A 134,243-nucleotide genomic window follows, 5' to 3' on the forward strand; every position below is an offset into this window, starting at 1 on the left:
GCTGCACTCTGGAGCTCCTGAGTCTGTGTATGTATGTTGGTTCTGTTGGTTTCCATTCGCAGCTCTGGTTGTCTTGTGCTTTGTTTCACATTGAGCAGCAAGAGGCCATACCACTTATCTGTGGAATTCACCCTGAACATCTCCCCTTCATAAACACTGCCCTGTGGAGCACGTCTCATTCACTCTCTCTCTCTCTCTGTCAGACACACACACACACACACACACACACACACACACACACTGGGCTCTCACAAGTTTGCTTTAATAGTAGGAGAAACAAAGCTCATACAAGAGGGGCCTATAACTAAAACAATGTCCATCATGGAAAATCAAGCCCAAACCACCTGGAACCTCTGTGGACGGCTCACATTGCTGACATAGTTTTCTTTCTCTGTGTTTTGAATGCCGCGGCTTCACAAACAGGTGGTCCTCATTAAGGCCCGTCCCAAGAAATGAGTCAAGAGGCAGAGTAACACATGCATGCCTGCTTATGGTGTGTGTGTGTGTGATTTGAGTTGGTGTGAAGCTGAGTTACTTTCCTCTACTGCACCATTGACCAACGCGGCCGTTCTCTCTCACCGTGACACGTTTATCTTTAGTTCCATGCAAACTGACAGCGAGCCGTCTCTTAAGGCCGATCTGTATCTGACAGACGCATAAAACACACACACACACACACGCAGACATGCCGCTGGAGCAGAAGGTTTTGTTTTTCTTCACAATGAAATTCCAGCCCGCCTTTTGCTGACTGATCCGGGCGATGAAAATGCCAGAGAACGGTGACAAGAGATAAGAATGGCACCTAGAGAATGTTCTCCAGAGCGTGTTTGTGTAGTTAATGATATGCTAGGAGTGAGCAAACACACACACACTCACATACGTATGTACAGACTTGTCTACACTAGAAGATAGAGAAAAAGATGAAGATACATCAAAGCAAATCAACCAGTCTTTGTAAAATCTCATGTGGAAGAAACACATTTATCAGTCTGTGTATTTTAGAGTTGTGCGGCCGATATCCTGCAGCTGTTTGTGTGCTGAGAGAAGCCAACTGTGTCTGGTGCTCGTCTACCGTGCGTGCGTGTGTGCGAGCCACCCTGTGTATTTTGTCCATCCACGGATGTGCGTGTGTGTGTGTGAGTTTGTAGGGTGTAATGTGACACCCGGGTCTCACAGGGGGGAACCTAGACTTTGACCCCATCTGGAGAGCCTGGCGAACAGACTCTCCAAAGGCCTGGCTGCTAATGGAACACAAATCCAGATGACGAGATGGCAGATAAGTACAGACACTAAGCCAATTAACCTCCATCAAAGAAACCTAGCATGACTGACTGACTGGTGTGAGAGAAGGAGAAACCTAAAGACTTGGAACTGAAATTGTAGAAACGTTAAGAGGAGTTCTCACAGTCTATTAAGATATTAAAAGAGCATGATGTTTTGATTACAGTGAGATGAGAAACCTCTAACACATTAACAGTTCACAGATGTGTAATTTGTTGCTGACGTCTTCAAACCACAGTCGCAGCCTGAACGCTTCTGATCCATCCATAGGCTGAGTTTGTTATTATAGACACATCCCTTCCTCTCTCTTCCTTATGTGCTTGTGGGTGGTGTGTGTGTGCACACTATATATATGTAAACACTGAAGAAATCATCTCTATATCCTCTCATCTTTGCGTCAATAGGTTACCAGCTGTCCTATGCCACTGTTTGCGACACGGACTCATTAACAATGCATCTGGAACGTATAGAACCATTAGCGCCTGGAAGCCAGAGGGAGCTCCACCCTAACAGAGTGTACAGTATGGATCACAGCTCCTATAGACGAGCTGTGACATGCTGAATCATTTGTTTCTTGATTTCAAATCAGGAGAGCGGCGGACCAACAGTAATGTTCCCCTCTACCTAACATCAGTGTTGAGTCTGTCTTAGTGAGGAGGAGACCTGAAGGAATTATTCCACACACGCCTTTGTGTATTGCACATATGTATGCATTCCTCGGCAACAGCTTCATCTATTAACAGGAAGAAGTGTGAGGGCCTCAGCAGACCCGCGAGAGGTTTATGTATGCCGGCCTCCTGCAGTCTCCCAGCAAACACACTGGATTCTCTGCGCTGAAAGACCGGTTTTAATTCAGCGTGGGCCTCTCGAGGAGGTGAGGGGTGAACCAGCTGGACCTCTGCCAGGTATGTCTCATACATACTGTAGGTCCAGAGCAGCCCATCAGATGCTATCACCCTCCAGCTATTCACGTCCTCTCCTTTCCCTTAGCAGAAGCGTCGCCGAGCGGCCGTGTTGGCAATGTGGTCCCTTCTGCAGTCAGCGCTACCGATTCTGAGATTGATTTGAGCTTTAACGACCAGCCCCTCCCCCAGACTCCAAACACACAAACAGGCACGCACACTTATCCACTGTAAGGCCTCCCCTGTGGCTTTAAGATAGAAGAATTACAAGCTGAGCCTGGAAGCAGCTAACGTCTTGATAACGCATGCTTGCAACAGACGAGGCACACGACAGATGCAGCAGCAGTAAAATGCTAAATTATCATCTGGTTGGGAGATAAATAAACTGATAATAGAATTTTTGCCTCTTAAACCACTTTGCTGCTTTTTGAAAGGGTGCAAGCAATCAAACTCAAGGGTTAAATTTTAGCACAAGAGTAATGGATTCGTCCTCTGTGTATGTGTGTGTGTGTGTGTGTGTGTGTGTGTGTGTGTGTAGTGCAAGTGTTCCCTGTAAGGCCTGACATGGATGTAGGTGTGGTCCTCCATATTAATGAAGGCAAGCTGCTCTCCCCTGTAGTCATGTGAAAGCCATGAGGCTGCCTGAGCCGAGAGCAGTGAGGTGCATGTAGCATGACAGCGTAAAAAGATAATAAGACAAGATAATAAGACAGAAAGGGTTCAATAATATCAATAACAACAGAATGGATCAGTTTGAAAGGAATCAATCATTCAGTATCATTCAGTAGACCTTTTGTCATTGTGGCCTGAAGCTGAAAGGGAAGGAGAGAAAAGAGTTAAAAGAAAGAGATGAGAAAACGTTTGATTAAGTGATTCTATCCTGCGGTTCCGAGTAGAAAATGGCAACCACATGCCGGACCTGCTGCACGCCTGGAACATGATGCATGCTTAGACGCTGCTGCTGCTGCCCAATTACATAATACTGGAGCAAAGCGCCCTTTGCCCTTTGAGCGCTTTCCTCATCACCTTCAATGAAAGCTTTCATGCTGCTGGCTCTCTTTGCCTTGGTGAAGGCTGTGTGGAGCAGTGTGGCTGTGTGGAGCAGTGTGGCTGTGAGCGAACACAGGCTGAGGAAGGGAGATGCAGGAAAATCCACAGGGTGTCAAAAAACAAAACTGCTTATCGAATGTTTATGTAAAATCTAATAGGAAAGCATGAATCAGACCATCAGGTGATCAAAAATCGTGACTTCTACCTCCTGTCCACCACAGTAAATAGATAATGCACAAGCTTTAGTACGTCAAGATTGGGTTTCTTTTACTAACATTAATTCAGAGTTGAGCTTGACTTTTTGAAACAGAAACTAATTGTACCTAAAATAATCTGGTGCATCAGACAGAAGTCACCTTGGCCTGTTGGTTCCCTTTGTTATCTCATCCACCTGAAGGCCACTAAAGCACTAAAGGGCGATGGCGAGACACCCAAACTACTGTCACAATGACCATTACACACAGCCCAGTGAAGTGTGATGAGCACCAAAGAACCAAGGCCATGTTTGTGTGTTTGGAATTAATTGTACATGTAAGGATGTTGATACAGCTGCATATGCACTGGCTGGAGACACACACACACACTGGTTTGTGGCTGGTGCACTGTGACCTCGTGCCCCTTATGCACTGTTTTCATTGGAAAGAGAAAGGACAGACAGTGAGAATACAGATGGATACATGTCTATAAGACAATAGAATAGTATTGAGGTGTTTAAAGTGAAGAGGTAATCAGATCTGTGAAAACACCTGCACAGATCAACAGAAACTACAAACTCAACTGTGAGGGTGTCTACTTCCTGCACTGATTGCAGTGCTAGGGGTCTATCTCTTTGCTTTACTCTCCAAATACTGTAAATGTTCAGTTCAGTGTTTCCCTACATTTGGCACAGTTACAACCAAAATAAACAGAAATGTAACTACACTATCTTCACATTACACTGAGCTAAAGCAGTTTGTTGTTAATATACATTGTGGTGAAAGTGTCTCGTCCGTCCTGCATCGCTACCACACAATAATCTATCGGTTTGTGGGTGAAAACTTCATTTAGCAAATGGCTGGTCTCTCTTGGCAACCAGCTCTAGCCCTCTCAAAGGGGGAGCGAGTGTGTGTGTGTCTGAATGTATATTCAGCCAATATGAGGAAAAACACGACCTTCTATAAATAAACAATCTCTGAAAACCCTGTGACCCTGTGATGCACATTAGTTCCTGTTAGTAAATGAAGCCTCTTCATTACTCAGTGGCTCATAAAGGCCTAGAGAAAAAAAAACACCATGTCAGTGAATAATTAACATTACATGGTCTTTATTATTATTTTACAGCTCATTATACCAAATGCAGCGAACAGGGATGTGAAACTTTAATTAATACAAACACTAATAACAAAAAATACAGAGGAGCTCCCTCTACTGGTGAACATTAGAACATCAGCTGAACTCCCCATACGCTCGCTGGCTGCGTTTGAAAGCTACCATAGTCCGGGTCGCATTAGGGGCAAAGCAGGGCCTCAAACAGCTCACATGCTTGTCAGCCAACTTTTAATTGTGTAAAACAGCTCCGTAATCCTTGTTTCTGCCAGTCAACAAGTCAACAAATCACAAGATTGCCTAATTGAAGTGCATTTCTCAGAGTATCTGTGGCGAGGTTCAGCCATACGAGACCAAATCTGACAGAGGAGCTAGAATACAAACATCTCTGCACTCTGCAATACATCTGGAATGAGAACAGAGAGATGATTTTTGTAATACAGAACAGTGTGTTAACTTTATCTTTGACGTGGAGAAAACAAACAAAGGCTGGCAAAATAATGTTTATTTTCATAACAAGTGACAAACTGATACTAAATATGTTGAGCAGAATCTCTGAATCCTTTTATCTAAATAAGGTTCCACTTATATCTGGACATAAGGAGACAGACAGTTGGGACTGCAGTGCTGCACTCAAGCTTTCACTACTGAGGAGTTTCAGATGAAAAGGTTTTGTTTTATAAGTTTCTATTCCATTCCACTATGAAGCACACTCAGTAACTCTACTCTTCACAGCTGTAGAGTAGCAGACGTCTGTGACATTGCGTTGTAAATGAAAGTATTGTTGAATGGCACAAACTGGTGGCTGATGATCTTGATGGCCTCTTGAGCAGCTGATCCTGCACACACACACATAGAGAGAGTTAAGAGCAAATCAATCTGAATAAGCACGATTGAATTATTGGGGCTGTATGATGTTGATATACTGAATATAGACGTACCTCCCAAAAAGGCAGCGACTGTGTGTGGTTCTGCAGCACCGTACCGACAGCTGAAGGTGAAGAAAGGAGGGGAAACATGAGTCCATTATTCGGAAGCTCCAATCAAGCATTAACCAGAAGTAACCAGCACTTACAACTCGTGGATGTAATCGTCTTTGATGTTGACGTTGAGGTTGTATTCCTGCAGCAGGTTGTGCACACAGAGTTTGAGTTTGCTGATGTCCTCCTCAACCTGGTAGTTATAAACTCCTAGAAGACACAAGCAAAGAAAGACAGAGAATACATAGAAAGTATTTACTGCTTACAGGCACTGGGATAAACAGCAGAGTTACTGTATAAATCTATGGGACCGGGACTCAATCTATGTGTGAAGTCTGTATAACATGACCCTGGGGTGCTTTAGTAGTTACCACCTCTAATTTAGAACAAAGGTGTTGCTGTTTATTCCATTTATGAACGGAAATCTGTTCATAAGCTGTGGTCTTACCAGGGTAGCGGGAGTGCTGCTGGTAGAACCGATCAACAGCTCGCAGCATGAGGTAGAGGACCATCTCACTGTCTGGGTTGTCCATGCATGAGGCTGAGGAGGAAGGATAGAAATTAGGATAAAACAATCTGATGTCAGCCGGACCGGTTTAACGAGAAGACGAGTTCCATCTCCTACTTACTAATTTCGTCTTTGTTTACAGAATCCACGCTGTATTCCTCAGCCAGAGACCTGCAGCGCACCACCCTGAGGAAGGAGGCGTTCTTACCTAGACACCCACACAAATGAGGACACAGCGGATTAAAACACGTTTCAGAAGCGGTTTAAATCAAACTAATGATGGTACAACAAAACAACAAACAGACCTTATTGCTTTTATTCAGACTGAGCTCAGAGAGGACACACATCTTTACAACAACAGCACTAAGAGCCGTTTCCAACATTGACGTCAAAAGCCTAAACACTGCTGTGTGATGGGTGACACATCCAAGGCTTCATTAGTAAGAGATTCTACCTGATACGCACAGCAGGAGGCAGTTTTGATTCACTCATATCCAAATGTTCTGTATGTGCCTGTGCCGGTTATTTGCTAATAACCGTGAATAATCAGATCATGGTGGTTTGCTTTCAGACAGCACATGATCTGAACTCTCTCTACTGAGTGAATTAACTTGAGACTGTACTTATATAAGTGTTAGCAGATGCACTCCTAACTGCACATCTTCATACTTACAGAAGAGTTTGATGTCCTTCTCAGGAATGCTTTCTGCTGGCTAAAGTCATGCAAAAGGAAAAAGTGAGTCATTGGGTGAAAAGTACAGTGTGTATGTACTTCTCTTAATTTAGCCTGCAGTTTCTTGATTGACAACATAATAATACACGTTCCCTGAGTTGACATGGTGGCAGCGTTCGTTACCTTTCCCACTGATTGCAATAGACTTTCTACATGTTTTGACACAGCTGCTGTGTCCTGCAAGGCCTTTTCTCTGTAACTGGAAGACACAAATACATGTCAACGCACTCGCAAACATTACAACAGAAATAGCACAAAAAAAGCTCAGTCAGACATTGAACCGAGGCCCCGGTGTGATCAGACACACGCACACACAACAGGTTAGGATAGGATGAAGAGAAATGAACCGAGACCGTGCCTCAGTTTGTTTCCTCTTTCATCTCTGTCTTAAACCGACACAGATATGATCCACACACTCTACACTTACATATTTTGTAGATTGATGAACTTCTGAGAGTCTGCGATCATATCTGGGACGCTTCCCCGCACAGGGAGGCTGCCGCTGCCCTCGTTGTGAACAAACTCCTTGACGGCTCGGAGCATCACCCAGAAGTGCGGGGTCTGGTGAACACACACACACACACACACACACACACACACACACACACACACACACACACACACACACACACACACACACACACACACACACACACACACACACACACACACACACACACACACACTCACTTTTACAAAGATCGATCTTTAGAAACATCCAAAGCAAAGCTTGTGTATTCAAAGCCTTCACCTGTGATGTAATGTTGTTACACTCCTCACAGTTGAAAAGATCCTCCACAGCGGAAGGAATCTGCAGAAACATCACATTATTATAATCCAGAAAACAGCTTTGTGAAGGTGTGCAAAGAGTGAGTCTGCAAACTGTGGCACCTTTGTTGGGTTTAAAGCAGTGTTGACATTCTTAATAGCTTCCTCAAAGTTTTCTTCATCCTCAGGGACGCCGTTTTCATTCTTCAAGATCCCTGAAATAAATTATAGTCTGAATAAATCAAAATGCCGGAGTGCAAAAGTAATCACACTTCCTGGCAGACAAAATACAAATACCTTCTCGGATAATCTGTCTGAAGGCTTCTTTCTCCTTGTAATTCTTTGGTGGCCGACAGTTGTGCTGCAAAGAAAACAAGTAAACAGAGATTTAATAGCATAGAGGTGTCAATCGTCATATATGGTGGCAGAGCTTTACTGTACCTCCGTTAGCCACTTCTCCAAGTATTTGGCGACAATGATTATCCAGGGCGTGTGACTGTGATCCTGTAGAGCACACACAGTATAGGAAGGAACGGTGTCAACGTGTGTAACACTGCTTGAGCGGAGACGTACAGGACATACATACACAAGATGTGCCGACACCTAAACGCACACACCTTCTTCGCCATGATGTCTAGATCGTACGACTGGACGTGGTTGGTGAACTCTGCGAAGGGCTGGTCTAACCTCAGATCCTCCAGGGCGTTATCTGGATGAGATTCAATCACTGAAGGAGGAGATGGTCAGATGTTAACAAAGTATAAACACCCAGTCGGACTGAATTCACCATTTTGTCACATTTCCAAAAAAGGCAGAGAGTAGACCGATTATCTTTTCCTATGAGTATCCAGGATTACCGTATTCTGGACGTGACAGGTGGACAACATTACTTACCTGTATGCTCTTTCACCGCCAGCCTCATGTAGCCGATGAGGCCATAGGTTTTACACACCAGGAAGGGCACAGACGCACTCCACAGAACTGAGCCCAGCCTCTGACAAGTGCTGTTGGATTTCAAAGGAAAACTGTTTAAAGATTGAGAAACAGTCTGTAGATGATGTCATACAGCCGAGACCCTGGAGTAGAAAGCAGCCAAGGAAGAGGATTACGCCTCCAGCAGCTGTGTGTGCGCTCTCTCTCTTACATAAGCACATGATAGCTGCTTCATCCTGGTGTTTATTTAACTAAGCTAAAGGCTCCGGCAGTGAAAGAAAGTAAAATGTGAGAGGTAAGAATAATTATCGCTCCGTACCTTTCTGGTAAGTGGACACCGATGACCAGGGAGAACATGTGGAAAAACTCTGGATTGTTGTCCAGGAGCTTGTCTGGACTCTGCAGGAGGAGTAAATACGAGAGGGATCTTAGACACTATGACGCCCATCAATACCTTTATACACTTTATGTGCCATGAGATTGTTCTTCTTGTTAGAAGAATGAAGTTTACAGTCAGGTTTCACTACACTTTCAGCTTTACTGACTGTGCTGCTAATGTGTGACTTCCATCTGATGTTCAGCAAATTGTAACTATGCTTTAATAAGTGTGTATTACTATGATTATTATCAGTTTATAGCTCAAGGTTATCAACTTTGACTGAGAAACGTGGCTGCAACCCAGAAGGTAAACACCGACCTCTTCAACAAAGTTTCCAGATACGTCACTGTTGAGCTCCTGCAGCAGCTCGGTGGCAGCCTGCGCTCTGTTCTGCAACATCAAACCTCCAGTCAGAAATGCAAGTCAGCAACCATTGAGAATGTGGTCAGATACATTTGACATTTATTTGTGATTTTGTTCAGTAATTCCTGCAGAGCGTACCTTTCCGATGCTGTTGTTGCTAAGAAAAAAGCTGCAACACAGGAAGAACAGGTCAGCCAGGATCAGACAAGGTGAGTTTGATGAGTGTATAGACAGAAAACTCATCAGCAACAACTTCAGAACTGATTAACTGCTACTAAAGGTCGTCTTACTTGTTTCCAACATCTTCCCCAGAAACTGTGTGTCCATCCACTATGGTGAAAGCTCCAATACCTGACAAAGAAATCCAGGGGATGCATGAGGCAAATCAGATCATCAGTACCTGAAGAGTGAGGATTATTTATGACCAAACAACTGTGTTTACCCGGAAGCACCAGGTTCTTCAGTATCTCTGTCCCGGTTGCCGTGGCGTTGATGAGACAAACGTGTGCATTCTCCAGTGTTTCCTGCCCGTGATCCCCCCACAGCCTGGAAGCACACAACACAACATAACATGGACGTTTGTTGCCATCTAGTGACACAAAACCAGTCTGGGCCACTGCCTGAAGTATTTTTAAAGAAGCTTATCCAACAAAAAATAAGAAGAATTGACAGATGGGACTTAATAAAATCATGTAACAAAACCAAGCTACAATCCAACTGAGATCACAACAATAAGCCGTAAAAATAATTCTGCATAATGAGACCACAATTAAGAACTTTACCAAAGATTATAGACTTTAAAATGTTTGAAAAATTCTCAAAAAAGATAAAAGTATACAAGCTGTTGAATAAATGACAAATATGACAACAAAGTTCCAGCCAAGTGTTTACATTGGAGTGAAATGTACAAGAGGTTTCTCTGTAAATTGAAGAGTAGCAGTAGAAGTATATTTGGGAATAGAAGTATTTGCAGGAAACTGCAGGGATGAAATCATACAACATGTCATTCCTCTGCCTCAGCTTTATGAGATGAGGGGCCATGTTTACTATTTATATCATCAATAAGTTATTTCCAGTGCAAACCCACCTCGAGGAACTATATCGCTCGTATTGAGGAAACGAAATTATTATATATTCTGGCAGTTAGGTAAACTAACATCTAACACGGGGTAGGAATAAGCGGTGTTTATGTTTATGCAAGATGTTTTCTAGGATTTCTATACCAGTTCACCTTGTTATGCTAGTACGTTAGCTTACAAGTAATGCGTTAACTAAGCTTCCGGGTTAGTGTTACTGACTTTCCTGCCGCGCTAATTATAGAAATGGCTTCCCGGTGTAAATAGTAACGTGATTTATGTGAGTGATTTCTCTCCTTTACCTCAGCTGCCTGTCATACTTCTGTTCTTTGGAGGCTTTGGTGGCTGCCATGGTACCTTCCCAATGAGTGACGCCTGCGGATGCATTTTAAAATTCAGAACAGCAGATTCGACATGAATATGACAGCGATTGGATTCAAACTCGTACTTTCGACACAGTTCTGAACAGTTAGGAATTCCATTAAATATTATAGTATATTTATTAAATGTGTATGTCCTGTGATGTACTGTTAAATTCTAGGTTCTAGATCCTAATTGTAAAAAAATGTCAGCGTATTGATTTATTTACTTTGTCCAAAAGAAAGGAGTGCATGGCAATTGTTACTTACAATAGGTGAGAGTTTTGTTCATGAGCTCGTGCTGCGCAAGGTAATAGTAGCCTGTGCCCCCGGGACTGTACTGTCGCGAGAATTGGCGGTTTAAACCCGTGAATCTCGTGTGTTAGTTGATCGGTCGCCATGTTTAATACCTTATCCAGAATTTAATACATCCAATGGTTAAGCACAAAGAGACTTTATATATACAGGATATCTATAATATTTAAACAGTTCCAATGACAACGACACAGCAGATTAAAAACCATTGTAATAATTTCAATAAATGAAACGCGAGAAAAGAAATACATAATGTGTTTGCTCTGTAACTGATTAAATATCAATATTAGGTTAATAGATAATAGATCTATTTTTTTATTCTATTGACATAAATGGCCGGGGATAGCAGCATATTTGAAAAACAATATTAATTGTAAGAAGCTGAAAGTTGTGTTAAAAAAATAGTCTGGGGTTTTAAATGGTTTGTAATCTTCACAAAATGGGACTGGAGTAGAAAATGTTAAGTAAATGTACCCATACTATTGTAAAAGTAGGGGCAAATGAAAGCAATATACGATGTATGAGGATGATGTTAATTAAACATGGCTCACTCTCTTGTTTTTTTAATATAAATAAATGATAATGATAATAATAATAATAATAATAATAATAATAATCCAGTTGCTCATCTTTTGTCAATACACATTTCTACCTCTGAAAAGTTGTATATCTATATGCAAAATAGCTATAGAACTGAACATAATAGATGTTGCACATACACACCGTATACGTATATGTGCGCGTGTGTGAGTGTGTGTGTGCGCGCACGGAGAGATGGAGGCGGTGAAAGGGGGCGTGCAGACAAAGAGAGGTGCCTCCCCACTGCACTCCCCACTAAAACCTGATCAATACCAGCACACTGGCTCAGGTCGAGACCGTCCAGCACGCGTGCAGCCGGTGCAGGAGGAGTCCGCCGCCCGCCTATTGATCACGTCTCTGAGTCAAAGAGGGACCATGACAGGGAACCACTGGGGATACGGCAAGGAGGACGGTACGATCACACAGCATCCAAGACACACTCAACACACACACACACTCACACACAAAAACAAACACACACAGCGTGGTGCTCAGTGCTTTCACGAAATTTCAGAATAAATGCAAACTGCTCATTGTTTTCATTCCACAGCAAAGGCAATCTAATGCTATTCTCCATGATCAAGCACTACGTGATTAAATGCAGTGGAGTAGACGTTAAAATGGCTGTTAATGCCAGATTAGCCTCATACTTAGAGGGATGACCAGTGTCACTTAAATCCACTTGTGTTCTTGAGTGGGACGCTACAACTGTGCCAGGGACAGTATTTGTGTCAAAGTTGCTTTAATTTTCTGCTCTATATTTATAAGTTTGCATTTGACATGACATTTGTGGAAAATTAGTGTCCTCATTTCTATACGTATATACAGTATCTCCTCAGTAAGTTCTCTCCTCTCATCATTCACAGTTATTCTTTTATTTGTCTGCGTTAAATCAAAAGTTAAACTTTGAAACCTGCAATTTACTTTTGTTTATTTTTTAGATTGTCTTAATATCAGTGTTTGCTTGAAATCAACCTTTTGGGCTTAACCAGCAGTTGATCAGCACTCCATCATTGAGAACTCAAAGTGATGTGTATTTGTTTGTGTATTTCTATTGTTTAATAAAGTCCAACATCTTGCTTTTTGTCTTTCCATGTGTTTAGGACCCTCTGTGTGGCACAAAAACTACCCAGTGGCAACAGGAAACCGCCAGTCTCCCATTGATATCGTCCCTCATGAGGCTTCATATGACGCCAGTCTGACTTCAATCGTCTTGGACTATGACCTGTGTACCTCCATAAATGTCATCAATAATGGACACTCTGTGACGGTGGACTTTGATGACTCAGATGATAGATCGGGTAAGGCAAAGCTTATGATTTTAGCAGGAGTAACTTGCTCATGAATTAAAATGTAAGTTAGGTGTTAGTCTTTTTAATTTGAACTAAAGGAAATCACACCCAGGAGGCACTCATAACCAACCATACCATCATTTTAGGTTTATACAAACGTTTGCTACAGTGTGATTTGTGTCTCTATACAATGACTGCTGACAGCCTGGCATTGCTGTTCCTGCATGTTATTGTCACAGCTCAGGTCCTAGTTCAGGCATAAACTCTGGAAAGTCACAGTACTTATTCATGTGGATGACAAATCAGTGCTACAAGTTTACATTCAATAACTATATGCTTACAAAGTGGAATGATCTTGATTTTTAGAGGCTGCAAACCATTTCCCCAACTGACCAATGATCAAAGTCAACAAATAAACCCCTGATTATGCTCGAGGAAGAACAGGTAGCAGTTAATTGTATGCGTATCTGTCTGCTGGATTAGTGATGTAATAACCTGAGGTGATCTCTGCGGTTATTATGATTTATGCTTTTATAACTGGGTAGATCCATGCTGGGCTACCTCATCATTACCATGAACGATAAGCTAAGAAATGTGGCACTGTTTGGCCTAGACGGCGAGCAAGTATGCTGTCAGTGAAAATAATCCATCAAAGAGAGGACCTGTCGGGAAACTGGGGCACTTCATCCACATTTCTGTGCAGTGAGTCGGAGGTTCACACAGTCTGCAGCCCTGCAGTTTGTCATGGCGGGGTTAGGATTAAGTGTGTATATATGATACATGCATGGGAGTGCAGAATGAATACGTTGGGTGACATATAGCTCTCATTCATGCAATCCAAACATACCCAATCTATGGAGTGTGTGAGCCAACAGGAAAGAATTTGAGGAGCTGTAATAATTGTTACTCATTGCACCATTTAATCAATGTTGGCACTAACAAGGTCAGGCTTTACAGCTTTAGCGTCTACTCAGCACATTAGAAGTTAATAAATAAATTACATTACGATCATTTGGCAGACGCTTTTTATCCAAAGCGACTTGCATCACATTACCACCCTTCGCAGAGGGAGGAGCAATTGAGGTGCCTTGCTCGGTGCCTTGCTCAGGGGCACCTCGGCAGGGGCTCGTACCGGCGATCCTCCGGTTCCCAAGCGGAAGCACTACCCACTGAGCCACTGCCTCCCTAAATGAATGGTTATCTGGCTTGCAATGATTGGATGAACGCATTCTCAAACTGGTTGCTGCCGGTTTTTGAGATAACAGGTTTTCATTTCCATTTTTCCTCCAGTTACTCTGCATCTCTGTAAAATAGGCTGTAGTTATTGAGCTCCTGCTGCTGTTCAGCCCAGCCTAGTCTGGTCAGCTCAGTTCAGACCAAACCCTGGTGAAGTCAGTCTGATTGGACTTGACAATGGGCTGGATTACATTATGACAGGCACATCAAAGCACATAAACACACGTCTTCTTATGCAGTAATTCATATTTATGATGCTAAGTAAAGACTTTGAATTAGTCCCCCAGTGGTCTAAATTAATGAAGCTCATAATGGTTTCTCTTTTTGGTCCATTACTATAAAAGCTGGCCCTTGCGCACAAATCAAACCCTGAAAGTAAAAACGGCTTTAGTGGTGCTATTTGTGTGTCAGACCAAACCTTGTGCCCGGGCGCAGTAATGATAGATTGGCTGGCACAGCAGGCCGTCTGTCTGCCCGTTAGTGCTCACGTCTCCGCTTTGACGGAAGGATTAAATGAACTCCGCTGGGTGTTGGCAGGTTGACTCATTCTCGCCTGTGTGTGTATATGTGCGTGTGTGTCTGTCCCCTGTTGTGCTACCTAAGCTGTTTTTATGACGATGGAAATATGCTTGTCTGACGCCTACTGAGGACACGGATGGACGGAGGGGTGTGCATATGCCACCCTTCCCCCCTCCCTCTCTTTGTTTTTAACATCTGCGCTGATCCTCTGCAGTGATTCGTGGAGGCCCTCTTGAAAACCCATACAGACTGAGGCAGTTCCACTTCCACTGGGGGGGAAAGGGCTGCCATGGCTCTGAGCACACTGTTGCAGGGAAGAGCTATGCGTCTGAGGTCAGTGTTTTGGATCTGAATACCAAGATTATCAAAACACTAAACTGTTTTTTCCCTTTCCAGCATCTGAAATGGAATGAGGAAATGAAAAATTCCCACAAGTAGAAAAACAGACAACTCATACTCATACTGAAGCACATTACAGATGTGTAACTGTAAATCCCACTTTTATTCCTCCATCTTACATTTCCTGTTTGCAAAATCCAGCTTCATCTCGTGCACTGGAACGCCGTCAAGTACAAGACATTCTCCGAGGCAGTGTCGGCTCCTGACGGCCTCGCTGTCCTCGGCATCTTCTTAGAGGTGAAAGCTTTGTTTCTGTTTAAATCTAGTTTTTTAGCATATTACGTTTTGAACTGGCTTCCCTCCAGAGGACACAAATCAACTCTGATGTTTGATGTTGTTAGGCAGGCGACGATCATAGATGGCTCCATAAGATAACGGACGCTCTGTACATGGTGAAGTTTAAGGTGAGTAATTGGAGGTTTATGTCATTTATAATGTCATTGATGTCATATAAATGCTGGTGTCTCTGTTTCCATTACAGGGCAGTGTCACAGATTTCAAAGGTTTCAATCCCAAGTGCCTCCTCCCCAGCAGTCTGCACTTCTGGACCTACCTTGGATCACTGACCACACCCCCCCTCCACGAGAGCGTCATCTGGATGGTCCTGAAGGAGCCCATCATCGTGTCTGAAAGACAGGTGAGGCTCTTGAGATGCTCTTCCTCTCCCTTTGGGACGTAGCTGTGAGCAGGTCCCCTCTTTTACTCAGACGATTGGACATATACAATTCCAGTAAAACACCCAACCGCACTACTTTCTCATTGTTTGACTCAGCAAAGTCTTCCAGGCCTCTGCAGTTATCTCGCACCCAAGCGTTAATCTTCTTCTAGGTAATTGAATGCCTTTGATGATGGCCATAATTTCTGTTTTCTTCCTGGTAAAAGCTATACAGCATGTCTCGAAACCAAACGTCTGCGTGTTTGTCACAAGTTGGTTTGTCTCACACACGGGAGATTTTGGTCAGAATGATGCATCCGACTACTGATGTGGCATTTTTTAAATTACACTAATTACACTTTGAATTACGCTCATGCAAGATGCTGTAATTAGAGGTCAAAACAAGGGCCGGTGTGCAGGGTTGACTTGTTTACATGTTAGGTCAGATATCCCCAGGATCTTGACTAGTTTAGGTGACCAACTCCATGAATGACTGCAGCACAAAGCCTCTCAGCTCCCCCTGGGACGAGGCCATGTGTGGACTGCTGCCAGCCCCTTGATCCCATCCTCACAACTTGTCACTCTTTACTCTTGTTTTCCCCGAGTCTTTAACTCCAGGACTGTCCACGAGGAATAAGGACTTCTAATTCTGGAGTCGGCTCGGTTACTCTCACGCATGTTCTGTCTGCATACCCACGGCTTTAGCATAACTCAGGGTGGGGTGTGTAAGCTAAGCAACTGGCTCCACAACCTACGACGGCAGGCCTCGAGCCTTTGATCCCCTCCAGCTGATTATCCTGATGGATGGATGACTGGATGCATGCAGGGCTTTAATTGAGAAATGCTTGCTTGAGACCCAGCAGCAGGGGAAAGCCCTTATATAACAGGCTATTAGTTTGTTTTTCCTTTTCCTCACATAACAGCAGACCAAGAGCTACAGTGAAATTGAGGAATGTTTGGATGTGTATGGGATAATAATGTTGCTTGAGACGCAAAACACCTGCCTGACTGACACCTGTCTCTCTCCCAAACGCAGCTGGGCATGTTCAGATTGCTGCAGTTCACCGGAGAGGAAGACGATAGGAGGCAAAGGATGGAAAACAACTTCAGACCTCCTCAGCCTCTCAAAGGCAGGAAAGTGCGTTCCTCCAGCTAAGAGATGTGCACGTGTAGCTAACTAAGGGTTTGTTCCACACTGGAGTGAATGTATAAATCTGAGTGTACACGTCCACCTCATAGTTGCCTGTTGTGAGGATTCCTGCTGATTCACTGAAGAGAGAGAGAGAAGGAGAGAGAGTATAAGGATTCATTCTCATCACTGCCAGAACATTGAGATGCATGATTCCCTCTACTAGTTGGAAGCATCAGCAGCAGCAGAGGGGGGGGACAGGTTTGAATAAACAAAAATAAAATGGATGTATGAAACAAATGTTAAATATGATTAACTTATAGCTATGAATAATATTGTCATGTAATGTCCAGTGCTATTAGGAGAGCTGATCTTGTTATTGTGGGATGTAAATTCAGAGGTTGTAACCGTCAGAAAACAGGTGCTTGGATAATCACCAGCAAGGCACTGAAAGGTGCTTGGTTTTAGTCTTCATACCAGTACCAGTTGCTGTTGGGAGACCGGGCCCCATACCAGTCTAGTCAGTATTCTGCAGAGCCGAGTCCTCTGCCTTCTTGCTGACCCCGACTGATCCCTGTTGATCCGGCCTATTGCTTATGGATTCCCGGTCCTTGTGGCTATTGATCCCCTTCCAGTCCCAACAATTCTAACTGGTGCAGGGATCAGATTAGCGTCATGGCTGCCTGAACTCATCTGCTTAGAGGGCATCAAAGTCAAATCTCACGTCCTTAGAAGCTCAAGGGCCTGAGAGATCCCCCGTCCCCTCCAGCAGGGGGGTCTTTATTTTTAGCACACTTGTTGCAAAAACCTTCACATTTCACAACCGTTTCATATGGGATTTCCTCAGAATGAGCATGTTTACTAAGGAGCTGTTGAATTTAAAGTTATATTTGAACAATCAAACTCTTTTGTTTTGATAAACTCATTCATGAGATTGGGTGCAAGTATATCACATTTCCCTGTCATATAGTTTTTGTTTTACTTTGTCAGAGGGTTCCAACATGACGCTCACTGTTATAAACGGCTCATCCCCCTGGATGCTGCTGTTAGAAAAATACACTTTGTAATTCCTAACAGAAGCCCTGCCGTGCCACAGGTGTGAGAGTTATGGCAGCTTTGTGTAATGTTGGTTCTTATTAACATGGACTTGGATTTCTCTAATACTGACTCACTAATACTTTGTATCATGGGCATTCATGAAACACACACGGAACTTGAATATATTTCGCAACCTTGATGTGAAATAACAATAAGAAAATGTTTTGGTAGTTTGACTATTTTTATAATCCAAATTTGACCATGTTTGTTGAATTAAATAAAATGTTTAAAAAGTTTGATGTAGAGTTGTTTGTTCTTTTTATGCAGTGAACCTGATTTTGAGTTTTTATATTTGTGTTAAGTGACTTTACCCTGTAGAAGCGATAGAGGAGAATTTGATGAGTAGACCAACAAAAGTACAATATTCATATGAAATGTAGATACTCAAAGGTTCTGCATAGACCACAGTTGACCTTTGACCTGTCAAATCACCACCTTCACACTAACTGCAGCGTGTTTTTAAAGGAGATGTCATATAAGCAAATGTTTAAACTTGCTTTCGCTGATCAGCAAGACAAAATGGTTCAAGGTAATTAGTAGCCAGACTGCAGCCTGTGGGTCTGAAGGAATGAACACAGATGTTGATCACAGGCAAAACAAACTGTGTCTACTGAGAGAACAGGTCAGCTGAATTGAAAAATGTAAAAAAAAGAAGAAAGTTTAAAAGTAGGAAACGTAATTTTTTTTATTTGGAATCATTAAAATATTTCTTGTGTTTCTTAATGTTTATTTTGTATTAAATTCACCTATACAATATAATGCAATTTGATAAAAGATCTATACAATAATTATGTTACATTTTTGTTGATTACTGCATGGGAGAAGTATTAGTAGGCTCAACCCTGTGGTAAAGCTGGAGTTGTGTTGCACTGGACAGTGTCTCTCAACAAAAACACACGGGGTGGAGCAATAGCATGGCTTAATATGGACAAAGTCTGCCCCCCTTTGCAGGCCCTGGTTCCTGAATAGACCCTTCATGAGCTCCAGTGAAGGGTTCTTGCTTCTGTGTTTCTGTCTGAAGGGGGGGAAAGAAGAATGTATTTGTATGCATCAATTAAGTGTTGCTTAGCCTTTTGATACACACCTCTCTGCAGCACCTAATGGCAATCAGCACCGTCTGTTGGTCCACTGTAGAGCAAATCTTAGTCCAGAAAATGTAGGACATACAGTACAGTAGCCATTTGAGCTCACCATGCACTCCTGCATGTGTCAGCCCTGATAAAGATAAGAGCTCGCTCTTTTGTTTGCATGGCACTCTTGGTTGCTGTAGTCGTTTACAGGTTATGTGTGTGTGAGTGTGTGTTTAAAGCTTTTAGGAAGTCAGAGTACATTCTCATGTCACTCAGACATCGCCCATTAAGCAATCAGACAAACACTCACATCTTCTCCTCAGACATGTAGCGTGAGAGTCTCTCCTCCCTTTCATTCAGAGGTCGCCTGCCTCCATGTGCACGGCGAGACCCACTGCACCCATCTGACACACACGCACACGCACACGCACACACACACACACACACACACACACACACACAGACATAAAGGTTATGTCGATTTCAGTAGATGTTCAGATCGGATTTAGACACATCTGTAAGTATGTGTGTTTGTTATGTTATGTTATTAAGATGGACAAATGAAAATGTAGCATAAAGGCATATAGATGAAACCAAATGTGATATTTATGATAAACCAAACCTGTATGTTACCTGAATGTGCCACTGCTGAGCAAAACGTTTTACATTTACATTGATTTGTTTGATAACAATATGGTCTAGTAAAGATTGGATTTAAAATTGTATTTAAATTGCAATAGAATACAATTTATAAAATCATATAATGACCTCATTAATTTAAAAACACATTCAGTTAAGGCACTTTTTTGCTCAACCACTTATACGGTATATTTCTGGTTTGCCCTGTCTTTTAATTATGGCTTAATCTAAATTATGCCACCTTCATGTCTGTTCTTGCTATCTGCGATATGTTACTGGTGTACTGTGACCACTAGATGGCAGCATCTGCTCTCTTCTGAATCAGCTTTCCAGAGGTGTTGATGGATAACAGGATTTGTCAAATTCTGGAATGGTTCAGAACTTATATTATACGTATTCTGCTGGATAATGGCTTTAATAACACCCACTTTGACAAACTGGTGATAATTCCCACCGCAAAACTCATTTTCCTGAAAAACACAGCATCCGGTCTGAGGTGTTTAGTTTTTCTATTAATAACTCCTGACCTTGTCTCTGACCGCCCTCAGTGCTGCTGTGCAAGAACTGAATGAATCAGGAGGTTGCATTTCGCTGTCTGGTTTCCTTTTCATATAAATGCTGATGGATGTGGAAACGTTTCTGTTTGCAGGTTAATGCAAAAAGAATGAAAGTGGGTGTATGAACTATATTTAACACTTACTCTCAAATTATCCCTCCACGACAGCATCCAGGCTGCTTTATAGAGACTGAGAATACCTGAGCAGGCACATCAACCTCGGCCACAATCAATGATGCCCCATGAAATAAGAGACTCCAGTCAGACCTCAGAAATAGAGTCTGTCATGTGTATTTTTAGCGTCAGGATATCTGCTAGCCTGTCGTAGTAATTTCTCCCGACACAGCAACATCTGACCAACTTCTGTAATACAAACCTGCGGTAGAAACATGCAGCACTCGGACAAAAGAAATGGGAGGACGGTGAAGTGATGAGAACACACACACACACACACACACACACACACACACACACACACACACACACACACACACACACACACACACACACACACACACACACACACCACACACACACACACACACACACACCACATCAGATGACCACGGAGGTTCAACTACTTCAGCTTGTTTCAAATAAAGACAGAATTTTCACTTCAATTTTACTTTGCTTGATTATCATATGTTCAATTTTTGTCCGAGTCCTTTACACTTGTTCATTCAATGACAAACAACACCTCAAAGATGACAACATTGACAGAAGACAGCATTTTGAGGTCTTGTTTGCCCTCTTGGCCCAGTAGCTCCATTCAATCCACATCCAGATCCATTATCAAAACTACAGTTTCTTATTTCAAGTCCCGCTTTGGCCTTTTCAGCCTTGGTGGAGGCATGCGCATTAATGCCACTTAATTGATTTAGTGATATTGCATCAGACAAGGTTTACAAAGCGTAGTCACAAAGCCGTCTCCAGTGCAGAGGATCAAAGCTTATAACCTTCCCATCGCAGCATCGCTTTAACAAGGCTCTAGTTTACACAGAATGAGTCACTTCTTCTGTTCCATCAGTTAGGCAGAAAATGGGATGCTCCAGTATTAAATCATTCCAAGTTTCTCCATACTGTCAAGGACAGCGACTATATCTGGCAATCAGGCTGCACAGCCATGCTGCAGTTGCCATGGATACAAACAGCGCATGTAACACAAAACAAATGCTGGGCCAACTCATATCTCCTCTACTTCTCTATGAGCCAGTGATCCATCGCTGACACCCTGTCAGAAAATAAAACCATACTACGGAAATATCTAACGCCTCTTTCCCCCTAAAGACCCCTGCTGTGACACGTGCGCTTTTCTGTATTCATTATGGAGCTTTATTTAGCAGCAGGTTATCTGTGTTGAAGTTCATATACGGGTGGTTTCTGTGGGAACATTGAGAAGTTGTGATCTCCAGCCCATCACCACACACCACCTGTCTGTGCGGGAGGATTGACCTCTGCCTGGGTTCAGGGTTGGGTTTAAGGTACAATAACAACATCCCCAACAATATGCACCTTTTATGGCTTATGTATCTACACTATGTCAGGTACAGACCTTGGCTCACAGGGGATTCAATCACGGCAGAAGAAGAAATCATTTTTCTTGACCATGTGGTGATATGATAGAGACAGCAGACCCTTGCTGCTGACGGGAGGTCGTGACCTCCAATTCTGTGTAATTCTACACTTGGCTGTCAACCCATATACCATAAAAGCCTTAGATCTATGGACTACTGCCTGCCTGAGGAGGAAAGTAAATATGTACACATACTCAAGTACTGTGCTAGGATGTTGAGGTTCTTCTACTTAAAAAAACATTTTGCCTTTGTATTTACTGAGGAAATAAACTTGTACCTCTAACACATTTATCATGGTTTTAAATGTTATTTATTGTATGACATTCATATTTTGCATTAAACAGACACGCTCTTTCTTTCTTTCTTTCTTTCCTTCTTTCTTTCTTTCTTTCTTTCTTTCTTCTTTTTCACTCTTTCCTTCTTTCTTCTGCCCTCCCCTCTCTACTTATCTCCTTGCCTTTTTCCCATCTTTCATTCCTTCCTTCTTGTCTCCCTCACTTCTCTGCTTGTTTCATTCCTTGCCTGATTGATCCTTCCCTCCGTTCTTTGTGAATTATTTTCCTGGCCAAGATCAGAAACCTTGTTTCTGCTGGTTGAGGAAAATTCATTATTTTGTTATATTTAATCATTTCACTCTCTGAAAGGAAACCATCCTATACAGAGTGTACGTGTGAGTAATTGGGACGGCCAAAAATGTTTACTTTGAACTTTTGGAAGGAGGACTTTAACTTGTAATGTGATGTATTTCAGCCACAGCATTATTGCTTTTAATGGATTAAAGTATCACGCTTTTCCTGTAAATGTTCCCTTCTCCCTGCATGATGACTGAGATGCTGATACACAGCATGTGAGGTATGACAGTCACACCTGATATCTGATACTGACACAGTTGGTGACCTCGCATCCAGTATACGTATTCTGAATGGGCAACATACACCCGGGCACGGCCCTCAGCCAACTTCACTGACTTTACTCCGAGCCCCTTTAAACCTCATGAGTCAGTCAAAGATCCACTGTTTGCACGGGGTGTCCATAGCAACCTTCTGTCAGCACTGCACCACAGCGCAGTCACCCCCTATTTATTTCATACATGTCTGCTTACCATCAATGTCAAAACATTTGGCTTGCTAAGCACATAGGTATAACTTCAGTGTCTTTGTACTCTAATGGAGTTCATATAATGTAAAAGGGACATTTATTTACACTCAAAGCTATGTGAGTCAAGGTTCAGGCAAGGTGATATAACCCAGTGGCCACAAAGGCTCATGCTCATTATAAATAAGTGTATTTGTATCATTCCCCTGCTGTAAAATACTAATAGACCAATGATTGTGTCTGATTGTTTTTATGGTGTTTCATCAAGCTGAGACATTAGAAAAACAGCATTATAATGGCAGTTTTTCAACTTATAATTGACCCACTACTTTAAACTATTGTTGATCACTGCAGGCCATTAAATGATTAACTTTGCAGATGTTGTGGTGAAATAAATCTGATTCAAACTTGGACAGAAACCAATTTCCTTGCAATTTGGATCCATGGGTCTCAGGAATTGCTCTTCATTTCAAATAAAGCCTGTGTATATTAAAGCTTTATTTAAATTGTGCTTCAGACAGACCCATTAAATAGCTATCTGATATCTTAATGGGCCTGACTGGGATAGACCCATGTGATCGGCTCTCTGCCTGTCTGTCTGGATTGTCTCCAAATACATCACAGGCCTTTGGTCAGTTTGTCATCCTCTGCTGCATCTGCTATCTACTCCAACTCCCATAACCAGCCACCACCAACACGTTCAAGTCAGAGGGGTCAGTTCTACACCCAGGGCCGTCACAAGTTTCCACGATCCCTTTACCCCAACCTCACAGGGTCAAAAATAGTCCCTGTTAGCCTTTTATAAATCAGAGTGTTTCTATAAAAAGTCTTGGCTGACCAGAATCCTGGGTTGAAGCCACATCGCCCTATCTTTAGCTTTATTTATGTCCTGGTGTTGACAGCACCACTTGCAAAGCTTTCCAGTCACCGTTCAATAGGTCACATGTGTGCTCAACTCTCGGCCCAACCCTGGAAAGCACCGTTGAGTAAAAACACTAATCAGGGCCTACAGTAGAGGCCAGCAAGCATCCCTTACAGAAACAAACGGGCCAGCAGCTGGTGAGTTAACGGCCTGATGATTCTTGGCCTCAGATTCTTTCCATCCACTTAGTGTTTATGGAGCTCTCTTCTGATGACAGATAAGCATGCACACTATTGTAAAATGGTGATTGGCATTATTACAACTGTCACATGACAAAAACTATTGTGACATGAGAGCTGTAGAGATCGAAAGACCCACAACTCTGGCTTTGTTATGGTAACGTAAGTCTCTTAAGTTTTAGATCTCTACATTTGCTCATTATAACTACTTGACAATCGAGAATACAAACTTGTTTCTGCCCCCATGTAATATATAATCCCCTCAAATTTGGCAGCTTTGCCTTAGAAAACATTGTGGCTGTAATGTCTATTCCCAATGTTGTTTTTCTCACATGCAATCTGGGTCCCATGGGGGCTACAGCCATCTGGGGTGTTCCAGGGCTGCAGCTTCTCCCAGCAAGCAATGAACCCATATTGCTTGCTGGGAGAAGCTGCAGCCCTGGAACACCCCAGATTGCAATTCCCAAGAAAACTCACTCATATACAATTTTACTGTGAGTGAAATGTATTTACTTGGCTTTGTGATGCCCAAGGAATTCTTGTGTAGAGTTACTTTATCTCTCTGAACAGTTCAGATCACTCCCACTAACTAAACCTTTATGTGTAGTAATCGCATACACACGTCTCTCCTAAGTGAATGAACTTGATGATTTCAACATTCTTACACACCATAAAACCTTTGGCTGCGTAAAAGATTTGTTTCCTCTATTTTTTTCCACTCATACTGAACTGAAATTCACTTGTTCCCTCTGGCCCTAAGGTCACATTAAAGCTCTATAAAGTTGACCTCATGTGGGTGATTTAGATCAGTGAAATGTGGGGAACTGGAGAGAACAGAGGACACCACCTATAATATTCTTTGTTATTCATTGTTTCATTTTAAGGTTGTTTCCAGGTGTAGAATGATTAAGAGGACTGCATATGAAAGAGGTGTTGTACATTTTCAAAAGATGATAAATACAATAATTGCTGACAGGCAATGGGGGGGTCAACTCCATTAACGGAGACCCCTGAGGTCCTGTCCGGGCGGTACCAATGTGATGGTATGGACAGTCAGCTGATGTGGTGCTGATTTGTCCTCTTGTATTTACCTTATCGTACAGGTGAGCAAAGTTCCCATTAACAAACATAAAGCCTTAACGTAAGTACGGAATACGGCGGGATAAGTGACCGATGTAATAAATAGTGCGCACGCGGGAGGAAAAGAACGGCGGAAGTTGCGGTGTTTATGCTCGTCATGGTGTCCAGGTTAATGACGAGATATACGTCATATAAAGTTGACACAAGCTTGTGGGCGGTGAATTTATGTTTAACCCTGTTCTTCAATGTGTAATTAGGCATATCAATGGTGTCATGCAATATTTTATGCTGTTGTTAAATAATGTTTAATTACGATAAGACACACACACACACACACTTATTACGGTTTTGTTGGTTGTGTGTCAGACAAGCATTCCACAGGTGTACAACACAAACCCCACTTAACTTCACATTAAAAGTCTTCTTCTTCTTCTTGGTTCTCTACATTTTATGTTTTGTCTTTAATCTTTCAGAGAAAGATTGCCCAGACAAGGACGAGGGGTCACATCCCACTCAAGCATCAGCTCATGACTCCCTGGCACAGGCCACTTGCCACATTCTCTGAGCACCAAGATAGTGTAGGTGGATTGTGTGTGTGTGTGTTTTTGTGCGAGTCTGTGTCTGAGTCTGTGTGTGTGGGCTATACTGTACTACTACTACTGACTGAAGAGCACATTCAGTCACTCAGCTACAGTGGGGTATTGTAACTGTGTGGTTACTATTACTACTCTGAATTATTTGTGCTTTCCGAGCCGTGCGTGCGTCTGTGTTGAGTCTGAGGGGTCAATCATGTGAGTGTGTGTGAAGATGTGTCAGGGGGTGTAGCTGGTGAGTGTTGGGTGACTGATTCTCTCTACAGTTGTTTTGTTTTAAATTGCAGTTACTGTTGCTGCTACCTACAAACGGCGGGGACGCGCGGGGGAGGGGCGTATTTAGATACTTGTCATTTCTCTGCAAGGTCAAAAGCTGGAAACTCCAAAATGCCCCATGAATGTTGACGTTACATCACACTCAGCAGCAAAGTAAACGTGTAATATCATACAAAGTGGAAGGATTAAACTGACAGGTAGGCGTTGAGCCACATGCTGAATATTTAACTGTCTCTGTTTCTGCTCAAGTGAACAAAACTACACAAAAGCCTCTTTTGTTACCATAGGAACTGGTTGCTGAGTAAAAGAAGACAGAAAACGCCAAAAGAGAGAGAGAGAGACATTGACTACAATGCCCATATCTCATTCTATCATTACTTCACCTCTCTTTCCTATGTGTTTGTCTGTTTTTCTCATTCCACCGAAACAAACACACAACACAATATTCTCACTATTCTCAGTATTCTTCTAGTGCCTTCTGTATATTATTGTTATACCATCTCTGCATCACTCAGAAGCCATTGTTCTGACCCTTTAAGTGCACCTTTTGTACCTGAACAGCCTCTGTGGCTCTCACACTCACCTGGCTCCCCTCCAAGTGTGGGATTCATTGAAGGCATATCCAGACAGAATGTGTTGTATTGTAGATTTATGAATCACAGCTCGCTCACTTCTCCTGCACGTGTCCTGACAAATGATAACCCTGTCTGCTTTTTCTCTCTTGCTCTTTTGTCATACTCTTCAGTGTTGGCGATGCCTGCAGGATGGATTTTTGCTGCAATTTGGCCCGTTTCCCCTACGTCTGCTGTGAGTCATTTCACCACTAATAATTTAGCATTTAAATTAATTTAATACATAATCCAGGGAAGAATTCATCACGTTTTGATACTGACCAGCCTGATGGTGGCGCTGTAATACATACATTTCTTTTCTACAAATAGAATATATAGACCAAGCTGGACTAAAGGACTTTTTATTTATATTCCTTCTGTTGTGGTTGAATTGGCAGCTAAGGTAGAGGGGGCGTGGCATAAATTAATCAGTCTATTGTAATGAAACATGATGGACGTGTGCACTCACTACTCAAGCAAAGTGTTAAACAGACCTGATAGTGGCGCTATGACAACAATAGTTACATTCCCCCCCCCCCCCAATATCTGTGTAACCAGACGTGGTAGAATCAAACCTTTCTCAGTGAGGGGAGGGGGCGTTCATGGGCTTGTCAATAATCTGTCAAATGTCATCAACTCCAGATGGAGTCATAATTGGAGGATTGTATGCATTCTTGAGGCTAAGTAAAGTAGCCCGCAAGTAGTCCCCGGATCTTTTCTCTGGGTCTTCCCCCCTGGTCATCTCCCTGGTGGACGTGCCACGACATTCCTAGAAACGTATCTCATTTTTTCCATCATGACCCAGAGTTCAAAGCCATTTGTAAGGGTTGGAATGTAGATTGACCTCTGAATTGCGAGCTTTGGTCAACAGCTCAGTACAGCATCCACATCGCCGCAGAAGCCACATCAACTCCTTCATGAAACCATTGCTTCTACTGTAAATAGCGAATCATACTCACCTGGACGCTACAATCCACCATTTTCTTTGTCACAGATCTTCATCTACTGGCATGTTGGTTAAACTTAAACATAGTAGGCCTCCACATAGACGAAAGAGAGAGAGCATCTTCATCACAGTGCAGACAGTCTCATTTAGCAGATTTCACTTCTTCTCTGCTGTCACGCACACACACACACACACACATTGCAGCTTTTGCTTCAATCAAATTGTTGATTTGCAGCTTCCTGTCTTGACGTTGTGAATGATTGCAGCCTCTAAAAACGGGATAAATGGCAAGTGAGTGACGCACACGCTCAGTCAAACGTCAGCGTCATGTGATGAGCAGCCCAGATTCTGTTCCTTTTCGAAGCAGCAGATTACTTATAGGATAGATAACATACAAAATTAAATAAATAGTGGATGGAATGATTATATTACAACTTAGTCTCTTGAAGTAATTAATTAACATCTCATTTGTCTCATTGAGTGATGCTGCTGTACACAAGACCCTGGCCATATTCTAAAAGCTTATCCTAGTGTAAATATTGATCTTCACAGTTGTTATTAATGAACCTACTGTTACGAGGCTTGTACGTGTAATGGGGATGTGCTTACGCTCTAAATCTGGAGTAAACAGGATTAACAGCTTCTCGTTCTGCCGGTAACAATGTCATCCTAAAGGAGACAGCTCAGTTTAACTCTAACCTACAGGCTCTGGCGTGTAAACAGTTTAATTTTCTGCACATCAGTTGCATCGGAAAGAGCAACAATTTTTTAAGCTGGTCCATAAGCTCCAGTTTCTGATTGCAGTCCCTGTTGTGTGGCAGCGTTACTGAAAACTAGACAGCTGGAGCACATCAGTCACAATGATGCAATATAATGCACCAGTGAATGTTTTCTTCACTGCAGCACTGTTCCTGTCAGTGGGTCAATTTATTGCACACATGGAAAACCCTAACAGCCCCTGACCTTTTATGTGCTGCCAGTAATTGCAGGCAATTTATATTAGTCAAACAGAACTTACAGAACGAGCGCGAGAGAGAGAGAGGCTCTGCAACTAACAGGAAAGAGTTTGTTCCCACACTCGGCACAGGCCAGTTGTTGCAGCAGCATTTCGAAGGGGAAAACTTTCACACTCAAGTTCATGTGTAAACAGGGCAAAGGTGGAAATCTGAAGCACAGGCTTGCCTCGAGGGTGGGAGGTTTCATTCCCCCAAAAATGCAAATGAAGGCTTTTAATCAGTGATATTAAATAAGATATCAAGGTTTTTTTGCCTCCATTCAAAATGTAATCAACAATACATTGTAATCAAAATGCAAATGTGCGCAGTATATGAATCAGAATCTAATCTCCACACCTCTGTAACATATACAGCAACTCCCTTTAATGAGCAATCAACTGGCCCTTTGCAGAGACGCCTTCTTCAGCCTCTGAATAGATATGTAGCACAACAAATTGAAATTGGATTTTGTGTCTGACTCGCTCACACGTGGGAGATGGAGACACTCTAACTAATCAAATATGCATCAGATCGGGACGTTTAGAAGTTTGGAAAACAGCACGGAAGCTCTCTTTTCTTGTTATTTACCCTTCAGATGACTGCTGCTGCTGAGGGAGGACAGTACTCTGTTAGGCAGAGTACTGGACACTATTTTCCATTTGAGTCTTTCCAAATATCAGGTGAATATGGATGTAATGTTGATGATAATGGTAGTGAGAAGGAGGAAGAGATTTCTGTCCGCTCAGGGTTGGCAGCCAGAGAGAAGCAGTTTGTCATTCTGTTCAAATCTGGCACCACTATATGATCTCATGTTGTCGAGCAGTGGGGCTTTATGATTGACGGTTTGTATCTCTCAACCCCACTTTAGCGTGTGTGAGTGTGTGAACGTTTCCGCACAATGATGTAGTGCGTCATAGCAGGACTGATGCACAACATCCTCTGTCACAAGTATGAGTGGAAAATTGTCAAGTTTGGAGCCAAAGCTAAATTCTTAAACAAGCTTAAAATAGATGAATTGAGGGGGCCAGATGGAGCAGAGGGAGGAGGGGAGAGGAAGAGGAAGAACACTAACCCCTAACCTCCACTGCTCCACTGCGCCTGTCTCTGATCATCCATTCATACAGTATGTAAGGGAACTATCTTTCATTTCTCAAACTATTATTTTTCCGGTTAACAGAACCACCCTGTGCTTTATAGAAATTATTACCTATTACCTGGCAAACATAATAAACTCATAATAACAAGCATAATAAACAAACTGATCCCTTCCCCCTCTCTTCTCCCCTTCCTGGGCCCTTTTCAGGACATTTTCCCTCGTGGCTGTACTTTGTGCCGCTTTGACTGGGAATAATTAGCCAGAGATATAATTAGCTTACTATAAGAGGTGAATTGGTGAGTGGGCTCGTGGCAGCATTGTGTGTGTACATGTGGTGACTCAGCCCACGTTGAGTGTCCACTCGAGGCGGCATCTAGCACGGGATGATCATATTTGTGATAGAGAATATGATTATTTTTAGATCTCGTGAACTCTTTTTGTTACTGAATGTTTGCATCCATGTCCATGAACACAACGTGCTGAAGCTCTGGGTCGGGGACAAATTATCCTTTTTATGATCATTTAACCTTGGGACTTTTGTATTTTTTTTATCAATTCTTTGATTAACTCATTAGTGTCCAAATCGTCTTAAATTGCTATTGAATGTCGTCACGTTTTCACAGAGATTTCTTCAAATTGCTTTTAAACCCACTGATAATTACAATTTACAGAGATATAACACAGACAAAAAAATCTAATTGGCATACTAAATTGATCAAAATTAACCTTTTATCCAGTGGGTAGTAGAAAAGATATCCAGTAGCTTTTAGCCTCTGAGCTATTTATATGACAAAGGGAACAGCTGGATTTGGGAGCAGTGATAATGCCACTGTCCCCTTAAAGCCAGAGAGTCTGTAAACGTGAGGCTTTATTCACTTTCTCCTCTCTCCTTATCTAAAATGACAGAACATTTTATGATAGCAAAACTAGGTCTTTGGTTGTGTGAAAGAAAAAAGAGAGCTCCATTTGACTTCATTATCTGCCCGTGTGGACGTCATTCAGTAGACCTTCAATTTGAGCTATTCATAGTAACACTTTGGTCTGAATATAACACTTTGCTCGCCTGTCAGGTCGTCTGGGTCAGTATTTATACAGCCTTAATCACAGGGACGGCTGCCGAGCCGCAAACACAATTTCAAACGCAGGACGAGTTCAGTGGGTCTCATTAGATGAAATGTTATTTGATATATGAAGCAGAAGCTACAGTTGCACAGGAAGAATAAAGAAGTCACAATCAAACCTATGGTCTCGTATCTACAGTACAGATGAATGGGACTAAGATTTGTTATGACAATGAATAATTAGTATTTTTCATTTTTCCATTATTAAATGTATGGAAACATGTTTTGCTCTAACAATATTAATAAGATACCAAAGATCGACAATCGTAATTTACAGACATTTCTTTTGATTCATGGTTTTACAGTAATAACTTATTGTGATTGAAATCATTGAGAAAGCTCCACAACTCAACAACCAGAAGTGAATCAGGGCTACAAACACTAAACAGCCAGTAGTTTGAAAATAAAAGGTCCACAGCAATAAAAAAAAGAAAGGAAACAAAGACAAACATAAAACACATAAATCAGGAATTCACATACATTTGACATCTTGACTAATTGGAAAAAAAGGTTTAGTCAGGTCATTTCTCTCAGTTCTAAACGTACAACAGAAACAGAAACATTTAGATGATCTTGAGTCCGGCGACCCTAAAGCGAGTGACCCTTGACCCCCCCCCCTTACAGTTCAATGGGCCATGGAGGAGGGCAGGTTAGAGGGAGATCTTCAGAGGAACTCTCTCCTGGTTGGTTTTACTGGGCTCTTTGGGGTTCTGGTAGGACAGTCGCACAAAAACAACAACGAGGATGGTTCCTGCAGTAAACAAAGCAGATGTGAGATATGTGAAGGCTGCATTCTGCCAGCACAACTCATTGCACACTTTTTGGCAGCTTTGACATGCCCCGTATGAAAGGAACACTTTGAAAGGGACCAATTAGTTCTGGGGCAGATCACTATTTGCTGAGCCGTGTTACACTGGACTGTGTGTTTGTCCTGATATTGTTTTCTCCCTCTGCACTGTAGCTGTTACAGTCGAGTCCAAAATTCTTTCTCGGCATTTTATCTTACCTATGACTGCAAATGTGCCGAGTAGAATGCCCACGGTGGACTGGATGGTCGGCATGCCCGGCAGCTGTTTGGCAGCCATTTTGCAGTTGCCCCTCACGTTGCAGGGGCACACGGTCACTAAGGACACAGAACGACACGTTTCACTCATCCAGGCTTGATCACATGGCATTACATTACAATGTCTCTACCTAAACAGTGAATGCATTTCAATCAATGTTCTATATTTAAAACAAGTTTGTTGCCTCGTACGCGTTTTGCTCTGGATAGAAAACTAATTATAAGGAAAGATTGTCCCCTAACTGTGTCTGTAATGGCTATATAATTCACTTTAATTGAGTAATGACCCCACACACTCTTCCATCCACATCATTCGACCCATCCTGGCCACCACAGCATCCCATTAACCTAACATACACATCTTTATGATGATGGCAGAAGTGTGCTGTCTTCTATTCATTAAAAAACTCCCATCCTTATTCAAAGCAACAAGGCTACCAACAAGTTTTTGTGAGGCTCTTTCTGTGGACTTTATACAAACGACTGCAGAGAATCCAATGTGTTCCATGTGGCGCCCCGTCCGATTCTTTACCTTCATGTCTGAGGCAGTGGCACACATACTGTAGGTTGATATGTATTGATTATCTGCTTCATAACCTTCCTGTGCTAACTTTAGCTCGTCAGCTGCGAGTGTGTGCATTACCTGGGAGGTTGATGAAGGTGCTCCTGGGAGGGGAGCTGCTGTCAGATATGGTGAAGGGCACAGTGTAGACCTCAGGTGGCAGGTATGGGATGTTTAAGGACAGGTTGGTGTGTGTATCTGTGGGACAAAACGGTCACATTGAACACTTACTCAATTATCTCATTTTCCAATTTCTACTCCACACACACACACTCTCTTTAAAACAGCTTCAAAACACGGAGGCTAGGAAAGAGCGACGGAGCTGCATGTGGAGCGGTCTGGAGTGTGTGTGTGTGTGTGACTCTTTATCTTATCTGTGTAAATCACTCCAAAATACACGCCTGGCTGCGTGACGTAAAAGCCCCGTCCTCCCCGCCCCTGTAAAGAGAAACATCTTATCAGGCTGTTTGAACTCTTATCTCCGGGTCCTGACCCCTACGCTTTGCACCTCACCATCAATCCCCTTCATGTTCCATTTGTCTCTCAGGGAAACAAGAGCTGTGCAACACTTCTGAAGTGGCTGCTCACTTATTTTCCTCCTCTGTATCTGCTGCTTGGACGCTGGTTTGACATCATCAGCAGCAGCGGCTTTCCAGTAATGCTTTGCACGGTGACGATAACAGGAAAATTAAGAAATGAAAGGATTCCTGGACGTATTCATCACGCCTCTTCCTTTTATTGTTGTGTACGCTGTTCAGACAGGTGACACAAGCTCGCGAGGTCCATCTGTGCTCTTTTCACGACAGGTTGTCATCGTGTGACGCGGCTGATTGTAGGCCTGTGTCTCAGTCTGTGAGCAGGTGCAGGAGATTCTTCTTTTAGCCTCCATTAGCTGGCAGGAGCCCAAGCAATGACGCCAAAGAAATTACACAGAAGATATAATTACAGCTGGGCTCAATCAATACCAAAAGGAAACAGGGGAGTGAAAGCGACAGATAAAAAAAGAAAGCGAGGAGGGAAATGGTTGAGCTCTGTGAATGACTTAATGATAGGCAGCGCAGCAGTAAATAGTTTGAAGCCATTAACTGGACACATTACCGTCGCTTTCCAAGGCTTTCTGTATGTTTTCCATTTCAGATAGAACCAAAGAAAGGCTGAAGAGAAAGCAGGGTCATTTACGCATTTTCCAGTCCGGATCACACTGTTCCTTTACCCGTGCACACAAACCATCCGTCCCCGTGAACAACCTGTTTGAATTCATCGCCCCAAGGCCCTCAACACACTGTAGCTAACTCAGTGCCCAATGGCTGTATTTATTCAATTATCAGTGACGTCACACACTATACATCCTCCTGGCTTCATGACAACAGCCAGTAAATGTAATTACGGACACAAAGGGAATCACACAAGGCAGGGGTGGACTGATTGTTTGCCGAATAGGAACAGCCGGTCCAAACCAAGAGGACGTGTAGTGATTTAAACTACAGCATCAGTTTCTGTGATCGTGATGGATCTGGGTTGAGACTCAATAATTGTAAACCAAGTCCAGCCAAAGCCCATTATGCAATTCTACTCTGGCACTGAGGGAGGAGTAGAAGTGAGACAGCTTTGGCCCGGACAGTATGGCTGCCAGATTTAGCTCCGTGGGCATATACACACAGACTTTGGCTGATTTGAGCAGAGAACCTGCTCCAGTCAGCATTTCTTGGCTTTCGGCCACTGTTGATATCGTGAAGTGCACTTGAATCTTGGGAATTGAGACCTGGGATGTGAAGCCTATTCCAACACACACTTCTAACTGCTTGATCCAGCTTTGCAACCAAAGACTGGTTACCTGGGCTTTACATTGTATATTGTAGTCATTTCCTTTAGGGCATCCAAAAGTTGACAAATCTGAGTTCACCTCACCATTGATAGGCGTTAGCTTCCAGTTGCGTCGGACGGTGGCATCACTGCGGAGGGAGAAGTTCAGTCGTCCCCCATGCTGCGGCCCATCGCTGTCCCTGGAGGCAAGAACCAGAGCTTGGTCCTCCCAGCGGGGCGTACACAGATACTTCCAGGAGTAATCCCCAACCAGTACTGGGCTGTTGTCATTCACATCCAGGATTTGGACCGTCACCAGGGTGGAAGCGGATAAGGAAGAGTTTCCTGAGGGGCAAAAGTATAGGAGGAGAGAGAAATTGGGAGAGAAATGATGATTATTACTTTATCCCAAATGAAAATGAATAGTGGAGGAGTAGCCATGGAAACAGTCTTACGTCCATCCACTGCAATGACCTCCATGGTGTATGTGCTGTTCTCCTCTCTGTCCAAGGCCTGCACCGTCTTTAGTTCACCTGAATACTTTCCAATTGAAAAGTATTTCTTGGTGTCTCCCTGTAGAGAATATCTGGACACAACAGGGGCAAAGCAAAACACCTCAACTCTGAAAATCCCTTCATGCTTCTGACGTTCACAGCGTTATGGTTTGTTGTTGATTCCTTATCAGACCTGATTGGGTGAGAATCGGGGTCGTAGCCTCGAATGGTGGCGATGACGCGTCCCGGTTCCTCGCCCTCTCTGACTGTCACTTCGTAGTGGCTTTGAGACAGGATGGGACCCTCATTCACGTCGTCAACATAGATGGAGACGGTCGCTGTGGATGCGGGCCCATAGCGACCGCGGACCAGCGCCACAGGGTTCTGAGCGCCGAGCACCAGGATGTACTCGCTCTCACGCTCAAAGTCCAACACCTGCGCCAAGCCATTGATTTAGTCAGGATTCCATTTTAACACCCTCCCCCTGTCACACACACACACACACACACACACACACACACACACACACACACACACACACACACACACACACAGTACAAGTGAGCTTGATTTACTGGCTTTGGTGTATTTCCAATGTCAATTTAGAGTGTTTACTTGAGTCCTAAATGTTGATGACATTCATTTTTAGCAAATTGTGAAAATCACACTCTGTTAGATTTTATTATTTTATTATATTGCCTTTTACATTTATAGCTAAATTGTGAGTAAAATGATTATTCCTCTCTGGAAATAATAACTCATCTTTTCTGTTTTTCAAAGGAGCAGGATTTGATTTCATACAGTGTATAAAGAAAGATTTAGTATGTTTCCAATGTATTCAGTCAGTAACAATTACAAGCTAATGGATGATGTCACTGAGCCTTAAATGAAGTGGATGTGATTTGTTTTAAAGCAATCTTTCCCCCATCTTGCCCAGGAGCGTTTTCTTTGGTGACCACTTTTCCCTTTAAAAGCGCTTTCTTTTCCCATAAAAGACGACATTATGAGTCTTGTGTTGCCTGACATCATGCGGCTCTGTTGCCGGGGAGAAGAAAGGCAGAGCCGAGCGTGCATGAGTACTGCTGTGGACTGGAAGTGACGCATGAAACTGCTGTGTGGTGTGGTGTGTATCAGTGTTTCAGAGCATGTGCAGGGACTGTGTGTGCAAAAACGGCGCCGCAGTCAATCATCGGATACACATTACTCACTCACACACACCTAAAAGAAGTGCTTTTGTTAATGTTCAGTCTGTTATTGTTGTATAAGTATGAATGAAAATGTCTCGTTGTTGCTCGTACTCATTCAGTGGACATACATGTTTAGATTTCATTTTCATTTTGTATATATTGTTTCAAATATTATGTTTCAATTCAACCGCTCTCCATTACAGTGGATTGTTTGAATTCTATGTACACTGTTACACTAGAATTCACACACAAAGTAAAGATGATTAGAATCAGGATGAAGTTTCAAACTGGACTGGCACCAGATTTGTATATATAAATTTGATTGAACCACTGGCTTTGATCACACTGACTGGACCTCTGACACGCACATGCGCACACACACACATACGCACACACACACGCACACACCCTGCATGCACTGGGATGTCCAGTTGTGTCTGGATGAAGTCCTAATCTTACGTAAACTTCTCTCTTAAAATGCGAAGCTTTAGATCGCAGAATAAATGTTTCCTTCACCTAGTACCTTAGCGTCTTGTTGACTTCTTAGTCTTCAGTGGGTTATTGCTTTGATTTGATATTGTGTTAACTGCTGTAACTATGGTGAAGAACAGTGGTGTAGTGTTGTAGTTGTGCTGTTATCCTCAACCTGATTAGATTCCCCTCACTTGTGCTGTTTCATTATACATTTACTTCAATCAGCAATTTCTAGTCTGTGTGGTAAACTGCCATTAGTGTCTGCTCACACAATCTAATTATTCAGTCGGGTCGTGAGCAGTGTGTAATTTCTAATAATGAAATGTGTCTGCCTCCGGCGCTGACCTCGCACTCTCACACAATGAAGTCCAGGATTTGCAGGAATGCATTTTAATCCACATGGGACTTTACTTCTAAAGCATTGAAGCTTTAAATCTGAGTGAAGTAAAACCACACGACCCTCCTCAAAGTTAGCTACAGTGGGATCTCCAAAGGTTAATGCATGTGCTTTAAAGCACAGCTGCTCAAAGAGACAAGAGTTCGGCCTGTATGACATCATTAAAAAAAAAAAAAAGACAACAACAAAAAGCTCCAAAGCCTTTGTGTATTCATCTGAAACACGCAGCAAGATCCATTTTTAGCTTTTACACATCTGCTCTACCAATGTGCGCATCACATTGCTCAATCACATCCTCCCACAAAGGAAGGAGAAGAATAGAGGCTGTCTGTGCCAGGCCCACTTACAGGAAAGAAACACACACAAACACACAGCAATGTACGGATGGATTAAAGGAGGCTGGTTCAGGGTGATGTAACCCACGGACGGGCAGCTTACTGGGCTTCATGGCACCAGTGTCATCTGGACTCCTGTGTTCAAGTGTGACTGAAGTAGTGACGTGTTGATATTTGAACCTGGTCAGCTGGCTTTTGGGCCGCATGCATCTTAAGGACAGTTACGTAGCATCTGCTTGTAAAAATGACCCTGACACAATCTATTTCCGTCTCTCAGAATGGACATTTGCTTGCACTTTTCAAAATCCTACATAAATCCTACACACACACATTCTATATTTAAATTGCACAGATGTTGCAGGGTGGTTTGTGTTCTTTACCTTGGAGAGGACAAGCGAGACTTCATTGGTCTGCCTGTCTGTCACTAATGTAAAGACCTCCTCCTCGTTCCCAGACTCTAAGCGGTAGTTCACCTGCCAGCTGTCACCTCCACGAACATCTGCATCTCCCGCCAGCACAGCTGTTACCGTGGTGCCAACCAGCGCGTCCTCTGGTATGTGAAAGGGCCCGTACTGAGGAGGAGAGGAAAAAGGAGAGGAAAGCAGTGCTATGATGGCACCAGAATACATCAGACAAGAGTGAGAAGAAACAAAAAAACTACAGGGGAAAATCAATTGGAGAGAGCCTCAGAATGCTCTCATGACTCACGCATGTCTTCAAACAAAAGATGTGTGAGTCAGCTCCTTTGAAATGCTCATTTGTGTAGCAACCAGTAACGATTGTGTGTGTGTGTGTGTGAAAGAGAGAGAGAGAGAGATCTTGTGAAGTCAACCGCATGTCCGTGTTCCAGTGTCATTCTATTTTGGTCTTTGTCTCACTCCCACTCCGTCTCTGTAACCCCAGCGTTCAATTTTAATACAATTCAATGAAATGAACTGTGAACTTCCATGAGAGCTGAGCGACGTTCACCTGTCCTGAGCTCATCAAAGGAGAAGAGCAGCAGGTATGAAACCACATCCTGCAGCTACAGCCTTCACTACATGTGCTGTTCTAAGCATCAGGGGATAATCGTGTGAGCTTTAGAGTCCACACATTGTATTCACACACACAATTACTTCACTTAATCTCTAGCCACACACAACAAACCAAACCTCGCCTCTGCAGCTTTTCTTCAACAGAGATTAAGGAGGTATAATATATAATAAATCTATCAAAACATTCATAAATCAGCTCATTTACTTTGCTACTTTGAGTTCCCTTTCTTTGATTCTCTGTCTTTAACCCAGCAGGTTGCCGTCCAATGTAAGCCGAGGGTAATGATGTAATTTCTTGTTGGACAATAACAATATGGAACGTGCCGCTTGTGTGTGCGGCAGGGCCATCATGTGTCTGCATGTGCCTGTGCATGTGTGTGTATATACAACTTGCTCTCTGTTGCCCTGTTGGTGTTAGCTGACCTTTCTTCACACCACTCCTCCAGCATCTGTGTGTTTGGACAGCCATTTAATCTGCCACTCACAGCTCCCCTGGAGTGAAGCAGCCATGCCTCTGATCTGGCTGCCCCATCCGCAGGGTCGCTGAACCTGAACCTGTCACCACTCGCCTCCCACATTACTCCCTATAGCGCTGCCTTCACATGGCCATGGAAAAAGCTGCTCCGCTCAGGCGTGACCTGCTCAAGAGCATTTTCCACCTCTCTGTATGTGTGTGTGTGTGTGTGTGTGTGTCGGCCTCGGGGGGATTGAGCACATTTATAACGTAATAGTATGAAAACGAGCATTCGACAACGCCAATGCTTGAAGGGTGCGCGGTAACGATTCGCGGGGGTGTTTGACGGAGTCGTGACATGGAGATTACCATGGCGACAACATTTATATCAAAGAATACGATGTGTATATGATATGGAACGTTCTATTGTGAGAATGGAAATTTGTAGTAAACAATGTCGTCTCCTATTATTGGTCTTGACATCCAAACTTAAACTTAACAACCAACATGAGAGATTTAAAGAGGCTTAAAATAAAAAGTTCCTTTGCAGCTCATAATGTCCTTGCAGTCTTTCCATGTCAGTGTGGTCTGACAGAGACAGGAGCACGGCTCAAGTCAAACAGTGGGGCGGCTCTCTCATTCACTGGAGCTCCCAAACCCTCAAGACCTTTCATTCTTTGGTGTAGAAACACCAACAAACACCAATCTATACCTATTTTCTTTATACTGGCAGATGTGAGAGACAGAAAAATGATGGGACCGGCCACCAGCATCGCATTCTGACTTTTACTGTACAACAACAGAATTCTGAATGTGAATTTCAAGGCGTCGCAAATTCTGCATATTGCCTGACGTGTCGCGCTGCCATCCAAAGACGTCACAGGATCGCACACACACACATACGCACATACAACCACACTCAATTAAATGGGTGCGGTGAACTCACTCTATAGATTGCCTTGAAGATGATTTGTAACTAGTTCGGTGAACGTTCACACCACAAACGAAGCGCTGCAGAGTTGGTCGAAACCCAAATTGAAACCATAAGAGTGCATTAGACAGTTCTTCCCTAATGAGTGGACATGTACTCTGTGCTGCTGTGTAGACCAGTACCAGTATATACTGAAGTCCCTAAAGCTGCTGAAACAAAGAACGAGCTGAAATAGAGATCTCTCTGAGGCTGTAATTGTTTTATTTGAAACATACTAATGGCACTGGCTCCATTCAGTGGTGATGATGCAGATTTAGCTATAAATAAATGAATGGAAACCCGTGTCCAAAAAAGGCTTTATCAGATTAAACCCAAAGAGCACTGTCCATTTAGAGTACAAAGAACAGAATAAAACTGCTCCAATAACACAGTGCCATCTCTGTAAGCCTGAGATTAGAGGACATATCTAGTTCCCTGCCAGGAAAATTAGATCAGTGACCTGCAGAATGGATTCACTGTCCACCATCAAATAGCCACTTATTTCCACCAGTGACTATTTTGTACGGCTTTTTTTTCCAATGCTGTTATTTAACATTATGGGAGCAGCGCAATACGTTAGCATGTACCTCAATCTGTTTGTATATCAGTCCGTGCCTACATACATACTGTACCTCATGCTGGGAGAAGACGGGCGGGTTGTTGTTCTCGTCCTGCACCGTCACAACCACAGTGCAGGAACTGTTTAGACCTGTCAGAGACATCGTGAGGGCTCGTGTTAGTCAGTCAGGTTCACCCATCACACAGAGGAAACGCACAATGTTAAATGAATGACTGGTCACTGATCCTGATCCTTGAGTCACAGACGCCCCTCAGGTGTTTGGGGAACGACGAAGCTACTAAACCTTTATTTAATGGGACTGTATGGTTCTGTGGTTGTGTCTCCACTTTCCTACACCTGACATGATTGGTATTAGTTCCGCTCATGAGACGATGTTTTCTTGGCCACTGTGATTGGCTGTTGATGTAAGCCACTACCAATTAAACTGTAGGTGGTGGGAACCCTGGACCTCTATTGTCATTCAGGGCACAAAGATGTTTTTTGACTGAACCAATCCCTCTTATACTGCATGTGTACTTGATTGAACATGGACAGTTAACCAAAAACAGAAATATCTATTAAATAAATATTGTACTTTTATTTTTAGTATCTATATTCTCAATTTTAAGTATATTAAACAATATATTTTGCCCAATACCTGACATGAATAGTCACCTTTTGCATCCTCAGCAGTGATGGTGAGTGTGTACTGTGGCGCTGTACCCTCCATACTGTCTGCCTGGACCGAGATGACTCCAGAGTCCCGGTCCACCCTGAAGAGGGCGCGAGGGCTTTCTGGGATTTGACCGACCAAACGGTAGAAGATTCGCACGTTATCCGTCTTGGGGTCGTCGTTATCCGCTGCTTGCACAGTCAGAATCTCAGTCCCTGGAGAAAGATACAGCAAGTAAGGTACAGTAGAAGTAAACAAGGGAGAGGATTTGAATTGGGAATGGTCTGTGCCAAAGCTAGAGGGCCGTACATGTAAGCATTATGTGACCCCATTAGGACAAACACAAAGTCCCATATAATGGATTTCCCAGTGTTTTAAAGCATCAACAAAGAGCTTTTATACCTGGACCTTATATGACACAACACACTGTGTGCTTTTTACGAGTGGCGGTAGATGTGAGGGTGCTTTCCCTGGTGTCCTGGCATGAATCCCAATCTGCTTTCATAAAGGGGCTCTGGTGCTCTCAGCCCTTTCATCACCACCGTGCCTTCCAGTCACTTCTTACGCCTTATTATCACAGTGGTCAAACACGATTCCCGTCACAGAGTACACAGCTTGTTAAGACGTCATATTCTACTCTGACCTTCACAGATAAAAAAGCAACTAACAAATGTAAGCAGGCATATCTTAAATGTAAAGTGTTTTCTCCATTAAGACCTATTTTAATGCCCACTGTGTTTGGCAATTGATGGGAAACATGACCTCACTCTGGGACACACTGAGCTGGAATACGTATTTTCTTGGTAAACACACACATGATAATACAATAATATGAGTCAGTCACCTCGAGGAGCCAGTTCTTTGACCACAGTATGATACTGTGCCTGGGGGAAGGTGGGTCTGTTATCGTTGGCATCACCCACCATCACCCTCAGCTCCACCGGTTTGGCGATCTCTCTTCCGTCCGGACGTTCGACAACAATGCTGATGTGGAACTGACAACACAAGAAACTGTGTGAGAAATCAACAACTACTATGGAATCGGTTCCATTTGAAGTGTTATTCTGCATTTTGATCAATCCCAGGTATCAGTTAAGTATTCAAGCAGCCAGAAAAGTCGTGGGACTCTCATTTCAGATTTCAGAAATAGTTTGAAGTCCTAGATTTGGAATGATCGTATCTGGGTCACAAACACAATCAACCTGTGATTGAGAGATTATCATAGAGGAAAAGCGGACTAGGGTGAAGGTAAATGTCTTTGCTTAATGTCATTTAGAGTTTCCAGGATTATTGTTGAGACAAACTGTAATGTGTTTATGCTACAGACCTGGTCTTGCGTCTCTCTGTCCAGGGGGGCGTTGAGATAGATGACTCCCTCCCTGCTGATGGTGAAGAGCATTTCTGGAAACTCCCCCTCTAGACTGTACTCTGCCTGACTTCCACTCCATTTAACCTATACAGCACATGAACACACAGAGTAAATGGAGCCTTTTCAAGTATGGTAAAGCAAAACACAGCTGAATGTGAATGCAGTGCCTTGTCTAACTCAAGCCTTCTGCGATGCTATCTGTGTTGGTGCAGTAGGAAAATTAAAATCCAGAAATCACAGGCCCTGCATGATGTATAAGTACAAAACGGAGCTACCATTTGTTTACATGATGAGGAGCCGACCAAATACACTGACAATGATGTGGAACAGAGAGCTCAGCCAAAACTAACGGAGCAGGCTGAAGGGGATTTTCCACTCTGTGTTACAGCTCTTGACAGAGAGCTGTGCAGCGGGACTGAAGAGAGGCCTAGTAGCCATCGAACAGCACCCAACAAGGAGAGAAGCCCGCTCGCCGCACAGCTGATACACACCCAGGACACGTGTATCTCCTCAGCTCACTGTCACACACTCCTCCCTTGTTTTGGAGATGGCTGCCCAAATGCTATGCTTTTGTATACACAAAGCCACTTCACAGAGCTGGCTGCTTTTCAATGTTATGGCTTGTCCCTGGATCACTGAACTTTAAAGAGATATGTTTAAAGACTTGATTTATGATCGATGATTGCACTATATATAGGTCTATACACCGCGTTTATGAAGTCATCTGTTTTGCCGCTGGCAGTGGTTCAGATTGCAGGGCACGTTCTGTCTCCTCGGATGGTTTATGTTCCAGCAGCATCAACAGAGCTTAGTTGTGTCTGTCAGTAGGTTTCAGCACGACCCCTTATGGCTGGAGAGCAATCAGTTGCATTTAACAGATTTGCAGTAATAAGATGCGTGAAAAACCTCCTGATTTGGGTACTGTCTCTTTAAGGCTCCTTGCGTCTGGCATGAGCTCGTAACGTCAACAGATGCTGTTCAAAACACTCGATCGACAGCCTTGTACTGTCTGAGTGATCAGTGTGTAGGCGTGTTACATGTGGAGCTGAACATGCTACTGAAGTAAAGGACTAATCGAACAAAAAACCTTCAGGACAGTTCAGAAATTAGGATAAATCACTAAAAGCATTTCAATTTGTCCCCTTTAACCTCAAGGTGTTTAAGTGTTAAGGTAGTATTTTCTGTTCCAGACTGAGGAGGTTAAGTAGCAGACTGATCAAAACATCTGTCAAGAAATCCCTGCCGCTGTCTGCGGTGTCAGTCTCCTCTCAGCAGAGGGAGGCTGAGACACGACTGATACATTTATCTGAGACAGTAGGGGAGGTGAGATCTATAGAGTGGGTCCTTGAACATGACTATCTCTGGATGTGTCATAACAGTGGTTCATCCCACCTCCCACTGAGCACACAGTTCAATCATTCAGACACACACCATGTTATCCTTGACCGAGTCTGTGTCATTTAGACTCTGTATGGGCAGATGGATAGAGTATAGAAATAGATACATAAAGAAAATATATAAAGTAGATATAGAAGCAGAATCGGCATCCTTTACATTCAAATGTATCCTTTCAGTCATCGAGAGGTGTTTGATGGCGTTGTGTCTTAACAATCACGCCTACATGATATTGAGATTTGCAGTGCGCTTTGAGAATAAGACACAAAAAAATAGAAACGTGCCTACACTTGTGAATCCACACGTTTTCAGTGGGTGGAAGAGGCTGTTAGAACAGAGGCGACGAGAGGCTGAGGGCGAGTGAGGGGGAGGTGGAAGAAAGAAAGAAGGAAAGAAGAGGGGGACGTAATGTGAGATACCTATCGGCCAGAGAGGCTCTTAGAAATCGCACAATGCATTTAGTTCAGCATCTACATTGATCTCAAGTGGGAATTCTGCCCCGTTCAGTTTTCCAAATACTGAAAGTTTATTTTTACTACAGATGCCCAGTTAAAAGAAAAATAATTCCTTAGAAATGATAACCGCAACTGGCAAGCATCGTTTATGTTTTTGTTTCCACGTATTACAAAACCTCTGGGGCTTTGGAGCTATTTATAGACCTGTAAGGACTGAACATGATATGGCTAATAATGTAACAACTAAAAGGTTAGACAAGAGCTGAGATACAGATAAAGCAATACGATACAAGAGTATGGAAGGTTTCAATGTCCTTAACTCCACAATTAAGAGGAAAATACCTCAAAAAGTGAACAATAAGGGAGTGTTGTTGGACATTGAGAGTTGTGCTTTTATGGGTCATTAGAACGTGAACATTATGTGCAACATTTGCCACAGCATGCACAGCTAATTAGTTTATATACGCCTTCATTTTAATACGCAAATCCCGGTGGCAACAGCTTGACCACCACAGAGACACGTGCCGGTGATGCCGCAGGGTCTCAGGTGAGCCACGGTTGAAAACCAAAGCTACGTCCTTGAGTCAAAGCACGCAGTTAACCCGGATTAAATGAGACCCTGGAGGGAAATGTACGCTCCGCAAGGCCAATCAGTTTGAATCAGAGCATTACAAAGTGAGTCATTGATCACAAAGTGCCATTTTGTTTGAGGCACAAACATAAATGCAATTTGTTTGAATATAGAACCTCCTGTTGTGAATCAGAAACAGGGCCCATGTTCCCCCCAGGTAGAATGTTGGGTTATATCATTTTAAATTTTCAGTTATAATTGGATTTATTAACATAACATGCAAAAGTCTATATTGCCAAAGCTTCAAATTACTACTGAGGTTATGAAACAGCCGAGAAATGAAGTAGACACATATGCAGAAAGGAACAAATCATAAAAAAATAAAAACCTGTCTGTGGAGCCGCTCCAGGATTTGTCACCACCTCTACAGTCTGTCTCTCTGCCTTCCAGCATAAGGACACATTTAAAAACCTACATCTAAGCCATACAATACTACAAAATGACTACATGAGAATTCTCTGTAGCTGCAGGGTCCAGCTGGCCCTGAAGCCGGATTATAGTGGTGGGTGTGGATGTGAGTGATAATGGGAGTTAAAGTGACTCAGTCATGCTCGCCTGAAAGCTACCATGGCATTTGATCATTATCAATAATTCAGTATTTGGACACTTAGGAGGGCCCAAGAGACACTAAAAACAGCAACTGGCAACACAATGCCACTTCACTCAACCCTGTGTATTGACGAAGAGTTTGGTTTATGGTAATATGATACCATAGGTGGAGGAGCATTAAAAATAACGCCATCATTAAATGAGTTAACGTGTTGTGAGTTATATACAATATAAAGAGTAAAGGTGATAGTCGCTGTGGGGGCCGGGGGGGTCACATGTCTCACCAGTGAGATGGGGATGGGGTAAGGGCCTGGAAGGTTCTCCTGGAGCCGAACAGGGTCAGGTGATGCCCAAGTGTTTCTCGTCACCTCCACTGTAACGATGCCGGTTGAGAAGAATGCGTTTGCCTTTCCAGCCATGTCCTTCACCATCACCAGGAGCTTATAACGGCCACACATCTCTGGGTCCAGAGTGGAGGCTCCTGGTGGTAACAGTAACATGTTTAATAGCATAAGATATTCAGTGTGTGTGTGTAAAGATCATTTCCAGTTCATGAATGCAAAGGGGAAAAGGCGAGACAGAAATCAAGCCAAATATGAGATTATGGAAATTTACAACAAACATATTTAGTTGAATTCGGCTTCTCGTTTGTAAATGTTCACATCATATTTAAGGGGAAGAGACTTTTTTTTTAAATTGCATTGCTTTCATGCAAAGGCAGTGAAAGGAGCAGCAGTGTGGGCTGGAAGGGACAAGCAAGCGTGAAAGTCATCCAGCTCCTGCCAAGCAGCAACAAAGGGCAACACCACAGCTCCACAAATAGCACTGGCATACAAGACTTGGCTGCATGGAGGGTGTGTGTGTGTACATTTATCACATTGTTGCCTAATATATTAGCACCATAACTTCAACCATCAGTTGGCACGGAAGCATCAACAAATCCATCAGTTATAAAGGACAGAATGCCACTCTGCATTTATCCTTCTCCCCTCTGGAGGTTATCAGTGTTTTAATGTACTCATTTCTTAATGTGGATGACCTTCATCAGTGAGGGAAACCTCTCCGGTGACTGCGTCGATGAAGAACATTTGACTCGAGGGGATCCTGGGTGTCTGCTCCATCAGGCTGAAACGCAGCTCAGCGTGTGCGGTGATTCGGTCGTCGCGGTCCAGTGCCTCCACCTGCATGAACGGGATCGCTGACAGGGAGAGGACGCCGCAAATGTTACTGACTTAAGCTTTACTATCATTACAACATCCCTCTCACCTCACCAAATAGATATGTGTAAAGATATGTCCGTGTCTATCTAGGGTTTTATTTCGCCACTTATTTTGCCAAGTGATTTTCAGTGATCACATACTGAAACCGGATCATTTGTGCTTCTTCCGTCTGAGGAAATTTGAAAAAAACTTCACACCCATCATCTCCAAGATGATGAAGAAGTCATTTGTGCTTCTCATTCCTCACGCCTGCCCGATTATCTTACAACTTATCTAACACAGCCTTCTTTGAATAATCTTCAGCTTGTGCACTGTTCAGCACCGTCTGTCTCTCTTCTTTTTTTTTTTATAGACTAGGACGAGACACAGATCCCCATCTTGTACGAGTGGCCTGCTGTGCTCAAGGTCCCTGGGATCCAGCTGAAGCCTGTTAGCTGTTCACATAAGCTGAAGAAGACAGAGTTTTGTCTATTTGCCCCCAACAAACACTGAAAACCATCATTCTGCTTGACTGTCCTAAATTGTGTCTGTAGCTTTAGGAAAGAATTCTTCTGATGTAACGCACCCAGCAGTTTGTTTCAGACTGTAACAAGTGACATCATAGCTCAGGGTTGAAGTACCTTTGAGCAATCCAAGCTGCACACTGCCCCTCATGCTCTGCTCGATGAAAGTAGGCACATTGTCATTTTTGTCAATGACACACACTTCCACAGTGAAGGTCTGACGGTGCACTGTAGTTCTGAAAGACACCTAAACAACACACACAAACACACACACACACACACACACACTTGAATATGGGCGCTGCACGTGCTTATGGTAGACAGTCTTGTGTTATAACGTGATGGCTTTATACCTGCAGGGAGTAAGATGGCTGCTTCTCCCTGTCCAGTGGTTTTATGGCGTATAGGAAACCAGCTTCAACTCCAAATATCCCCTCATCATCCCCCGTCACCACCAGCTCACTGTAATTAACTGGGAGGCTGTGGAGCTGAACAGACCAGAGTGCAATTCATCAGTTTGTGTTCAAAAACAAGCCTGGTGTGCAAACAATGAAGCACCGGGGCACCGAATGGGTTAGAATGACCGGAATGAAGCAAAGTCAGCACAGATTTACAAATGCATGGATAACACAGGCAGAGTTCTTAACCTGCGTATAAGTGGGGCGTCCAGTTGAAATTAGTGATGTAAGTACAGAATGAAGACTTTCCTTCCATTTGCCTTAATAACAGTCAAAGCTTCCTTCTTTGTGGTTTTCCAGGTTGGAAGTCATGTGTCCACTTCACATGAAACTGATCACTCTGCGTGGAGAAATGTTGACAAAAGGAACCCGGCTGTGCCTGATCTCCGCTTGTCCCTTTTACCTTCCCCATACTTCATATTTTCCTTTGACTTGGCATCAGAATTGACTACGAGTGGGTCAAAACAAACCAATACAACCCTGTAGCTATGAGATGCTTCCCAGGAAAGTTTGTTCTGCACAACTGAGCACAACTTTCAGCACCTCTCAGTCCATATTCAGAGAAGTCCTGCTTTTGTGTTCCAAAGTCATCAGATCAAAAGAGAACTTGAAACAGGAAAGATTAACAATCGAACCCCCCTCTGATGCACGGACCAACATGAATAGCTTTTACCTGGAACTAAATTTGAGCAATTATTGTCCATTGCACTTAGACCACACTGTGACGTTATTATCCAACGCCTCCACTCTGCCCATTAATACGGTATTGGAGCGGTGTTTTAATGTCACTGAGCACAAACCAACTGAGTGAAAATATGATTGTGCTTCATACAAGATGTGGCAATTTCACAGCGCAGGCAATTAAAGTGCCACTCACGTTGTTGCACAATCCAGAGGTTGTCTGAGTGACATGTATGAACAAAGGAACAAGCCCCCCTGCCAGCCAGCTGCAGCGCAGTGCAGAGGCAGCGTCTGACGCCTGTGAAGCATTGTGCACACTCCAATTATACTCCACTGATGACGGCAGAACCTTCTTCATCTGCAACCTTGACTGCAGATGGAAGATTAAACGGCGGAGAGAGTTTCGTAGCTCGCTTTATTGAACTGTTTTTGAAAATCCACATTTATTAAAAGCTGTCTGGTAATGACGTCATTCGTACGGGGATGAGTGGAGGTTGTTTTACAGATGAAGTTGAATGAAATTGCGGGAATAGGAGCGGAAATGTGTGTCCCAGTGGATTTATTTATGGTTTGTTTATTTGTATAGCAGATATTCTGCTCTGACTCTACAGACAATCAGACAAAATGATCACATTTATCATGCACAGGTGATAATAGGACAGTTGCACATGTTCCTTTGTGGCTATAAAGAACAAAATGAAATCCCTTACCTTGGCAAGATACCATGGGAAAATGCCATCATAGTTTTCCGGAACGCCTATCTTCACATTTGCTGCAGAGGACGGTGCAAATGTCGAAAACATCAGCAGCTGAGAAACAGAACATAAACGGTATCTCAGTGAGACCGTTCAGTGGAAAGTTACAAGAATGAAGAGCTACGGAAATGAGCAAAGCCTTCCTTACTGTGAGAGCTTCAGCCAGCATGTGTAACGCTGCTTTGTTGGCCATGAGTCCCTGTAATGTAGCATATTCACAGCATTTCAGACCACATGGCCTCAGCCCAGCAATCAACACAATTTGTTGTGTTACTGATTCACCAACGTGGAATTCCGTCATACGCTCAAATTTCACAGTTTAGCATTTGTGACTTTTGAAAGCACAACAACAAAAAAAGAATTTGAATGCAGGACCTGTTGCAGACAAATTATTCTGTTCAAAATCAAGTTCATTGCAAAGATTGTTTCAGATTTGCAAAGATCTAGCGTAACGGATTCATAATAACAGATTCTAACAGTTCTTTCTTATAAGATCCCATGTTTGCCATCGGCTCCAATTCAATCTCAATCAACACCAGCAGACGCCACAACGTATCAGCAGTAAACTCCAATTAAATACTAATTACTCCCATAAACACACTGCTCTCTCTGCTATGACTTACCTTGTGTGAGTGTTGTGTGTCTGCTCCCTCTCGGAGGTGTGAGACCAGTTTAAATGGTGTGGAAAAATGGCCTTCTTGTATCCCCTGTGTGGATTAATGTTTAACACCTTCAGATAAACATGCTTAACTACCTTGTCTCCTTCCTGTAAAACCAATGGCCAGTGAGGTTCCATTCGGCTGATAGCATCGACAGAATATTCATGAGGATGTAAATGACCTCAACCACATTTAGTTCCTTTGTTGCGTTGCGTTCTTGCAGTGATTCTATTTAAAAACACAAGACAGGCACGACTTGAGGTTTGGATTTGATCTTTTATTGCAAAAAAAAAAAAGGAAATCATCGTAAACAAAGAATTTCCAAGTAATGTCAAGATTCGCAAGACTAGTATCATTTATTGCTTCACCCATACATTCACAACCTGGATTCAATGTTATGGAACAACATAGAATAACACGGTTTATCTCTCAATTGTGCAACTGACTGACTAATCCTCAGCGACTTAGTCGAGGTACGAACCTGCGCACCGCATTTCAAGTAAATATGACTCCAGATAAACTAGTATTGTGATTCTTTACCGTGATATTTAGGACAATGAGATGTACGTTGCGTTTAACATCATTCAGGTTACACTATATACATAAAATGCCTCCGACAAAGGGGGGCAGAACAAGTACCCAGAAGCAAGGCATCATTGCAACTCATTGGAAAGAACAAACCTTTTGTGGTGTCATCATACACACTGATCATACAGACAGCAACATGTGTTAATTAAGGCAGACAAACATTTCAAAATAAAAGTTTGCAAAGCTTCATGCAGATATGACTTGAATAATGTCAGTCAGGGTTTTTTATTAATTTAGTCCTCTATTTCTTTTTGGTTGGTGTCTAAAAATAAAAATATATTGGATTTCTGTACAGTTCTATTAGTCCTTTAGGATTAGTGTTAAAACACACACAGGTTCTGGTCTTCAGAGGCCAAAGGGAAAAAGTCCATCTTTCACATCTGTTCCTCAGAGAACTGTGAGGTCGTGGCAGGACTTTGACTTCTGCCTGAAAGCCATCTTCTTGTTCTTCCGTGCGACCATGCGGCCCAGAAACCGCTTGGCTTTCTTCCCGATGCTCTCGCGGCGCCTGCAGTTGGCCATGCGTCGTGCATTCTCCTCCTTGCTGTCTTTCCTCAGGCGGATCTGTCGGACAATGCCCTCAAATAGGTCCTGTACGTTGTGGTGAAGGGACGCAGACGTTTCGATGAACTTGCAGTCGAACACCACTGCACAAGCGCTCCCCTCTGCAAGATAAGAGAAGGCAGGATTAGAACTTTGATAAGGGGAACATTAAAAAACAAGAGTTCAAGTAGATCTTGGTGGAAAACAGGAATTGAGAGCCCAATCCAAGCTGAGTGAGAATCTACCCTAAATGGTTCGAGCTTCACAGCTTTCACAACTAGCATGTGTGTGAGCCAGGCCTGACCCTGAGCAGTCGAGTGAGAAATCTGGCTGACCCAGCCAAAGCTGGTCAGGGAAAGCAATTCTGTCTGATTCAATCATGAATACCAAACAGCAAACTGAGCCCCAGGCTTGCTTTTAAGCAGCAGTGGGGAAAATAAAGGCTTTTTTTCTTCTTTAAAGCTCACTTTCTTGAACCAAAAACCTTTAATGGCCTAAAACCCAAATACGTTTGGCACATTTAAAATGAAAGGCAGTGACTGTGACTCACCGTCCACAGACACCTCTCTGGACCGCACCAGGTCACTCTTGTTGCCCACAAGGATTATGGGAATGTTCTCTGATTGCCTGGCACGGCGCAGCTGAATTCGCAGCTCTGACGCCTTCTCGAAGCTCGACTTGTCTGTCACAGAATACACAATGATGTAGGCGTCTCCCATCCTCATGCACTGGTCCTTCAGCCACTGGCTGTTATCCTTCAGGAAGAACAGAAGAGTCAGGCCACATTCTTTCCTTTAAACAATCACTTCATTTACTACGGTAATGCCAGAGAGACGTGTAACCACTACAGACGCTCACCTGCTCCCAGATGTCGTACAGAAGGATGGATGCCTCTTCTTCATCCACCACAAAACATCTGTCATACGTGTTTCCTGAGGAGAAAAGAATGAATTTTATTAAACACAGTGAACAAAACAATAGAGTGTGTTGCTTGTTTTCTCCTACAGTGATGTTGAACCCTTTGTCCTTTTGTTGTCTGCATAATAAAGGTGAAGGTGATGACTGATACTGTCTGTGATCAAATCAGATCTACCTCATAATAAAATGTGTCTCATCTATTTATCTATCTATCATGGCCTTTTTAAATGTTCCCTTTCACAGCTGTAACAGGGGAGTGCTGCCTGCTGCTCCAAATGGAAATAACAATAATCAATGCATGTATGGACTCTGTCGCATGCAAACATGACAGGAATCTCTTTTTTCCTATCAAATCCATCAGCCACACTTTGTCTGTGCTCACGCATATATATGGGATTTTGACAACTCAGAAGGATCCACGCCACCTTTCTTTGTATTTTGATTGGAATGTCCTTCTTCTCATGATAATATACTTCATGCTTGTGCCAGGCTGCTTCCCTTTATTGTTTCAGATAAACGATGCTCTGACACTTTAACTACACACTCTGCTGCTCAGTGATGAATCAGACATTAATATGAATAAAGTCTTCTGAATAGATTGATCACATCACCTTCTGAGACAATGGACAGGCTCTGTGTGAGTGTGTGTATGTGTCAGAGTGGGCTGCTGCCGGGTTTGATGACTCATCCTCATCACCAATTACCTGCTTCATCGCAGTCGTGACCAGCATCCTCGACCCCCCCGAAGACGCGCGCCAGGCTGGACTTGCCCACGCCGTGCTCCCCGAGGAGGACCACCTTGTACACCTGGTTCTCCGCCTCGCTGCCGGTGGAGATGACGGAGTCGGAGGAGTCGGAGGCGCAGCTGCCCCGGTGCTGCTCCCCCGGCGAATAGGAGGTGCAGCGCAGGAGGTTGGAGAGCTCGTCTGTCTGGCCCGTCTGCGGCATCGTGGCGCGCAGGTCCCGGTCGTCCACGGGCATGCTCCTCCGGTGCAGGTTGGGCAGGTTCATGGGGAACGGGACGCTGCCCCTCCTCTTGTCCATGTTCCGCAGTTTGTCCCCCTTGTTCAAAGTCATGGCGATCTGATTATAGGATCTGTGGATACAATGAAGCGCCGTGCGTAAATATTTAAAAGTCTGTACAGGTGCGAGCAGCAGAGCGGCAGTCTGAGCTTATTCACAGGTTCAACACACAACAAAAGGATTTGATTTATAGTCAGGATTTGCTTTGGCGACGACTGGAGGCAGTTTGCTTATAATTATTACATCTTAAAATAGAAATTAGTGAAAAATCAAAGCGTATTTTCAATTTGGAAATATCAGAAACTCACTCTGTGCTGGAAAATAAATCCAACGAATGAAGGGAATCCAGTAATCCTGTATGGAGCGATGCTGCTGCTGCTGCTTCTGTTTCTGCTGCGTAAAAACGAGGTTGAGCTTTGGGTCTGATGAGACGCGCTGCTCGGCTCTATTTATGGAGGTCTGGGAGTGACGTCGACAGGGATTCGCCCCGGAGAATCACGTCTCCGCTCTCTTATAGTGGTGCGTAACGGTAACATCATCCAGCCGGTTGGGAGGGAGGGAGAGGAGGGGGTCCGGTGGGTGGGTGGAGGGGGGAGAGGAGGGGGGAATGACTGGAAGAGCGGAGGAATCTCCCTTCCGCAACGCCAAATGCAGCGTCTTCTGAGGGGGCGGACGGGGAAGAATCCTTGCAGAGGGAAACCCACTTAAAGACAGAGTGATAATATCAATATGCAGTAGACATTAAGGGGCACATTTATAGATTAGATAGCAGACAAGATGGTAAAGATGGTATTTCAAAGGGTAAAAGCACGTGCCGATTGATGATCATATTTAAAATCCCTCTCTATGTCGTCAGTTTTTAAATCAGTTTATAATGTGCGATATGTGTTAAAAGATGTGATATTAGAACGATTGATTGATCATGGAGAAGGGGGTAACCCGTTGTCAGTGCTGATTCAACGTGATTGACGATGAATAACGGCTTCTGGCGTTGTAATTCGCCTGATTGTGGCTGTGTAGTGATTGTTGGCGTCCAGTTCAGTAGCATAACGCTCAGACTGTATGTATTCATTTCTGTCTCCCTGTGATATTTCTATACTCTCTGTTCTGCAGTGACTGAGAATGCAAGATGTGGAGAATAAATGCTGCTGCTCCATGCACCTTCAGCATCAACACTGCCATCTGCAACCACCAAACTGTAAATCTAATCTCTTTGCACTTTTAGCAGTAATAATGTAATTCATCGTACAGGCCTGATCGATGCAAAATCATTGATGCTCTATTTAACTCCACGTATAACACGGATAATGCACAAATCTTTCAATATAATGTATAAACTCAAGAAAGACTTCGATGTAGGTACATTTAACATGATCATTAGAGCTCAGTTCAATTCGGTTTACAGTAATTGGTCTCTACAAGCCTTTATCTCATCGGGCTTATCGGGCTGTATGTCTTATCTCGCTCATAATGTGATCTGCAATTTCAAAAGATGCCTTTGTTCTCGCTGTTGTGTGCAGCAGAGCATGGACACTGTGGGGACACGGAGCCACCCTGCCCCCTTGTGGCGGGAAGTGTTACAGCATGATCTGTATGCAGTTCATGCTTCCTCTGAGGTCGTGAGCTAACAATAAGGACTCAACAGCAAATTGAAAAAAAATGTCAATGCATATAATTTCGAAGAAACGGTTATACATGAAAATATTCAACCAATTTCATCTTTCATTCAAATGTAAATGAAGTATAATGTATTCACAAACAGCAAACCTGACCAGATGTACTGTTTGTTACATTGTAACCTGGATATGGTGCAGGGCAGCAATCCCAACTGATAGTAATCACACAATCTGTCTTATAGTAGATACATATAAGATTAATTCCGAAGTGCAAATATCAATCAAATATCAATCATAACACACTGTATATGAAAGAAATGCATACACTGCCCATCGACACAAAATATATAGGTGGAAACAACATAAATCTCTCTACAGTAGAATTCTACAATTAATTATTATAAAGCCCATGAAGGCTTTAACGACTGTGTCACTAAGTTCGACTCCATCGTAATTTGTGAGGCTGTGGTTTATGGCGCCTTCATGATATTCGTGATATGCATACAAAATATGAGATCTAACCCCCAGCCAAATCAACACTTTAAAAAAAGAAGGTGCAGATTGTATTGGTTTGTTGAATGATATTGTCAATATCCCATATTATCATGGCCACACTCTAGATATAGAGTCAAGATGTACTTTATTGTCCTTTTACAGATAAAATGTGTTGCATCATAACAATAAGAATTGACACAAAACTAAGTACAATGCTGTCTATACATGCATGCAAGATGAACATACTTTCCAATCAGCTTATTGTACATTGTACAGACTCTTAAAAGTAATAATGTCATATTGTGCAGATTGTATCGCATATTTCTCAATAATATATTTTCCAATTGAACCCTTTTTGAACCAGTATTAAATTTTGACCTACACCAAGACCATTGTGATATGAATGACATGGAATGTGTTCTACAAATCCTCTAGAGGGAAATGTAGAGTAAGTATCTTGATCTGAGAAACCTCAAGGTAGGGAAGAGACAAACTCACTTTACTAACAATTCATATTTGAAAAACGTGGACTGTCTTTAAATCGACTGACGGTTGCATATAAAAGCTGCAGATTAATTTGGAATCGATTAACTCAGGGAACAGAAAACGGCAATACACCGGAACTGAACCCTTTTGCACGAGATACAACGCATGCGCAGTCCTCTCGTGTGTTCGACCTCTACTCCAGACCGGTAAGCGCTAACATCTCCTGTCACCAGTGTGAATGTGTGATTGCGTGTAGACATATTTACTGTCGTCTCTTTTATTTGTCACTCTACCAGCGTCGCTCGACTGAATTAGAACATTATTGTGCCATTCTAGGTTTGTCCGTTTCTTATTTTCAGCGACTTTGTTCGGCGCGCGCGGCTCTTCTTGACCTTACTTGTTTGTGTCCACGCCGTTTGCACGCGCAACCTTCACCATTTTGGAGATTAAATGGTGTGTCTAAAGTTTCTAATTGAATTGGTGTGTGTTTCTTTCTTTTTGCAGACAGACCGAGTCACCTCCAGCTCTCTTGCTTTGACCCAAGCAGTACTGAACACAATGTACGCCTGTGCTAAGTTCGTCTCCACCCCCTCTCTGGTGAGTGCTGCTCCTCGCCTGTTGATATTGGATTGATAAAGAGAGAATATGAGTGTGATTGTTGCGTAAACGGGACTTAATCGTTGTGAAGCGTTCTGCCGCCACACTCGCTGAGCCGTTTGACCTTCTGCTAAAGTTAGCTACCGTTCACCTCTGCGTGCAAAAGACGTGTCCTAGTTTTCTAGTGTCCTACTGCTTCATACTTCTCTCTCCTAAGATGACACCTAAATTGAATTATTCACCTCTACAAATGGGGAGTTATCACATTATGCACCACTTCTGTGTTCCCTCCGCACAGTAGCCTCACAAATGCTTCATCGTGATGAATTTGTCTGATGCTGACACACACACACACACACACACACACACACACACACACCTCTAAGTTTGTGTCCAACGTTTTGTAATTATTTTTGTGTGGTTTTAGTCCATTCAGGTGAAGGAAGACCGATGAGCTGCAAACATTAATTAAACTAAACTATAATCAATCACATAATAATAACCAAACCTCTATCACAACAGTACTGTATTGCTGGTAAAGTAATGTGATTACAATAATGCATCCTTTTTACCCTGTTACCTGCAAAACATAGCTTTGAATCAGAGCAAAAATACTCCCCTTTCTAGTCAAATACTCTTTTTAAACTAACACGAATTGAATTATTTAAAGTTGCAGTGTATCAACTAGTAAGTTAATAAGTTAACACGATGCAAGTAATGATACAAGACTATTATACTGGGCTATGGGTTCTGTTGTTGTTTTAGGGTCTGACAGTAAGGCATGTCAGCGTTGTTACCATAGTGACATGTTTTGTTTTACAGATCCGTGCTGGATCTCGGGTACTGTACAGGCCTCTCTCAGCAGCAGTTGTGTCAGATGGCAAGAAAGCAGAGGTGAGTAACGGTCAGATCTGAAGGTCAGGACTGAATGTTCTCCATGGAGTAGTTACAGGAGAGGGCCACATGGAAGCACACACAGCCCATAATACTCCATCTGATATTCCTGTTAGGTTGTTGACCATATGCATATTGCTTAAAATCCAAACCATGTTGAAGTTTTTCCAGCACAGTTGGTATAAAGCAGAGTAATTCATTCATTAATATTTCACAACTGTTCAAGCTTACAACTCAGTCAATTTTATTCTAATCTTGGCTTCTTTTCTTGTGCTTCTCAGACTGCTTCTCTTCTGGCACCTCAGAGTATCGGAGCCTCCTCTCAGCAGTTGGCCATCCGAGGATTCCAGACCAGCGCCGTGAGCCGCGACATCGACACTGCCGCAAAATTCATCGGCGCGGGCGCTGCCACAGTGGGAGTGGCAGGATCCGGAGCTGGAATTGGAACAGTTTTTGGCAGCCTTATTATTGGATATGCCAGGTAAGTTATCACAGTTTAGGACGTTGTATCAAAGAGGCAATGTTTGTTTGTTGATCATACATACATCAGCAAGTGACAGAAGCTCTTTAGCTCTCACTGTTTTGTGTCCTGCAATTGCCTCCCAGTAGTGATTGAATAATTAAGTGACATTGTAGCTACCACATCTGCTTATTGTAATAGTAGTTTGTTTACACTTTGTATCACTTATTTGTCTCCAGTCACTCACTGTTTTTCCGCCTCTTCCAATAGGAACCCCTCTCTGAAGCAGCAGCTCTTCTCTTACGCCATCCTGGGCTTCGCTCTTTCTGAGGCCATGGGTCTCTTCTGTCTGATGGTTGCCTTCCTCATTCTGTTCGCCATGTAACCACACTGGTGTCTGCTGTAAAGGGTTACATCAACGTGTTAACAAGAATTGGCAGTCTAATGTGCCCTTGAATGGTTACTTCCTCTGTTCATTGGTGTGGCTCGTTCTTGGCCATTAGTGTTAAATGATTGTGAATTCACTGATGTGACTGAATGACACCCTGACAAACCAAAATCATTATGTTGTAATGATGGTTTTGTCATCATATTGTATATTTCAAATGTTTTTGTTAACAAAAGAGGTCATACATCCAGTAACAAAAGTAAACTAAATTTAACTCAAGTGTCTCTGTAAGTTTGTCTGACTGTGTGTGTGTACGTTGGGTTTGTTCAGTGCTTAAACCATATTGTGTTCAAATATTTAGGATTTCTGTTTGTCCTGACAATCTCAGCAAAACTGACTTTGATCTAAATGAAGAGAATCGCATCAAGTATGACACCTACACATCACAACCACACATTGGTGAAACATAGCTCCATAACCATGTGCAACAGATGCTGCTTTAACAGCCTCTTCTTAAGGCTTTCCACTAGATTCTGGAACATGGCTTCTGCTGGTTTCAGAAACATTGATTCTAGAACATTTGAAAGGTGGCACACTGATGGGCTAAAACACAGTGATCGCTGTGGATGATCAAATTCCTCCATAAAAGCTTTTGATGGGTCTGAGAGGAAGTCTGTGCAGGCCAGTGAAGTTCCTCCACATCTACAGACTGCAAATCACTGTTTTCCAGACCTCATTTTGCATATTTTATAGAAGGATCATCCCGAAATTTCACCTACAAATCCCAAAGCACATCGGTTTTATCTATTTGTACGATTTGTCCTTGATTATCAGGGTGAACACACTTGTCCATACACTTTTGACCATCATTCCCACAGCAAAGAGTGATCCAACGTATCCAGGTGAATATAATTAGTCTTTTTCTCTTTTAACCTGATAGTCTTCATCACTGACGCTGCAAAGCATCCTGAGTAAAAAACGCCATTACAGTTTTGCTATAGTTGCGATTTAGACATCTGTCAGGCGGAACTAAACATTCGTGTATCATTGGCGGAGGGGAGTGATTTGAGGAACGTACCATGCTGCTACGTTAGCTTAGCTGCAGAACAAATCACCACTGTTATGATACTGTATTGGTATATACATTCTCTGGGGGGTTAAAGCAAGCAAACGGATGTATAAAAGCTGTATTTCAGCTATTCGGAGTCTCACTAAAAAGAGGATAACGAGCCATAAAGCTGAAAATGTAACGCTTAGCCCCGTGTGGCGGATGTGTCGGTGTAACTCTCACACAGGTCCGGACTTTGATTTCAACCTTACTGAGCAGAAAGGACTCAACACCAAGGTACAAACGTCTCTTCTACGATTTTTGCAATTTAAAGTCTTAAATGCGATATTCCAAACAGTTTACATACTTGTTTTACGCCCACTGCCCACCAGGGGCGCTTTAAACCACCAAGTCGGCTCTTGAAGGGGCAGTCCACCCATTTCACCTATGTGTTTAATGTCATTTCCTTCATTGAAACAGGGAATAAAAAGCCACAAGAAAGCCAGACCTCAATGCAAAGCAGTGCTGGACTACTTTGACCAGCAGTACAATCAGGAACTTGGACAGTTATGGACCTCTGCAAGGTAAATTCTATGAAAATGTATCACTTCAGCGTACATTTGTCACATTACTCCTTTTATTGGGATGTCTTCTATTCTATTTTGCAGGGCAGTGCTCCTGGATCCTGACTGTTGGCAATATGGTGTCATGCTCAACCGCTTCACGGCCCTGACAGACATCAAACACGTCCTCCAGTCACATGGCTTTTCTAGTTTCCTCCCACAAACGGACACCTCCACTTTGCTTTGTAACGACCCAACACCAGCGTCTAATGAGCGGTCAGAAACGAGCTCCCTCTTGCCGTCTCACCACATCCCCGGGTTCCCTCCTAACTCAGGCGACTCCCATGTCCACCTTGATAGTGACTCTTCTTCACCCCGTCCCCCACTGCAGTGTTACATCCACCCGTATCCCCTGCGTTTCCCCTCCCAGGCTCACAGGCCTGGCCAACTCAAGCAGTACTACCTCCTAAATGCAGCGTCTTTGCTTCCAGTTCTGGCTTTGCAAGTCAAAGATGGAGAAAATGTTTTGGATCTGTGCGCTGCTCCGGGGGGGAAAGCTTTAGCCATAATGCAAACAGCCACTCCAGGTAAAGGCCTTGTCTTTGACAGAGATTATACTAGTTTCTACTTTTATCCATCTGTTGGAAAAGTAACGGCTACATTTTCCACTTCTATGTTTCAGCATCTCTGTGCTGTAATGAACCAGATCCTCGCAGGCGAGACTGGTTGGCCAAAACCCTGGAGTCTTTTCTCCCTCACTCACTCACCCACAGAGTGATCGTATCTGGACGGGATGGACGGTGTTTTGGACAGAGTGAAGCGGCTGCATATGACAAGGTGAGGATGAGAAGGGCTGTCATATTTCTGACAGAATGTGATTGAATCCCCCCCCCCGCCCACCCGTGTCCATCAAATCAAGGTGACTCGCTTGTTTATCGCATATTATGGCTGGAAACAAACACGGCCACCGTACCTTTGAACAGTTACTATTATAAGGCCAGCAGAGGAAAAAAGGAGGAGACTCACTGTCTGGAAACGAACGACTCCAAGTGACTGAGAGACAACAAGGGACGAGGACAAGCTGGAGGCCCGAGATGCTGCGGTGAAATATAAGCAGTCCTTGTAAAGTTAAATTGTTTTGAAGACCTCTGGGATTCGTCTGTAGACTGTGTTTACCTTCAGTAAGAATTCTCCCCTCCTCTCCCCCGTCCCCAGCCATCCTCCCCCTCCTCTCATTCTCTCATGTGTCTCATTGCCGTCACACTCCTTCTCTCCGGCGCTCCCTCCTCATCACACAGGCTTTTTATTTATTTATTTGTACAATTCTCTACGTGTCACAGGTTCTAGTTGATGCTCCGTGTTCCAACGACAAGAGCTGGCTGTATTCCTCTGATGTCCAGCAGGGGGAGCACAGGCTGAAGCAGAGAGCCAAGCTGCCTGTGCTGCAGGCTCAGCTGCTGAAGTAAGTCACCAATGACAATGGATCCTACGCTAAATGTTTGTCACTTATTAACACCTGTGGTATCCTGCTACTGTTCATCATGTAGTTAAGGGGAATGGGATGTATGCATACATGTTGAAACATTCAGAATAATTGGAATTCCCCCTAAATAGATGTTTTGGTTTAAGGTGGATTACATAAAATGGAATGGAAGTAAGCTGTCTTTAAAAAGGTTAAGCAATCTGCTTGATGATATATGAGGTTTCAAAGTAACATTAGACAACTAATGGACCTCTAAGAAGGTTTTAAGCAGGAGACACTAACATAAGTCAGACAGGGAATAGTGTCAAAATGAATACAAACTACTGAAGCTTAGCGTAAACAGCTCGGTGTCTGTCCCGTCCCGCAGGTCTGCACTGTCAGCGGTGCGTCCAGGGGGCGCTGTGGTTTATTCAACGTGCACACTGTCCAGCGCCGAGAACCTAGCCGTGGTGGAGATGGTGCTGAGGGACTGCCCAGACGCTGAGCTCGAAGACCTGAGGGAGGAGTTTGTCGTTCCCTTCTCACAGCATTTCACTTTTAGTCCGGCTCGCCCTGATCGTGGAGCAGCTGGGCGCTCACACTGTGGGGCTGTGACCTGCGAGGCCCCCGACCTCGGCATCTTAGTGGTCCCTCAGCCCGGCAAGACATGGGGGCCCATGTTCTTGAGCCGCATTAGGAGGAGGAAATAGGTTTGTTTGACTGAGATGTATGGACGCAAAAGTGGAACATTTCATTTACTTGTGACTTCTGTATATATTGTAATATTAAATGATTTATATTGAATGCAGAAATGATTGGTTTTTAGTCTCTGAAATACTTTTCTAAATATTTCTTTGGTGTCCTCAGACTTCACACGCTCAATAGGAGGCGACGGCGGAGGAATTTTTTTATTTGACAGATGGCTTCAATAACACTTTATCAGGAAATGTGAGCAGGATAATGATGTAATTAACTCCTATCTTTCTTCTCACTGTCTGAAGAATTAATTCCTCTCTTTGGTCCGGCTATTCGCTCCTCACATTGTCCTACTGAGAACGAACTCGGGTCTGAGGTCTCGCTAACTGTAATCTCAAACGTGTCACCGTAGGTCTCTGCGGTGTGATGGAGAAGGCAATATGATCTTCTACACACCGGTTCATTACTGAGGTGGACGTCTGGTCTGGAGCCACGCTTGACTGAAAAGAAGATGTTCTTTCAACTCGCCAGACTGCGAACTGAGAACTCGCCAGACTCGGACCAGATGCGGGATTTCAACCAGATACGATTCCGTGTAGGGATTGATTTACCGTGTTGGCAGTTTATTAGGTACACCTGTATGGTTTCATGCTTTCCAATACATCAGAGCTTCAGTGCATCCAAGCTTTGAGACGCTTATAAAGTGAAGTCAGAGAGGTGTGTGAACTGAACTGTGAGCTTCCATTTCGTTGTGTTGTTGTATTAGACTGCAATCTACTGAAAGAATATTAGAAACTCTTCTAAAATGGAAATATTAGACAGATTTCCATGTCCTTAATTTCATCTCTGGCTCTATTTTGAGACCAAAGCCATGTAAACACATTACTCCGCTTCTATTAAGTGCATGGATGAAGTACCTGAGATTCATTTGAACACTGGATGAGACGTTATTATCCATTGTGCGAGCACGTACTTGAAGATTGTCAGCTTTGGCAGAGGGGCACGTCGGGGTTATAAAGTGGGCAGCCTCCTCCTCCTCCTTCTGCGGTGTTTTGTTGCTGTTGTTGATTCCACAAAGTCTCCAGAGGACGCAAAGTCAATAGTGGCGTCCCTGAATCCCAGCCCTTCCTGATGTTACTGTAGTTTCCTGGTGGTTAAGCTTTACTTATAGACAACAATGTCATCAAGCAAACAATGATGTCATGGCGTCTCCAGAGGGCTCAAAGTGAATTCCGGCGTCCCAGGATCCCTCGTTTTCCAGCTTTTCCACTGTGCCTTTGACTTGCTCCTCAGCTTGGGTCAAGTCGGTGCAAACTGTCCCCCGCTGTTCTTTATCAGCTGCACTTAGCCACCTCACATGCGGTCCGGGCCTGCTTATCTTCCTCTCTGATGGAGGTCCTGGTTGTCGGTTGGGTCCCTCCGCTTGAGTTTTCCTCCTCCATGCGCAGGAGTTCTGATGCTCGGCGAGGTTTCGGTTCGTATCCAGTGGCTGCGCTTCACTCGACTGCTTTGGCTGACTCGCTGTGATGACTTGACCAGGTGTGTAGGCAGGTAAAGACGGAAAGGTGTGAGCTACAGACGGAAAGGACGACGGCAGAATCAAAGCTTTCTGGATCCACAGGTACCTGGACACATTTCTAGATTCTCAACTTCTGCTACAGTTCCTTTCTAAAGTTCCTTTCTCTTCTTTATTACTCAGTGAAGTGAGGGGAAACAACCCAAACAATGACACGTCCCTTTAATGTTCATCATCAGCACTATTTACAGTTTTACCACCCAGCTAAAACAACAGCTCTCTCTTTGTGTTGACAAAACTGAACATTCACATGCAGATTTATTGCAGGGCTGTTCTGTGGGATTGCATCAGATTGTACAGATGTTAACTCTAAGATGCCCTGAAGCCGGTAATGTATCAGACCTTCATCACCTCTTGTGTATATATATATAAAGCTTGTTGCTCCTCAGTTGCTGTCATGTGATTGTACTTGGTCGTAGACACACAGATTACCGGGTGCTTTTCTATTCGGCTATTTTTATTGACCGTCCTACTTTCCTTTCCCTCTTCCTCTTCCTCGTCCTCTTCTGCACGTCTTTCTATCGTAACCCCAATCCGGTGTGAATCTTTCATAAACCGAAACATAAAAAGTAGCGAGACACGGAGAAACATTAGAGTTTCATTGAGGATAACCACGGCGCTGACCTTCCCCTGAACTCTGAGTGTTGATGTTCCCCATATTGCAGCGTTTCCTCAAGGGGAGAATCTATAAGCAGCTTTTCCTCCACTTCAAAGGGAGAGAATGTAGGACTGCTTTGCATAATCAGGTGGGGAACAGCTTTTTGCCAGAGAGGCAGGAATTAATTTGTGGCACAGCCAGATGTAATCACTAAAACCAGAGTCAGTGACAATGAGGCGAGAGGAGGAGACATTAGCGGGGGGAAATCGTACAACGTTGAGCGTGATGAAAGATAAACACAGCACAGGATGTATGTGCTTTAGTTACACGGGCTGATCGTGCCTGAGCTCTGCTAAGCCTCGCTGCCTTTTTTTTCTTCTCTCCCTAGGAGTAAAATTTAGATCTGTCAGTCAGTGTAGTGAAATGTCAGGATGAAGTTATTCCCTCCGTGTCTGTCGCCTTTATTAGATTGTTTTTTTTGGGTATTCTGGGGCAGAGGAGGTAATGGAAAAAGTGTGTGTACATCAAAGGAAGTGAAATGAAAACAGAATCGCAAATATTTAAATAGTTTCTGTATTTCCCTGAAAGCCGGTTTGTGCTTAGAGAGAAAACCGTGATGACAATTTTATTTAATGTTCCCCAGCAACACAATAAAATGATAGAGCTTCAAAAAGAGGATAAATTAGGCTCTGTTTATTTTTCCTCCCGAGTCGCTGCTGCTGCAGACCAATCCGGGGCTAAAAGGGAGAAGGAATAATGGACTCACCCCGGCCTCCTGATATGTGACTTCACTGGGTTTCTATTATTGCTCTGAGTCTCCTGGGTGTGTGTGGTGGAAATTGTTTGCGGAGGTTAATCTCAGTCATCCAGGTAGCGAGATGTCAAAGAAGTTAAAGCACAATCACCGGACAGAAATATGAGCTTTGGAAAACATTTTCTCCGGCTCCTTGCGTGCGGGAGCAAAGGTGGTGGGCGTGTCGGCCACTCGGGGGATAAATGTGCCTTCTTCTTCTTCTTCTTCTTCTTCTTCTTCTTCTTCTTCAATGCAGCCGTTGCACATCTTCTGTCTTATGTAAGAGTTTTCCCTCCAAATATTGTAGCTTTAAGGTGGAAGTCATATATCGCAGCAGTTCCAGAACACTGCATCATAGAGTGGAACTGCTCCTATCAAGTCATTCACACCCCTGGATGACATCCCTAAAAAAAAAGAGGTGCTAGACGACAACAGAAGTAATCGTCTCGCCGCAGGTATGGATCCACGTGTCACGCTACCGCCTGAGACGAAGTGAGCAAATAGTCGTGCGATGCAAATGCAATACAATACAGAGGAAATGAGATCTATGTGATTATATGCAAACATTTGGCTTCTATAGATGCGGTGGAGACGCTTCTTCTTCTGATGTATTTTGGAGCTGCGGGAGACGTGGAGATGCATCAGTGTCAGCGCAGGCACGACAACGGCTGAAGATAAATAATGGGACACGATTGAAAGTGAGAAGGTGAATGAAACCACCGCCTGATAAGAGAGAGAGCGTAGAAAGCCCCAGAGGTCTTATATATTTATCTCTCTGTTGCACACGCTCCATATGCGTCGGCAATTAGACGAGTGTTTTCTTGTTTGGGGCTTTAAGGGGAGCGAGGAGAGGAGAGGAGAGTCGCCCCGGCAATGAGCCAATGTAACACTTCAGGTCTAATTCTGAGATTCAGGGACTAATCAGTAAGGGCCTCTCTGCTGAAAAATTGATTTATTTCACTTTGATGTTTGACTTTGGCTGTTCAGATTGATGTATGTGCAGAGTTCCTGGCTGTAAAGAAGCCTGGTTTCACATTTCTTCTGCAGAAGGAGGTGAAGACGTCTCTGTTCTGTCCTCGTATCTGAATCCGGCTCTGTGCATTTATGATTTGCACTGTAATTCAAATCAGGAGTTGGCTGCCGTCTGAAAGGATTCTGCTCTCCTAAAGTTACATTTCTGGAAGAGGATTGAAAGTTTTAGGGATGATTAAAACACGACCGAGACCAGTTTGAGGACTAGCTGCAGTGTGGCCCCCGTGCTAAGTCGGAACCAGGAGGAGATGTGGCGTTGTGTGTTTGCGACTCCAGTAGTTCTCTGTGAGTTCCTGACAGCTGCAGGGAAGGAGACATTCATAACGGCAGCTTGTGAAGACAAAGCACAGGCTTAACAGGCTGAAGGCAGGACAGATTACCCCGGCCCAGACGTTCATTCATCCCTTTGAGGAAAAGACAGAAGTGATGGACAGAGATATGGAACTAAGCTTTAGACAGGCGCGGCAAAATGGGATTTGAAAGAGAAGCGTGCGGGTCTTTGGCTTTAAGTGGCCAAGTTATTTGCATTTCACAAATTAAATGCAAGTTAAAGGAAGTTGTAATGTAATGCAGATCTGTTAAATTGGAAACCAAATGATGACAATTTAGAGTGTGTGTGCATTGACCATTCCTTCTTCCTTTGCTTTAACAAAACGATTTCAACGATATCACCACCTCTTGTCTCGCCGACCACAGGGAAAGCCATCAACATGTATTCCTTAAAATAGAAGCAGATGAAGCTCTAGAACCAGAAAATAAAAACTTAGCCCAATGTGAGATGTGATGTCAGGCATGATAATACACGGGTAGCAGGAATATTCACCCCCGCATTTCATAAAGGTTGGTTGAACTCCTTAAGATGATCTCACAAACACAGAGACCCTGATCCCCAACAGCATGCTGTAAAAATTGTTCTGCCAAAACCCAGAGGATAGATGAGCTCCTACCAGCTGCTGCAGACGCCTTAGCCAGGACCTTTTCCTGAATTTGACTGCAAATCTGTGCGCGTGTATTTGACATGAGAAGAACTTCTGGATTCTGGAGGCATTTTGGTTTATTTACTGCAGAACACACAGGTCTAGTGTTCAGTGTTCACCATGCTGGCGGTGTGTGAATGTGAACGTAAAGGCTAGGTGCTGAAGGAGCGTGGAGATTCAACCATGATGGGACCGTGGAGCCCTTTCACACCGTTTCCCTCTGTATTGTATGGTTGACATGAGAGAATATAATCTACAGCCAGGACGGAGAGAGAGAGAGAGAGAGAGAGAGTGATGAGTGTTCCGCTCCGCTGGCTGCTCACTATCAGAACTTATGGCGGTTCAGTTCATCCTCAGACGACTCCTGCTTCATATCGGTTCAGGGTCAATTCAGAAAAGCCATCTCTCACTCAAATAGTTCTCGTGTCACACAGATCCTCTCCTGGCTGCAGCTCGGGTGTGTTGGATCCGACCCGGAAACAAAGTCACTAACTGATTTATGTGTTGTGCTCTGTAGAGCTGCTGCTGCTTCTGCTGCTGCTGAGGCATAGAGGGACTGAACGCTGTTTGACTTCCTGTGAAAGCTGAGCTGGTTCATCAGTCAGCACCACCGGGGGAGGAAGATCCCGTATATGAATGTGATTATTGTTCTGCCTTTGTTGTTTCGGCCCCACCAGACACTTTTCAGACCTAATTTGCCAACGTACAGTTAACAATCGACAGTTGGGGATCCTTTATTTCTGTACCGTATTCAGATGAAAGAAACTAAGACAAAGGCACTCAGGAGAGCATACAAGACGGCCACAGTCTGTCTGCTATAAAGACATTCTGCCTTAAGGAGAAAGATGAAACAATCCTGTTAAAAGAGTCATTTAAGGGCTTGGTTTTTATGTTTTTAACCCTTTATAAAGACAGACAGCACATAAACACAGCAAAGCCCACAGTTGTTGTAGCCATTCAGCCAATGACAGCACAGGGAGTTATGATTTCATTCATTTGTAGGTGTAAACATGTCTATTAGAAGCCCTTTTGTGACCGACAAGCCTTCAGTCTTCTGCCTACAACTCAGATTTGTCCAGACAGAGTGAAACACGGCCGACTCATCCAGTCTGCAGCAGCACAGGTGCCTCGGTGTAACTTTGTGTTCATGCAGGACTCACGGAGGAAGAAGGTGTCAGCCGATTGAGTTGCCTCCTCTCAATTTTTCCTTCAGTTATGTTAAACCTCCAGACTTCAGGCCTCGTTGAAGCGGACATTCTGCGAGTGAAGGAAAAGCATGAATAATAGATTATTCACCCACAGGAGAAAAGGAGGAAGGAGGCGAGTCAGAGCGGAGAGGAAGGAGGGAGGGAGCTGATTAAAACGGATAGATTTAATGCCACTACTTCCTGTTTAAAACTTCGATAAAAATGTAGTGGGGGGGGGGGGGGGGGGGGGGGGGGGGAATATTACTCCTTTGATTGAACAAGTGTAGTGAGCTGGGATAAATGAACATTTACACAGACTGACGTGAGGAAACTCAGAAATCATGGATGGTTTCTGCTGCAGAACAGGGAAATTAGAGTCTTCATTGTGTTTCACATAAGCACCTGAACTCATCATTCATATTCAGCCAGCTAAAGTGGAGTGTGTGCTGTTTTCCACTGTTCCACCGCTTTTTTCCCCCGTTTCTGTAAACCATCAGTGTCTACAGCTGTTTGCTCTTGAAATCTGCTGCTGATGGAATTCTCCCGCTGGCCGTTGGGCGGTTGATGGTTGATGTGCGTCAGAAATATCCTCAAACCCGTCTCAGCTTATTCCGGCTGATCTATAATGTTACAATACAGTTTAGTACGCAAAGAGAATCAAGATGTAAACGTTCCTTGCAAACGTTCCTGACATGAATACTTTAGTCTGGGACATGGTGAGAGCACTGAGGCGTGTTTACTAAATAGACATTCTGATTGGTCGCTGCGCTGTCTGGTCCAGTTTGACCACACATGCCTTGTTGTGAGGGTTGTGACACTGACGGTTGACAAAGGGCAGCGAGTTCGCAAAGAGGCAACTAGCAGAAGGGAAACGTCTCTTATTTATTCTCTCTGGCTGATTCTTTCCTCAGCCACCTTCCCGATTGTGCTATTCTCTGTCTCCTTGTTACCGGATGACTTCTTTCTCTGTCTGCACACCTCCCCTCCCCCCCTCCCCCCTCACTCCCCCCCTACTCTCCCTCTCAGGCTTTGATCTTGCCAGTCGTAGCACAGAGGTTGACAGTGATGCTGCATGGCGGTTCTCTGCCTATTAACGTCTTAACTCTTGGCCCCGGCTTGTGCAGCAGCAGAGCCTACTGAGACCTCATTTCCTCATGGCGCACACTAACTAATGACAGGAACCCCGGACACCGTAATCACCAGCGTACAGAATGAGGTACATTCAAATGAGGTGAGGAACAGATTTGGGAAACTCAACACAAACTGATATGAATGCGGTGACGGTAATAACGGGCGCAATGTTTCCACCGTCGCTGCCAAAATCGACTTATTTTTTGTTTTGGTAGCTAATGCAGATTACGCACAAGCCGACACGATGTAATCTGTTGGATGAGGGATTAGTTTGCAGCGTGGCACAGAGGTAGGAAACATTCCACCTGATTGAAAGTGACAGGATTTCTCCAAACGACAAATAAATCCCCGGGTAGAAATATTGGAAATGTGACTTTTTTTGCTGGTAAATGACATCATCGCTGCTCGTGATAAATGGCAGCACTTTTCATATAACAGTCAAACTAAACATGGAGATAAAGATAAATATCCCACTTTGCCACGTAGCGACAATGCAATGCTCTCCCGGTTTTGGCATAAGAATGAATATCAAAACACACAAGTTCATCATAATAGGGAGGAATGTGAGAGGTAGAAGTTAGAGAGGAGAGTGACGCTCGGCAACAGTGACCGTGGGAGATATGTATGGAGAAACTTCAGCCAATTGGAAACATTCCTCAAATACCTTGCTGCATACAAATCCTTGCATAATCAGAGCAGCTTTGTCTTGTTTGTTCATTTAAAATTCATGCCGTTTGGATTGCATAACCTGAAGAGAGAGACGCTGAAGGCAGAGAGGAAACTCAAGCAGAATTTCGGCATTTAGAAACATTTTTGTCTCTTTTGTTGTCAAAATGTGTTCAAAGCAGAAGCAAATTCCATTTTTTTGTTGTTGTTGTTGCCTTTTTTTCAAGGTAACACAACAAGTCACATGGTATTATGCAGCAGGAACAGCTCAGTCAGTGGAGGCTAGTGTGTGTGCAAACTTTAACAAGTGCAGCCGCACACTGGGAACTCAGCACGGCACATTCCGTCCTCTATTCGTCTCCGGGAAATGTCTCCTAATCTCTCCCCTCCAGCCTCGTCTCTGTCTCTTACGCTCATATATGCTTACTCTGCATCTGTGATTAGAAGATGATTAGGCAGAAGTGTGATGCTCTTTTTAGTAAATGAACTCATTGTACGCGGCGCTTGTTCTTTTGAAGGATGCCGAGGAGTTAAAAGGCTGCTGATATCCAATTCAATCTCATATCGGTCGGCGTTATGTTTTTAATTGTTTAACCGTGACCACAAGTTCATTTGCACAAACCAACTGGGTGGCACAGAGGGACAGAGGGAAGGGACAGATGATCAATGAAGTGTAAACTTCACTTAAACCTGGGCACTGAAGGGATGAGAGATGAGTTGAGTGGAGACGTCTTGTTTTTAAATGCACCTGTGGAGAGTTCTGTTTGTTTACCCTCATGTGTCATCCTTACACTTCCTCTGACACTAATGTTATGTGATATGATGTAAAGGTGACAGTTTCTTCCCTTTTACTCTCCTCTCCAGCCTTTCTATTCATCGTTCTCTCTCTCTTGCTGCGGCTTAATGGCTCAATTACCGTTCCTCACACTCAGGCTTCAGAAAGTGAGTAAAAAGCGAGTGGAATTTCTTGACAATGTCAGCAAAGAGATGCTTTTAATTTTCTCTTCTTCCTCCTCCTCCTCCTCCTCTCAGTCTGTCTGTGTTGGCTCAGCTCAGTGGTTTCTGTGTTGGCTGAGCTGCGGATCAATGCAGTGAACTGGGTGCTGAATAAATGGGGAAGCTAACATCTTCTGAATGGACGAATGAGACGATCAATTAATGTTAATGCTGATATCATCCAAACATGCGCTGTGTGTGTAATTTGCATTCGAATGTCCTCTTATAGACTTATCGGTCTCAACCTTGCTATTGATCTGTGTTCCAGTTTCATATCTTCTCTGTTTTTTCCTCCATACCTTCATCTTCACTTCTTCTCTTCCTCTCTTCCTCTCTCTATGATCCTCTCTTTCCCTGAGTGCTCACTCGGAGCCTTGAGCCTCAGGGATCTGCACAACTTGATTGTGTTTTGATGTTCTGGTGGAACTTACAAGTGCACTCAGCACTCAAGACCCATAACATACTTTTTCAAGACCCTTTACCCACAGGAGAGGAAAAAAAAGAGAGAGTATTTACTATTAACTCTGCTCAGTGCCGAGTGTTCGGTCTCAGAGCCGCAGCAGAACACACACAGAACCCAGCTTAACCACACAAGGTCAGACAAAGGCTCTGTCTAATCTGTGAACTGTTGATCATGTGAGCAAAGAGCCCCAGACAGACATGAACACATTTCAACATTGAGTAATATGGGATTATTCATTCATTTACACTTTTTTCATTAATTTACAACCTCTCAACCCCAATTTAAGAGCTCTAATGTCACTCTAATTTATCTTTTATGATGATATTTAATGCTTATTTATAATTCCTTATATTCTCATTTGACCTAAAATGCAAAGTTTAAGTTAATTTGGTGTTTTATGAAATTAGTTGCAGTTCTTTTTTATTTTCCCCCCTTTTCCATGTCCTTCTATATTTCCTTTTAATGATGATGTATTAAACATACTGGAGCAAGTGTCACCCCGCTCACCTCTACCCAACACCCCTGACCTCTGACCCCTGACCCTTGACCCTCCTTCCTCCCGTCCTGCCCCTTCTGCCCCAATTAGTATAATAATATGAATGTGGAATGAATCAAGCTGGGATGAAGTCATAGTTTAATAAGGAATGACTTGGCTGATGTCTGCCCATCGTCCGATGATTGTTTGAAATGAGACACACATAACACACACACATCCTCACTGTGTCTTCATGGAAGTAAGGTCTGTGGCGGTGGGGGTCTGTGAAGGTCTCAGTGAGTTCTTCTTCTTCTTCTTCTTCTGTTTCTCTTCCAAACCTATAAGGGCCAGCAGGGTTTTCCCTTTTGAGATCTTCTTCATTGTGACCTCAAAGTAGTTGAAGACAGAACATGTGTAGAATAAAGCAGTTGTGGGCTGTAGTGATGGCTCAGTGGGGAAGCATGTGTGTCTCCATGTGGCCTCAGGCTGCTGTAATGTAGGAAACATAAAAATTGCAAACCAGAATATTTACCTGTTGCCTAGGGCGACTCATGGCAGCAATGATACGGCCATACGCATCATCAATGCACAGAAGCACTGCTTAGTTTACCTTGTTAATTAATGCATTATTAATGTTTCTATGAATTAATTTATATTAATGTTTACGGCAATAATTTGTTGCATCATTTGAAAGTTATTGAGATCGACAGCAACTTTGAGGAATAGAATCAGTGTGAGTCAAAAGTCTTGATGATGAAAGATGGGTATGCCTTTAACCCTTTCCCTGTGTGTCTGTGTGTGTGTGTGTGTGTGTGTGTGTGTGTGTGTGTGTGTGTGTGTGTGTGTGTGTGTGTGTGTGTGTGTGTGTGTGTGTGTGTGTGTGTGTGTGTGTGTGTGTGTTTGTTTGTTTGTTTGTTTGTTTGTGTCACATAGATCATGTCACAGTACTATATTTCAAAACATTTGCAATGCTCTAAGTGTAAAAAGTGACAGCGATCCTCTCCTCCTGTCCCTAAGCACTCTGATTCTGTTGGAACTGGCCAGTTGTCTTGGCCTGACCTGGCTCCACCTATAGAATACTAAACACGCTCACTCTCTCTGCCTTGCACTTGGTGGTTGTGCTTAACCGGGCGTGTAGACAGATAGATTCAACTTGACCCAAACATGTTACAGAAGTAAGGGAACTTCAGGACCTATGGGTTTGTCTTAGCGGATTCTATTGGTGTCTCACACACACACACACACACACACACACACACACACACACAGACAGATATATATATAATATGTCATCTGTAGTTATTTTGTATTGATATTAAGGTGACTTATCTGTAGTAAGTGTGTTTGGTTGAATATAGGGGGAATCGTTCCCACTGCAGTTGTTTCAGTGTAAAACAGCTGTGATGAATGATTGGAGCGGCAGTGTGGCTGATTCATTCTCGTCGTGTCTACACTCTCTCCCGTTAACAAGCACTAAGAGGCACAAATTGGTGAGGCCAACAAGGAGAAGCACTTCTTCACATTTATGAACAACAAACTGGAAATTAACATTTAATTCCATTATTTCTCAGCTGTTTTCTTAGAGCTGTGTCTAATTTCACGTCTCTCTCTAGTGTTTGCAAACCTTTACTCTGTTGTTTGTTTGTTGTCAGCCTTATGTATTTTCCCAACGCTACTTAAAACTGAGGAATGTCAGTGTTTTCAAAGCGACGGCAGCAGAAATATATCAGTGACTGAAGAAATAAGAATGTCAAACCCCTGCTGGCAACGAGCTTTCATGCAGCTACAGAGCCGATCCAATACAAACTCATGCACAGCCTCACGTGTTGTTGTTGCTGTGCCTCATTTATTATGCACAGCCAGTTTAAATGAATAATGCAGGTGACTAAATGCTTCTACAAAACTAGTTCAATTATCATCATGAATAATGAAATTATTATTAAAAGGTGCTTGGAGATTTTGGGCACGTAGAGAGGAATCATCACTCTGTCAGATCTGTAAACAGGCAGCTTTTACTCACAATCTGCAAACTTTCTATTGTCAGACACGGAGGAGAGCGATACAAAGTTTTTTTTGCATTCATACAGGAACAAATTCTACACTTGTTCAAGATAATTGATGCGTCTGGCTTCTTTGCTGTCAAAATGAAAAGTAGCTTAAATTAGTTCAGCGCAGAACACAAAACCACAAAACTGTGCAAAGAAACTCAGGCATCAGCATGTCTGCAAACCAAGGCTCACATTTAGATTTATGGAGAGATGGTTTGCATATTTTGGTGGAAAGTGTCTTTACCAAAACATAGTTCATCCTAATTTAATGGCTGCATAAAGCTTTAATGTTCCTGTATCGCGTATTGTGAGCGCTAATCCGCACTTTGTCCACTTGCATGTCCATGGCTCATTAGATACAACAAAGAAATTAGAGAGTTTTTGATTCATCAACGGCTCTCAATGTTCCAACTAAAGTCAGTCTGTCCATCTATTTTCCATTTTCATGTCTGAGAGGGATCATTGTGTAAAAGCAAACACCCTGACAGCCCCTGCTAATGTGCTGCCCCTCCATTTCTTAACTTTAAGTTCACATTATGTCATCAGGGTAACCATATGAGCATTGATTGATAGGCAAATTATCGTTATTCTCCAGTTTACTTGTCGAGGCATCACACACAGACTATTTGATGTCACCATCTGTCAGCTGATTGGTGTGGAGTGATGCTGAACTATTTCCAAAACCAGAATTTTGACTAGCAAACAGGAAGTACATCATCTCTAGAGGTATACATAATTTTTCCAACTAAACCTCAGGAGCTTGTAAGTTATAATCACTGAACTCAACACAAAAGCAGTTAATGTGCAGAAAAAACAAAATAACGACTTCAGAACATCACCGACCCTGCTCACTAACTTATGTGTCTGGCTCAGAACTTATCAATCAACCCTTTTAGCAGTTACACACCTCCAGACTGAAACAGTTTCGACAAAGCTAAACTCCTAGATTCCATTGCGAAAGTGCCATTACGACATTCAAATGAATTAATCTTAATGAACGTAATGCATAATATATGTATATCAACAAAACACTAATCAGACTTTTTAAAGTGCAATTTCTGTAACCTTTTTAGAAACACAAAAACTAATCAATATCTGATGTGTTCTTACATCATTATGCATCATTAGATATTCAAATTCAACATTAAAATGCATCATTGCGACCAATTTGAGAGGTGATATTTCATTTCACAAGTGCATTTTAAGCCTTTATCAAATCAGCCAGACAGCAACAAGACAAAGTTTAAGATAGGATAATAATAATAATGTAAGAAGAGCTGAATTAAAAATATTGTGAAATCCAATTAAAGTGAATTTATACGTCAAACTAAGCAACCATAAGACAGCATGTTGAATAAGAAATAAAGTATTGTGACAGGGAGACTGAGCCAGCTGTACCATCAATCTGAACATCTTACTGCTGTGCTAGACAATTGAGATTAATTGTCGAGTGGTAATGAGGTGAGGAGATGGAAGACACAGTGAGTTAAATGAGCCTCTAGACTTTAATGAGATCAGTCATATGACAAAAGAGTGTATGCAACAAAATACCAAAAGGTGTTGGAGTGGACCAGGGAAGGTCAGAGGTGAAGAGGATGTAAATATAGTGACAGCCCAGAGAAGCCCCTCCTGTGCATGCCAGATATGATTGACACCGACTCTGAGATGCCCCCTGTGGTGGTCAGTGGTATTATCTTGTGTTAATAGGTTTTTCCCAACAGTAGGGGGCGCCAGAGAGCTCGTGTTTTGAGCATTGATCGCAGCATTTGATATCATGCAGTCAACTAACACACACAACTAAGGTCAATGGCAGAATAAAGGGCAGCAGTAAATACCGTTCTTCAAAGTTTGTCATTTAGTTCCACGCCACCCAGCTCCTTTGAGAAAATCGCTTTTGATTGTAAAACCCAACATCAGGAGTGAAATCTAGCGAGCTCAGAGTTGTGACATGGATAGAAATGTGGTGATGTGAGAGAGACGCCTCAGTCTCACCTTCACGTTGGCCAGACTTTAAACCTTATCTCAACCCTAACAGAGAAAGAGAGATCAGTGCTGGCATGGGAGCTTTTTAAGAAGTTGGCAGTCTTTATTTTGGTTTCCAGCTGAATACACAGTGCAGGTTGAAGGTTTGCCAAGATCAAAATTAGAAAAGTAAAAGCCAGCAGCTCGTCTTATTTTTCTGATGTTATTGCAATAAGAGAGTCTACTTCAATGCCAGTATCCCTTTTACTAATGCAACATGCTGGTTGAGTCATGCCAGCTATGAGTCGCTCATGGCAAAGACGAATCAATCTACCGCCTTGGGCCCCAGTCTTTACCTGAGGGCCCTACAGCCAGTTTGTTTTTCTCTTAGGCATCAGATTTGCTGAGATGGTGAAGCTCCACATCATTACAGGGATAAAGCTACAAAAGTAAGATCTGCACTCTGTATGAACTTCACTTCAACTTTTAATCCAACCTAATATATATATAATATATTAGTATAACAAATACAGATGTAGAGAGGTAGAACAATTCATCTACAGCATAAAAATATAAAAATAATGATGTCCATTGTAAAACACAACAGAACACAAATGTTACTATGCTATGGATTAAAAGTGAAGTTTGTGACCACACACACAGCACTTCTGACAGAGAATATAATCAAAAGTGTGTTCAGACCTGTAGTTAAAGCTAAATGCCTTTGAAGGGCACGAAGACTTTAACCACCCACCAATCACAGTGGATCCAACATCCCACTGGGCCCTCTTTGACACAGCGTCAATCCAATTCCTAAACCACAAATCTGGGCCTCCCCTCCTGCCACCCGGATCGATCGTGTCAACAGGTGTGGAAAGTATGATCATGCATTTATCGAAAAACCCTCTTCAAAGCTGGAGAACAAAGGAAATCAGCTCAGTAGGAAGCAGGAGTGAGAGGATTGCTGTGTGTGTGTTTGTGTGTGATTTATGATATGTCACCTTCTCTTTGGACTGGACACGCAGGGGTGACTTTCTTTCTTGTGAAAGGTGATAAAGATACAGTTTATATATGAAAAGAAAGCTCCTGTGCTTATAGAGTCATGAAACGGAGAAAATCAAATGTATTCACAGTAACCAAGATGTGAGCAATTAATTAGATTCAGTCAATCGTGCGGTTTCTAACTGATAATCCACCGATATGAACACATCAGCCAGTATGTTCACGTACAAAATAATGTTTACCATAAAACCCTCATTAGGGTCCTGCTCTGAGGACCGCAGCCTCGTTCAGATTACACACACTGATTTCCCATCTGATTACACTGCGATTATGTACGTCCACACAGTAAATCATAAAGAAACGGAGGTAACCCTTCATCTTGCACCTACAGTAGATGAGGCCATGTGAATTGATCTATTTCGGCATGTAAACACTTCTGCATGCATCAAGAGGTGGACTCCCCTCACCCTTAGTCAGAGAACAGCGGCGTCCTGTTAATTCTGTCAATGTACACGTCTTGAGTCCTATTGGGACGGTACATGTCTCCCAGGAGGACGCTCCTCTGTGATGCAGCTCCTTTTTTCAGATGGTAATTAAAATCACAGAGGACGAGTGAGTTTCGTCCTCTGTCACACCGCCTCAGTACATTTACCCAAGTTGCTTTAACTTATTTTTGTCTTTTACCTTAATTTAAGACCTGTGCAGTGTTTAAAGGAGCAATTATTTTAGTTAGAGTTATTTTAATTGACAGAGCTGGGATCATGGATTTCTTCAACCTTATTAAATACAGTCCATGTTGCATGATGTGGGTACAGGAGCATCAGCTAGAGGAGCTTCATGCAGAGCTCACCTGTTGCTGTCAGTGTGATTTTTCCCATTGATTCATCATTTATTATCTCTCCACCCGGTCTGGGGAATTTTGGGGTCCGCCCCCCTACGAACCTCAGAGATTCCACTTCAGATGGTATTTAAATGAGAGGTGAGATCGCGGCAAGACAGAATTTATTTCTGTACGGAAAGTTCTCCAAGGCCCGTGGGAGAGGAGCACAGACATTGTGTAATCGGACTGTAATCGTCATCAACTACCGCCTGTTAATAGAGCAATTACTGTCCACATTGGGCTTTACTCACGTTTATGTCCTTAATCACAGAACAGATGAATAATCTGAGAACTAAATGTGTGTAAATGTATCAAGCAGGTTATCTAGAGCTGTCAGAGTCTTTGAATCCTACAGTGTGAAATGCGTTATGACTGCCGATAACAGGAAACAAGAGGGAGGAGTCATCCCAGCTGCGACCTCTGTGTTCAAACTAGAGACCAGACAGGCTCGCCAGGGATTCTGTCAATAATCTGTGAACCCCCGTCAGAGGTCTGTGCACCGCAATGACCTCACCACACCAGATTATAAAACAGATGTGTATTGTGCGGTCATGACTTTGAAATGAGGGTCACATAAAGAGATACAGTGCGTTTGATTATATAAGGTCAGACTATATAACCTATTTAACACATCATGGTGACGACGCCTAACCGCTTCCAAATGTATATTTATGCATATTATTACATCTGCCTTTATTTCATCGCTGTTGTTTATTAACACAGTTATAGTTTCTCTTCCTGGATCACAAACGCATTTACCAAATGTTAATTGTGACCTTTCTGCTTTTGACTAAAATGGAAAGTCTCCCCGAGGGATGATAAAGTTTATCAATCAAACAAGAGCACATGCTTGCAAAAGGGCAAAGCCAGTGTGGAGTGGATATTAAACTTAATATGCACATGACTTCATTTTCATATTGGCCATTTTCTTTCTGCCTTATGCTCAGTGTTCCATTTAATAGCTGTGCGGTTGAGGTCGAGGTAGAGGTGGGCTTAGTCCACTGGACTGTTCTGTACAAGTTAGGATTTTTCATGGGTGACTTCAGACGTGCTGACTGAACAGCTTCACAGGCTGTGTTGCCATATGCAGATAAGTTTCTCTGTGTTATCATCCAACTCCACCCACATGTTCAAATCCTGATTTTTCTCTTCCAGGATTATTGAATAACATTCTCAAGGGAATGGCTTCTAATAGAACGTAGCTGCTTGGATACACAACAAGATTCTTCACATCAGATCAGAGGTCAGAGGACACACACAGCACAGCACAGCACAGCACACATTAACAGATACAAGTCCAAACTCTCAAAACCCCAATCTTTGCAAAGTCTTGGCTCAAACTAATCTGAATCAAACTGACTTCTGAGTAAACAAACATAGCAAACAACAAGCAGGAAATCAGTTCACGGACACGGAGTAAACATGGCCTTTGCATGTTGCAGAGCTGCTTGAAGGGAATACAAATTACCACATTTGTGAATTTACGACCTCACAGTGCAGATTGCTTTCTCATCTGTCCGTGATTAGACTGAACTGTAAATACTGAACCCGTGTTATATCCATGCTTTGTAATCAAATACGGCCCAACAAGCTAGCGAGCAGATCAGAGGACGTAGCATTCAGCTAACACAGAGAATCTGACACAAACACCTCTAGAAAAATTGTACGTCTAACCTTCACATAAGAAAATTGGAGACTTTGCAATTTATCATTAGAATAAAGAATTGGACCCAAAATAATCTTAGAAGAAGACAAAGAGATAACACTAATAATGACCTTAAAGAGTCCTCAAAGGTTGTTATTGGAGCAAGAACTGGACTCAGGTCTCTGGGGAGAACCTGGAATTGGACTTGGAGTGACTGCTCATCGTTGTGAGAGGGATTGATTGATGCTTGTGTCTGCACGTTGACTTCAAACACATTCATGCATAATACATTTCACAATCACTTCAATTAAATATGGCCGCTTAAATGCATTTTAATTCCTGTACACACACGCAATAAAGACTTACCTGTGTTCATGTGATGAACGTAGCCAGACAGTCACACACACACACACACACACACACACACACTCACACACCCACACACAGATACACAATGGACACGTCATTCAAATGCCTGTAGCTTTACTTTTTGGTTTGCTCTCTTTTCATCGCTAATTGCATCACTTTGCACACACACATTATCCAATCTATTCATCTATACAAGCTGCTGAGTGTTTCTCTGTCCTCTTCCCGACCGCCCCTCGCCCCTTGCTGTTCTTCCCTTTCTCTCTCTCTCTCTCTCTCTCTCTCTCTCTCTCTCTCTCTCTCTCTCTCTCTCTCTCTCTCTCTCTCTCTCTCTCTCTCTCTCTCTCTCTCTCTCTCTCTCTCTCTCTCTCTCTCTCTCTCTCTTCCATACTGTGCCTCTTCCTCAAGCACTTTCCTGTTCTCGCTCTTCTGCATGACCAGCTCCATTTCAGCCCTTAATTGTGTTTTGATGTTCCCCCAGACCTGCAATTGAGCTCCATTCTGCCCAGCCAAAACACAACAGACATTTGTCGATGCAAAGGCACTGTGAGATTCCTGTCTTTCTCTCTCTCCCTCTCTCTCTGTCTCTCTCCCTCTCTCTCTTGTTAGACTCTGCATTGTTGGCCTGTTTCATCTCTTTTGCCTTTCTTCTGTCCCACTTTCATCCAGGCTTTGCTTTTGCTTTATATGTTCATCCCTCCAATGTATCAGCCCCTTTTCACTCCATCTCTTCCACTCATCTCTCTCGCTCTCTCTCTCTCTCTCTCTCTCTCTCTCTCTCTCTCTCTCTCTCTCTCTCTCTCTCTCTCTCCCTCTCTCTCTCTCTCAATGTGCAATGGAGCAGTAACATCAATGTAGGATGAGACCAAAGACCTTTCTTCCCCTCTGGGGCCTGTGTCACATGTAATCACTGTTATTTATAAGACACACACACCCACACACACACACACACGCACGCATGCAACTCTGTCCCAACACTCAACTAAGCTCAGCTCAGGGAGTAAATATTTGTGCTGTGCAAGCCCTCGACTGAGGAAGGCGCCTCACCTCAGCACTGTGCCACCAAATCATGAAATATTCAGCAAGAAAGAGGGAGGGGGCGGAAAGAGAGAGAGAGAGAGAGAGAGAGAGAGAGAGCGCCAAACAGAGAGGTCACACATAACAGAATAAGATGGACCAGAGAGAAACGTGCGTGGGTAGGTGGGCCGGTGGGACGCTTCGGCTGAAGATCTGAAGGGAAGGAACGGAGGGGTAAGGAAAAGAGGAGGAAGGTGGGGCGGAGAGGGATGCAGGAGGAATGAAGGAGGCGGAGGGTGGAGGGCGGACGGAGAGAGCGAGCGAGAGAGCGATTGAGGGAGAAAAGGAAACACAGGCGAGCGGTTGAAGGAGAGCGTGACACAGACACAGAGCGGCAGGGGGGGGGAGAGAAGCGGGTGCTGTAAAAGTGGAGGGCGGACACGGATATAGACGGACGGACCAAATCAGGAATAATCAGGGAGCACAATGTGCACAGGATGGGTGTGAGGGTAAATTGATTGCGAGCGGCGATGCTCTCAGGCTCTTTATGGTCCCAGTCAGCCTACGGTTGAGGAGTAATTATCCCTCTGCAGGCCTTAATGAGGGTTTGTTCTCTCCCAGGTCACTCTGTCCTGGTATCTACAATGGTCTCTCACTGGTAGAGCCGCTCGCTGCTCTATTATCTTCCTCTTTTCATGTGCATTTCAAGCATCATTACACAATTATATTCCTTATCAATTCTGATTCTTCAGGAGGAACTTCAAGTCCCCTGAACAGGAGCTCAGCTATCAGGGTCCCTCAGACGGGATTACCTCACTCCGCCTCAATCAGGCCACAGACACACTCAGCTCTTCTCTAACCGTCTCACTCAACAAACTCAGGACGGTAGAGACGTCGTCTTGGAATCAAAAGGTTGCCGGTTTGATTTTGTGTACTCCACCTAGAGAGCCTGTTGAAGTGTTGTTGAGCAAGACACTGAACCCCTAACTGCTCCCGGTGTGCAGGTTGGCCCCTTGCATGGTGTGAACATCAGTGTGTAGATGGTGAATGTGAGTTAAATGAGCTCAATAAACACAATTTAATTCTAATTAAACAGCTATCTTCTCCCTTTGGCCCTTATATGTAGAATATGTGAGCGTGAGGGAAGGCAAAGATCCAGAAGACAACATTCTGCTCTGCGTGGAAACGTCTCAGGCAGCTTCTCTGGGACAATGTGACAATGATTTCTTTTCAGCAGATGAGATCATTTCATTGCTAAAGTGCCAAATGGATCAAAATGAGCTAGAGGCAGGAAAATCCTCACAAAACTTTTTGCATGCATTTTCATTTTGTTCCTGGCAAGAAAAACAGCAGAAGAGTGTAGATGGAGAGTTCACTACAGAGGCAATCAGCCTCCTTTATAGAGGTCAAAGTGGAATATGTAGATTATTTTATGATTATGACCAATTAACATGTAATACATTGGAGTGACAGATCTCATAATGACATCTGAAGCTGGTAAATGTAAAGAGAGATACAGTATTTCTCATTTCAGCTGCTTATGGCTGGAAGTTGGAGTGTTCTGCCTGAAAGATTTAAAGTGAGTTTTAGAGGTAGAAACAGCTGTCAATCTATTTGTGCGGAGGCTTTGCAGGTGTTCAAGAAGAGCAGGCAGCACAGGAATTACACTGCAGGCTGTCACACACAAACAACACAAACACTGAAAACAAGCAAAACTTCTGACACACCAATGACAAAGTGATTTAGTTGTAATGCAACATCACACACACACAGTTTTGTGTACATACATATCCTCTTACCGCCGGCTTGAAATGTCCGTATTGTGTTGATTGGTTTCTATATGTGTGTGTGCGTTTCCCCTCCTTAATGTGGTAAAATATGAGCAGATGCAATATGAGACGGCTCTCCTCTCCCCAGGCGGTTGATTTCAAAGGATTTGTTGACAGGACACAAACAATGAGCGCACAATAGACGGGAAAAGGAAGAAAGTTGAAAAATTCATGATGAAAACGATTCACTGCACATTGACCTTTGACCTCAGTTTTCCACTTAGACGAGCACACATCAGACCCCGTTTTTAAGTATTAACGTGTGTGTAGGTATCATGTTCACACACACACACACACAAACACACACACACAATGCGGCTGTTTTGCGTCATCTGCACTACTTCCTTTTTGGAAAGTAAGTTCAAAAATCAACAAGTGATTGAATTCTTTATTGATCGATTACAGACAAAGAGAAAGTATGACCATTTGTTTGGTTGATGCAAAAGCTCTACGTTGTTTTTGAGGGCTTCCATGGGAACGCAGGGACCTTGTGAAGTGACTCATACTTGTGCTGGGGTGTGTGTGTGTTTGTGTGTGTGTGTGTGTGTGTGTGTGTGTGTGGGAACTATGTAGTGTTAATTTCAAACGGTGCGGAACCAACATCAACACCATCCTGATGATTTTGCTCATTAGAGAGTGTGTGAGTGTGTGTGCCTGAGGGTGGGTGGCTCAAAGAAAAGGGTCATTTTCTGCGGTTTGTAAAAGTCTCCAGTCAATTTCTTAAAAAAAGGATAATTTCCTCTGTAGCAGACGGGTTATGAAGGGTTAAAACTGAAGAATATCCACCTGTAGAGATCATGAATATGATTGATGTATAATTGGAATCAGGCCATTATCATTGATCAACCATAATGGATGGATTGGGGCCTGATTGTGTAATTCCACTCATCATGGATCAATAAAAAATCATTAAAATCCTGATGCATCTTCATCTAAGCAGCGTGATTATGCAGAGCAATCTGTCAGGCACGGTCTCGCTCTCGACGGACAGATGGACTTTGGTCAAACGTAGACCCCAGTGCAAACATGGCAAAAATAGAATCATGGAAATATTGAAAGTGGTTGAGTTCTTCAGTCTGCATGAGGCAAATGGCTTAAAATTGACCATTTGGGAATCAATAGTCACATGGCAGGGAGAGAGAGAGGGAGAGAGAGAGAGAGAGAGAGAGAGAGAGAGAAACAACAGAAGGGTGAATAAATCAATAAATACAACTTTATTTATTCATTTTGTATTAATGAATTTTCTCTGATATATCAGGGACTCTTATTCTTGGATTCCCATGTAAGCGTCCCTGCTCTTATTTACTGTAATATAAGGAGCTGCTCCACATATTATTCCCAGTGGCGTGTCGTGATGATTGCTGCCTTCAGATTCTCTCAGCCTGCCAGCTTGAGCAGACGGCTGAAACGCTTATTAAAGGAAAGTAACTACAGCTTGCCAATGTGAAGCGCCGTCTTCATAACACCTCAGCTAGATGAAATGTTGTTGGACAAATTTTCTGTCTATGCAATGCAAATGGTGAAGTGACATATTACTTTGCGGTGTATGTAGGAGGGATGAGTTTGAACCCGAATTCAAGCCAAGAATGATCTTAGATTCTCACTGTATAGCTGAAAATTAAGCAGTAAAACCGTCCAATAGTAAATTCTGTTTTTTCATTTCTCCATGAGTCGATTGCATTTAGTTTGGTTGGATAAAAACTCAACTCTGAGACCGAATGTCCCTGAGATTGATGTTATCATGGAGCCTAACTGCGTGTGAGAACGACTCCATTCTGTCGTTCTCCTCTCTCTGTCCAAGGTGCTGAAACACTGAATTACGCTTCACACACTGCTCACACTGTTATCTATTCTATAATCTGACCAATAAATAACATTTCTCCTCAGCACATGCTTGCGTTGCTGAACCCTTTACCTCGGCCTATGAGCTCCAGTGTCAGTGTCAGTGCAGCCTGCAATTCTCTGAGCGAGAGTTGAGCTCTGGCAGACATATAGGGAACCTATATGAGACCAAATGAGTGTCTCTGGAGGCCAAAGGGTCATTATCTCCTCCCTGACTGTTGCTCCCAGTTGGGTTCCATTAGCACTCTGTCACTATTGTGTCACAGATTAAAGTTCACAGGCCATTAGCCAGGACAGGTATAGCGTTCCTGATAGTGAGAGAGGAACTGCCTGTGTGTCATCGTCTTTGTGTGACCAATGCTCAATTACTTCACAAAGGTTTGCAGTGGGTTGAGTTCTAACGAGCAAACAACCCACTGCAGAGAAACTTATGAGCCATAACTGGATTTAAGGGGAATGTGTTTACACGGGCACATATTTCATTAACATGGAGATAGGCCTAATTAAAATGCTGAGATGTCTTTCATTTTATTCTGATGGCATTTTTTACCCAGAGGACATTTTACTCTGACTACCTTTACACTGCATTTCTGTTTTAGTGAATCCTAGCTCAAACAAACTGCTTTGGATGGAATCATATCACTGCTTTAAGTATACAGGGAAAAACAGAATAAAATAAAATAAAATAAAATAAAATAAAATAAAATAAAATAAAATAAAACAAAACTAAACTAAACTAAACTAAACTAAATTAAATTAAATTAAATTAAATAAAACAAAATAAAATAAAATAAAATAAAATAAAATAAAATAAAACAAAACAAAACAAAACAAAACAAAACAAAACAAAACAAAATAAATAAATAAAATAAATAAAGAGAATAGATGCATGGGAAACCAAATGAAATAAAATGCACATTTCTAAATAAAGACCATTTTTTTGCTGAATATTTTTATTGAAGAAAGGATCTGGCTTTACAATGAACATCCATAAAATCAAACCCCACAAATTTAATAGACAGTGAAACTTGTGATGGAAAATTTTTACATCTCCATATTTAATAATGACCAGGTTTATGTAGTTTTGCATAAACCTGGAAAAGTGCTGAGATTTGTGCTTTCGGGGTCATGAAAGGCTGATTAGATTGTGCGACGGGACCAGATAAGAGCAACGCAAAACACAATTCACACATTGCAAACACACTTGACCTCAAATTTGACCCTAAGTTACTCTCACCAAAATGTTCCAAATGTGTGAAGAAGGTGAAGGAGAACATCAATCTACCAACACATATAATATCAATTTGTCTGCTTGCTTTCCATAAATAGACGCTGTGCCAGACACTGGACTATTCCTACTGCATAATCTAATGCATAACCTACATCATGGCACAAAAGTGAGACAGTAGTCTAATAATGGCTTTATATTTCCTTCCATCTCCCCGTGCAGCAGGAGGATCAATACACACAGTTAACGGTTTACATGCAGGTGAAAGGGAGCAATGAGGTCATGTTAATAATGTCAAAATATATAATTAAGATTCAAAGGAAGAAGTTGGATTTTGGCGCAACACTTCTTAAATCTGTAAGATATGAAATTTTAAATAAATTAATAATAAACCGGTTCGTCTGTGTGTGTGTGTGTGTGTGAGAGAGAGAGGGGAGGAGATGCGGTGATACACACACACACACTCACTCACACACACACCGCTCACACCTCTCAGTCAGTTAAAGATGCTCCGGCTCAAAGTGCGGCGGGCATTTTCGCCTCTTCCTCGTTTTTTGGATGAAGACGTTCAGCGAGATTCAGACTGACTTCCCCACACACGCTCACAGAGGAAGTTCCAGCGCTTCATCTTCATCACTTCTTCTTCTTTTTCTCTCTGGGCAGCCTCGTAGTCATATTCGCCTTTGCCCACCGTCCGATTCCGAAGCTTCCAGACATCCTGCAGACAAACTAAACCCACCCGGGAATCGAACCCGCTCCAAGAAGAAGAAGCAGAAGACCGTCGCGTTTGTTGTGCGCCATGGCTGCGCGTCTCTCCCCCTTCGCGTCTCCATGTGGAGGCAACCAGGACGTCTGGCTGAGGAGATAGAAAGTAAACAAGTCACCTTCCCAGTCTGGATACTGGAAGATTACCAGTGAAGCGTTTGTTTTGAAAAATCTTCCTCCTCAGCTGTTCACTTTGGGGATCTGCGGACGTGTTTGACTTCAGAGCGATGCTGTTGGACTCGACGATGCGCTCCGGTGGGGAATACTGTGTGTTTTTGTTCTTACTTCAAAGTGTCCTGAGCGACCCGGGAGCCACGAATCAAGGTGAGTGAGTTAAGGACGCCTTTGTGTCTCCTCACCTGCACGATCCTCTGCCGGGAAGTGAGGCGTTCACGGCACAAACACGGGAAAGAACGCGTCAATCTGCATTAAAGTCTACTCTATATGTTTGCAACCCTATAGAATCATAACTGCTGATTACTGTTGGATGCTTCTGTCCCAGTTTAGATCAGGACACGCATGGAAACAAATGTTCATGTGTTTCATTGTCGCCATTTGATGTAAATTATATTCAATACAAAACCACATTCAGAGCAAATGATTCACTTGTATTATTTATAGGAATCCCTCTCCTCTATGATAGCAGATATCTGTTTGTGCTGATGACACAACACACACCTGAGTAATCAATGTTTTACTGTAGCTCCTTTCTATGGCAATGGCACTTCATCAATTTGAGCTATAGACGCTTCTTTTGTCTCTTTGTTATACCAGAGTAGTGTCAAAACCTTGACAGTATGATTCTGTAACTCGTGGTAGAATCGCCGAGCGCACAATGGACAATAACCATTGAGTAACTTTTATAACCCACTCTGTAGCTTTTGAATGAAACACATTTGAACGCACCTTTACAGCATCAAAGGGCTTGTGTATATGAATGCATAATTGCTGCGTGCTGTCAGTCCCATCAGCTGCGCCTCCAGCAGACTTATGGAAAAGACTCTGCTCCACTTTAGTGCAGAGAAGAATTGCCACATGCTATAGAGACGGCTGAGAGAGGGATGAGCCATATATTGGCAAGTAATGATGAGCGGGTCAGAATCATCTTGTGAACCAGAAGGGCTTTTGTTATACGGAGCATACCTGCGTCAAGGCCAAACAAGACCTGATTATATGTTGTATCAAATTGATCCCATCATATTTCTGTGGTGAGGTTCCTTCTCTGCATCCCTAAGTGCTGGGATGTATAGGAAGAGCTTTGGAACTGGAGGATGGAGCGGGTAGACACAGGGACTCAACCCCAGGACTGGCATGAGGAGAAAAAGAGAAGGAACCATTCTAATAACACATTTCTTAAATTTGAAAACATCCAGACCAAAGTGCACAGATTGATAATCAATCATTAGACACGCCTGATTTAGTTTCTCATTTCGAGTGTGTATCACCTTTGAGGAAATTGAAAACAAAAGCCCCGCATCTGCATGTGAATAAATCATAATGAAAGAAAATTCCGGCACCAAACTGAAATGGGTTCTTCCTCAGGCCGCACCGCACCACACCGCACCGCACTCCTCCTCCTCCTCCGAGTTTGGAATGAGTAATCCTGATGACAATCAAACAAACAGCCCACAGACAAACATGAGAATGTAACCACGGCTGAGGAAAACACAGTTGTTGATGTTTTGTAATTCACCTCCAAAAAGTTCTGACAGAGCTAAGTCCTATAGGCTTCACCCATAAGAGCACTGACCAGGATTATATGAGGCCAAAAGTGTCAGAATAACAGATTACCACACACTGAAGGATGTTTACTCCCTATACAGGCAGAGTGCAGGACTCATAACATTCCTGTCTCCTCTCCATTGTACTCAAACGTCACGCTGGTAAACGGTTGACACAGTATAATGTGCTGTTGACATCTTCCACTTCCTATATATCCAGAGGTCACTTCATTCCTCCCTGAATGTTTAATAGCCGAGATACACACTTTCAAAAAAAAAAGACAGCGCTCTCACCAGGCAAATGTCAAAGTCTCCTTCACATTTTGTGAATGTGTATGTGTGTGTGTGTGTGTGCTCAGCGTTTCCCACAAGGATGCCTGTCTGCTTGTGCTGGTGACAGGCTTGAAGGTGCAGCAGGAAAATGTAGAAAAACATCAACAAGAGGAGTTTAAAATACACTGAGAAGAAGCTGATTTCTGTTGGTGAGATGCTGTTTAGCTGAGCGACGGTCCAAATGAATGGAAAACATCATACATACGAACATATACGCTATATATACATTATAATGTCTCCTTACGGCCAAAAGACTCATAGTAATGTTTATCATTTTGTCATTATCTAGAAATATAAAGGCATGGTTTTGCGGTTGATAAAATAGCTGCAGGTAAGGGATCGTAACTATTACCTTGCTGAAGTAAATTGAGTTGGAATGGAAAGAAAAAATAAATCCTTTGGCTTTGTGTGGTTTGAAAAAGATGTATTATTAGAGCCATTATATGTCACGACAATAGATGCAACGGAAACTTCCCTGTCATTCTCTGACAATAGCTTCATCTAATAGGAAGGAAAGAAAGTATAGGGTTGTAAGTGAGGAGCTTGGACACACTTCTACACACACGTTTTGTTTTCACTACAGGAGGATATAGATACACAGTAGCGTGTTAGGTCAAGAAAAGAGAAGGAACAATCTACTAACAAAGCAAAATCTGCCCAAGTAAGACTAATACAAATCAAACCTACGTACATCATGTATGAATTAACTCCTTATGTGAGCACTATGCAGTAAAAAAGCTTCATGAGGGATCTGCATGCATGTCTGAGACCTAAATCATGCTCAGAATAACAGCAGCAGCATTGAAGTCGATGCTGCACTGTCCTCCTCTTTAAACACGAGGGCGCAGGATGGTCTCCGGCATGATCGGGTGAATTAGTCGCTCTCAACTCCAATGATCAACCCATCTAGAAAATGAAGACTTCCTCTCCCAATCTGAGACCACATCCTGGAAACTACAGAAGCGAGTGCACTTATAGAAAAAGCCTGTCTTTCTGCGGGGGGAATCTCAACTCTACGCCTTAAATATCCTCACCAATATAAACTCCCCCGATTCCCACTTTGTGTCTATTTAAATGTCTCCAAACCTCTGACAGCTCAGATACAGTGCAGCTTGAAACTCTCCCATTCAGCTCAAGCCCGGTCTTAGTTTGTTGTCCGCCACTGAAATACACAGCAATTGTCTACAAATTACAGCAATTTTCTGAAGCCAGTGCTCAATAAAGGCCGTGTGCGGGGAACAATAACGCGAATCAATGTGATACGTGTAATTGTACACTTTGTTGCTGCTGCGGGGCTTTTTGCCTTTAGCACTGTGGATGAGGGATTCCTGGGTTAATGGCTGAGGTGGAAGGTGAAGGATATGGGGTTGTTAGTCCAAACCGTGATTGTTTCACTCTTGCTTATTTTCCCCACTGCTGCTCCATAAACGTATTCATGCACATACGGACGCAACTGTAACAACTTTCAATTGCTATTATATCACAACAGAGGAGAGTCTATGCTGTTATGAATCGCAATAAAATATGTTGGATCAATCAGGGCCGTGTGATGTACAGGGGTGGATTGATAAATTCTGAGCTCTGCATAGAAAGCTCCTCCTCAACACTGCAACAACGCTGGAGTTACATACGAGTCCTTTTCCCCGGCTATCCAAGATATGATATGATGTCGTCATTCGATGGTGAAAAGGCGCTCCTGCTAAAACCTTTTTCGTGTTTGGGAAAAAGGTGACTGAGTCCGCTCGGTCAAACCAGGTGATGAGGCAAGGCAACTCTATTTATATTTCATACACCAGATTGTTCATTCTCAGACAAAAGAATGCAGAAAAAGATATTTAAATTAAGAGTAAAATGATTAAATCAGAGTGTATTATGTCAAAGTGGTGAACAGAAACGTTTTTAGTCTGGATTTAGGAGTTTTTAGTTGTAGCAAGTCTCAATCCTGTGGAAGTTTGCTCCAGCTGTTGGATTCTGCCTCTCCATGTTTCCCAGATGACCTGAGGCGTCCCCAGGGTTCACGCTGTAAAAGCATTGCTCTGATGGATTTTGGACCTAAACAATTGAATGATTTATAGATGCTGCAGTATTTACAAATCAATTCCTCTGACACACCAGGAGCCAATGCAGGAATGTGAGAATTGGTGGAATGTGTTGAAATTGTTCTGTAAAAGTCTGAGAGATTACATTACAAGTCTAACCCGTTAGTCATAATTAGTTTTAAAGTCTTGAACACAGCTCATGTGCAGGATGGAGTTTTCCAGATATCTAGGATCTTAAGAAACAGTGGTAGCAGTTACAATATCTGGAATGAACAAGTCTATTATCTGTGCCTCACTAAGAATATATAACAATAAGCTACAGTGTTGCTATATTGATTATTTGTCAAACCCATTTTAACAGTTGCCAGGAAAAGAGAAGGGCAGTCGTACATTATTATGCTCCAGACTAAATACATGTCTAGACACAACCAGTATGATTGGAACACGTCGCCATTAGTGTGTCCGTCTGTCCATGTGTGTGTGGGTGAGTGTGTGTGTGTGTGTGTGTGTGTGTTTGGTGAGAGAAAATCTATGTCTCATTCAGCGTTGTGGTCTCAGGTCATTTATTATTTCCTGGTTCCAAACATAGTTGCTGGAATTTAATTATTATTGTGTATCAGTGTTTTGCTGTGTATATGTGTGTGTGTGTGTGTGTGTGTGTGGCAGTGAGTTGCTGTTGGTGAAAGTTGGCTTCTGTCAAACATGTTATGGAATATTTTTCCTGATAATGAAACAATGCCTTTTTTTATCATTCTGTCAAAACTCAGTGTTCACTCTCTCTCTCTCTCTCTCTCTCTCTCTCTCTCTCTCTCTCTCTCTCTCTCTCTCTCTCTCTCTCTCTCTCTCTCCCTCTCTCCCTGTCTGTCTGTCTCGTCTGAGTGGGGCCAAAGCCACTCTATTATAATTCAGTCCTTAATTACTAGCAGGGGATCAAGGCTAAATGAAGACTGTGTAAATTCTCAAGCGTTTCCTTTAGTTTCACCAAAGTGGATCTTCTCTGGTGATCTAACCCGGCAGCAGCAAAACCAATTAGATTAGTCAAGTTTGGGCAAAGTCCGGAGTGATGGGTCGTCTGAAGATGCAACCCTTTGATCGGTAAGGTGGACCGGCGAGGTGCAACGCCCTTTATTGATGGAGATCGTAATTAACTGGTCGTGTGGAGACAAAGGAAATTGCACATTCATCATAACAAATGTGCTCAGGGGGCTTAGAGAGGCCAGATAATGGCTCGCTTTGTGCTGAGCCGTGACTGCACTGCAGACAGTTTGGGATGGTTACACTTGTATATATGCACATGCTAGGACACACACACACACACACACACACACACACACACACACACACACACACACATACACACACACACACACACACACACACACACAGGTGGAAGACTGAAATGGAGATTTTAGTCTTTCTTTATCAATTACACTCAAATTTAGAGGGAACATTGTACTTTATTTGTTCTTTTATGTTTTCTTTTATTCTCTATATTTCATAGCTTACAAATTAATACTAGAACTTGAAATAAGCACATAATTTATCATGTCTTTGGTTTGGATATCTAACTTTTCTGCTATGTTCTAATCTTGTTTCCTATTTGTCTTGTATTACATCATATTTCCATCATAATGTATTTATGGTACATGGAGAACTTGTGCTTAGCCCATGTGACTGATTATATTATTATGAGCTGCTAACATAAAACTGGTAAATAAATTGGCAATTGTGAACATTCATGTATCACTGATTATTCATTCAGCGGTTATTCTAGTAGTTTCTAGGGACTTGTTATTTCTGCAATCACTAGAAGTGATTAGTTCTAAACAGAGCGAGTCGTACGGAGCGCAATGCACAACAGTTTCTGATCTGAGTGGAGGCTAATCATGGAGAGAGTTATACTGAGTGGGACAGGCATCGGGGAAAGTTACCGATCATATTAGAGCTCGTCAGACACGCAGGCACGGTGGAACATTGCAGCGTGTCGGTCCCTCCTCTGAGCTGATGAGACGTTCACTCTCTCTCAGTCCCTAAACTAAACTCAAATCGCTCAAGAAGGCGTCTGTGGAGCTCATTTATATAGATGTATATAAGTGAAGCAGTCATTTAGCCTAAAACAAGAGTGTGTCTTTGATGCCAAATTAGAGATGATTAAGTCTGTGTGTGTCCCTGTACCCCAACAGAGGATTGGAAAGTGTAAATTCTCATTAAAACCATTTAACTAATGATTAATCTAAAACAGCGTCACACAATTCAATCTAAGTGATCTTCATTTATCCTTTAATATAAGGAGCGGAACTGTAAAGGAAGCCAGATTGGGATCATTGGGCCGTGGACACACTGTTTTGAAGTGAGAACACACTGCATGAACTACAATGAGGACAATGTTTACAAAATTACAAAAAAACTTTAACTGAATTTAAGGCTTTTCATATCCAGATCAGATGACGTTCCTATCTGTTTACAGTTTAACTGTTGGTACTAGAATAATGTCGCTGTATTCAGTTACGTCCGTAGGGGAAACTTCATCATTTGTTCACTCATCCAGTAATCCACTAATCCAATTTGACAAAATTTGAGTAGATGAGGCTTCTCACTGTTGGATTAACACATTTAAAATGATACTGAATGAATGCCTGATACTGACTTTATTTAGTTCTAAACGTAGTCTGTCGTTGCCACTAGTTGTTCCAAAGTTCACAGCAATTCTCAATTAGAAAAACAAGATCTTACTTAGAAACTAATTGTCATCCAACACCTCTCACAGCCAGGTAAGCTTCCCTGTCTGCTCTTACCTGAATTCTGATCCCATGCTGGGAAAACAAAACATTCTTGATGAAGTAGTTTCATAGGAGTTTTGCGTCTCTCCAAAGTTTCCCTTCTGCTTTATTCATCTTTGACGTCAGGTTCCTCAGAATCTCCTGACCTCTGAGCATTGGAGGGCTAATCTTCTACAGTTGAACCTGGATAGGGGGGCGTCTCAGTGGGAGCGTTACTGTTGTCCTGGACTTTTCTAAGAGCTGTTATTTCATAGGTGGTTGAATCTGATAAGGGCTTTACAGCTCTGTCAGCTCTTTACTGACAGCTTAATAACTGTTATCTGCTTTCTTCCTGTTTTGTCACCTCCATTTCTCTTCTTTCTAAATTCACGGTCCAACCTCTCTCTCTCCCACACTCTCTCTCCCCCGTCTCGCTCTCTCCTGTCACTCTCTCCTCTCTTGCACTGTCATTCTCTCACTCTGACCACTTTTCTCCCTCCTTTTGCATAACTTTCTCTCTCTCTCTCCATCCGCTCTGTTTAGTGGTTCTGCTGGACACGACAACAGTGCTGGGGGAACTGGACTGGAGGACGTATCCCGTCAATGGGGTGAGTCACATTACCATATATGTCTTGAAGGAAGAAATGGTTATGAAGCTTTATTTTATAAACTGCTACATGGAGGGCAAGCAGTCAAGTAAGAGGGCAAGAGGTTTCTCTGTCGAACTTGTGTGTGAAGCGGATCAGATTAGGACAAATGCTCCCAATGTGAATAATAAAAAAAGGAGGAAAAGAATAGAAAAGACTAAACTTCTGTAAATGTCTGTAAAAACACATCTGTTACAATTTAGAGTTTATAATTCTTCTGTATTTAGCAGAGTATCTTGTGTTCTTTGGACGTAGTAATTCAATACAATTGGCTGTTATGGTGCCATACTAGTTGGAGAAACAAAGTGTACAGTGATAAACAAATACAGTATAATGGTGTATGTGGTGTTAGAGATGAAGTCCTGGATCAGCCGGCTTTGATGTGCCGCTCTGTGGTCTCTATTCTTTATGTAGAGGTCAAATGCACACCGTGTTGAGTTGACCCCCAGCAGCTGAGCTCAGTCGGTAGTTGGTGTGATTAACTGGTTTACTCTTCTATATAAACAACATACTATACATTTGATCAAACAGCATATATTGAGGAGCAGGATAGCTGTTTGCGCACACACACACACACACACACACACACACACACACACACACACACACACACACACACACAGGGCGAAAGAGTGGACCAAGATGCTCTGTAAAGCTCCATGAGGTTGATGGCTGTGTTACATGTCTCAACATTAGGCCCTCTGCCATAGCAGCAGTCCATGCATTATTAAAGTGTATTCACATGAGTTTTATGGATTATTCATACACCTCGTCCTTAAATAAAAAGATACTTATGTAAGTTTCATAGCGATGAGAGGATATTTTCCCATCCCTCATATTCATTCATTACTAAACACACTTTTCAGACACACAATTCAGACTAAAGAACCCCCTGAAATCACATCCTGTGACTTGGCAGGTATCGCTGTCGCCTAACAAGCAATATCTCGTTAGAGACTTGGGGACGGCTTATTAAGCATAAAGGTCAAGCAACACTCCCACAGCTCAGAGATCTTTCTTTAATAGTACAGCTGTCTCTACTTTGAGCTTTAATAGAACAACTGTACAACTGTGTTTATCCGCGCACTGACAGTTTCTCTAACCGTTGAAATAATTACAGATTGAAGAGTTTTGATTGCACATTACCTCACCAACTGTCAAGTGAGATGGGAGATAACTGTTGCTTTGATTCATCATCTTCTATATTTGGAACAAATCTCATATCTTACAAATACTCACATGGGACTGAGTAACTATCAGCAGGATTATGGATTATGGATGTTTATGCTTCCAGGCTGTTATTAATAGTGCAGTAAATGAACAGAATGCTATGGTATCGTATGTCCAGGACCAAATGCCCCCGCCTCCTCCTCCTCCTCCTCCTCCTCCTCCTCCTTTACGCAGCCTAAGCAGGTTCTGCTGTTAGAGAGTAACAACAACACTAATTGGGTGAACAAAAACACAACAAATCGCCACCACCAGATTCACATCAAATCAATAATTCATCACAACAACAGCGATTTAATGATATTTTCACAACCTTTTTCTCTCCCTTCCCACTTTTCTGACAATGACAAATTCTCTTGTTTTAATCAAAACCTCACACCTCCAAGTCAGGTAGGGAGCTTTCCCAATACTATTGATACAACAACACTTTATCTGTAGGTGTGTGCTGGTGTGTGTGTGTGTGGGTGTGTGTGTGTGTGCTTTCACAACATCCTAATAATGCATGTTTCAAGACCAAGACAATACAATCTAAATACATTGTCTCAAACCTTGATCTTAATCTCATTTTGCTGGAGGAAAAAACTCCATATATTGTGGATCTATTTACATTTATGTCTTTTCCTATTTGACCGTAACAGAATATTCCTTGTATTTCCCAAAAAGAAGGATTTTTTTATGTTAGATTTACAATTTGAAGCTCTGCATATTTATTGACATGAATTCTATAGAGTATATTGTGACTTGCCTGGTAGCGCTGTGGCCTTGCAGCATGAAGGTTCTGAGTTTCAGTCCCACTGGGGCAGACTCAGCGCCCCTCTGTGTGCTTTCTCCTCCTCCCTGTCTGGTTTCTTCCCGCCTCCAAAGTAAGAAATGTTCAGCCAAGTGGAAACTCTAAAGTGCCCATACAGTTGTGAACGAGTGTGTGTGTGTCTCTTTGTGTCAGAGCGGCCTGGACTTGTTGTATCCATATCATTTTCTTCCATATAACTCCGTACTAAGCTATAGTTTCTCCTTTGCACATATGATTAAGCAGCATATGTGAGTGTTCATGCCTGTGAGGAAACATTTAGTTCTCATAGCGACTCGGCACAGTGACAGCTCCGTTTCTATGATCTGTGACGTTATTTCAGAGCTGCTAGGGAACATTTGCTGGAGTTGTAAATACACACAAAGAATGACTTCATTACACGCCGCAAGCCGGTAATGCACAACAAACATTTAACAACTACATATCTAAATGTGGTTGTGCAGGTACATTACTGGGCTCCGTACAGTGAGATCGCCTCGTTTGTTTTTAATATTTGGTTATTCTGGCGGATGGTATTTGATTTAAAGCATGTGTTATCACTCAGGATGTGATTGGAATTTCCTTTTTCCCCTCGCACAAGCTGATTTGTGCATGTGCATGTGTTGATCTGTTGTGAGCATACAGTATTAGTGGATCAATGAACCATAACCGTGATGAGAAAGGGATTCATGCAGCCAGTTTGAGTGTTTGCCAGGTAGCGTTATCAAGCTGAGGCTGCCATCTTTACACATTTGCTCATCGATTTTGATTTGTGATTAATCATAGACGCTGACAGCCCCAGAGCACACATCACACACACACACACACTTTATTGGAATATGCAGACACGTTTTGATTTGGTTTTCAGCGTCTCCTTTATTCCGTAGCTATACACACACCGTTATGTGATTTCATTGTCATGCGTGGATCCTGCTTCTACTAAAGGAGCCAACATTTGTTCAGCAGGAAAGTGTAACAAGATTTTTTTTTTTATCTCACAGCTCAATCACAGCACTTTCTGTCCTTTCCTTCAGTCTTTTGCTTACAATTCTTCTCCAACAATGACTGGCGTTTAGACACAAACATGTCTAAATGCCAGGAGTGGGAAGGAAAAGGCTGTTCAATTCAGAATAAGCTGATTGGATTGATTTACCAAAATGTTTTGCACCACTGCCAACTGTATTGAACTGGAACGGATCTGTCAATCTCTCTCAAAAGATTAGTTGTACGCTAATCAACCAGCACCTGCTTCTTGGAGAACATGTAGAAGTTTCCCCAAGTAAACAATCAATTGCAGAGAAGGAGGCTGTCACTCATGTTGCAAACCTGATTCCAACGCATCCCAAATGAAAGAAGCCCATTGCTGGTGTTTTTAACGATTTACATGGTGATTTGGAAGAGAACTGTGTCATCTTGAAGGCAAAATTTCTATCTTAACTGCCAAAGTGATAAAAAAGATTTCTTCTGACTAAATCCAGTGGCTGTCAAATGTTTCTGCCAGGAGCTGAGTGCAGAGTCAGATCTTAAGCTCCCGGGAGTCCCTGGCAGAATAACATTATGGCAAGTTGAGATAGAAACTTTCACAACTTCCCGGGATTGAACAATGATGAATACTTCTCAATGTGATTCCTGGGGTCATCAAATGTCAATACAAGTCCTCAGTAAAGAAGGATTACCTAAACTACGCGATAAGCATGCAAACCAAGGTGTGTTCTTGAGAAGATAAGAGGATTTTCCTATTATGCGTTAAAGGGAATATGAAGTGATTTAGGTGATGAAAGTTATTTTGAGCGAACGAAAAATTATCTAGTTTTCTCAAGATGATTACAAAATGAAAGAAGATCCTCCTTAAAAAAATCCTATAGTGCATCCTCTCTCATCTGCTGTACAATAAAGGCTGATTTTTAAATGATTTGGGGGTAAACTGTATTCATTTGGGGTCACTAGGGGGCAGAAAACCTCCAAATAAACCCGGACAGAAACACGGTCTTGACTTTCCATCCAGTTATAAAGTTGGACCTGGCTTACACACTCTGCAGCAGACACACAGCAACATTAGAAACCCACTGAAGTCGTGTTTCCTGGGAGGAATATCCTGTCCTCAAGCTTATACATAACTATAGATACTGTAGTTAAATAAGCTTATGGATAAAACATCACTTTCTCCATTAATAGAAAGTGATGCTTAAGTTAATAGACACTTAGTTATTGGTTTAGTAACTTAAAGAGGACAGCTACAGAGTTGGATACCAGTGATCCTTTTATGCTACACAGAGATATTTCATCCAATATTAAAAAAAGAAATTCAGATTTAAAGGAAGAACTAAAGAGGCTTTGAAATATTTATAACTTCAAAGCCTCAGAACCCAGTCAAGGGTTAACCTATGATATGTGTCAAATTCAAAACACCTCTTATTGCTTATATTGCCAGGTGTGAGTGTGTGAGTGTCTGCATATCTGTGTGAGTCAATTAGGTTTACACTTTGTACAGAAAAGCTGGTCCCCGTCTGCAGCAGTGTGCCTGGCTCGTGGCTAATAGGCAGAGCGATTAGTAGGTGCATATCTGATTGCCGCAGAGAGCGTGGGCTGCAGCTCATCTTTCAAACTCAGGTTTGCATTTGTTTTCCCGGCTCTGAACCATGTCACATCCCTAGGGTGCATTTTACAACACTGAGGCACACACCAGGGTGACAAATCACCATTTTCCTTGTTTATATGCATAATGGGACTCCACTTACTTAATGCTGATGTTATGCAAACCCGAGAGCCTGCCTTCTTTAAAGATAGTATGTTTTTGTTTGGGGCGCAGTAAGGAGGGCACTGCAATGACAGAAGATGCAGTGTTTAAGCTGAAAAATGGAGGAGTCTGGCTGAAGGTTACAGTTCTTTCTACGATTGCTACAGTAGTTCTGCTTTATTCGGCGCCAGTGAGAAATGTCAGGGAAGATTTCCAGCACAGTTATGATGTATAATTAGCCACAGAGTGTTGAAGCTGCATGCCATTAGAGCGCTGCTTTCCTCATGCTTGCATGTGTCATCATGACTCTGAGCTGAGGATCCGTCTCTCAAGCAATATGATAACAAACTTCATACACTGATGTTCGATACAGAATTTGAACGTTATGACAATTGTCGCCTCAGAGCTCCCAGTCACAGTCAAGCAGGATAACGGCTCTATCATCTGTTTTTGTCCCAAATTCCAACTGTAATCTAGTTACTCAACCGATGCAGTCGTAGCTTTGATATTAGAACTGATTCTTTTTATTTTTGGTTCGAACCCTAATCCATTTTGAAATACCTCAGTCTTGCAATGATTAAAAGTAAAATTATGCATGCATAGTTTAGTTGAGTTAAATTAACACTTTGTTGTGTTTGTTTGATGAATCAGTTCATTCACCTTGAATGTTTTAACAGCAATGACACATAGGCGATTATACATTACCTCTGAGTCCACTTAACATCATTACTGCACCAGCAAAGCATTATTGAGTGGCAGGACTACCAAATAAAAGGACCTCCAATGAGGGAGTGATTATGATTGATTAATCATTTACCCCTTGGGTGTCTCACAGAGCTAATTTGGATAGCTTAATTAATATAAGATTAATTGCTTTCACACATTCCAGTCAAGGTTAAAGTGCTATTTAATAACTTATATCTGAGAGCACTCTTCCTCTGTTGTTTCAATTCAAGACTCACCTAGTTCAGTCAGCATCGCAAAGGTCACAACTACCTAGAGAGAGTGTTTCCTCATGGGAAAATATGTGTGTGTGTATGTGTGCGTCATCACAATGCAAACCTGTAGGAGACTCCATTTGGTATTTAGATATCAGCTGATAAAGAAAGGATAGGAGTGTGAGTTCTCTAAGTTAGTCATAAATATGTGAAGAGGAGTCAAACCTACAAGGAATCACACACACACACACACACACACACACACACACACACACACACACACACACATGCTGTCATTGTGCACAGATTGAAGTGCTTCTTCTTGCAATCTGCGATCTGATGGACTTCCCTTGGTTATCCTGGTAAATCCCTCTTTGGTTGTCACTCACAGCCGTATTGAATAGGGACGTCTTTAAATATGCAGAGGGATCAGAAAACCGGGATCTGCCCCAACTCACATACATCTCGTGTTCGACGCTGATAATTAAGTGTCCAGCTATGCAACCAATACAATCTCATCCACCCGTTTAATGCCACGGGGGGTTGAGAAAAAGATGTTCTGGGAACGAGCGCTGACCCTTTTGAAGTTGCGATCATGGCACCGTGAAAGGAGAGCAGACAAATTAGAAGGTCTGGGTGATGAAACGGCATGGAAACATAAGTAAGAATCCTCAAACCTCGTGTTTTATACTAGAAATAAGGTTTCATGGAATTCAAAGTACTGTAGGTGCACAGGTTGAACATTTTATTGATAATGTTCAAAAAGACACCATTAGTGTTGAAAAGAGCAAATACTGTAAGACATTTGCATATTCCCCACTGATCTGCAGCCTCTTACACATGAATAGAAGACCTGGCTGAGATGCTCTTATACACAGCGTCTCTGTGACCCGGTCCACTAGACCACTAGCTGGCCTCATAAAGAGACAGATTTGGGACCAAACTGTACTGTGTGACCAAAGGATTTAGAGACTGGGAGGCAGGGAAATGGACTCAAAGTGGAAGAAGTGAGGTCTTTACTAAATGAAGGAAAATAACACACATTTAGGCTTATTTTCCCAATTTTAAATGGGGCAAATATGTATGCTTAGAGTCTGAGCAGCAGACTGCGTTTAGGGAAAGAGGCGAGCAAACTGGGGTAACAAGATGCAGATAAACATGCAAGAGAAGAAGAAGATAGCAAAAGAACTTTAATGAAAACAGGGGATGATACAAGATCAGTCGAGCAACTAAGAGTGGTGTCATGGCAGGATTGCTTGGATGTCACATAGGAAAATGAAGAGAACCACATGTGAAGGGTTCAAATGTTGCTTTTCTAATGTTAAACAATCAACTAATCAGGCCCCTCCCTTTGTTTGCACAGTGGGACGCGATCACAGAGATGGACGAGCAGAACCGACCCATCCACACCTTCCAGGTTTGCCATGTGATGGAGCCAAACCAGAACAACTGGCTCCGCTCAGGCTGGATCCAACGTCAGGCTGCGCAGAGGGTCTGGACCACATCGCACCACTGATGCTTGCTCAGAAAGGAAACATTTAGATTAAACACGCTTTTATGACAAATTGATTTCCCCGTTTCACTTGCCGATAAGTACAGCGCTTGTGTTTAAAAGCCGACTGGTGCCGCCATTATCTCAAGGTTTGCAGAGTGTGTCGTCTCTCCACTCCTCAGCTGTGTGGTCCACACGCTGACCTCGGCCTTGAAGACGTTACCGTGCTTGTGCGCAGTGAACAGCGAACTTCATCGGCGTCGGCTGTCAGGAGTGTCAGAAAACTCTTCCCACTTGCCAACTTAGCAACTTCTTCGTCAGATCTGGGCGACATTTCAGGGCAACTTTAGCAGCTTAATTTAAAAATAGCCCCGTGACAAGTCTAGTGACTTTTTGAGCAGACGTCAGCTACTTTCCTGTGCTGCCGCAGCTTTGACTCCCATGTGTGAGTTCAGATAACTAGGTTTGGTTTAGTGATCAGCAGCCGGTCCAGAAGACGAAGCAGCTGCACCGGCTTCTGCTGCCCCAATCACCAATGACCTCAGTCTTTATTCTATTCTATTTTATTCTATTCTACTCTTTGATCTGCATATAACGATGATCGAGGACCTGTTGTAACTAAAAGTTTTAAGAGCGTCCCTGTGCTTTTTTCATGGGTTTTTTCATCACACACTTCCTTATACATTCTGTGTTCAATTCAGTCAAAACCAACAACAAAACAACAGACAGCGGCGGCCACTTTAAACCACTTTAACCACAGAAAGCTTTGGTCAAATTGAATTAGTTTAATCTCTCTTTTAACAAGAAATGCTATTACGAGAGAAACTCTGAGTTAAACCCATTGATGTAACACAAAGTTCACAGAATTATTAGACAACTGTGAGTAGTGTCCTTCTCTTTTTATTTTTCTTTCATTTTAATTTCTCTTTGATTAAAATTCACCTTCTTTTTTGTTCTATTTTATTGCAAGGCTTTCAGTCATACAAATAAGTCTAAGTGTCTGAATGCTAAAGAAAGATTCCAGCCTAATTCCAGCCTTGTAATACGGATTAAAAAACAATTCTTTAACTACTTAATAATACAAATATTGAAATCCTTGTGTTTGAAATGGGCTTTGGATGCTTTCTTCTCTTTGCTCAGGTTTATGTGGAGCTTCGCTTCACACTGAGGGACTGTAATTCTATTCCGTGGGTGTCTGGTACCTGCAAGGAAACGTTCAACCTGTTCTACCTGCAGACAGACGAGCCGCTCCCTGCGGGGACGCGGTTTCGCCCCACTGATTACGCCAAGGTGAGGATTCCATATGTTGGGAAATGGCTTGTTTTGCATGCGCTGTCATCATTCTGTGCTAATTCATTATGTATGATGGCCTTAAGGTGGACACCATAGCAGCAGATGAGAGTTTCACACAGACCGACCTCGGAGATCGTGTCCTTCGCCTCAATACGGAGATCAGGGAAGTGGGCCCGGTGACCCAAAAGGGTTTCTACTTGGCTTTCCAGGATGTGGGAGCATGTATTGCTCTGGTGTCTGTGAAGGTCAGCAAACAGAGTGGATTGCATTTCCTTTATGTCATGAACTCTTTTTTTTCACAAGGACAGGAGTACTTCAAGGTCACTTTTACCCTTTTTTACTTTAGGTGTTCTATAAGCGCTGCCCGTCTACCTTTCGGAATCTGGCCGCCTTTCCTGACACGGTGCCTCATACGGATTCCTCGTCTCTGGTGGAAGTGAGGGGTGCGTGTGTGGAGAATGCAGAGGAGAGGGACACACCCAAATTGTACTGTGGCGCTGATGGGGACTGGTTGGTACCTCTGGGCCGCTGCGTCTGTAGTATCGGCCACGAGGAGATGGATGGCTACTGCAGGGGTGAGCAGCGGTTTTGTATGTTTGTGTGTGTCTGTCCGCGTACGTGTGTGTGTGTGTGTGTGTGTGTGATAATTTTAGCCCAGTAAGCTCCACCAAATGTGTACCGAAGCTGCAAATGCAAACAGAATTTGTAAGTAGCTGTATGGGCTCTCTGACGGAGACAATGACAAAGGGGGAAACAAACAGGGAGAAATGCAAAAAAAACATTAAAATAGGGCGAAATAGGACAGAATAGAAGAGGAGAGCAGAGAAGAGAAGAGCAGAGCAGAGCAGAGCAGAGCAGAGAAGAGAAGAGAAGAGAGAAGAGAAGAGAAGAGAAGAGGGCATTGCATCACATTAACAGATCTCAAGGGCCTACCAGTCATCCGCAAGAGCCCGAGATCTCAATTCCACACAACCGCCGTTCCCTCCTCTCATCTAACTCCCTGCATCCTTCTTCTCTTCTCCATCTCTCCTCAGCTCCACCTCCCCTCATCATATCCCTCATCATCTCTTCTCCACTCTTGTCATTTTTGTTTATTCTCCTTATTTTCCGACGCTCTCTCCTTTCCATTCTCAGCACTTCTGTCCGCTTCATCATCAACAACTTTTATTCTAACCAATACTATAGAATACAAAGAGATCAGTCTGTGTCAAACCAAGTTTTCTGACATTTCAAAATCATTACTCTGGCTCTTGTGGAGACCTCTCTGGGCTCTCTGCTCTATTCAAATGGGGGGAAATCATTACTCCTAATATCAAGCTGTTTTTGATTCTCTGGTGTTTTTGTCTGCTGTTGCTTTGATAAATATACTGGAGCAGCAGGATGCAAACATTCTCCCACCTAACATTTACATGAAAGCTCTCATATACAGGATCTCTGAGAAATACCATAATGCTTTGTGGGATGTTTTCCCTCTCTTAATTAGTCGTGTCAACGTCGTATTGGAGCGGCGGTCTGCACGCTGTCAGCACAGCAGATTAAGAAAAAGTTTCCTAACTGTTGAGTTGTTCCACATATAGTCTTTGGCCTGGTTTCTCAATTACACCGTGCAGACAGGCTGGGGCTACCTAATTGCCTTCATTTGTTAGTTTGGCTGCTAATTTAGCTTGCATTTTTTGTTTTTTCCCTTCCTCCTCCAAAGCCCCTCAACCCTCCCGTTCATTTGCGTAGCTCAGGCTCACTCTTGTAATTAAGGCAGGTGCTAAATTGAGCCACACCGCATGATAACAATTGAAGTGCACCCCGTGTTGCAACATTCTGTATGCTTACAGATGTCTCAGCTGGTTGGGGGTGAGATTCATGTAGTACCCCTGTTGTGATGTGGTTACCTGGGTTATTACAGAGAGAATTCCAACAGTCATTAGTACAGCTGATATGTAGGACAGGCAATAATATCTCCTTAATTGCTCCGCGGGTGCACTTTCTCTTTGTATCTTCTCAAGGCTTTTTCTTTCACTTTTGTTTCACTTCCCTGGCTCATCTTGTGGGCTGAGCAACAAGCCTGTCAGGAGGGATCACTGAGGAGATGACATCTTAAGTAACAGCGCTCTCATCTCGTCCCTTGTATATGTACTTCATCTCCTTGCTGTGCATCCCCCTTCGGCTGATAGTAGTCGTGTCGCGCCTCTTCGCCGCGCCGTAGTTCCAGCGGCACGTTACTAACAGCAGCCTGACAGCCCTCTAATGAACGGGTCAGCTGTAAAACTGCCTTTGTATTTGGAAATATGCACATTTCTTTGCATATTCCCTTTCTGCATTTGTGCTCCTCTCATTCTCAGACATCTGAAGGTGACTGAACTGTTGAGAGATGTTTCATGGTGAGCTGAGAACGTCTCAAGGAGATTCACAACACTGATACGACGAGCAGCTTTTAAAAAAAATCCCCCAAACCCCACAATTCCCTCTGAAATGAGACAAAAGTAATTGGCATCCACTATTCTTTGTTTCATGTTTATTAGAACTGGCATTTTGCTTTTGATTGATGATGTAACATGTTGTTTGTAATATCAAAAGAAATGAAAATTCCTAGGATAAAATTATTAATAACCCTTAGAAGTTATGATAAATAATTGGATTGTAGCGATATTCCATCCAGCCTATTTTCTTTAATTAGTATCACAAGTGTCATTCAGCCTATTTAAATGGAGAACAGCTCTCCCAGTTTTAGCCTCGTCTGTAAGTATAGAAGGAATTAAAGCACCAAGAAATGTGACATTGATTCTGCTTGTCTTAAATACCTCACTTGCTCTTTCTCCTGGCTGCTCCTCAGTCCTGAGTCCACATTTCCTCCCACCAGAGAACATCAGACATGATTGACAGTATAAAGTCGTGATTCTCCTTAATGGTGGTAGTTTTTGGCTCAAAGTCCCCCCCCCCTCCTTCAAATGAGTTATAGTCAGTCAGAGTAGGAGCTTCTACAGTGAGGTGATCCTTTTCATACGGTACTATAGGGATTCCTTTCAGTAAAGTAATGAGGATTCCAGCAAATTCGACCAAGAAAATGCTTTAAAATTGGCAAGGAAGGTAGAAATAAAAGAAACAACTTCCATTAAGCCAAAGTCACATTTTATTTACATTCAGTATCATCTTCATTTCACACGTTTTGAAATGCAAATTCAAAGATACTATGGTTTGCAGGATGTGGACACTGTGTGTGTGTGTGTGGCATCTGTCAGAGTGAGGTTGTTGCTCTTTGTTGTGTTGGCGGCTGCTGCTCGCTATCTGAAAACATACAGCGTGCAAATAAAGCAACACTGGAGCTTTTGGATTTTTCTTTTATCACTTTTCTTCCCCCCTGCTTCCAGCCTTTGTGCCTGCTTTACATTTCCCACGCTAATCCCTGAACTGGAAGCGGAGCGACGAAATTGATATTGATCTTCTCATCTGACTGTGGGTCTGATGGCAAACAAGCACAAAATGTCTGTTCCTTTAATATTCACTTCTCTGGACCTGCAACGTCCTTGGCACCGGAGAGAATTACGAGGCACTGCTGTGTTACTCTGAAATACATGCAGGCCATGTGGTTGGTGCTTGGGAGGTCTTAATGACTATTTTGCTGTTAGGGGCTGGAAAATAAAGCAGTTGAGGGAGAGCTGGAGCTAGTGTGAGCTCTAACTACCATGAGGTGAAGAGCCAGCCAGCCAGACTTTATTTTGGCATCAGGTTTAGTCCACTGTTATCTTTGTGTGGTTCACTTGGTTGCAAAATGCAGTAAATGTCCCATAACCTTTGACTTGACTGTACCTCATACTGTCATTATTACCATCACCGCCATTAAAATTAAGTTAAATACTAACAATGATCTGTCCCCCTAGGATTTCATGATTGTGTTTGGTAATTTTTGCAATCAAAGTCACTCTTTTGCTCTGGTAATTCCCTGAATTTTGTGGCAAATTTCCATTATTATTTTCACAATGATGAAATAGCTCTACATGATAAATAAACCCAAACAATATGCAGTACAATTTGTTACACATCATCAACATTCTAATCATCATACATTTAACTAGTTCTATTAGTGAGGCAATATTTACAAAAGCCAAATATTTAAGCACAGATAATAACACATTTTACTCTCCGTGGCTTACTTGACTTTGAATTGGCTGCTGTGGTCTGAGCCACTTGTTCAGTTTCGTTCTCACTGGGCTTTGCTCTTTTGTCCCTTGTGCTCATGTGTGACGGTCAATGTGATTCGCTGCCATTTTTCACAGCCAACAGTCACTAAACATTATGACAGTCAATAACGTAATTATGCCTGCGTGCACACATCAGCAGGCAACGGAAATGGAAACAGAAATGGAAATGCACGCTTTTAATAATGTCTGTGTTTTTTGGTGAAATTTATTCTGTAAAAATGGAAAATAATGCAGAATCTCCAAAAAAACTGGAGAGACTGAGTAATGTTGTTATCATACATTATTGTAATTATTTTGAGTTCTTTTAAAAATAAGAATCCATTGGTCTTTGCCGAACTCATGTTGTGATGCAGATAGGAGCTCTGCAAGTAGTTGCTAGAAGTTGAGGCGTGAACTTTCGATGACTTCTGCTTTCTCCTCGTTTTCATTTTGGAACACTGCTTCAAAGGGTAGAATGATCAAAGCTGTCTGAGAGGCAGCGTGGGGAAAGAGCAAAAGAGGGAAGAGAGTGAGTGAAAGAGAGCGAGCGAGCGAGAGAGAGAGAGCGAGAGGGAGAGAGTGATAGAGAATAGGGAAAACCCCAGCTCTGCGGTACCACGTCCATTTCTCTCTCTCTCTCTCTCTCTCTCTCTCTCTCTCTCTCTCTCTCTCTCTCTCTCTCTCTCTCTCTCTCTCTCTCTCTCTTCTCTCTCTCCCTCTCTCCCCCTCTCTCCCGACTCCCCAGACAGACGCATCAGCGCTTATCAAACCCCACTTTCCACCCCAGCAGCATCCTGCCAGACTGTTATGACATCTCAATCGAGTGCTTTATTATTCTATTACTTTCATTCAGTGTCAGACACTAGAGGATTACTCAGAGATAGGATGGGCATATCATGACCTAGATAAGGCAACATCACAGTCCTAATGCTATTTGTTCCATATCCTTTCGTTATGCCAGACATTTTCCAAACACGGGGCTGAGCGGGGGAAGCTAATAGAGACGTGTTTTGGAACTGGATTCGATTGAGAATAGATGAAGGTTAAATGGAACCTTTACAGCATTTTAAGTGATTACACTTCAATACTGAACGTGGACCATAGTGAAATTTGTCAAAACCATTTCAGTAGTCACCAATTTGCATGGTGCTTCCTTTTCATGGAATTCAACAGTTCTTCAGTATTTGTTGTTGTTGTTGTTGTCTAGAGATGAATTGATTTTAGAAGGATGGCGTTCAGCTGGTCAGTCTCTGTCACGTTACAGGGCTGACATATAGACACTTTCACACTCATTCACACCTACAGGCAATTTTAGATTTTTCACCCAACTTGCTTCTGCCTCTCGCCTAATGACTCTGAACAGGACAAGCGGAAGGAGTTGATGGTTGGTTCTGTCCCTTTCTATGTTCTTCTACCTGGTCTCTCTAAGAAATGTGCCATTCTTTATGTAGCTGATGATCGCTACCGTCTTGACAGAACACACAAGGAAAGAACAATCTCACGCCCTTAAAGTCAGGTACAGTAGAATAGGGAATGAGGAGATGAATATGTTTGTATCTGCGTCACCTCACCGTGCTCTTCTTCTGTCCATTAAGGACTGTTTACCTCAGCTTCTAACTGAGCCAGACCAGAGGCATCAGTCATTCTCTGTGAACTTCCCATCTGCATATCAAAGGTGAGAGTCCAGGGTAAACACAGTCTCTGGCTCCATCTGTCTCTGACAGCGCAAAGCCAGGGAAGTGAGCTTCCGACTCTACACACCCAAACAACTCCAGATATCTTAGCAGGCATGTCATTACATTTCAGCAGGTGATGCACTTCATTTGACTGAGCCATTGCAGCTGATCCATATTTCAAAACACGAGCGCTCTCGGATGACAAAGTGAAGCCCTCAAAGTTGCTACTTATGACTTGCAGCAAAAAGGAATTCAGGATCGAACCCAAAATATCTTGTAACCAATATTGCCACAGAGAAACTGTCACGCTCCATCAGTTCCACCCACCATCACCCAACCAACAATCTCTGTCTGTTATTCTCATACCTTTTTCTCTCTCTCTCTCATGTTAATAAGGGGAGAATTGTGTATTATAATATTTAGTATTACTGAATGTGTCTTTTGTTAAGCCAAAAGCAAATCAATGTAATTTTTCTTTACTTATCCTGCTTTATTCTGTTTGCTTTCATTCATTTTGTGTGTGTCATAAGGGTTAAAGTCACATTTCCATAGCAATAATACCAAAACATAGCACACATGGAGGAAATACACACCTTGTGAATTGAACAGGGCTGTTGTTCTGTAGTAAATGATTTAGAGCTCAAAACAAACTTCTTTATTTATGAAATCATACGGTTTTACCTTATATTATAATGCAGCACAATGCAAAGGGTGAGGACAATACAGACATTGCTCATGAGCTCCAAAGGTGAGTCCAAGATTGAGATGGAAACAGTGTATTGAGTCATATTTGGGAAATAAATATGACTGCTATATTATCTTAGGCATGGGGATGCTTGAGTGGAACAGTGTAAAAAGTATTGCTCGAGACGTTTCTGTGGAGTTTTTGGTACTTTTTGGTGAAACTGTGTCACCCCATGAATCTCTTACAGCAAAGATCCATGCTGACTAATGTTCGAACCTATATTCTCTGACAGTGAGGAAAGTTTTCAGAGCAGTTTTCTAAGCCTGCAGGAGGAGAGTGTTAAAGCCTCCAAAGACTGGGTGGAGTATTGCTTTAATACATCAGTGAATATTGGATTTAGATTCAAGTGGTGGGGAATCTATAGTGGTGCTCTGTTCTGCTGGACATGTAAGGCATGCAGAGTGTGCTTAGGTTGAATAAGAATTTGAATGTTGATCCCTCTTCATTAGATCAAACATATCAAATCAGATAAGTTCCTAATTTCAATGAAGTTTGCATAAGTGGACAGAACCCTTTGTGATTAAATCTCTTGGTTGTGTGCTGTAGATGTTTTCCATATGAACAATTGTCCTGTTCAAGTCCCACACTGGTTGATTCCCACTAGCTAATCTCCCATTCACAAATCTTGTTACTTTCTTGAACCATCAGACAATACATTTGAATTCCACTCTGAAATCACAACGGCACCGGTGCACAACATGAAGTATCCTCATGTGGATCAAACATGTGACCTGTCGTCCCCTTCTTGTACGGTTACCACAGTAACAACATTAGTCTGTGATTGTATACAAATCATTAACTATAACAGAGCCAGTGTCACAGTCACTAAGGCTACAACACAACAGTAGTGTCATGTGACCGCTTGATAGAATATTCTAGTGCCCTCAGAGAGTATGAAGCTATTAGCAGTGAAAGTTACCTGCATCTTTATATTATCTTCTGTGTACAGCCGTATACTGCCGGAGTGACAATACGTATTATGAGCCGATATTGTTCTTTTCATTATTAAGAATCCCTTGCATGACAAAAACTCTAATAACTGATATTGAGCTAAATTAGATTTCATTATTCGTGCGCATGTTTGTGATGTTTGGTAAAGTTTTTAATGGAAGATGGTGATATGAGTAGTGTAATTGCTTTCTGATGGTGATCTCCCCAGCTTACACATGAGTGCAGGGGAGCAGCTGGAAATTCAAATCAATGTGTGTTCGTTGCCTTTGGCAGCAGCTCAACGTAGGGGAAAAGTAATATCCAAGTGAATGAGGTGCCTCAAAATTGGAAACTGGGTGACAAATTACTCTTCTCATTAGGAGTTAAGCAGCAGTATGATTTTTGGGCATGATGTCTGCCTGTGTGTCAGCCTTTCTTTGTGTTACTTTTCACTATTTGTAATTTCCCTAATGTCTGCCTCTTTATGCAAATTGTATTTTCACATCTCGCTTTCCTGTTTTATTTTCTTGTCTATTCTCTCTCCAACGTTAACCTCATTTTGTAGTTGAAACAAATCACTGTTGTGCCTTTAATTAATACCATTTAATTAGAGTAGCCCGCTCACTTGTTACTTAATAATGTAAGTGGGCAGGAGGTTGTTTGGTGCGTCATTCGGTGTGGGTAAGCAGTAATTGACAGCGTAAAGATACAGTTGAACCACACAGGTATCCTAATTGTGTAGAAGGTAGTCTGGCCTGGAGGTCAGACTAGCAGGGTTACAGTTAACTGGGGAAAGAGCGGAAAATCTTTCCACTACCTAACAGCATGTGGTCTTTGCCCTTTATGCTTTCTCATTTGCTGCCAGCATGGGGTCTCCTTTGTTGTGTGTTGCTTGTCCAAAACGCACAAAGACGTACTGCAATTCAGAGGAAGTAACTTACCCACTCTACTTTGCAAACTGATTTGTTAAGTTGAGGTATTCTGCCACCCACCCATTACAGCTGTGGTTCTCAATCGTGGTCCTTAAACACATCATGTTCCATTTCTCAGTTGAATCAGGTGTGTTCACCTTAACACAGGTTTGTGTTTTCCAAGTTCCGGCAGAGGAAAGATGGAGAATATGCAGTGCTGCGGTCAGAAAAGAGCAGGATTGAGAACCAGTAGTTTCTTTTGAAGGATGTTTTTTTTTTTGGTGGAAGGAAGAGGGAGAGGTGGTTGATTTTCCATCTTCTCATCATTCGCTATATGAGCTGATCATTGATGAAACATTTCATTTGAAGGTCAAAATTGGATCGATTTCTACAAGAGAAGCACAGAGGGATTTATTAAAAACGGTACTTTTACCCTTTTAAATGAAAAAGCAACAACCGTGTTTCCAAACTAGTTTAGGTGCAATTAATCATCAGCACCTGTAACTGACTGACTATATACTTTCAGCAATTTCTCACTTGAAGCGACAAGTGTAATTTCACAGGTGTATCACAAAGCTGAATAGATGTTAGAGATAATGCATTAGTTACAGTGAATTACAACATTTCTCGGTTGTCAGCCACTGATGCAGAATCGTCTTCATTGCCCTGCCACATGTGCTGGGAACAGCTGAACACCATTCCTCTGACTAAAAATGGATCACTGCAGAATAAAACGTGTAAATAGATAAGATAAGGATTATATAGACTTGTTTTAAAGGTTAACCTGTACAGTTGAATCCAGCGCCACAGCCCTGCAACGATGTCCACTTCAACCATGTGACTGAGGATGGACAAAAATTTACAAACTCTGCTAGATATATTACATTACATTACGTCCATTTGGCAGACGCTTTTATCCAAAGCGACTTACATTACATTACCACCCTTCGCAGAGGGGGGAGCAATTGAGGGTTCGGTGCCTTGCTCAGTGGCACCTCGGCAGGGGCTCGAACCGGTGACCCTCCGGTCCGGTTCCCAAGCGGAAGCTCTACCCACTGAGCTACTGCCTCCCTATAGCAGAATGCATGTTTATACTTCCACTACATTCAGCCTCAAATATTACCCTAGAGTTGACATAGTGTCAACAAAAACTGAACAATATAAGCTTCTTAGGTAGAATTCATTGCAGTGCTGTTGTGTTGGATTACATTAGATTGCAGCGGTGAGCCTAATAAATGTCGTAGCTCAGTGTACAGTGATGACACTTCTTGATGGAAGCCATAATGCCTCAAACAATAAAGACATCAAGACCTTACTGATGAGGTGAAAAAGAGCGCCGGTAGGATTTCATTATAATGTGAATTGTCCTGCTTTTTTCTAGCTCATGAGACGACTGAGGGAGAGATTTGGCTGCTGAAATATGGAGAAAATAGCAGAAATTGTTGTGACGAGTAAATCCTTCAGGCAGTGGGCCGTGAAGTCTTGATTTCATTTATTTTCTATCAATGCATTGTTTGTCTTATAGCTTACACACGGCGTGTATTTCTTCATTTTAAACTTATTACATCAGCATTCTGCACATCATCCCCCCCAGATAGATAGATTTATATTCACAAATACACAAATCTCTGCAATATATCTCCAGATTCCCAGAATATTAAATAATTGCAATATTAGTAGTTTATTTTTCTCCACTGCGATAAGCCTGGGGAGGAGGAGGCAATCTTCAATGGTTATTGCTTATCTTCTGATAAGCTTTAAGGTAAGAGTGAAGGTCAGGAAAGCAGGAGGAAAGACAGTCGCAGAGAGAAGATTGGAAGCGAGATGAAGAAAATTGTGAGAACGTGATATGTTTTGTAGAAAGAGGGAAATTGTAGCATAGCGAAACAGTCGGAGGGAAAATTGGTGAGATAAGGACGGGAGAGGCGGTGGAATTTATGGAGGAAGAGAACCTAGAAGGTAAAATGGGAGAAAAATGGAGGAAGTAATGAGGGAGGAAAGTGATCCTGCGTAAGGATGGAAAAGTGAATAGTTTGAAAGTCTGGGTCAGCAGAATGAGCCACAGTAAGTGATGGAGGTTTCAGACTGAATGTAATTGCATTTTCATAATGTATTATTTGTATGTTAATAGCACAATTGTTTAGCAGCATGACAGACCCCACAAACTTTCCTCATTCTACATCTGAGGGGTTTAAACACAGGTGATTCTCTTCAACTCTGCGCTTTGAAGTGACAGAGGTGCGAGGGAGCATTTTCCACACCGCACCATCATTTATACTTTACTTTTAACATTGCTCTGCACACTGACCTGATAGTGTAAATTAAATGGAAAATGAAGCCAAAACAGCATATTGTGCCCAACATTGCTACACGTAAACCCAATTTACCAAATAAAGCAAATGCTGATCATTTGCAATAATGTGTCATTGTTTAAGAAGACTAGAAATAGTTATTGTGTATTTATTGTAGAAATTTGAAGTATCTTCTTGCGCATTTGTGTTAATGATGCTGTAAGATGCTGATATATGCCAGCACAAACATTTGAATGCCTCCACACATCATTTTGAATGCCTTCTACATTATTTTAAACACACCGATTCACAGCCCAGAATAATTTATGTCCTCTCTGTTGAAACCTGCTGATCTTTTTTAGATCTTTAACCGTCGACAGATCCACTGATCTGTCGACGGTTAAACATTTAAAGGTGGTAACTTATTAGTTGTTGTCACATCAATTTAGAAGAAGTGATACTCCAACAGTGCAGTATTTGTTGTAGCTTTGTTGTAAGGCCAGCAGTTTCCAAAATGTTCCTGCTATTCCCCAGCTGCTGACACAAACTGTCTTGAACAGACCTGCAATGAGAGAGTATCAACAGCTGTTTTTCTCTCTTGTTCTGCTGCAGCACTGGAGCCTCACAAAGCCAGAATACATCTTACGCTTTTCTCGACAAGATTTATGTCATGAAAATCTCTCCAGAGAAGCGGTTGAGCTTGACCAGATACAGCACTTACAAGCCGAATCCATGACAAGGCAGAATTAAGATTTGCCACCTTCTTGAAATCCGTAAACAATCAAGAAATGTACTTTCTCGTTTTTTACGACTCCACAATTAGAGTCCAGTATTTTGCAGCTGCTCGCACGTCACTGTAAACTAACTGGAGGCCATTATTTGTCCTATCAGCTAAAGCGTTTCTGTGAAGAAAATTGTGATTCTTTATCTAGAATAGGAGCATTACAGGTGTGCGCCATTTGTTAGACTGGACAATGGGCAGAACTATAAGCATTCAGCTTGGTGAGCTAATAAGGAGGCGACAATGATCCATAGTACCCCAGGAAATAAGGTCACACCACAGGTGAGGAGAGAGAAGCAGCTGGGGGTTTGAGTCAAATGCATGTGCGCTGATGGAAACGCAAAAGTTGCATGAAGAACACTAACCTGTCCTCTCCCTCCCTCCACCTTTCTTTCCCTCTCCAGCGTGTAAGCCGGGCTTCTTCAAAGCCTTCGCCGGGAACACCAAATGCTCCAAGTGTCCTCCGCACAGCTCCAGCCATGACCAGGCTGCCACCATCTGTCACTGCGACAAAGGTTTCTACAGGGCCATCGCAGACCCGTCCACCATGGCTTGCACAAGTTAGTGGAAAAGCTACAACCACCTGTGTGTCTGTGCTTCAGTTCTGTAACATTTTAAGTTAATATGCTTTACTCTGGCTCCCTGCATTACCATCTTTGGTGGAGGTTTAAGTGAGTGAAAGTAGAGACATCGTCCAACAAAATAGCTTCACAAGGTCGAATTCACACTTCAGAAAATAGTCCAGCATACGTCATCTTTAGTTTTGGCTGCAGCTAAGCTTTAAACACAATGATGTCGCATTCTAAATGAAAGTGGCCTCCACCAGGAAGTCCCACTATTGAAAGAGAAGCGAAATAGCAGTTAACAAAAATGCAATGCAAAATGCAATTTTACTTCTAAGGGGTATAAATAATTTTTCATTTTTTGAAATAATGTGTTACATTAATCAGTGTCAGTTTTATTACATTTGGAAGAAAAATGGTGTGTACCAATTATTTTTGTCAGTTTTAACTTTTTTCAGTCCAAATTGTGTGTATTTTTCTTTTATTCTCAGGGTATCAACACTTGTATCCACACCTTTATGACTGCAAACCATACAATAGTTTTTTTGTTGTTATTTTGTGTATTTGTGTTGTTATTGCTCTCCATGGCTCAGGAGCTTCTCCATTGTTTTCTATATAAGCTACATTCAGCTACTCCCTCAATGGAAAATTGGAGAACAAATCCTGTTGTTATGCAATGATGACACATGTGGGACATAGAATGAAACATTGCAGAACAATCTGAAAGACACCCACAGCCCAACCTACACACATAGCCGGATACACACTTGAGCTGTGTCCCGGGGGTAAACTACACACTAACACTGTATGCTGTACTTTATGCACTAAATTGTCTGGTATTTTCAGCAGCAGTGTGCCAAAATGTGTACTTATTTCTTTGCATCTCTCTGTTGCGCTGTGGAACAATAGTGCCCATCTTGGCCACACTCTAAAACAAACTATACACCAGAATATAGGACACATAATTAACAAGAACAGAACGTCAGAACAAAGTGTACTGAATCTTTACAAAGTTGACCAAACTATAATATGTGCAAAAATACTTAATTGCACTGAAAAAGTGTCGGCTTCAAAATACAAAATCAGTGTATTAGGATGGATCACAGAGTTGAACCCCTGCTCCTTTAGTTGAAAGGAGACCAGCTGAGAAGTCTTGGGCACCTGATTAGAATGCCTCTCTAATTCCTCCCGGGGGAAGTATTCTGGCCACCTCCAACTGGGAGGAGACCATGGGACAGACCTAGAACATGCTGAAGGGATTATTTATCCCATCTGGCCTTCCAACACCTTGGGATCCCCCAGGAAGACTTGGAGGAGGTGGCTAGGGAGAGGGACATAGAGTGTGTGCTATGGATAGAGGGAAGGATGGATATTGTTCACTGCATCAATTCTTGTAAAACCCTAAATAGTCTATAATAGTGGAAATCCATCCCTGTGTTTAAATAGTTTTCTCTCTCTCCCCACCTCTCTCTATCTTCCTCTCTCTCGCTGTCTCTCTCTTCCTCCCTAAATGCCTTTTCTGTCTCTTTAGGACCTCCATCCGCTCCTAGGAACCTGGTGTCGTTGATCAATGACACGGCTCTCTTCTTGCAGTGGATGCCTCCTAGCGACACAGGAGGCAGGAAGGACATCACTTACAACATCCTTTGCCAGAGATGTGATGACAGTGGCGGCGGCGTGGTGCAGTGTGAGCCTTGTGAGCCGGACCTGAGGTTCATTCCGCGGCCCCTCGGTCTTACTAGCACCTCTGTAGCTGTTGTAGATTTTGCATCGCGCATCAACTACACTTTCCATGTGGAGGCTGTGAATGGAGTGTCTGGACTCGGTGTGGCTGCACGCTCGCTGGCCAATGTCACCATCAATACACACCAGGCGGGTGAGTTAAAGGGCTCTGCTTCCGTTATCAATCACACTTTCAATACTTCTAATTATGCCTTTTCTATCCTGAAATCTCAGTTGTTGCAACAAGCATCCCAGATACCTCCCTCACCTTTGTGCCTTTGGGATAAATCTCACTTACAGCTTTTCTCAATTGCTTTGGCACTTTCCCTGAAACATTCTCAGTTCTCAGAACTAATGGTGCATTTCCCAGACACAGCCCAATACTTCATCTAACCCCTGAAATGCTGTAATTCATTCAAAACATTTATCTCATCTTTCAAAATGAAATAATTGTGCCAGGGAATAAGTCAGTGTCACTTAAGGTCCCTGGATCATAGTCAGTATGGAAATGTACCCTGGAAGTTTGTTCTTCATCCCCAGATTTCTGAGGCACAGCGTTTCATCACTGTCTCACTGACACTGATTGCTGGCTTTACCAGCCTATCATTATTTAGTATCATTTATCTGTTACTAACTCAATGTGATTGTGTACCAAACACCACATTTATTTGTGTTACATAAACCGATTTCAATAGCACAAGGTTTCGCATTGCTGTATTCAGCTCACCATAAGGACACCATTTTTCTTACAGCACTAGTACAATACACACTAAACACTCACACACACATGCAATGAGAAACTCACTCACAGAAAAGCACAAAGGAAAGTCCCAATCCTGTACTCCTGTATTCCACATCACCAGATAATAACCCATAATAACACTACTGGATAATTTAATCGTCTTAATGGTCGACTGTATAGGTGGGAATTTGCCTAGCAGAGTGGAGAAAGCTGTGGTTCACAGTATTTTACAAAGAGATTGAATATAAATGTGGATTTGTATCCGTCTTTGATTCATCCTCCTCCCTCTTAGTCATACCCATACCACTGAACATGGATTAGTGTGATATTAGTAGTCTGTACCTCTGTTGCTTCCATCTGTTCCTTCTGCTGCAAAAAGAAGTGAGATTTGGTGTATTGAGTGGAGTGTGTGTGTGTGTGTGTGTGTGTGTGTGTGTGTGTGTGTGTGTGTGTGTGTGTGTGTGTGTGTGTGTGTGTGTGTGGGAGCACTCCAGGTCAGATCTGTGCAGTGATCCTGGATCCCCTGTGATCAGTGGTTATATGAGTGCCCACTGTCACTGATAGATGAAGATGTACCTCCAGCCTTTAGTGGTGATACAGTTTTGCTGTGCATCATGGGTATAAAAGTGTTTCTTCTTCTTCTTTCTTCTTCTTCTTCTAGGATGGTGGGAGTGCAGTTTTTGGCTAAACATGACAAACTGTACTTTAGTTTAGTCATCAACTTTAGTAGAGTTTATGCATTGTGCAGAGTGTTTTTCTCTTCACTGGACAGATTGACATTAACAGGTAGAATTAGCAAGCCTCATTTACACCCAAATATTGTAAGAATAACATTTTCATGCTCCACATATACTGCTCATGTACTGTAGTGACAGAACAGCTGCTCATGAATATATGCAGCTTGCAGCAGATGAAAATAGTATGCTACTGTAAAAGGCATGAACGTACCCTGCAGCTTGAATGTCCTTGTCTCCTTCCTCGGCAGTCTCATGTCTCTGTCTGTCTCTGCTGTCTGTGTAGCTTAATGCACAGACAGGTCAAGCACATACGGACATTATGTGACCCTCCAACAGCTGACACAGCCACTGTGACCTGAACTTAGTCCTAATGAGGTGAGCCTGGCTGACCTGAGGTCATCCACAGCTGGCAGAGCCATCAATGCAGCATTTACCTGAGTTTGAATTTGGAAACTAAGATAAACTGAATTTCAGCTTACAAACCTTTTATTGTACAGAGAAGAATAAATAATGGAGTAGTTAGATTGAAGTAATGAAGGAAGGAGAGTAGCTGAATAAGTGCGTAGGTGATCAACTGCCTGTGCATTTTCTCACTTTTTACCATATGCAGAACAATAAGGATTAAAAAGCAAAGCAAAACAACAAAACAGTCAAATGTGGATTAAAAATAGAGAGAGAGAGAGAGAGAGAGAGAGAGAGAGAGAGAGAGAGAGAGAGAGAAAGAGAAAGAGAAAGAGAAAGAGAAATATAGATAGAGAGAGAGAGAGAGAGGGAGAGAGAAAGAGAAAGAGAAATATATATATATATATATATAGAGAGAGAGAGAGAGAGGGAGAGAGAGAGAGAGAGAGAGAGAGAGAGAGAGAGAGAGAGTGAGATGAATTGAATCGACATGTTTTCGGACAAGGATCCTGTTCATTCTGAAGAAGTGGCAACCATTTCTCATAATTCCTCCCGATGTGACAGAAAAGACTATTTTGGAGGTGAAATGTTGTGCTGATAGGCCGTGGCTGTGCTCTGGCAGACAGATGACAGGTGTATTCAAGTCCCTTCACAACCTTCTGGCTGGCAAAGGCCGCCAGGTGAAGGGAGAAAGCGAGAATGCAAATGTTGTGCGTGGTGAGCACAAGCAGCCTGTGGGGATGTTCCCATTAGGATGTTTAGAGTGGATTAACTTGTCACTGCGTCGCCTCGGCAGACAGCACACACACACACACACATCCAGGCCTGCATGCAAACAAGCACGCAAACAAATTCATTCACGGTTGACACCTGCCACACATTTAACTCTCCAATATATGCATTTACATTTCCCAGACCTGGTTAGATCTGCTTTACACACACACACACACACACAGACACACAAACACACACACACACACACACACACACACACACACCATGCAATGAGGATTCAATTATATGCTCTGAAAATGTACAGAATTGTGAGAAAAAGTGTTCCTTCAGTGTCTAAAACTGAGCTGCTTTACCTTTTCAGCTGCAGTTGCTTCACTTGATTGCTTAGACTGCAGTACACATGTCGACTGACAGTATATTTTACATATATCCACAGTTAACTTAACCAAGGAGTTTGGAAGATTCCTTTACATGTTGGTGTGAATCCAGATGCAGGGATGGATACAGGAAATTTGTTGAGAAGGATTTTGTCATTGTTGGTCATTTAAACTAACCCGCCAGTCTTGATGGAAAGAATGAGGCATATTTATCCCATGATAGACTGTAAGCCAAGGTAATATATATAAAGTTTGTCCCATATACATCTGGAATCTGCATCTGGATCTGGACCTGGACACACAGTGTATGATATATTACTTTCCTTCTCTTTACGTCAGTATAGTTTTAGACCTTTTCTCTCATGCATGTTTACATTATCCTGCGTGCAAAAACTACATAATCTAAATGTTAATGAACAAGCATTGTGACATTTAATATGCGTTTTTTAGCAGTACACTCTGGAGAAACCTTGAAGGGACACTTTTCACGTTAATGTCAAATAAGAGCAAATAAAACCCTCCACTAACTCTCCTCACAGAGCGACGGCTTTATTATACTCTGTTTGTGTTTTTTCAGACAGTCCAAAAATGATTATAGATAATTATAAAGGAGATGGGAGTCTGCACACTGGGGTGAGAGAAATGAATGGAAATGTTTGTTTGTCTAAACTGTTTTGTGAGCGCAGAGTCATGATGGACAGGCCCGCTGCCAATTGACGCTGATGCTGAGCGGTAGTTTATATAATTGATTGTGGTGTTATGGCAATGATGGAATAATAGCCAATCAGAAAGAGAATTACAATCTAACTGGATTTTGAACTCAGACGTAGGAGGGAGATTTATTTTGTCTGTTGGCATAGTATCTGTTTGTAAATTGCATATTAATGCCTCATTATGCTTCTAATTATTCTGAAGCTATTAATCAGAATTACTCATTAATTTCCCCGTCCCCTATTGCCTGTGTGTTTGTGCAACCTTGATAAGTTGTACTTCTATGCCCGGTTATGCGAGATGCCGGCTGAGTCTGAACAGAATGGAGAGTTATACGCTTTCATCCTAATAAACTGAAATGATCATTCTGTTTTGTAGCTTTAAGAGCTGTAGTATATCTGTTTAGTCATGGAGTTCTCTGAGAATTGATTTGTTAAGGTGGATTGCTCATTTGTAGGTAAGGTCCACACTTAATTTGCCTTTGTGCAGTGGGGGTGCAGGTTTTCTGCCTGTTATCAGCTGTCCCTCAAGGCAGCAATGCAGACCTGCCAAGCACAATGACTTCTGCTATTATGAACAGTGAACTGCACTACCCCTCCAAATGTAGCGTTGTTATTGCCCAGCCGAGCGTTCCACACTTAAGAGTCGTTCCGCCGAGACCACTGCGGCGTTGGAGAGGATGGAGAGGACAGAAAAACAATTGCAAATTTCAGTAAGTTGTTGAAAGCATTTTTAATGAAAATCTGTGTCCTGAAGTCTTCAAATACCCAAGTGCAAAAAAACAGACTAATAAATAAATAAAGTAGAAGGGTACACTTTAGAGCACATAACTCCCCCAAGGCTGAAAAAGTCGAGTCAAAATTGGTCTTGTTATAATGATATATAAAAATCAAATTAAAAGGAATTCTGTATTTATCCAGAGTGTTTCATGTTCCTGTTGCCCTTTTTGTTACTGTACTGCAGTTTCCTCTGTTCCAGTTTTATATTCCAACCTTATCTTTGCCAAGTTGCACCAATTGATATCATCGGATAAAAGATGCCACTTTTCTTTTTGTTGTTTTAATGAGATTGGTGTATTATCTTTGAATAAGTTGACGGATAAACAAACTCCCATAAAGCTCACCATAAAATAAGACAAAGAAAAAGCTAAATGCTATTTTTACTCACCTAATCTAACTTACTGCTCTCGTCTATGTGTGTTTTTTAACGCCCTCATCACCTTTTTAAGTGTTATAACTGAATAATCCTTAAATTATCACCTGTGTGGGAGTGAGAGGAAATGAAAATGAAGTCTGACCTCAACTCAAAAAACAGCTTTGTTCACATAGCCACATGCATCTCACAGTTTGCTTTCCTCCGCATCCTAATATGGAAATACCGTTCCTTGCCCGATGCTGTTTGTAGCCTCTTTGCGTAGCTATCTGATGGGAGTTGTTTGGCATCAGATAAGGTTAAGCAGTAACTGTGAACTTACATAAATGTTTTATGAGCAGGACTTGATCTTTCACATACAGTATTTAAACAAAATTCAGCTTTATGTGAAACAAATGCTGACAGATTTCTTTGAGTCAAGAATCCAGAGTTTAATGATTTCTCATTTGGAATGCACCCCCACTTCTCGGTGCTAAAGCGTCTCCAGTCAGGATGTTTTGCACTGAGCTGTATACTCCAAAGAAATGTGGGGAAGAAATGTCTTTATTTTATTTTTTTATTTCCTCCATGGGCATATCCTGTGCTGCATGCTCGGGAACGCCGTGTGCCTCAGTGACAGCACTGCTGTCCCTGTGCCAGGTTTGAACGTCTACAGGTCACAGACACGGAAATCTGTGAAATCAACTCGTGTTTTTTTATTTTTAATGAGGTCTGCTCTCTCTCTCTCTCTCTCTCTCCCTCTCTTTCTCTCTCTCTCTCTCTCTCTCTCTCTCTCTCTCTCTCTCTCTCCCTTCCTCTCCTTCTCCCTCTCCCTTTCCATCTCTCTCTCTCTCTCCCTTCCTCTCCCTCTCCATCTCTCTCTCTCCCTTCCTCTCCTTCTCCCTCTCTGTCTCTCTCTGTCTCTCTCTGTCTCTGTCTCTCTCTCTCTCTGTCTCTCTCTCTGTCTCTCTCTCTCTCCCTTCCTCCCCTTCACCCTCTCCATCTCTCTCTCTCTCTCTCTCTCTCTCTCTCTCTCTCTCTCTCTCTCTCTCTCCCTTCCTCTCCTTCTCCCTCTCCCTTTCCATCTCTCTCTCTCTCTCCCTTCCTCTCCTTCTCCCTCTCTGTCTCTCTCTGTCTCTCTCTGTCTCTGTCTCTCTCTCTCTCTGTCTCTCTCTCTCTCTCTCTCTCCCTTCCTCCCCTTCACCCTCTCCATCTCTCTCTCTCTCTCTCCCCCCCCTCTCTCTCTCTCCATCTCTCTCTCTCTCCCTCTCTCTCTACTCGTCTGTCAGTTCAACCCAAACTCCCTGCCATCGCTGAGGCATCTCCTCCTCCTCAGCGAGCTGCAGATGCTCCTCGTCTTCATTATGTTTCTTAATCAGACAAATGTTGATGACTTATGAAAATAAGTTCTGATGGTGTTTTGATGGCACTCATTGTCTGAGTCTGTGGCCTTTTTATGTTTTGCCATTTGTTTATTTGTCAAGAAAAATGACTGTGATTAAAGACAAACATATAGTTGTAATTATGCAGAGCAGGCAGAGTGTTTTGTTCCTTTTCCATCTCATAATTATTAATTACAACCACGTTATTGGATCATACCACCTGAGCAGAAGAAACCTTTGTGATGTGGATCAGAATGGAATTTGCTCGGTTATTCTAATTGTAAATATCCAAGTTTGATTTTGTAAGTGTGTGACTGTGTGTTTGTGAGCTTTGAGGCTGTTTAAGATGTTGTGCTCTGACAATGATTGTCAGTGGAATGCTGAACCAAATCTCATTTACCAACTTAATCCCCCACTGTGGCTTTTTGTTTGTTCAGATGATTTGGGTAAAAAGGCTCTCTCTGTGTGTGTGTGTGTGTATGTGTGTGTGTGTATGTGTAACCTTCCTTGTGAACCGTGAGCTGCCAGAAGTTTCTACAGTTTCCAGAGAAGGCTCTAATAGAGAGACAGAGAGACAGAGAGGACGGAGAGACAGAGAGAGGGAGAGAGCTGTCTCATCTTTCATCTTGTTAGATAAGACAATCTCCCGATCCATGCAAAGTTCTCACACGTACATGGTTGAATGCCCGTGTTATCATTTCCCAGTGTTTTGTGGTGTCCTGGTTCAGGAGATTTTCTCTTCTCTCCCATGGATTCTCATCCTCCAATGTTTTCATCCTTCTTGCTCTGGGAATAAGGCTGGATTCTATTTATACGCTCAGATGCTGGGGAGATGCAACCTCGTGGGATTTCTTTACAGCTCTCCCTATGCTCTCGCTTTCCCCCCTCTCTCTCTGCATCTCTCCCTCCTCATCTATCCTTTCTTCATCTCCTTTTTGAGCACATGTGGTGGATGGTTAACCTATTTTCCTGTCTTGCCAGTAAACCACCTGGAGCTTATTGATTTTCAATTATTTTTCTGCTGTCTAAATTGTGATTAAACTGTGGGGATGATAATTGTTCACTTTGGGCCACTGGTAGGTATCTAACCAGTCCATTGATTGTGCAAAACACACACACACACACACACACACACACACACACACACACACACACACACACACACACACACACACACAAAAGCATGCCTGCATATAAATTTCCATCGCCTCGCTTAGTGCAAAAATGTCCTGACTCTGAATGTCTAAGAATCAAACTGGTTCTTACAGAGATAGAACTAACATCCCTACACACACACGCACACACACATGCAGTACCGCTCTTAGTGATATATATATTAACCAGTATCCACCCCCAAAACATCCCCCGTGCTCAGAGTACAGAGACTTTTCCCTCAGCACATAAGTGGCACGTCTGACTTAAAATAACATGGATTACGTAAATATGTGTGATCTGTCTCTGCAAAATATACCTTCGTGGATGAGGTGATGCTTTCTTAATTGCTTTTTGCAGATTTCTTTTTTTTTCATCTGATAATTACGAAGCATATAATTCTGACAAGCTACAAATTTCAGTGAACACTACGGTCTAAAGTAATTGTTGGTGTGGGCTGTGAAACAACGGGGCCGTTTAGAAAGCACTTTACCTTAGTGGCTGATAAAATATATGAGAGAGGAAAGAGTAAAGAGTTCAGGGCTGTAAAGACGGTGTATCTCCCTGACATTTAAAGTAGAATGCAGATGAAACCATTTTTACTGAGAATATAGCAGGATCAAATGAATGTGCGGCAGGTTTTGCTTTCTAGTTGTTTAAATGTGGAATAATATGTACGTTTGCAATGTGAAGGTGAACCAATTTGAATTTGCATATTCATCGCCTCAAGTGTGCATTTTGCAGGAATCCTGCCTTATAATTGAACTTGTATAAGTCGAGCTGCAGAGCTGTAAAACTTCACATTCGGGACCGAGCCTGCTCAGAGGAAATCGTTCATCTCCTGTCGTGTCCGCGCCGCCGCCGCCGCCGCCGTGCATGCAGCTGCGGCGTGGTGACATCTCTATGAGGCGGCCACCTAGTTTGTGACCCTCTGTGGGCTTCGGTGATCTCTAAGCACGAGCACGGCAGAAGGTGTGGTTGAATCTATATTCCGGCAGCGTCCTCCCTAACAGCATGCTGCACTACGGAGGGATCTTCTAGTTTACCCAGTCAGATTCTGCTCAAGCTACGGCGCTATGAATAATTGATGGTAAATATTTGAATTCACCGCTGTGTGATTTTGTGTCTCCTCTGCAGACTTTAGGAAAAACATTCCCCCGTCCCCAGATTTGATCATGATAAACATGTTAAGCAGGTATTGTAGGTGTGATGCAGGCTGCTCATTACCCTGCAGCTGCTAAGGGGTTCAGGCTCTGCTTTCTTTCCCTCCATGCTGAACTTCTCCTACAACTTGTCATTATGTTGTGTTTGTCTTAGCTACTTCAGATTGTCTTGTATGTGCGTCTGAAATGTGAACTATTTAATTCAGCCAATCCTTACTGATCTAAGATGATAATAGAAACACACACCAAAAGATGCACTGCAAACACATCAGTTTATAGTTGAAGAAAAAGGTTTTTGATTCTTGATTGATTGTCAGGTGATGGGTTCATAGGTCAGATTGTCACAAGCCAGCGTTTGAAAACTTTTAAGTTAAGTTTTAGTTATCAAATGTAAAAGTTCAATTGAAGTTCAATTGGGAAAAAAGTGCAGAATGGAAAACAGCTTTAGACTGCAGAGTGTTAAATGAAGACACACAGTCCAAGTTGCACCTTGCAGCGTTTCCAAAGCGCTGACTACAAATCCGCACAGGTTTGTGGTCTCTGCTGACTCAAACCCCTCTCCTCTTTGACTGCACCTTCAGGTCCCTCGCTGGTGGCTGTCGTGAGGAAGAACTGGGCCTCTCTCAACAGCATTGCCCTCTCCTGGGCAGAAGTGGAAAATGCCCCTTCAGAGATCGTGGACTACGAGGTCAAATACTACGAGAAGGTGAGGACACGGGCTGGACTCTGGTGGTTTCAGACTCCTCTGGGGCCCTCAGAATGCTTTGGCGCGTGTTAATGACTTAATTACTCTGGAGGGTGACAGTGATTCACTGGGGGGCTGCTTGTATTAATCACAGAGGACAATTCTTTCATCACAGAAACAAACCACACAGTGTAAAATAGGACACTTCTCACAGAACAATGTGCATTGTTAGTGTAATGAAGTGCAAGTGTACAGCGGTTATAATTCATGGTTATCTCACCTCCTCTGTTCCCCATCTGGTAGCTAATACAGTTAAAATGATGTGTTTTCTCCCATTGTGCCGCTTTATTTGTTTATGTGATGACCTGTTTCTCTTTTACTAGGAACAAGAGCAGCTGAGTTACTCGTCCACGCGCACCAGGACCCGCAGCGTTCTGGTGACGGGGCTCAGACCCTCCACCGTCTACGTCTTCCACGTGCGCGCTCGCACCACCGCAGGATACACAGCTTACAGTCCCAACTTTGAGTTTGCTACCGGGGCCGAGGGTACGGCTGGAAAATACGTAGAGGCAATATCGTGTGGAGCGTTTGTGTTTTTGAAAAAGAATTAGGAACTCAGATTCTTGTTAAAAGTCCAGTGGATGGAGGAAAGAAAAAGGTTTTAGGTTTAATTGCCGGAGAGAGGAAGAAGCCATTCACTCATTCATGTTGATTAACAACCCTCTGAAACAGTGGAGACATTTTATGGTCATTTTGTGCTGCCGACCACTAACAGTGTTACTCATCGCTCTTTTAGGTATATGAGACATTTATGTGAAGTGTTTGTGCTGTAGGAGGCTGATTCAGGCTTGCCGGGGTTGTTATGCTCACATTGCGCTCCTGAAATAGCATGCACACATACATAGACCTCCTACAACGTACACACCTCAGCTGAGAAATATGGAAATCAAACCAAATCAAAGCATGTCCGACTTCACATCCCCATACAGCAGATTTGCTTCTGATGCAACTTCTTTTCTCTGGCTGGAATGTGATTTTCCATGCATGCTGACACTCAAAAACTCCCACAGCTTCAGCTCACACACACAAGGCAGGCGCTTTTATTTAACATTTATTTTAGACTATGGTAGCTTAGAGAAGAAGAGGGTTTGTGATAAGATTTAAAGCAAAGTATGATTTTAAAAGCCCATCCAAGGTTATGGCACTTTTCAATTATACAGAGGTGCCGTGAAATATGTTGAGTTTCCTAAATAACATTTAGCATTAGAACTTATATGGTTATCAAGCATTTACACAAGTACAGCATCTAAATCATTCTGATCTCCTATCTTCTTAACATGATCGCTCACGTCCCCTCAGTGAAATCCAGCAGACATTCGTCCATTCGGCTTTGGCATCAGCTGCTGCGTCAGCCGGACGCCGTGTTCAGGGAAATATCAGAGAATATTTCTGGCCTGTGTCTCCTGGTAACTCATTCTGTTTTAATGGAGATGAGCAGAAACTCTAGTCCAACTAATGGTAATGAACCTCAAATAAACTGGCCAGACACGGACATGAAAAAACACATAATCAAGGTGATTCTGTTGTTTCCAAATGTCATGTGAGCCTCCAGCTGTGCTGCATCTGGAGCGCAGCTGAAGAGAGAGAGTTTGCAAGGTTGATGAACAAGGACATCTGTGAACATTTTCCATATATTTACATTTTTGGAAAGGCGATATTCCAGAATCAATGACTTAATTAGTTGACATTTGTTGATAGTTATATTTATGAAATAACCAGAATCCACATTTTCACAATACCAAGGTGAAATGTAATGTGGGAGTGTGAGCCTGGTGAGGAGGCTGCAGACGAGCTCCGCTTAAAATAGCTACTCCATTATTTTTAAACCGTTCATTGTCGTCCTTTTGGTTTAAACTCCTGTCCTCTTCCTCTTCGTCTTCCTCCTCAGATCCTGATTTGGCTGATCAGGGTCAGGTGCTGGTGGTTGTCACTGCGTCTGTTGGAGGCTTCTCTTTGTTGGTCATCCTCACACTCTTCCTCCTTATTACTGGCCGGTAAGGATACACACACACACACGCACACACGCACACGCACACACACACACGCACACACACACACGCACAGTATTTACTGCACACTTACAATCTGCCTTGGCTCTCTCTCATAATCTCTAGAGTCACACTACAGTCAGAAGTCTGTTAATGGACGCTCTTTTGCCAGCAAGCAGACACTCCTATTTTCCAAATGGCTGAACCACTTTTCTGCCTAATTAACCTGCGTGTAATGCATGTACCAGCAGTTTCCTCCATTCCATTAACTTCCGCGGCGAAGCTCAGTCTGTTGTCCTCAGTCCGCCTCTGAACTCACAGCCTTTGTTATTAGTGGCAGATGAAAAATGACCTCCACTCAGTAGATGCTCCTCTGATTTGATTTTCCTCATATTTTCTGATTGTTATGTGATCCTATGCGATGCTCTTTCATCAGACCATTTTGTAAACTTTATCTCTGAGTTCAAACATGACTGTCTGGACTGGAGGCAGGAGAGTGAGTCACAGTGTGCCATAGATTTTAAGTTCTCGTACATTTCAGAAAACACATTTGAGACTTTTACCAACAAGCAGCATTCTAATCCTCACCCCGAGCACTAAGTATCACCGGCCGCAGTGTGAGTCAGTCCACATCAGAGCTATCCACTTTTGCATGTAGCCCCTAATCTGGCTGAGACCTGCAACTTCCCGCTCTTCTCCAGAGCTGTGGATGGTTTTTGTGTTTTTTGTTTCAGCTTAGTTTTCTGCCAGGCCACATAGGACAATGCAATGCCAGGCACAGAACAGACAGGCTTTATCGCCAACTTGTCTTTGACCCAAGTCCAGCTGAGTCCAACTAAGCATTGGCGGGTTATGCCAGGATTGGACTGCTACAGGACGCTGTGATTATTGCATTTGATGTGTTTCTGAGTAAGTAAACACTTGGAAGGGAAGTGTTAGCCCAGTCACTTCCATTATGTTGACATTTTCAAAGGGCAACAATCTAAGGCTCGTACCGCAGGGATACAAATAATTCTTGTTGCCGAATACTGGGGTCTGATTGTCCCTGCCTCCCCTCTATGGAGACTAAGCCCTGGAAAACCTTGAATTTATGGTTCTTTGAATTTGAGTGATAAGGATGGAAAATTGGAGGTAAATAAAAAAGGTCAACATTTAGACAGGAGCAAAAGACTTCTGTAAAGGAATGTGTTACAGAGAGGAGGGAAGGGGTTGCCCTGTTTTTCAAGCAGAGACTTGCAAACCAAAAGATTGATGATGTGGCATTACAAACAGATATCTAATGTAACCGTGTGGCAAAGCCTATTTAAAGCCACACACACACACACACACACACGCACACACACGCACACACACACACACACACACACACACACACACACACACACACACACACTCTGCTATTCTTGAAAATGGAGCAGGCAGTTTGAGCTGTCAGAGTAAAAGTTCACTTTTTCACCTTTTGTCACTCGGGTAGTAAATGCGTTCCATGTCATACTTTGTTTTCTGCCAGTGATGTTAATTAATCCACTCTGTGTAGCTCAGCACAAACCTGAGTGCTTCATTGACAGAAGGAGTGGAGACTGTGGGAAAACATGCTTAAATGGGGGTTTTTGAGTAATGGAATATAAGATGACTATTACTCACTTGTACTCATTCCTAAATGGTTCACCTGTGCAGGTGCCAGGGGTATATTAAGGCCAGGATGAAGTCAGAGGAGAAGAGGAGAACGCGCTTTCATAGTGGACACGGTAAAGTACCTGCTGGTTGCATGGATTTTCCTCTGGAGAGCATGGGGTCCAATAGATAACAGCCTGGGCAGCAGTGTTGACATGAATTTGGTGTCATCATTTGGTGTATTGATTGGGTTCTGTTTGTTCATTTGTTTGTGCATCTCAGGCCATCTGACAATGGAGACCGTGCGCCAGTATTTACGCAAAAAACAGTGACTATTGTAATTACGGCGCTTAATCTTTTGTTTGTTGTCGGTAAATCCCTTCAAGTATAAAGTAGACCCATTTTTGGATTTGGCAAATCTGTAGGAGGCTTCTTTATTTTATTTTCAAAGTTATAGTGATTACCTGAAGTACGGTGCTGCAATTACTGAAAAGGCAACACTATTGATTGTCCTGGAGGGGATCACAATTGAGGCATAAAATGGTGTGAGAGAAAGCTCCAGCAGGATTCGATTGGAGGCCAGCAGGAGCACAAGTGCCTCCATCATCTGAGATTTGATTGAGCTTCAGATTAGAGGGAACAATTGAATAAAAAACATACTTACATACCAACTCCTCCAGACAGGTACAGACAGATTCTTTCTTATTTTGGACATTAGCGTTGTGTAGTTTCAGGTATATGACCGACAACGACGTCTGATATACTAAGAGAAAAATACATTTATGAGTAACGTCTTCGACTACTTTGAAAACTCTATGAACAGCGATAATCCTCGCCTGCTGCGGTGCCTCCCTGTTATTTGTTCTGTGCCGTTATGGAGGCATCACCAAGGCAGGAAGATGCCAGCAGGCTGAACAAACCAGGGGAAAAAACAGCGATTTACTTTACTTTAAAGCTGAGCTGAAACACCCAGGAGACAAAGGAAGCGTGTAGACTCCAAACTGAAATCTATCTCAGATGATGCCTTCAATGCTCTACAATATGAGCTGACACGTCTATAAAGTACATTTAGTCCCCAGCTCATCTGCCCAAGGTGTACCAAGAGGTGCTTCAAGTTATCATTGTGCCAGCCGCCATGCACACTGCTTACTACAGCAACATTCCCAGGCTCAGCCAAAGAGGTGGATGCTCCAATCTGGCTGCCTGCACTGCATTTATGTGCTGCTATGGGCCATTTTCCCCATCGCTGTGCTCTTTCTCTGCAGAAGTACAGCAACATCTTACAGCGTCGTCTGATATAACCCCAATTACTGCCTGGAAAGCTCCCGTAATCCCTGTAAACCTTACTAGTTATACTGACAAGGCCAAGTAATTTCGGGTCACGGATTAAACGCGTTGTCGTACTTGCCGTGATGCGCAAACTGGTGTAGTGCGTTGTTGTACAGACTTACACTCGCAAGATACAAAAGCATTGTCAAGACTCTCAAGCGATTATTAAATTCCTCCAATTCAGTTCCAGCAAATAAATCTGATCTCATATTATATTTGAATCAAATGGAGCGTCCCCTCACCGTCGGTTCCCATGGGGGACTTGTGGCAGAATTTTTTAATGAATACAGAAGAAGATGCAAAAAAAGATAGGTGTAATTATGTGGTGTAAAAAAGATGTACAACTCTCTCAGATCAGATTTTCTTCATGAATAAAAGGCAATTTAGTAACAAAAAGCAGCTGAAATCTAAGAGGGAAATGCAAATTCCCCTTAAGACTCATTTTGCGAGGGTGTGTGTGTTATTAGGTCCATCCATTGTATGAATAATGCAGATTAGAGTTTGGCCTAAACTGACAGATACAATGACATGATCTATAGATTTCTCTGAGTACATTTTACACATCACAACTGGTCTAAGTGTTGTTACACACACACACACACAGCTCTTCATTTGCAGGTCTCTTAGATGTCATCAGTTGTGAATTTGTGAATTAAGAACCCTAAAGTTTTGTCTTCTGATTTGCTCCTGCTCCCGAAATACTTCATCTTGTGGTTTTTGGTTTCTGTTTCAGTTCCGTTCTCTGGGATAAAGACCTATGTAGACCCGGACACTTACGAAGACCCCACTCAGGCTGTGCAGGAATTCACCAAAGAGATCGACCCCTCTTACATTCGCATCGAGAGGGTGATCGGCGCAGGTGAAATCAAAACACGTATTCAGATCTGAACACATATTCACACACAAGGACACATTCATTCTGTGCACACAGCCATTTATTATGCCGTTCTACCACAAGGACAGTGCAGGTGTACTTTGTGTGCAAGGAGACAAATAAATTCTCATAATACATTGTTAGCAGCAAAATGTGAGAGGTTATTTACTGCAGGGTCCCTGAACCTGAACTGGATCTTATTGCATTTTTCACTGGGTTCCTTCCAGACTAGACTGTGTGATATTGTAATGATCCCATTTTATGTTGAGCAACGTTTTTATTGGAAAAGAAATGTTAAGCACCATTAAGTTTTACTTCTACATTTTTACAGCTACTCTTACCAGGCTGATTTTTAAAGTCATTTGTTGCAGGTCATAGGAGTACTTGTCAAATATTAAAGTGTTCCATTTTTGAAAGCCAGCAGTGCTGACTATGAGTAATAGCGCTCATTGGTTCATTAAATTGAACAGATTGTCTGTGCTATTTAGCTGATGAATAATTATGAAGGTGCCGTCCTTTGCCTAGTCTTTGTGCCGTGTGCGCCCTCTGCTGGAAACCAGGTGCAGGTGCAGGACCCTTTTTGTATTGTGGCAAGACAACAACAATATAATACATTTGATTCACTAAATAATAGATTAGATTCATAATTTTAAACATTATTGATTAGTACTCACATGAATTACTACTAGATTTATTGTATTAAGCTTTAGCTCATGCACCTGATTTGATTGCAACTGTCTATTTAACTCTAACAGCAGGTTGTGCGTGTGTTTGTGTGCCTTATGTGTTTTTTGTGAATGTTTGTATGTGGCAGGTGAATTTGGAGAGGTGTGTAGTGGTCGTTTACGTTTACCAGGAAGGTCTGACATCGCTGTGGCAATAAAGACGCTTAAAGGGGGATACATGGAGCAACAGAGGAGAGAGTTCTTGCGCGAGGCTTCGATCATGGGACAGTTCAACAACCCTAACATCATCAGGCTTGAAGGAGTGGTCACAAAGAGTAAGCTGGCTTCCCTCACTCTCCTCTCCTCTTTCACATCAGTCTCTATTCATGACATTCTGCCTTTCGCTGTTTTTCTTTGTCCTTTACTGAAGTCGTGCCTTTTGCCGTCTCTCCAGGCAGACCAGTGATGATCGTAGTGGAGTACATGGAGAATGGAGCCCTTGACTCTTTCCTGCGGGTGAGAGGCGTAAATATTTACAGATCTACACCCTGCATCCTGACTGAAAGCCTTTTTTAAAGTCATATTTGTCATCTCTCTCCGCGCAGACACGTGACGGGCAGTTCACAGTGATCCAGCTGGTGGGCATGCTGCGCGGCATCGCAGCAGGTGTGACCTACCTGTCAGATATGGGTTACATTCACAGAGACCTCGCTGCTCGCAACATTCTGGTGGATGAAAACCTGATGTGCAAGGTATCTGATTTTGGCATGTCCAGAGTTCTGGAGGATGACACTGAAGCAGCGTATACCACTACAGTAAGTGTGGGTGTTTACCCGCACACACACTGCAATCTTACTCATAGAATCAGAACATCCTTTTCACCGGCATGTTGTTTGTTTGGTCAGGGGGGGAAGATACCAATACGCTGGACAGCACCAGAGGCCATTGCTTATGGCAAGTTTTCTTCAGCAAGCGATGCCTGGAGCTACGGCATCGTTATGTGGGAAGTGATGTCATACGGCGAGAGGCCCTACTGGGAGATGTCCAACCAAGATGTAAGCTGTTCATCATGTTAGAATGCCATATGCATTGAAGTAGAATCAACAAAAGATATTATGAAGTATTGTTTCTATCTCGTACGAAGAATATACTGCATTTCCCTTACATTTTGCTCATATAGCTTCTTCTTCTTTACACCTTAGGTCATTTTGTCAATTGAAGAGGGATACCGTCTCCCTGCACCAATGGGCTGCCCTGTGGCGCTGCACCAGTTGATGTTGCACTGCTGGCAGAAGCAAGCTGGCCAGCGCCCACACTTCAGTGACATACTGTCATTCATGGACAAACTTATGCTCAACCCCAGTAGTCTGCTCACTCTGGTGAACGATGTACAGAGGTTAGATATGTTGGAACTGTCTCACACTGTCTCAAAGGTCCATATGAGGGGATTTGCATGTTGAAGCTGAAAAAGAAGTTGAGTAGAATGTATGTAACTATGAGACTGTGGCCTGTTGGAGCTAGACGACAATGGGGCCTAGAAGATGTTGCAATGTGATCAGTAGTATTATTGAAAAACCTAACAAAGCATTAACATTCTAATGTTTATTTAGTCCCATGGCTTTCTGTTCCTCTTCTCAGCTTCCCCGACTCTCCAGAGGATATGCCAGACTACCCTCTTTTCATTTCCATTGGCGACTGGCTTGACTCCATTAAAATGAGCCAGTATAAGAACAACTTCCTCGCTGCTGGCTACACAACACTGGATTCTATTTCAACCATGAGTACAGAGTGAGTAAAGAAAAATGACAAATACTGTAGGTACACGTAGACAACACAGACATATAAGTTCAAGACTTATTGGTATATCATAAGAATACAACATGAGTAGCAACAGTAAAATGGACTGTAACGTCTGGCAATTCTAACATGTTATCAATCCACTCTTGCTTCAGTTCTGCCTTTATCTCACAGATTTGACTGAACATGAATTGCTGGTGTGGGTTTCCTCTTTACATATTAAGCTGTAGCTGATCAGGAAGCTGCAAGTGTTTGTAGATAGAGAGATAGATAGAGAGAACAGTCAGTCGCTCTAAAACCCCTTTTATGTGGCGTTGAGTTATTTTATTCAATATAGAGTGAAGGAGAATCATTGCTTATTTGTAAACATATTGAATTGAAGTATCTTGAGATCTTTCTCTCCCCACCAGTGACATCAGGCGCACTGGAGTCTGTTTGATTGGTCACCAGAGGAGAATCATAAGCAGCATACAGTCTCTTCGCCTGCAGCTTCACCACATCCAGCAAAGCGGCTTTCAAGTGTGAGACAGTTGCGCAGAGACAAACTGTTCCCACACGCTCAGCTGCTTGGCATCATCACTCGACCAACTGCACCGAACACCAGACTGTTAGGTGTAGCAGACATCACCCTCTGCTCATCTGGGAGCAGTACGCTGCTAGATCAATCACGGTCTGTCTGATACACTCATCATCGTATGGATCATTATCAATACAGCCTCCACAACAAGAAACCTCTGTCAGCTTTGGCCAACTGGGGCCTCTCTACTGTATCTCAGCAAATAGTATTCACTTGAATTTAGGACTCATTTTCTCTAGTGTCTATTCAAGTGTCCGCCAATACCTCGTGACAATCCAATGATTTCTACTCACTGGGAACTGGGTCTCACGTCTGATACCTCAAGACCAGAGAGGAGTAGATGTGGATGTATATGGTATGGTGTGTTATGGTATGTGTTTTTATAAGAATGGACATATAGAATGATGTATACTCGACAATGAATTAGCAAAGTTAAAACAGATTTTGTATAATAATAATATTCCAAGGTTTGAAAGACATATATGAAATAATTCACCAGAAACACAGTTTGACAGAATGATAAACACAATCATGTTTTATGAACTGAAGACCACTGAATGTCAAAAGGTTTTATAGCAATGTGTGTTCTATCCTCATGATAATGCAGTATGTGTTGTACATAATGTCTTGTGGAAAGTGTATGTTTGTTCATTAATAAACTACCCTATTTTAATACTTAGTTTTCACTTACATTTAACCATCTCAGGCCCTGACAACAGATTCTTATGAATGCAAGCAGCAGGAGTGGATGGAAATCTGTTACCAAAGATTGATAAGGATCGTGATGATGGTTATGCTTAAAATAGTACGT

The 134,243-nt window shown here is 42.7% G+C and overlaps 7 protein-coding genes across 10 annotated transcripts; 4 read left to right on the forward strand and 3 right to left on the reverse strand.

Moving 5' to 3' along the window:
• Window positions 1-5,117: 5,117 nt before the first annotated feature.
• nae1 (nedd8 activating enzyme E1 subunit 1) lies at window positions 5,118-10,955 on the reverse strand. The gene is made up of 21 exons (XM_076156273.1): window positions 10,908-10,955; window positions 10,581-10,653; window positions 9,645-9,748; window positions 9,493-9,553; window positions 9,341-9,371; window positions 9,158-9,229; window positions 8,780-8,859; window positions 8,422-8,531; window positions 8,145-8,254; window positions 7,969-8,031; window positions 7,825-7,888; window positions 7,651-7,742; window positions 7,511-7,570; window positions 7,187-7,320; window positions 6,883-6,958; window positions 6,700-6,739; window positions 6,148-6,234; window positions 5,967-6,059; window positions 5,614-5,728; window positions 5,480-5,529; window positions 5,118-5,377 (listed from the first exon to the last, which is right to left on the reverse strand). The coding sequence occupies exons 1-21, from the start codon at window positions 10,927-10,929 to the stop codon at window positions 5,268-5,270; spliced, it is 1,647 nt and encodes a 548-aa protein (XP_076012388.1). The 5' UTR covers window positions 10,930-10,955; the 3' UTR covers window positions 5,118-5,267.
• An 873-nt stretch (window positions 10,956-11,828) lies between these two features.
• Window positions 11,829-18,009, forward strand: ca7 (carbonic anhydrase VII). The gene is made up of 7 exons (XM_076155925.1): window positions 11,829-11,943; window positions 12,635-12,832; window positions 14,793-14,911; window positions 15,119-15,214; window positions 15,319-15,381; window positions 15,459-15,614; window positions 16,669-18,009. The coding sequence occupies exons 1-7, from the start codon at window positions 11,907-11,909 to the stop codon at window positions 16,786-16,788; spliced, it is 789 nt and encodes a 262-aa protein (XP_076012040.1). The 5' UTR covers window positions 11,829-11,906; the 3' UTR covers window positions 16,789-18,009.
• Window positions 18,010-30,958: 12,949 nt separating this feature from the next.
• cdh16 (cadherin 16, KSP-cadherin) lies at window positions 30,959-48,826 on the reverse strand. Its single transcript, XM_076155840.1, has 17 exons — window positions 48,782-48,826; window positions 48,589-48,687; window positions 47,093-47,227; window positions 46,857-46,986; window positions 46,056-46,214; window positions 45,301-45,497; window positions 41,945-42,070; window positions 41,462-41,612; window positions 40,620-40,832; window positions 40,018-40,094; window positions 37,308-37,499; window positions 34,728-34,969; window positions 34,496-34,626; window positions 34,146-34,385; window positions 32,319-32,435; window positions 31,619-31,735; window positions 30,959-31,363 (listed from the first exon to the last, which is right to left on the reverse strand). The coding sequence occupies exons 1-17, from the start codon at window positions 48,824-48,826 to the stop codon at window positions 31,263-31,265; spliced, it is 2,472 nt and encodes an 823-aa protein (XP_076011955.1). The 3' UTR covers window positions 30,959-31,262.
• A 793-nt stretch (window positions 48,827-49,619) lies between these two features.
• Window positions 49,620-52,770, reverse strand: rrad (Ras-related associated with diabetes). Its single transcript, XM_076155973.1, has 5 exons — window positions 52,673-52,770; window positions 52,046-52,437; window positions 51,282-51,355; window positions 50,974-51,178; window positions 49,620-50,545 (listed from the first exon to the last, which is right to left on the reverse strand). The coding sequence occupies exons 2-5, from the start codon at window positions 52,416-52,418 to the stop codon at window positions 50,268-50,270; spliced, it is 930 nt and encodes a 309-aa protein (XP_076012088.1). The 5' UTR covers window positions 52,419-52,437; window positions 52,673-52,770; the 3' UTR covers window positions 49,620-50,267.
• A 2,289-nt stretch (window positions 52,771-55,059) lies between these two features.
• On the forward strand, window positions 55,060-57,579 carry LOC143005095 (ATP synthase F(0) complex subunit C3, mitochondrial-like). 3 transcript variants are annotated; one of them, XM_076156346.1, is made up of 5 exons: window positions 55,060-55,167; window positions 55,466-55,558; window positions 56,381-56,452; window positions 56,734-56,933; window positions 57,183-57,579. In XM_076156346.1, the coding sequence occupies exons 2-5, from the start codon at window positions 55,520-55,522 to the stop codon at window positions 57,295-57,297; spliced, it is 426 nt and encodes a 141-aa protein (XP_076012461.1). In that variant the 5' UTR covers window positions 55,060-55,167; window positions 55,466-55,519; the 3' UTR covers window positions 57,298-57,579. The 3 variants fall into 3 exon arrangements, with proteins under 3 accessions (XP_076012461.1, XP_076012460.1, XP_076012462.1); XM_076156345.1 differs by having other exon boundaries at window positions 55,113-55,195; XM_076156347.1 differs by lacking the exon at window positions 55,060-55,167 and adding an exon at window positions 55,171-55,297.
• A 787-nt stretch (window positions 57,580-58,366) lies between these two features.
• Window positions 58,367-61,127, forward strand: nsun3 (NOP2/Sun RNA methyltransferase 3). Its single transcript, XM_076155975.1, has 6 exons — window positions 58,367-58,645; window positions 58,829-58,932; window positions 59,017-59,498; window positions 59,594-59,748; window positions 60,252-60,373; window positions 60,762-61,127. Exons 1-6 carry the CDS (start codon window positions 58,475-58,477, stop codon window positions 61,081-61,083), a joined length of 1,356 nt encoding a protein of 451 aa, XP_076012090.1. The 5' UTR covers window positions 58,367-58,474; the 3' UTR covers window positions 61,084-61,127.
• Window positions 61,128-85,792: 24,665 nt separating this feature from the next.
• On the forward strand, window positions 85,793-133,925 carry epha6 (eph receptor A6). 2 transcript variants are annotated; one of them, XM_076155702.1, is made up of 20 exons: window positions 85,793-85,871; window positions 92,943-93,007; window positions 100,099-100,227; window positions 101,368-101,517; window positions 101,604-101,765; window positions 101,867-102,095; window positions 113,431-113,586; window positions 115,121-115,465; window positions 124,425-124,549; window positions 124,912-125,074; window positions 126,477-126,582; window positions 128,254-128,324; window positions 130,253-130,378; window positions 131,208-131,393; window positions 131,513-131,574; window positions 131,664-131,875; window positions 131,951-132,113; window positions 132,261-132,454; window positions 132,697-132,846; window positions 133,266-133,925. In XM_076155702.1, exons 1-20 carry the CDS (start codon window positions 85,793-85,795, stop codon window positions 133,378-133,380), a joined length of 2,988 nt encoding a protein of 995 aa, XP_076011817.1. In that variant the 3' UTR covers window positions 133,381-133,925. The 2 variants fall into 2 exon arrangements, with proteins under 2 accessions (XP_076011817.1, XP_076011819.1); XM_076155704.1 differs by having other exon boundaries at window positions 131,664-131,873; window positions 131,964-132,113.
• The last annotated feature ends 318 nt before the right edge of the window (window positions 133,926-134,243 follow it).

Source organism: Genypterus blacodes, unplaced genomic scaffold, assembly GCF_046128005.1.
Source record: "Genypterus blacodes isolate CSIRO-AG114 ecotype Tasmania unplaced genomic scaffold, CSIRO-AGI_Gbla_v1 ptg000067l_1, whole genome shotgun sequence".
Lineage (NCBI taxonomy): Eukaryota > Metazoa > Chordata > Actinopteri > Ophidiiformes > Ophidiidae > Genypterus > Genypterus blacodes.

Bases quoted from the DNA above. Each gene is read 5' to 3' on its own strand.
- rrad (XM_076155973.1), bottom strand. From the start codon at position 52,418: ATGACTTTGAACAAGGGGGACAAACTGCGGAACATGGACAAGAGGAGG. The intron at 51,356-52,045 runs GTAATTGGTGAT...TTTTCTCCTCAG, and splicing joins TCACGACTGCGATGAAGCAG to GAAACACGTATGACAGATGT. The intron at 50,546-50,973 runs GTGAGTCACAGT...CTTATCTTGCAG, and splicing joins CAGAGAGGTGTCTGTGGACG to AGGGGAGCGCTTGTGCAGTG.
- epha6 (XM_076155702.1), top strand. From the start codon at position 85,793: ATGCGCTCCGGTGGGGAATACTGTGTGTTTTTGTTCTTACTTCAAAGT. The intron at 131,394-131,512 runs GTAAGCTGGCTT...CCGTCTCTCCAG, and splicing joins TGAAGGAGTGGTCACAAAGA to GCAGACCAGTGATGATCGTA. The intron at 131,575-131,663 runs GTGAGAGGCGTA...CTCTCCGCGCAG, and splicing joins CCCTTGACTCTTTCCTGCGG to ACACGTGACGGGCAGTTCAC.
- ca7 (XM_076155925.1), top strand. From the start codon at position 11,907: ATGACAGGGAACCACTGGGGATACGGCAAGGAGGACG. The intron at 14,912-15,118 runs GTCAGTGTTTTG...TGCAAAATCCAG, and splicing joins GGAAGAGCTATGCGTCTGAG to CTTCATCTCGTGCACTGGAA. The intron at 15,215-15,318 runs GTGAAAGCTTTG...TGATGTTGTTAG, and splicing joins TCCTCGGCATCTTCTTAGAG to GCAGGCGACGATCATAGATG.
- nae1 (XM_076156273.1), bottom strand. From the start codon at position 10,929: ATGAACAAAACTCTCACCTATT. The intron at 7,571-7,650 runs GTGCCACAGTTT...ATGTTTCTGCAG, and splicing joins CTGCTTTAAACCCAACAAAG to ATTCCTTCCGCTGTGGAGGA. The intron at 6,235-6,699 runs GTAAGTATGAAG...GTGGGTGTCTAG, and splicing joins GAAGGACATCAAACTCTTCT to GTAAGAACGCCTCCTTCCTC.
- cdh16 (XM_076155840.1), bottom strand. From the start codon at position 48,826: ATGGCCAACAAAGCAGCGTTACACATGCTGGCTGAAGCTCTCACA. The intron at 47,228-48,588 runs GTAAGGGATTTC...TGGTCTGTTCAG, and splicing joins TCCCATGGTATCTTGCCAAG to CTCCACAGCCTCCCAGTTAA. The intron at 37,500-40,017 runs GTACAGTATGTA...TCTCCTCCTCAG, and splicing joins CCGTCTTCTCCCAGCATGAG to TACGGGCCCTTTCACATACC.
- LOC143005095 (XM_076156346.1), top strand. From the start codon at position 55,520: ATGTACGCCTGTGCTAAGTTCGTCTCCACCCCCTCTCTG. The intron at 56,453-56,733 runs GTGAGTAACGGT...TGTGCTTCTCAG, and splicing joins CAGATGGCAAGAAAGCAGAG to ACTGCTTCTCTTCTGGCACC. The intron at 56,934-57,182 runs GTAAGTTATCAC...CTCTTCCAATAG, and splicing joins CTTATTATTGGATATGCCAG to GAACCCCTCTCTGAAGCAGC.
- nsun3 (XM_076155975.1), top strand. From the start codon at position 58,475: ATGTATAAAAGCTGTATTTCAGCTATTCGGAGTCTCACTAAAAAGAGG. The intron at 59,499-59,593 runs GTAAAGGCCTTG...TCTATGTTTCAG, and splicing joins AATGCAAACAGCCACTCCAG to CATCTCTGTGCTGTAATGAA. The intron at 60,374-60,761 runs GTAAGTCACCAA...CCCGTCCCGCAG, and splicing joins CTGCAGGCTCAGCTGCTGAA to GTCTGCACTGTCAGCGGTGC.